This window comes from Phalacrocorax carbo, chromosome 5 (assembly GCF_963921805.1).
Source record: "Phalacrocorax carbo chromosome 5, bPhaCar2.1, whole genome shotgun sequence".
Taxonomy (NCBI): domain Eukaryota; kingdom Metazoa; phylum Chordata; class Aves; order Suliformes; family Phalacrocoracidae; genus Phalacrocorax; species Phalacrocorax carbo.
In genome coordinates, this window is record NC_087517.1 from 36,756,293 (window position 1) to 36,900,471 (window position 144,179).

A 144,179-nucleotide genomic window follows, 5' to 3' on the forward strand; every position below is an offset into this window, starting at 1 on the left:
CCTACCACCTCTCTGGGCAACCCATGCCAGTGTTTCACCACCCTCACAGTAAAAAATTTTTTCCTTATATCCAGTGTAAATCTATCCTCCTTTAGTTTAAAACCATTACCCCTTTTCCTGTCACAACAGGCCTTGCTAAAAATATTGCCCCCATCTTTCCTATAGTCCCCCTTTAAGTACTGGAAAGCTGCAATAAGCTCTCCCTGCAGCTTTCTCTTCTCCAGACTAAACAACCCCAGCTCTCTCAGCCTGTCCTCGTAGGAGAGGTGCTCCGGCACTCCATTTCCACCACTGTTCAGAATCAGAGCTAATCCCCAGCTTGTATCTGTTTACATTGCCTGGAAGTTTAGAGTGCCAGTTCTTAGTTCTTCACTGATTATAAAACTCAGACATTCTCCTGTTGATGTAAGATCATAGAGGCACCAACACTTGCATATGCCAAGTAAGTATTAAAGTCATACGCCTGCTCTTTTAGTGACCATAGAATGCGATTTCACAATTTGTATTATCCAGTGGCCGTATGGATATAAAGCATTCCTGTCCCTCTTTTCTTCCCTCTTCCGATTTTTCCTGACCCTGGCTTGGGGTTTTTTGGCTTGGTTTTTTGTTGGGTTTTTGGGTTTTTTTGTTTGGTTGGTTTTGGTGGTTATATTTGTGGGTTTTTGGTTGGGTTTATTTTTTTTTTTAGTTTTGGGTATCTTGCTGTTTTCATTTCTGAGGAAAAGATTTTCAATGGCCAGATGAATTCCCTCATCCAGTTCACAACATATTCCACAAAAGTTTTTGCTGATAAAAAGAGTGGATGAACAAGAGGTAGTGAGAAGCAAGCAGAATACTTACCATGTTCCATGAGCAAATTAAATGGTTATAATTTGCTGACCACTTATGCAACCACAACCTTTGGGAGGTCCTTATGGCCTTCCATAAGTAGTATTGGTGTTACCGGTGTTAGTAGTATTTGAGCTTAACGCACCATGAACTCCCACTTGTTCAGCACGGTATTGTCTTGTGCATACAGCAATTATCTCTTGATTTGGAGAGCACAGATTCCACCTGTAGCGCAGGTATCAGTTGTACAAAGAACAAGTAATAAATGCTCTCAGAGAAACATTTTTAGGTCCTGATATAAAATTATCTGAAGTTAGTAAAAGGATTGCAGTTAATTTTGTTTTGTCTTTGATTATGGCAGTTTTCAAACCAGGCAGCTCGTATTTGTGCTTTCAAATCGCTGGCATTTAAAAAACCAGAGCCTGGAGTTCTGTACAGCAATCGTCACACTCCTGCTGCCTTTTTTCTACCCTCGGCGTTTCAAAGACTGACTGACTTAAATACAGGGAGTTCTTAGTCGGTCTACCCCAATAAAGTGGCACTTTAAATTATGCACTTGCTTGAATTTGAAAATTTGATTCTGCATTAAAAATCAGTTTTACATTTGAGGAGTAAAAGTATTTCTCTGTGGAGCTTTTCAGCACTTGCAGTGCGGGACGCAATGCAGCCCCTGCGGTGTCTGGCAGAGGTGGGTCGGGTCAGTCGTGTGAAGGAGGAATGCAGCCATGGCGTGCTGGTTGTCTCTGAAAAAAGGGCCAAACTGGTTTCTTTCTCTGGGTCAAGTTCGAGGAGGAGGAACCTCGCTGGCTCGGTGCGTGAAAAGACAGGTCCCGTGGTCCCCTCCTTTCCAGCCGAGCGGGTGGGTACGTCCCGGCTGGCTGCAGAGCGGGGCTCTGCCCCGGGCGGAGGAGCCGCCGCCGGCCCCGGGCAAGGTGCGGGGACAGGCGCGCCGCGGGGCTGGCGGGCGGCCACCGCCGGCGCTCGGGCAGCTCCCCGCTCCCGCCGGCGGACACCGGAGGAGCCCGGCTTCCCTGGGACATGCCATTTGAGAAAGAAAAGTAACTTAACGCTGGCTGCAGGCGGGGTCAGGGTGATGTAACAGGAAGCTCTGATGTTTCGCTGCTGCCGCCGCTCCTCACTTACAATCTGACACGCTCCCGGCGCTGCCCGCAGCAGCGCGTCTCCGCCGAGCCCGGCGCGGCGCGGCGGGGCCACCTCTCCCCGCGGGCTCCTCTCCCGGGGCCACCGCTCCCCGCGGGCTCGGGAACCGGATTACAGCCGGCGGGAGGATCGGGCTCTCGTAGGTCTCTTGGCCGGAGAGCAGGGAACGAAACATCTCCCGTCTCCCTCACTGAACTGATTTACCCGAAACCGTTCTCGTAAAAACTCAGTGCGGTGAGTACTGATCAGAACAGTTGCATCGCTTTACCTAAGAACAGTATTTTTGTGCCATCTGAATGCATTTATATTTACGCGTGTGTGCGTGCTTTTACATTAACCTCGGCGTGTGATACGTAATCTGCAGGGAGAAGGGGGTACGAGGAAAAGCTTCGTTTATTTTTAGGGAGCTGAGCTGATTTTATGACTGGCGGTGTTATAATATCTCCTTGAGGAAGTAATCAACGATAAATAGGTAGAAAGGGAGATAAAAATACCCTGATTAACACTTAAGGGATTCCGTCTAAAACATCTAGTATTAGCTAACCAAATTTCTGTCTTTGCATCTGGAGAGAATTAGAGGCTCATTGGTTTGAAAAGGGTCCTTAGGACTAATTCAATACAACTGGAGTTCTTTCAAGAGAAGCCTGTATTAGGTGATGAAGTGGTGTAGATTTCCTTACTGAATATTCCTTTAATCTTATTGACGTTATTGTACCGGAAAGAGGTCATACTTGAGTTATTTTATAATTAGTTTTTGTGTTGTAATTACAAAACTAAAAAGATAAAGCTTCTGTTTTGTTTGGGCTTTCTGTTCACTTGAGAAAAAGTTAGCTCAAGTTGGAAGCTTGTATGCCTGCCGGGGCATTACTCGTGGAGATTTTTCCTGCAAACACCGAACTGATTTATTGAAAGGTAGTTGTCCACTATTCCCTTTCCTTGAGAAACTATTGAATGGTGGGAAGTGGTGATTCAGTGCCTTCCAGTATCAGCTGAAAGGCAGTTAAGAGCCTTGCCACTTCTTCAGCTTTCCAAAACAGATGCGATGTCCTCTGTTCTTACAAATGTGGTTGCATTACTGAGATTGCTACAACTAGTCAGTTGCTTGTGTGTAAGCAATGGATCTGTAGAATCAGGAAAATAAATCTTGTTTCTGAAGAATAGTTAAGAAATAGTATTGGCTATAAATCACACTTGGATTTGATCTACAATGATTCATTTAGTCATCTATATATTTTATAGGGGCTGAGATTGAAATAATTTTAAAAATAGCTGAGGTTTGTTGCTCTCTACCTTAATAAACTTATGCCAGAAACCTCGGGGCCAGATTTTGCTGCTCTTAAAATTGTGCCAATGCAGAGTCTTTCCAGTCATATTGTGCATATTGGGGATCTTGTCATTCATTTGCGGTAATAATGCATGTAACAGTTTAAACCCATTCGGATCAGTGATGTGCTAAAATCCTGACTGTTGTGCTCTGAATCTGAGGTTCTTTCAGCAGATTGAAAGGAGACACACTAGATCTGGATAAATATGAATAAGACCAGATCCAAATCCACGTGTTTTCCTTGAAAGTACACATGTTGCAATGCTGTCTGAAATTCTCAGTTAAAAATAACAATGTATATTTTCACAGTATTTACTTCTGTAGTCTGCTTAAACTCTCATTGACCTCACTGCTTGTGGAAGCAATCCCAAAGTCTTCATCTGACTTCGAAACCTTTAGCACAAAAGGCACTTGGTGATGCTGAATCAAGCAAGATGACACTTGAGTTGAAAGTGTTCATGTTGCATTAATGGTCAGTGCAGTAGGACCAACTGTCTTCAGAAGCGTTTCAGCTAACTGATTTAGATTCTTATTTTATGCTTTTCTCAAGTAACTGGTTTAGGCTGTGATAGGACTGCCCACGTAGGGAGTGTCAGGTGTATACCTGTTTGCAGGTTTGATGCCACACTCTACGTTATTTGCAGATTAAACAAAGATAGTGTCAGGATAGCGATGTAGAACAATGTGACTATGCTTTTTAGTGGACAAAACTAAGTACCTGAGTATATAACATACATTGCAAGTTCAAGAATTGCATGATGTTTGTCCTGTCAACTTAAAATCTTACCGTACTCTGAATTCCTGATCAGCTAATGCAGAGTCTTGCTCTGCATTAAGAAATGTAGTGTTTGACCCTTCAAATAGGCTTTTCCTGATACAACACAACTGTTGAAATCCTGGCCTACTGAGAGCCAGTGGGAATTTTTCCGCTGACTCTCAAAGGGTGGGATATTCCTAAATGTGTTTCTGTTGAAGGAATTATACGTACATCACCCATCCGGGGGCTTATGTTCTGTAGTCTGTTGGCAGCTGGTTTTTTGGTAACTTCTATAATTTTTGAATGCTCAAGTTGGAAACTACAGATCTGTCTCGTTCTGGGTGACTCATGTCTTACCTTGCTAAATAAAAGGTCCTGCTCTGGGAATGCAGTGTTGTTCTGTGGACTGTCTGGGTATTGCAATCCAGAGTCAGACTAGGATACGCTTCAGAACAAAAGTGAGGGAAGAAAGCACACTAATACATTTCCTCTGCTACCAATAGAATTACTAACTCAGTTCTATATTCTGTGCATTCAAGTTAATCAGCTGCTTCCAACATCATTCCTAGCATGTGCAAGAGCTGGGTAGCATTGGGCCCACAAGAGCCCACGAAATCATGCAGCTAAAAGATTCAAACCAGTCCACAGTCATTTGGAAGACACTATTGCTATCAGTATGTTTTCAATAATAACGTGTACACAGGGATATTTAAAAATCATATATCTAGTCACTTCTATAGTAAATACTGAACATAAGCTGTTTATGAAAGCAGTCAAAGGAATTTCTCCAATGAGAAGTCCAAGTCTACAGTCAGGAAAACAAAACAGAGTTTCTCTTTACGAAGTTGTTCCCATCTGTTCCCAATGTGTTTACAGTGTTCTTGATCTGCTAGCAAAATTCCTTCTGTACTTCTGATTAGCCATCATTCCTACAGAGTGTACACACAGTATTGGCATTACCTCAGTGTTACAGTCACCTCTGTTCTAAAAGCATGTGTAGCTATGTCATTGAGTAGTTTCCTCAGTTAAGCTTTACACTTACTGAAAACAGTCTCTTGGTTGTTCATGTAACTGTTCTGTTACTGGGAAATATTTTAAGTCTTTGGTGTGGCAAATTTGTCAGAGTTCTGGAATTAACTATATCCTTGATACCACTGTGTCAAGGGAGGAATAAATACTTATATTACCAAAACAGATGTGAGCTGACAAGCAACGTTTAAGCATTAAAATAAACCTGGAAGTGTGTTTGTATATGTGTTTATGTGTATTAGACATGCAAGAATATATGTAATATATAATTTCTATGCGCATATCTACAATACATGCGAGTCTATATCATGCTGACTTGTATTATTCCTAATGTATTAACTGAAGAGAGAACAGGTACGTTTATAGACTTGAAAAGTAAATTAGTCCTAAACCTCATCCTGTGTTGAGAAAACTGTGTCACAAGTGTTAATATTTTAAATTGAATACAGTTGAATATTGTTTCCTTGTAATATTTAAAAGAAAAAGGAGAAAGCTTTCCATGGGTGCTCACAACCAATTTTTTTTTCCTTTTTTTGTACTCACATTGGCAATTCCAATGTTTTCAGTGTAACACGCTTGCACAAAGAGCAGCAGAAATTAGCCTATTACTTACCTGTCATTTTAATGGAGAATTCCACAGCCAGTGCAGTACAATGTAAGATCTTCTTATTAAATTTGTTTCCATTAGAGCATTTGTTTTTAGCAATACTTTTTCTTTTTGTCCTATGTTAGAATCTGGGCAAAACTGGAAGGCTAAACTTTCACACTCTCAAAGTCCTGTTTTCACAGTTGTCTCTCCTGCATGTCTGCCTTAGTCTCCCAAGCTTGTTTATACTGTTTGCATTTTCCCAGCAAAGTCATTCTTCTTCTGCCCTAGCTCTGGGCAAACACTTTCACAGAACAGCTCTGTCCAAAAGAAGTGATTTAGAGTTGCTTTTCCTTGAAAAGATGCATTTGAAATGCACTTTACTGAATGTAATGCATTAAAAAAAGACTTTCCATGAGAGAACTGATGTTCTCACTTCCAGAAAAAAAAAAAAAAGAGATTTTCAACTGGTGTGAATTTGCATGTGTCTCTGAAGCTGTTACCTTTCAATATAGCATAGACGTCACCCAAGACTTTTCTCACAGTTTTGGCCACTGTTAAGCTCTAGCTGACCATTAAGACATTGAATATTAGAAATTGAATTTTAGAAAACAAAACAATGTTGTATTTCTGGACTTATGCCTGGATCATGCAGACCTTATTTGAAAAATATCTGAAACTAAATTAGTGACAGAGTTTTGTTTAATGCAGCCCATACCAGCCTGACATCCCACATAAATACAAAGGACAAGGAGCGAAACAGTCATTAGTGATTTATTTTTTTTTTAAATCATTATGTTCAAAGCAGCTACCTCGTATACTGAGGCATCCTGTCAGCTGTGTTTAGGCTGAGTATCTTTTTAGTTCCTAAAACTATCATCATTTCAACATATTCTTCAATAAACCTGAGCTTGTATATTTCAGAACCTTGATGCTCGTATGGGCGTAAAGCGTCACTCTTTGTATTACCCTCTAGATTTTCCCCTCACTGTTTTTTCTCCCCCATTACAATGGTAAAATCTTGGAAATTAATTTTAGTAAATGTTCTATTATTTTAATACTGGCAATGCTTTAGAGTTTCATAAAGTAAAGCAAAAGAGGTACTGAGAATATATTTGTTATACCAAAACTAAACTAATTTGTTTTAGGCTTCAAAATTATTTATAGTATTAATGTTATCAGAAATGAATACAATTTGTCTCCCAATGTTGAGCTCTACAACCCTTCCTAGGTAGAAATTTAAAAATATTTATTTCAGAAATGAGTAAAAGCTTTAAACATCATACTTCTTTCCTCTATGGTTGCACCTATGTATTTATTTACCTCCCTAAATGGAAAAAAAATATGATACTGTACAAACTTTTACTACTAAAAGGACACGTTTTTGCAATGATTATCCTGAAATGTTCTGTATAATGGGGGTATCTTCCCTTTTGTTTCTGTTAGTGAAATCCAGCAGGTGTCACTCTGGGGATTAAATAAGGAATATTTCACAAATAGAGATTAATTTTGGGGGGGAGATGAGAGGTAGAATGTAGAAGTATTTGTTCTGATACGTTTTTTCCAGGATAATTTTTTGACCATGATGCCTTTTTATTTTTCAATTTCTTTTTTTAATTATGTGATTTACAGGTTTATTCATCTTTCTGTGTACCCCCTTGAACAAGAAAAATTACACTAGTTAGCATTGGACTGTAAAATGAGACTTTACTCACAGGTGTCAATTTTGAAACATAAAGAGCTGAGAATCAGTTGAATATTGCCTTTATGATATTAAAAATAGTTTTGTCATCTTCTCTGGGAACCAAAATTATTCTTTCTGTCAATGGAAATTCTAGTTGCACAAGTAATGTGTTTTCAGTCATGGTGAATCCGAGGAGGTGCTCTGCAGTAGGCTGCTGCAAGTGAATTTATCAAAAGAGTCTACATACTGTTTTCTGTTTGAATTAGCTAAAATTGACATGATAGATGGCTAATTATCCAAAGACTGACAGTAAAAATATTTGGAGAAGAGAATTTTTTCATGTTGTACTGAGTTGCTACTACAAGAAAGTCAATGCTGTATTTTTTGGGAAAAGACAACAAAAGCCTTGTTTATTGCACAGTGTGTTGCTTTAGGGAATGGTACAACCATGTGTTTGCTGCATTTGGGTGGATTTTTACGTGAGCGTATAACTTCATATTCTGTGGATCCCATATTGTGTGGAAAAGGAGCATGATTGGTAAAAACTTGTGGGTTTCTAGAGGGGATTCTTGTTTATTTCCCATACTGTGTTAACGCCACCTTGTACTGAAACAAATACCTCAACAGGCAGCTCTGGAAGACAATCCACAAATACAAGTCTCTTTTCAAATAGAAACAAGTTGGTTTTTTGTAAATATGTGCATGCATACATATGTGTTTATATATGCAAAAATGTATATGTATTTTTTTTACATGTGTATATTTTACATATATTTTTTTTAAAAAATAATCTCATTATAGAACTTCTAACCTCAGGCCACTTTAAACAATTCAGTTTCCTTTCTCTCACTTCTTTCTCCTGTTTAAGCCCCCATCCTGTTCCGTTTTTTATTCTATTCAACTTCCTTTCCTGTGATGACTCTGAATGAGTCACTTTGCCAGGCATTAAGAATGTGGCTTGACAATATTTCCAAAAACTTATCCTACACTGTTTCATGCAGATGAAATTAACCTCTGCCTTATCCTTCCTCTCAAAGAGAAATGTCTGTCTTCACACGTCTAGTTTCTTGGAAGGGGGTGGTGGGGATGAGAGCCCTTTCCATAAATGATTAGGTTGAAATTTGTAGTCATCTTCCTTGAAGAGGAACCTAAGACAGAGTATCAAGATCAGTCACCTTTTTAAAAATGATTTAGTATTTAGTCGGGAAAAAGTTAGTTTAAACAAGTTCAGGAAAGCCAAAATTAAGGCTCTTTCCTCAGTGCTATTCAAGTACTCTTTGCATGGCCACCATTCTGCGTTCTTCATTTTTTTATTAAATGTGTTGTTTATTGCATCATAATACATTGAAGGCCACCAGGATTGTGCTTTTTTCCTACGTAGCTAGCAGCAATCGGAAAAAGCACATGCTTAACACTAAGTGGGCTCTTAAACACTGAACTAAATTGTAGCCTTTCTCACAGTTATGTGCCTGGCAGTGTAATGTGGGGGTTTGGGGGTTTTTGGTTTGGTTTGGGGTTTTCTTCCTTTTCTTTTTTTTTCCTTCTTCTGTTTTGGAAGGAGTGGGTAAAGAAGGATTTCTTAAAAAATGTTTCTAATCTGTTAATCGTGTATGTGTGTCAGGAAATAAAACCCTTTCTGCTGAAAACAAACAGGAAAAATTATACTCCTAGAGAAGAATAACTTTGGTAACCAATATGCAAATGAGAGTAAGAACTCCCATCAAGTTAAGCTCTGCTAATGCAGTGTTTTCCTTGCTCTGAGGAATCTCGTACTCCATCAGTTTTCACTAAGGGAGATCTGAAAGGTTATATCCTTTCTACCATTTTCTGTGTGTTATGTCATAAGTGTAGTTGATGTTGACACAAATTACACACCAGTGAGCAAAGCAGAAATAGAAAGTTTGTTCATTTCTATTTGCTGTCACAATGTAGGTTTTCTATAAACCAAGTAACAGTTGTAATTGGAACATCAAACAGTTCTCTCTGGAGTGCTATCATTGGGTATTCATTTATATTGATTTAAATTTATGTTTAGTTTCTCATACTGGAAATGCTTGATTTCTGACTAAAGGAGGAGATTTGAACAGTCTTCAAATCTTGACAATGTAATTCTTAGGTTGATTATGGAGGTCACAGCACGGTCTTAGAAGGGCCTTATGTCCCCCCACCCTGCATGCTGGATGCAGTGTGTCAGCATTTTCAGAGTTCCTAGGAAACTGGATAGAAGAACATCATTCAAATGTTCTTAACATTTTAGCAAGAATGACTGGGGAGGCTGCTGGGCCTAGGGGTTTGTTGGTTTGTTTGTTTTTGTTTTGTTTAGTGTGGTTTTTTTTCCCCTCCCCAATTATTTCAGAAGAGATTGTACAAGTAGAGTTTCTTCTCTAGAGAAGATCTCTTTTCTAAAAACTATGCGTACAATCTAAGGGTAGAATTCAGCCAATGTAGTTTAACTGGACACTTTATTTAGAGCTACAGACATAAAATAGTCTGCTGACATGCTAAGCTTTTCCTAGAGTCACATTACAGCCCAGTGAAGGACATGGCAGTAATTCAGGGTTTGTTGGAAGGATGGCAAAATACTTGCGCTGTCTCTGCGGGGGCACTGGGGCACCAGAGCATGTCAGTGTATACTGCCGTCTGTACAATTAGGTGTATACAGTTAGGGTGAAGTCAGCACCAAAAGAGCCCAGATTTAGGGACTGATTGCAATTAGCTTTCTAAGTCAGATTCGGCAAGGGGGGGAAAGATACTGTAGAGATATATTTTGTCCAATGAAGACAGACTGGCATGATAGGCAGTTATCTGTGATAAGTCAGCTTCCTCAGGGAATGTGCATTTGCCAGACCAAAGTGCTCAAAAATAGCATTATACCATGCAGGAATGTGGGGCTTCTTAAGCCAGAGGTCTGCTTTATTTTATTTTTTTACAGTTTCTGTTTCCTAGATTTCCAAGCTTTTATATTTTTTTATATTTTTAAACATTTACAGCTTTTAAACAAGACACTTGTCCAACTCTTCCTTGCTTGAGCACTAAGTAACGGTAAAATGCTGAAGTCTGGTAGCAAGGAAGCAAGGAAAATAAAACGATGGAAGGAACAACAAATGCGCAAAGCAAAAAATCAGGACCTCAAAATATAGTTCCCATAGGAAAGTAAACTGTGAAAAATCAGTAAACAGAATGATGCTGCCTTTAGCATGACCTTCTAATTGCAGAGGCAAAGCTGAGTCAGGTATCCTGTGGTCAGCCAAAAGCCATTTCTTTACACTTGGATAAACTGAAAGATTCCTTTAGGTGGCAAGTAATCGGTATTTGGAGTTATGTGTATGACATGAATTCACAGTAGGGTTACTAATTAATTCTCTATTCAGTATTTTAATTTGGGAACAAAAGCAGATGCTGGGTTTCAGTCCATGATCTTGTTAAGATGCCAGTTACGGTGGTGATGTTAGCTCATCATTTCTTATACAGAGTGAAGGTGAAACATCCAGTTGTCACACACAGAAGATGCTTATTACCACATCTCTTCTTCGTCTGTGCAAGGGGATGATTCTTCTGATTTCTGCTACTGTGCTAACGTGAATGTACTGACTGTAAGACTCCATGATCTCTCGGAATTTAAACTTAGGAGTTTCCTTTTTCATTCCCATTCTTGTCCTTTGTTGCCCTTCATAGGTAAAATGATTCTCCTATCTTCTCAGTGTTTACAAATCCCTCAGGCACTTACAGGTCGATATTTTTGTCTTATTCAAGATATGCAAAGGTGTGGGGTTGTTTTGTAAGGCTCCACATCCAGTGGCCCACTCAAAATTTGTCTCAGTGTGCCAGGGTCTTTTTCTCACCTCTGCTATGTGCCATGATTTGTGCACGTGCAGTCCCACATTACATTGGTTCCCTTGCTGCCATGCATCCGCTATTAAAAAAAAAAAATGCTGAATGAGAGTAATGGAGAGGAACAATGGGTTATTACAGGATGTTCAAGACAGGGTCATTACAGTATATTTTCTTGTGCAATCTTGTTATGAGCAAGCTTTGTATTTACTAGCTTGTTTCATTTGTCAGCACCCTATTACTGATTTTGTAAGGCTACTAACTGCCCGTTTTCTAATAAAGTTCAATTTGATTAAATACAAATTTTATCTAATAGCTGTGTGGAAAGCTGCTTTTAATATTTAAATTAAATTTATATCTTTTGTGAGTATTCAGTATTTATTTATGATCATTGGTAATGAGAAAAAGAGCCAGAAAATTTTACCCTATCAAACCGCAAATAAGCTCTAGTGTACTTAGCAAAATGAAATCACAGAAGCTTATGACAGGCTGTTGAATTTGAAAGCCTAGATAGATTTAAAAAAAAAAAAAAAGCCTTTGAAGTTTGAGAAGAAAACAGCTTATTTGCAGTGCTGCTTTTTGACATACGGCATATTTTTTTGCCATAATTTCCAACACTTGGAATCCAAAGGGTCATTTTGATGTAAAAGGTGAAGATAAGAAGTAGCACCTGGTGGGCCCGTGAAGCAACTGCGGCTGTTTCTCTGCTGTGTGATTAAATTAACAGTTCTCTAGCTGAAGGACACCCACTAATGGGCATGGTTGCAAACATGTAAGGAGGTCTCTAGCTAATGTGAAATAAGGAGTTCAAGCAAGAGGATTCAGTCAACTTTGGGATGACAAGAATTTGGGATTGGGATCCAGGGATTGGTAGAATAGACTAGAACCCAGTCCACAGGGATTTGGGATGCTGATGAACGCTGCATAAGTTTTCAGCACTGTATGAAAATGTCTCAATCTTTAATCAAGGCACGTCATTTTCCTACATGTGAAAAAGGTCTTGTTTGTGTTGTTGGAATAAACACAGCCTAATTTGGAATACTGGGCTATATTTGTGTAATAGAGTCTAACGGATGGAAAACTAAGGGTACTGTAGGTCAGTATTGAGGTTAGCAGAACTGTGAGGGGGAAGTCTGGCAGCTGAATATCCTAAAGCGTGTCTCAGTGCTGCCTTCTTTAGCGTGCAAGGACAAGGGGGGTGGGGGAATCGGCCACTGCAGGAATATGTGTGTGAGTCTGGTTCTTGCAGAATAAGAAACACATTAACTGACATGAAGTGTCAGTGGATGAGATTTGAATTAATGCTACTCATCAAAAGCTTTTCCAAACTGTACAGTTTTTATCCAGTTTGACAAATGGCTTTTTGGAAGTGTTAGAGACCAACTGTTTTTGTTCATCTCTCTGACTCTGCTTGGCTTTTGAGTCTTCAATCCCGCAAAATCCTTGAAGTCACAAGTAGCATACTTGCACAGTTCCACATACTTAGTGAAACTATATGGATGATATGCAGAGCACAAAACAAAGCCAAGGGTTTGCAAAACCAACAATTTGAAGGGAGTTATAAATGGGGGGGGAAAAAGCTAGTGCCAGCAAGAAAATATTGAAGAGAAGGTATGTGTTGGAGAAAGTGTTTTTTGTCCACTGCGTCCATGCTACTACTGCTTTTGAAAGGTAAGATGTAGAGGGTGCTCAGTAATTATTTACCACGAATAATGTTATTTGTATCCATTTAACAAAGAATATTAATATATTGCTTGGTATAGGTAGGGGAGTGTGCACTGCTTAATGTAAAAATAAAGCAACTACTTAATGCTAATCGACAAATATTTCTGTCACATTAACTACAGCACAGTAGTTAATGTGTCCCTCCTAAAACACCACATGATCTTATTTGTATGGTTATAAGCATTTTTTTTAATGGAAAAAGCTCCAAGAAATACAACTGGATTTCCAGAACCCATTTGTAACTTTTTAAAGCTAACACGTAAATGCTTAGAGCACTGGACATGTCAAAAGGATTACACGTGATGATTTTTTTAAATCACCTGGGTTTTCTTAGAGGGTGACCATTTGAAAGAGCACTGGGTTTCTTGGATGTATGTCATGCCAGGAAAGGCACCACAAGTGTGTGGTTAAAAATTATTTCTGTTGGGTTTCCAATGGGGTAACCTGCAACCGATTGCTGAAAATCTTTCTGTTGACTCTCTCAAGGGAGAGGTTACAAGCATATTCTATTAGAAAATAAATTAGTTCCAGGCCCATAGGGGGGGATGAACTCAGCTTGTCACAGACAGACAGTTGTTTCCTGACATTGGGCACTTGGTTAACAACTTCCAGCATTTGAAGATGTCATGGGTCGTATGGATTCTGTGTGTTTGTGGCCCTTTGGGCTTAACAGGAAGGTCACCAAGTTATTGAGCAACTGCTGTCTGTTTGAAAAGATTCAACTGCTTTTCCTGCCCCGCTGTTGGAGAACCTTAGGTTTCAAAGAGAAAACAGTGCTACTCCTGTGAATTTGTCAGTATCTAGACCTAGTTTTCTAGCTAAAAACAGCAAAAAAAAAAAAAAAAAAAGATGGAAGTGTGATTCTTTTGTCTCATTTCCTTTGTGTTCCATCTGATCCTTTTGACTCTCTTTTCATCTAGCATAATCTCTGTAGAGCAACCGAATATATCTTCGCTCCAGTTCTTTTTCTGTGCTCTGAGAGGAGAAGGATTCTCACTTCTCTGCAACCCTGTGGAAGAACTTACTGTGATTTGCACTTATAACCTGAGAGTATAGGTTGTAATAAAGCAAAGCATAGAATAATCCTTGCTCAACAAACCTATATGGATAACAAAAAGGGTGGTTGAGCCAGAAACCCTCTTCCCCAAGTAGACCTTTGACTTACGTTATCCTGATTGCATGACAGCATGGTTATCAGACCTGTTCCTAAGCTGCAACTTTTGCAAAGAAATGCAGCATATGTATGTGGATATTGTAGTTATGTGATCATTTCCAGAAAAGTAATTACCTCTATTTTTGTAGCCAGCGTTAAGGGGATAACTAAGACAAAATCAGAGCTGTTGCGGGTTTTTTTTTTCTTCCAAAATGTAGAAAGCATGTTATCATTGCTATTGATAGAAGACCCCTTTTCACAGTCTTTCAATGAATTAACTATTTCCCTTGTTTTGTGTAAGGAAGGTAACCTTTGCAACATCCTGTTTTATTTACCAGCCATATCTGTAAGCTGCAGGAATCCTGTGTGTGAAGTCACAACACAGTGCTCAAGAAATACAGAAATCCTTGACCTTTTATTAGAAAACTCTTTGGTAACGAACTGAATAAAGCTGTGACTCCAGTCACGTGTTTGTTTTAAATAGCATCAACTAATACCTTTTTTCAAAACTAAGAAAGGGTGAAGTGATTCAAATAAAATCAGAGCCGTCTTGTGTCTTCCCCAAATTTCAGGCTGTACCATATCGCGCATTGGTGAAGAATGGGGAAAGAGAGTTTTGTTACTGATCAGCCTCTCTCTAACTTTCACACGCCTCTGCAGTTCCTACTCTTTTGCTGGAGTTGGAATCGAAGTACCAAAATCCTATGGAAAAAGGCTGCTCTTGCATTATTTCTGGCAGGCTTATAACCTGGGAGTATCTAAAATATCATCAGAAAGCCTGTTCTCATGCGATTCCTGTCCAAATTTCCAGACCAACAAATGTGGAACATTATCCAAAAAAGTATAGATACTTATATAATAACACAATTATAGACGAGCTTGTGGTTGAGTTTTTTGGTGTGCAATTGGTTTTGGTTTTGTGGTTTGTTTTTTTTGAGGGCTGGGGTTTTTTTTTTGGTTGCAGTTTTTGCCACTTTTTATATGAAGATTTTTGCATAATTTTATCTTTTTTCTATTCTTTCACTCTTGTCTTGTCAGCTGTGTAAGAACTTCCTTTGTCCCCTTCCCTTGTTAACGTTTTTTTATTCAGATTAATCATTCTCCATTCTCTTAGAAAGACGTGTCATTTTTTTGTGAACACTTTGTTAGAGTGGAGGGTGATGAGAATTTTGCAGAATTAATTATAGAACCTGTTCATACTCATTTTCTAATTATGACTGTATCGCTTCTGAAGATTAACCCAACTTAGTGGGTGGATATTATTTAAGAAAACGTTTTTTTCTGTGCTTAGTTTCAGGTAGATGTAATAATGAGTTTGCATGCTATTGCTATTTCAAATTCTCCTTGCTAATAAATCTTTGCTAGATGTGTTTCATAGTTTTATACACAGTCAACTACTTTGTTCAAGTATTACTGTAGAAGTACGATACATGCACAAATTATTCTGGAAAAGCTCTCTGTTAAAGCAGTGGCCACCATGAGCAAACAGCTTGTTTGCTAAACAGTATAGGTGATGCATGTGTCAGTGCTATTGCTGTGTTAGTATTCATCAGTAATTAATTCCACTGCTTGAACAAGAGTGCTCAGAGACCATGTTAACATTCTAGCAGAGTCCTGCCAAGCAGCTGGTGCTGTTTCTTGTTTTTGTTGGTTTTTTTTTTTTTCTCAGGGAAGTAGGATTGAGCTCACTGGAAATGTTTTTCATCTTTGACTGATATAAATCAGTAAACATAATCATTCAAAGACAACCACATTTGACATACATCACCTATATGGACAAATAGATATTATGCAGTGGTGACTCCTGTTTATGGTTCCTTGATTCTATAATAGGTAAACTAGTAAGATATGGGTAGTTTAAGTTTTATTTATCACATAAGCTTAAATTAATTTGCCTTTTGGGGGAAAACCTCTTTATCTATGTGGTGAATGTGAGGAAAAAAGTTGGTTGGCACAACTTGTGACTACAGAACGTATTAGGGTTCTCTTTCAGAATTTATCATTATTTAGTTACATGTATTTTCCTGGGAAAAATGTAATTCTCTAGCACCTATGTACTAACAACTGCTCTGAGGAGTTATTTGCATGTAGGAATAATGTTCATAAGATTCCTCTATTAGGTGAGAGACTTATGAACATATAGTCACTGTGAATAAGGAGGGAAAAGTCTAGCTCTTGGTAGACTGTTAATGGTTTTTACACTGAGTAGACCTGTGCTAGCTTCTTTGTATCGCCCTCAGTTCAGCAAACATTGATGAGTTTTATTGTACTTATTAGATAAATTATTGTGCCTGTCTGCACTCTCTTAATAACATGGAGGAACTTGCTTGTGCTTGGAAGAATATTAAGTGTACAGGAGGCTACATGGCTTATCCAGCTATGCTGCTACTTATTCCATGAACTGTTTTTGTTCATCAGTTCCCAATCCTTGGGCTTCAGCCGCAGCACCCTCCCATCCCAGCTAGTATAAATTTGTACAGAATATTTCTGTCCACTTAATGTACAGATCTGCTGCAGTAAAAACAGCATAATGGAAACAACGTGCCTCCAAAATAAGTTGGGTCAGAGAGGACTTGCTACTAATAGCCTGTTCTCAAGTCTGAGATGGATTCGGTATATGCTTATATTTGCTGATAAACGTGAGTTTGTTTTATTTTGCTCTTATTTTGTCAATTGGCTCCCGGCTCTTGCACGTGAGTAAGTAGCTTAGTTTTTACAAATTTTAAGTGGCTATCAGATAACTTTTATAACACAAGACCAGAATTTTTCTGGCTTAAGCAGTTTCAAGGTGTTGATGATTGATATATAATCATACCATATATTCATGCCATATTCTGTTCATATTTGTACCTTGCAACTGTAGCTGTAGCTTGAGAAATGTAAAACTGACAAACACGCCAAGTCTTCAGTAAACTAAAGAAAACGGGCAAGTTTGTTTACACGTACTGGGTCTGAGCTCTGTTTCCTACCATCACCTTCTCTCCAAGCCTCATGATTTTTTTTCCTTAAGTGTTTAAAAGTTTGGCTCCACAACAAATTGCTCGTAAGACCAATTAATGTTGTGGAAACAGATGTTTTTGATTTGTTAGCAGTGACATGTTGTTTTCAGGGATCGGAATGTCACAGGGATATTATATTTTTGTAATGCAACTCATGCTTGTAATTTATTTTAGAATACTTAATGCTGTTTCACAGGTTAAATTGAACTAGAACCTTTACACTCAAAATGGAGGATTTCCCATCTTGAATCAGATCTAGGCCAGTGAGCTTTAGTATCTTCTTTTGACTCCTGTCTGTACCCTGTGCAGGGTGCTTTCTGAAATGAAAAAAAATCTATGCATCACCTTAAGAAACTATTTTTGCAATGATTTGCATAAAGAAAAAATAATTTCTCCTTGATGCTCTTGGGAACTTACTTCCTACTCTGAAGCTCACATCTTTATCTACCTACAAATTTAGTTAACAAAGATAGTGTCATATTATCCAGACTTTTAAAAAAGCCAGCGACTGAAAGCAGTTGAATGAAAGATCTTCAGTGTTTATGCAAGCTATATAGCTGGGCTATGTAAAGTAACACAGTATTTTTATAATTATCAGTTATTAATTGTGTTGACTTCCTTCTCCTCCTAGAATTAGCACAGAAAGGAAGGCATGCTTGTGATGTGTTTAGAGCCTTGATCAACAACAGCTCCCTAACTTTCTTTTTTACTTTTCTAAAGTTTACTTGCTCATAAATGATGTCTGTCATAGTGACAAAATTCATGTTTGCCAGCTAGGCAGTAGGCTTGTTCAGGCTACAACTTCAGTTCTCCAAGAATGGTAATGAAACCGTTTGAGCATCTAGCATTACTGAGGATAGGATCAGTAGTCACCAGCTACTCTAGTCTTGTTCCTTCGTACATCAACATGATAATTGGATTTATAATGTGAGCATGAAGCATTCTGCCTTTTAGTAATTTCTGACACCCTCAACGTGGTAGTTACATTTCATGTCTGTTTTCTCTCACAATGTCGTGAGGGCCAATGGAGCATGGAGAAGAGTGAAAGAAATGTAATCAAAGTTCCTGTAATGAAGCTTTTCAGGGAAGAGTCATGATCACACCCAGGCTTCTCTTGGGCCAAGAGAGCTGACAAGCCACAGAAGCACTTAAGTGGAGTAACACTGAAGAAATAACACTGAGCGGTTGATTCGCAATGTCTAATCAAGCTGTGAGGCAAGAATTAGCACAGGGAGAAAGATAAATGTGTGAAGGCTCGCATTTGTAGTTGTCTCAACAAGTCTGTCTCTGCAGTTAAATCAGAAGACCCTAATCCACATTAACTGTGGGGTGTACAAAAAAATGACAGGACTTACAAACAGATTTTCACAGTTTCACAGTGTGTTAAGAGTGTTAAGACTTGCATTTGGAAATTGTAGATTTTTATAACTTAAGCAGTTCTGCTTTCTTCCATGGTTTTTACTACAAACAAGAAATAATGTGCAAATAACACTGAAAGTTATTGCATCCCTTGGACATAAATGCAGCTAATGCTGCAAAAGTGTGGCTCTGAAGAACAAAATTCTGAAATCCGTAGCTCAGATAACAGCTTTCTGCAATAATTCCTTAGTTATCCCTGTGGGATGTGGTAGATACAGCTAGGACGAGGAACGCTAACAAACCTTAGGATGTAGCAGCAAGTACGTCATAACAATTTTTTGCCAAGAAACTAATCCAATCCCACAGTGATCAGCTCCACCTATGTCACAGTGCTGTAGGAGGGAAAGGATGCTGCTTAGAGAAATGCTTGATTTTTTTATTTTTTTTTTTTTTTTCCTTGAAGCCTGAAACAGGTTATCATAAAGAAAATTCCATATTATACTGGTCAGACGTGAAATGCAAATAGTATGAAAGTGAAGTATGGAGTAGACTTTTCACAGCCTAATTTTTTGTTCCCAAGAAAAACATTAGAATTACATGGTGTAGCTTTCAAAGGTGACTACCTGAGTATACTGAGAAATAAAAAGTAATTCAACATCATAGCTTGATTTTTATAGAGTAGGAACTTATTACTTGAAGTGTAGCATCTTTCATAAATAAAACACTTTTAATAGTTAAAATACAATTATATGAAGGTTCCATAAGCACACAGTGCAGTAATGAGCGATGCTCGTAACACAATTCACACAGTTCTGGCTGTTGCAAGCTGTATTGTTAGGCTGCTGGCTGGAACTCAGGATATCCCTTACTGCTTTCAGAAAAATCTCTTGGGCCCTTAATTTCCAGCTGAATAGTCACCAAAGGTCCATGGAAGAGACCTTGAGCAAAACTTAGACCTAATAGAGCGATGTGGATGTATTCTTTTTAAATTTTATCCTCCCCCCCGTGCCCTCCAGTGCTTGATCTGTTTGGTCCTTTCAGCTCTTACTTACATGGTGAAAAGACTTTATTTGAGAGTACTTACATATTGTTCAAGGGTCTTATTTCAGCAAAGTACGGCACTTCTCCTTGAATATATATTTATTGGTCAAATATTGTCTCTACGAAGATATAGTTCTTTTGTATTTTGAACTTTTTGGGGAAGTAGAGAAGGGCACTGGTGCACTGCTTTTGTAAGATTATACTTTCAGAGCTGCCTTTTTTAGGACTGTTTGGCAAAGCCCAGCAGTGTCAATTACAATCACAGAAGCAAACGTCTAAGCTCCACAGATAATGATACTTAAGTAAAAATAGTCTTTGTTGTGAAAGGATACCACCCGTATCTGTGTACTTCAAGATCATTTGAATCTTTTGGTCACTTACACCAAACTTCGGAGGAGCTGTTTCCTGTTAAAATGACTTCATCTTTCTGCATTTGTCCATGTTTCTGGTATACATGGTTTTAAAAAAAAGCCTATGTAAACAGGGCAGATTAAACACAGCCTACAGGACTCATCTGCCCTAGTGGCTGTCATAGATTACAGTCTATAGCACAAGCTGCATTTGCAACGTTCCTCCAGCTGTCTTCCGGATTCTGCCAACCCTGCTGCGACAATGTTTCAGCTCTTTGTTGGAATCTCACCCAAAACTGCTCTTCTGGCTCTTGCTGGGGTTTCTCTTAAAATTATCCTTACCAATTTGTCCTTTCTTTGCAGTCCAGTCTTTAAGTGCGACCCCTTTTTCACAAGACCTTTGTTTTTTGAGTTGTTTGATTCTGCTCTGGGCAGGTCATGGCTTAGTGACTTTAGTGAAACTGCTATGAAACACAAAATTATTCTTAATCAAATCTTCATTTTGTTTTTCGGTGTGGTGGGTTTTTTTTTTGTTTGGATTGGGTTGTTTGGTTTTTTTCCCTCCTTTTTTATTCCTCCTTCAGCTAAGCTGTTTATAGGGAAGCTGTTAGTAAGGGAAAGATTTGTAAGGTTACATGTTTGGGGTGGGACGTGATTACCCAGTACTCAGGCATCTGCTACTGCCTGGGAAGCTTACCAGGCCTGACTGCCTCCATACAAGAAGCCCCAGAGATGTTGGGGCCAGGTTCGGCAAATGTCTCTTATACCCTCACGGCATCTCAAAGGGCACTAGGAGCCTATGGGTGAGCAAGTGAGCTTAGCCTTTCATCCTGATCCCTCTCATTCCCTATACATGTGAGGAGTAGCATTGGCAAGATGCAGGATGTATGTTGTTACATCTGTGTGTTTGCAGATTGCAACTGTGATATAAATGGAGTTGATACTAGGGACTGATTATGCTACTAGCAGTTTGCAGAAAAATCAAAATGAGAGACAGTTTATTTCTGATGTTTTTGCACTTTCTGCAATATTCACGTGTTGTTCATCTTTTCCCATTGTAAAAGATCAATTAAAAATGAAACGATGATTGTGATTAGCTAGGCAGGTCCGTTTCCACTGCGCTAGCACGTGTTGTGACTGTCCCCAGGGTGTTTTTTGGACAGTAAAATTGTTAATGATGCTGGTGCTTAAAAAGCTATAATTAGCTTCTGAAGTTAACACCCTTTCAGCCCTATTGTTTTCTGAGTACAGAGATTTGAGAAATCCTTGGTGTATTGCGACCACTATGAATAAGTTTCCCCAACTGAAAGGACTGTAGAGTTCTTCAAAATAATTTTTAGTCTGAGAGTGTGCTTCAAAATCTAAAGAAAGACTTGAGGTTTTTTTCTGCAGCTTTTAAAAATTGATATTCAGTAATGATACTTATCAGATACTAGTTTTTGAATCTCTTGTGGTGTAACATGGATATCTAGCTCTTACATATATTATGCATACTATTTTAATAGTTGTATTCTATTTTACATTGTAGTATTTTTCACATTTTTAATATAGGAATAAGTTATTTTTTCAAGTAATAATAATTTTCTTATAATTCCTGTCCTTTCTTAATATTCTTGTCCTCTGGCACACGTTTAACAGGTCAGACTACTTTTTCACCATAGTTCATTCTGGAACAATAGTTGTGTAATTTGTAATAATAATGAGACAATGAGTTTGGCTGCTATCACCAGGCGATCGCTTTAAAAATCAAGAAGTATTTAAAACTTCATGTATTTCGGGTGCTTTGATTTTGTCCCAGGTGCTATAGAGGTGCACTCAGGATTCTCATCGGTCACAATGGCTTGATTAAAAGCTGTGATTCCTTTGTGATTATGTGTCTAGGAATAGATTTCTAATTCCTCTTAGGGCTTTATGGGAGAAATGAAGGAACTGTGAAAATCAGTGTGACTTGACTGATTGCCAGATTGTTAAAATCAGACATTTAAGTTACCTTTATTAATGCCTGTGTATTGCAGGTGACTTCTTTAGTGGAATGTAGCACTAGTGTTTCATTACCCTTTACTACATAGTAGGTAGTCTTGAGTTATCAGTAGAATGTGAAGGTATATTTGTTTGGTTATTGGGGCATATCGTGTAAGTCATTATTAAGATGGCTGACAAAACTGACAGCCGCAATGCTACTATATGCAATTCACTCTGTGGGGTGAGTGCTTGGAATGGGTAGCAGGAGATTAGAAAAGGATAGAGCTGGGCACAGGAAGTCACTTTAGGTAATGATTACACCTTCGTTTCACTGTACAAGAAGAGCCTACTTTGTGTTTCTTAGGTGCAAAGAGAATATTAAGGTAGATTGTCTCACTCAAGTAATTCTTAACACTGGGAGTTTCTTGTGGGAGATGTTCCTTTAAACCCAGCAGCTGAACTGTCCCTAGCAGTACCACAGATATTAACGTCCAAGCCGTAGCCTGAGAACAGACTTTTGGTCTGAGACTATTGTACATGTAAGTACGGTTACAGATGAAAGACCGGTGTAGAAAATAATGACTGATAATTTATTAGCAGAAATATTGGGTTTTATTTTCCTGACTTGTCATTTGTCAGGGTTTTCTCTTACTTAGTCTGAGGACTTTGACCCTCTTTTTGGAGTCCCTTTGATGGCAATCCCTACAGAAATGGATTGTTAAATCCCTTGCTAATTACTGAGTGGATATTTAAACCACAGATGTGATACAACATGCAATGTGGTGATGGGCAAATCACTTAAATTCTGTCTAATTTTTTTCTTAGACACATCAGGGGTTTTATTCCTTATATCCTTCAAAATTTATCTGCAGGTTTTTGTAGACATCTCAAAAACTGTAAATCAAAGTAGACTGATTCTAAACACTACACTTCTTACTGGTATTCTCTCCTACAGGGAATGAGAATTATATCTGTATTAGCAGCTGAAAGACATTTAGATTCTTGTGACTGTCTGTCGACAGTAAGATAATGGGTATGTCTTTAAGAGCCAGACATTGCTTAAGAATTCTTTCACAAAACCCTTACCGAAGACAGCAACTGACTCTCAACTCTTTGGTTCAGGATCAGTATTTTTAATTATCTTACTCTCATCTTCCCTTTGTGCTCTTTGTGCTTCTCTGTGACCTTAAAGGAAAAATGACATTGAAGGGGTTTTTAGATTTGTTTATTGATTTTAGAACTGAACCCATTTTCTTCATAGTATCATCATTTTACATTTGGTAGTGCTATATATTTTCAGTAGCTGATTTGGCTTCCATATTTGGTTTGGGCCGAATTTCCCATCAGTTTGGTAGTCTGATTTTCAACAGATGTTTTAGGGTCATCCTTCTTGTGATATCTGACCCTCAGCGATGACCAGCCAAGTGGGGTTCAGAGTTCAGATCTCTGGGTGATGGCCACTTCAGATTTATTAAAAACACTCATCAAAGGTTTATTTCTTTTCTCCATAGCCTTGTAAAATGGTGTAATGAGACAGCCTGAGGCTTGATAATGACTTCAAAGAAGTTGTCTGATAGTAATGACATGGGAATGAATTTACTTAGTCTGATGGTTGCGAATGATGTTTACTGATATCTCAACATCTTACTGAGTTTGTATCTGGTAGATGATGTCTTTTAGAATAAGACAAACCAAATAAAGCTAAAGTTGTTGGTGTCCCTCTTGATCAGGGTCTTTATCTAATCCATTTTATGCTTTGCTTAGAAAAAGAAAAAAGTACTTTGCTTCCTAGTCTATAAAATGTTTATATGATATCCAGAATAATTAATGCCATCATTAAAATGCCACTAATTCTGGAGTGATGTTCAACAACTGTTTAGCAGTGCACAGTCAGTAAAGATTTGGGATGTTGCAAAAGAAAGTGAAGAATAAAGATAATTTTGTGAATTTATTTTTTTCTTTTACGCTATCGGCACCATTGAGCAATTATAAAATACGCTAGTCCAGTAGGTTTTTTTTCTAATACTATCCTGAGAAAGGGAAGTGTGGGAGAAAACCAACCAGGTTTTATTCCTGCAAATTTTTATTTATTTTGAGAAACCTGGAGCTGTTAGGGCAATGAGAAGTTAGCTCATGAAATGTCACCTCTTCTTTGTGTGGTGTAGACCTGTAGCAATAGCCAAGCATTTTTATTTCTATAAAATTACTTACAGGGTCAGTAAGACACATACCTGTTGTGGAATTAATTTGCCAGCAAGACTTTCATCCTATTAAGAATTACTACAGAAATTTTGTGTCTACTCTTGGCCTAGTTATGTATCTCACCAATAAAGCACTTCAGTGTTCCTTTGGAATAAAGGATGTCGGCTGTTCTTACAGCTTCAGAAGAGAACAGAGTTCTTCCTCCACCATATATGCTGGTTAATTCAGAATATCACATTCATTACCTGCTGTGTTTCAGCAAATATCCTGCTCTATCAACAGTAGGAGAAATCTGGATTTCACCAAAGGAAGCTTGGCATAAGCTACCTCGATAGAAATGAATGCAGAAGATTTTTTTGTTTGTTTCTGAATGGTTCCCTCACATGGAGTCAGTTGGGTGATGTTGTTTCCGTTGGCTCCAGCAATGTCAAGGCCATTGATGATGAAAGTTTTGTACTGTTTTTCCCCATTGCTTGGAAAATTCTCTCCCCTCCCCCCACAATCAAATCCCTGCCAAGCAGGCAGCTGTGAACGAAATTTCTCAGCAAGATGAATTTGAAGTTTTGCATGCTCTGTGGAACAGGACACACAAATGGAGCTTTGAGAGGGTAACGGTTGAGGGGTGCAAGTCCAGACTCTGAATAAAATGTGGGTGCATGAAATGGATGAGCCTTTTAAGGTGTCCTACAAAGTTGAAAGATGCAAGAAAGAATAAAAAAATGCATGCAAAGGTTATTTTTTCATAGTGACTTTTGATACCTCAGTTTGAGGTAAGTAATGCCTGAAAGTTTGATGTCCAAGCTTTGCTATTAAAGCTAGCTAGCAAAACTTGTGAAAAATAGTGAATTTCACTAGAACTAGTAAAAACTAGTACTACAGTTACATCTGAGACACTAGTAGACCAATAACAGGAACTGGTCTGTAGAATTACAAACTCAATTGAATATGTTTTGACTTGATTTTGGTAGACATTGTCCTTATCAAAGCTTCCCATCAAATTCCATGCATTTTGTTTCTGCCAGGGATTTTTTTTAAGGGGGTGTGAAATCTGTATGACAATTCTGTGCGTTTTTTTTCTCCAGGAAAATAAATGCAGGATGCGAGTGTGCAGAAAATATGGACACCTATATTAAAGCCACCTAATTTTTTCCATACTTGCAGTGGAAATTTTTAGTTGCTTGCAATTTTGACAAGCTTTAACAGAGATTTTTCCATTACATGTTTCTGCCTTTGTATTATTTCTTTTTTTTTAGATTTGGAGGGGGAAATAATGTGCTTATATGTGTAAATTACATATAAATAACATTTATACATAATTTATGACCAGAATAGCTGTGCTAGATTCTCATTCCTCTGCTGTAGCAATAGTGTTTTTAATGTTTTATTGCATTTGGTACGTAATATTTCATCTTCATGAAGTACCTTGTCCAAGCGAGGCTCAAGTTTATCAAGGCTGTGATTTTTATGTCCAACTTATGTAATATTTTTAATGGTCATAGTTAATATTTTATTTTGGTTTGCATTCAGGTAAGTCAGGGTGAAATACTGCAAAAGGATATGGAAAAGTCTGTTTGTAATTAAAGGAACACTAATAGGACTTTAGGGACCGTGTGTAAGATACACTAGTCTTTCCCACGGCCACACCCTGAGCATATGAGCTTTAACTGAATTCATGGAAACATTCGCACTGCTTCCTACAGATTGCAGCTGGCACTGTCTATAAAATCGCTTCTTCACAAAGAGCAGAGGTTTTTATGTGATAATGTGCAATGATACATTTCATTCTGCTGCAGTGTTACTATACAGCTATGTGAAACAGATGGAAAGCATTGAAAAAAGTCTGTAATATGCAATGCCATTATGCAATAATATTGAAATCATAGTAATGGTCATCCTTGCAGCTCTTGTTCAGAGGATGTGGAATACTGCAGTGTTTGACCATCAAATATGTGTGTGGCTGACAGATTGCATGCCAGCTAAATTGTTAGATGATCCACCAACTGCTTTTGCTATTTCAAACTTTTACCATCTTTCCCAGTAGCATAAGCTCTGCAAGTAGAATTTTTCAATGGCACAGAATCACTTTTCTATTAACAATATGAAAATGTAATAGGATGTCAACTGAAATATAAGGCTACTTAGACCTGGGCCCGTCCAGTTTTCAGCAGTTGTTAATCTCTGATATTTCAAAAAAATAATTAAGACTTTGCAAAAGACAATTGGTGGACATATCTGAAATTTAGAAAAGGGTTAGCTTCTTACTTTCAGGTAAGGACAGATCTATAGAATTTTAGGTGGAAGAAATTTTACCTAAGTGGAATTTCAGAAAAGATATACAAACGTATCATTTTGGCTAGCACTAAAGATTTCTACTTAGCTCCTGTCCACATTCACACTAAAAGACTGTCCTCATGCAAAAGAAATTATTCTTTTAAAAGTAAGAGCGCTTTGTCAAAGATAATTGATAAAGATCACCACGTAAATGTGTTATAGTTGATTGGATTTGACTTTAGCTGTCCAAACAGTTATCAGTGCCTTTTGGGGTAGTGTATGTAACACAGAAAAAGTTCAAGACTCTTACATTTATACTGGTGCCAGTTGCTCTGTGTTCCCTATGTACACTTTCAAATCAGAACGAGGAATGCATAGGGCAAATACCATAAGCGAGGTTAGTGTAGTCATTTGGTAGCAGTTTGCTTCCTGTTCGAAGGATCTCACTTCTCATTTTGTTAAACTGGTTAGTTAATTGCTATGATTCTGTAATTAATTTTTAAACTGGCAGCAACTCTAGCAAAACAAGTGTTTCTTCGCTCGTGGATGCTTCAGTCTGTGTCAGACTTGTGTGTATGTCAATATTCCTGTGGGTGTGGTAGGGTGTGGATGAAGCTGAAGGGAATTCCCATTTAGAAGACTTTGAAACATTGATGGATGTTATTTTCCTCAATTTGTCAACAACAATGTTAACTCAGGTTGGCAGAAAATGATGTCAATGTAAAATATAATTGGCTGTAGCAATACCTTGGTATATGTCTTCACTTGAAGGAGATATAGGTAGAGGATAGAAAAACCTTTTATCACTCTGCTTATTTTATGGCTACCTTAAGATGATTTCTGCAGCTAGCTTGTGAGGAGAAGAAGTGTCATGTATAAAAAGAAAAGCTCTGGTTATAAATGTGACGACAAAAGCTCTGACATTGTTGTGCTCTTAATCTGCCTTTTGAGCATGTGCATCCATTCTTTTCCATCACTGGAAGTCAATCACAAGCCTTTGCTCTTCGCTGTACTGAGTATAGGCCCCTGGAAGTCTTGGAAGTCAAGACCTGTGTCCCTGTGGTCTCAAGAAGATGTGCATATACCAGTATGCAGCTATAGACTTGAAAAAAATATATAGAAGGTAAATTCTTTCTGTACTGTTGAGATTAACTACTTCTGGTTTTTAACTTTATTGAGTCTCACAAACTTCTTTATGTCTAAGCATACTCTGTGTGAGCCCAATTTAAAACGTTTGCCACTAAAATGACATTTTAGGAATACAACAGATGAAAAAACATAGGCAAGATGGGAAATATCTGTAGCTAATTAAAAGCAAAAGAGACAAGCTTCAGACCACTAGAATTCAGAAGACTGGTTTTGGCTGCTGCTTGTTCTTGGCTTTTGCTACAGGATGGATTGGATTAGTGGTTTTGATAATTTAACATAGTATAACATGTATTGTATAATATTTAAAGGGTGAAATATTCCAGATCTTGCACTTTTGACCTCTGGCATGTGAAATTTTAAATTTAAGAGGAAATGTTCTGAACTGTGGTGACTTAGGTTGATCTGGTAAAGGCTTTGAAGTAGCTGGTGATTCATTTTGTTTTTAATAAGTATACCAAGCTGTATTTTTTCTAAAGCTGCCTTAAATTTACCTGAACTTTTTGGAATAGTAAATGCATTGGGAATAGTCCATGAGAGAAAATGTTGATATTTGGCATGAACTTTCCATCTGAAATTGCCGGTGAAAAGAGAACTGCTTTGGGGATATTTTACTACTTTGTATTATGTTTAAAAACAAAAAAAAGTAAAGGAAGGAAATCCAACACAAAATCAGTGCATCTGACGTTTCCATGGAGAATTTGTCTATATTTGGTTCGTCAGTTCTGTTCAAGTCATTGACCAATGGTGAACCCAAACTTAGGACACCGATTCTGATGCAGTGGCTGTAGCAGCACTGTGTTTGTGCTGGCATAAGCAGTTCCCTTTCCTGGCCACCTTCTCCCTCCCCATCCTGCTCTGAGTTGCTGGTGTAGCATGGTCCACCTAAAAATTATTAATTTAATAAAAGAAATTAATTATTCGTTTCCTAAAATTGGATTTATAACTGAATGAGAGCACGTTTGTGGGTAAATATTGACATTTCTACATGTGAATCTAGAAGAAACTCATGTAAAACCTGTGAGTTTCATAGAATATGCTTAACTGCCAAACTGGGTTGGGGCCAGTGAGAAAAAGTGTGAGTGGTAAACTCTGAAAAAAACAGAAGTCCTGGTGCATTTTGGTTACCCCATTTTACCATTCCCATTGCTGTATTCTGACCTTGAGAAAAGTCTTTGAACTGTGGAAATACTTTTGTAAAATTAGCATGTGTCAATGAAGAAATAACAAAAAACTTTGAAAACTCAGCCAGCTGAGAAAATTACTTCATGCTGTAAACATTTTCACGAAGAAACCTTTGGATCTCTTTTGTGTCATTACTTGGTAAACAGCATCAGAGTGAAAACACTGACTGAAAGGGATACACAGAGCAGCAGTTCACTCTTTGCAGCCTTTAAGCAGCAGTGTCTGGGAAAGACTTCAGACGTCTGAGCAAGGGTTTTTATACAAGTGTTAAAGTCTATCTGATGAATTAATAAATTCCTGCTGCCATTGTTTTAATTCAGGACTACCTAAAAATAAATCATCTGACTAAGAGCATCATCCATAGATAACTGTATCTAGCTGACTATACTCCTTTTTTTTTTTTTTTTTTTAATGTTTTCAGGTTATGCTTTTGTTGTTACTATCAGCAGGTACATGCTGAGGAAAGCAAGACTGAAAACATTATTTTTTTTTTTCTCAACTGGGGCATACAGTTAGGGTCCTCTGTTCTCTCCCTTAGAGCACAGCAAAGAAAGTCAATCTCTGCTCTCAGTTAAGGGCTGCCCCTACACGCTTCAGTATTTCCTGAAGGCCTCTCGTAAAATCTTTGAGACATTCACTGTTTTTGATATGCATCTGGAACGCAGCAATAGAATTTGGGCTCAGGCAGGAAGATTCAGTAGCTCCAGTGGCATACTTGTGATGCTTTGCTATACTGAGTAACTGGGTTTGAGGTCACATCTCTAACACATCCCTGTGAATTTTGGGGTTTAGCCCCTGAAGTTTTGCTGTGTATGTCTGTGGATATCTTGCTCCAGTTTCAGTTATGGGGATTTTTTTGTTGAACACATGAGGAATACAGATTGGCAAAGGGTAATGAGGCATTAAAATATACCTAGTAAGAATATGGGAGCTCTCCAACTTTTTCATAGCATGAAATAGCATGAAAGAGAGAATGTCATGAGCAATCCCCTTGTATTTAAAATAACATGTTAATTGGAACAGCCTTGCCACAGCATAGCAGTTGCTTTGGAGGAAAAGAAATTTCAGTAAAGTTTACTGAATATGTTTTTAACAACATTATTAAATTACTATAGCAGGTAATCAATATGGTAAAAAAATGATAAGTACTAGCAGTAAATCATTGTAATCAATCGGCTGTTGGAATTTATTCATTCATTATTCTGCTGTCATCTTCATTTCCATTAACAACCTTTCCTAGAGTGTTTGGTCCTGGCCACTCTAGCATTTTTACAGAGAACTTTGTTCAGCAGAGCAGAGCACTCTTCCTTCTAAGTTTCTTTGTACTTGAATGAACGCTACAGAGTTGAAATGCCATGGCTTACAGAACATTGAACTGAACTTGGCGAGTTATGCCTAATAACATGTGTGGCTATGTTGATGGATTTTAGCCCTCAAGGTACAGTTTGGCTTAGGGCTACGAGGTGAAAAGGGTTAAGCTTTAAAGTAAGTGTAAAGGTACTTATAGAATGATATTCGAGTAGCACCCACTGAAGAATCTGGAGGCATTAATAACTACAAACTGTTGGAAATCACAAGAATAAGCTGCCATTCTGTCTGTAAAGATTTGCTTTGCTAGAATCTCAGTTGCCTTCATTTAACAACTAGTTCCTCAAGAGGGAAGTATTTTGGGTGTTAGTATCACTGTATAAGACAGTGTAAAAAATACTATCATTTTCAAAATGTGAGTAATTGAGGAAATATTATCTGGAGGTTTTTTTGTATTTTGATAAAATATGTCAAGACACCTGTTGCTGGGGAACTGGTTTCTGCAGTAAAGGTAGTTTTATGTTAGCTGCCAGCTCTTGCTCTCTCATTTCAGGTTAGAAATAAGTAAGTTATACCATATTGCACTACCAGAGTCTGATAGAGGTTTCTTTTTAGAAGATAAAATAATCCATACTTTAGGCAGAAAATACTATAACCAAGAAAACACTGTGAAATTATTTTGGAAGTGTGGGGTATTTGTCTCTTACTTATACTAAATAATTTTACTTTACTTTGATATTTTTAACATTCATATGATGCATTTGTTTGGCACAGTTAAGCATTCTGCCAAATTGTAACTATAACCCTAATCGAGTGCTTGCCTATCTTCCCCATGCAATTGCAGCGTTTGCTACTGCTGGCTTTATATGTTCTTAAGTCAATACCAAGTTCATCATATTTGAGAATGAGGGGTAGAGACTTCATACTTATAGGAAAAGCATTGAAAGCAGAGGCCAAGAGAAAACCTGTCTATGTAAGAGCAAGGAGGAAATACTCTTACCATTTTTTATCAGTGGAAATCCTGTTTTAAAGAGCCAAAATTGGTATGACAGACAAAGACACAAAAATGTCTTAGCTCTGCAGTCTGCTGAGCAGAGAGGAGTAATGTTGCCCAAGAGCAGAAATTGCAGAATATTCCAGGGGAAGAACCTTGTGGGCATTTCCTCCTCCAAACCCTCATTCGGAGGGCTTTGTTATGGTGGGTTTTCTTCTGGTTTTTGGTTGGTTGGTTGGGTTGGTTTAGTCTTTAACTGGACCTCCATAGCCCATGTTTCTTCTCAGGATTATTTACAATGTCATCCAAACCTGTGAACTGAAGAAGAATAACAAAATAGCGAGGGTTCCCTCCTCCCTGGGAGAAATTAGCACCACCATTGCTCTATGGTAAGTTCTTATAATTTTAGGTATTATTAGAACTGGCCAAGAGTGTTGTCAATTACTGCTAGTAATTTCTGTTGGGTTCAGGAGACAAAACTTAGCTAATGGTAGCCAAAAGCTATTAATGGGAAAAAGTACACAGGAGTAATTTAATCTCTGTAATCTTATCTACAGATGGTTCTGCAATCTCTGCAAGGCCTCTGGCAAGCTGCTAGAGTGATGCAAAAACAAAACCAAAAAAATCTGCATGCTAATAGAATAAACAATGTGAAACATCTTTGTGAACTAGACCTAATTTTCTACTTGCAATAAGCCTGACACCTTGAGACATGCATAGCATGTGGCCGAAGAAACAAAGAGCAAGTACTTTCCCACACTGAGCTGAACTACCCCCTAATGCATGATGAAATTCTTATAGAATCATAGAATTGTTAAGGTTGGAAAAGACCCTTAAGATCATCGAGTCCAACCGCTAACCTATCACTGCCAAGTCTACCACTAAACCATATCCTCAAGCACCACGTCTACCCTTCTTTTAAGTACCCAGGGATGGAGATGCAACTACTTCCCTGGGCAGCCTGTTCCAATGCCTGACAACCCTTTTGGTGAAGACGTTTTTCCTAATATCCAACCTAAACTTCCCCTGGCGCAGCTTGAGGCCATTTCCTCTCGTCCTATCGCTTGTTACTAGGGAGAAGAGACCGAGCACCGCCTCGCTACAACCTCCTTTCAGGTAGCTGTAGAGAGCGATAAGGTCTCCCCCCTCAGCCTCCTCTTCTCCAGGCTAAACAACCCCAGCTCCCTGAGCCGCTCCTCATAAGACAATAATAATACTAATAGAACAGTAAAATAGAGATATGCTGCTCTGCTTCTTCTTCATTTGATTTAATCCTCAAGAAGAGAGTAAATGCCATTGTGCCACAACTCTTCCCCAGGAAGAACTCCTGGGACGAAAGGTGGAAGGAGGAATGTTTCAGAGTGGCATTTTTTTTTATAATGTCTCTATGCATGTGAGCAATGCTGTGGGTTCAGAGAATAAGATGTCTAAAGAAACTCGGCTTGTTTATAAACTTGGGGTTTATTTCCTATAGTACTTTTAGTAGGCATTATATGAATACTGCAAATATTTACCTACTTACTGATTCACTTGTGGAGGTCTTCATGTGCCGTATAAGCCTCTTCGTTCTGCAGTGCAAGATGGGAACTCAGTTTATCCCTTTGTAAGCCACTGTATTTCTCTGATGAGCTCTTTGCAGTGTTCTGTCTTTATGATGCTACTTGGTGGCGGTTGGTTGTACACACAACGATCCGTTGTAGTACTCCTAATGAGTTCAAAATAGTATTAGGAGCATTTTTTAAAATTTTGATCCATTTTTCCTGACACATACTCCATCTGACTTGAAGAGAGGAGGTCACACGGGGGGTTTGAAAGAATAACTGCAGGGAGGATAGGAATGCCTTCTTATAGCAGTTCTGTTAGCATCACAACTGAGTTGTACCAACATTTTAAACCAGTATAGTAAGTTAAACTTTGTTTATTGTAAAATCCAGCAACATACAGATCTGTCATATTTGGGTAATATGCCGGTTCTTCAAGTGAAGAATATATTTGAAAAAAAAATCAAGCTCTGTCACTGACAGAATGAAGAGAATAGTGCAGTGAAATCTGTTGGAAGGTGTGAAGAGCTTATGTTTCTGTACTGTGAAAATTGTCCCAGGGAGGATCAATCTCTCTTGATCTCCTGTCTCACATGTTTTCTGCATCTGTAACTGCTGATGCCTGGGTCTTAATTCAGAGTGGTGGTGAGTAGGGAATGCTAGTGTCATGCAACTGTGCTACCCAGAGTTCATTGGATTTGTTCCATAGCTATTATTTTTGAGCCTTCTTAACTCCGTACTTCTTAGGAGGATGGAGTAATTCCCACACGTACAGCCGTGAGCTGTTATGTGGTACTATCAGAGCACTGTGGTCCAAATCCTGGCAGCAGTGGTTCTCTCAGAAATGAGGGCATTTTACCTGATTAGGAAGATTTCCAAACTGCCCTACATTGATCTCTAAGGTAAGTGTGGAGATTTTGTAGTCTGCTTTCGGGTCTAAATGAATCTGGTGTGTGTTAATGTTTAGCTGGCACAGGCCACTTGAAAGCCCTTTCAGTCAGAAGAGAATCTGCCCCTCTGTGGGCAAAGTATTTCTCAGGAAGTTTATGTGAGCGGAGGTGTAAGTGAAGGCTCTGTCTGTAATGCCATTTGAGACTACTGTTTTTTCTCTAACAGTGTACTACAGCAATTCAAATTAGGGATGCTTGGAAAGGGTTGGGGAGTTGAGGATTTTCCAATTTTGCCTGTATCTTGGGCTGAAACAACCGAGCATTGCCTAGGGTTTTAAATACTTTGAGTTGTATGCCTCCCTCTAAAAGGAACCAGATATAATAAAATAGCATGTGTAGCATGTTCCTGAGAGACGCTGCAACAAACCAAAATCAGGGAGGCAGGCTATCCATCTATATCAGCACACATTCAACTCTAGTGTTGCAAGGTTATAGCACACCACAAGATATGTAATTTATACTGAAAATGTTTTGGGCTTCGGTGCTTTTTTTTTCTTTCCCTCAACACACCAAAGATTACCAATTAGTGAAAAATATTTGTGCATGTGTATGAATGCACATGCAATGACAGAAGTAGGCTCTCCCTCCTATCCCACTCCTTCAGAGTTACATTCTGACTTAATCAGACTTAAGGGCAGCTGCTTAAGGTAGAAGAAGCTGCCTGTTTTTTTTCTTTTGTACTAAATGTGGTCAGGTGATTGAAGTTCAAAAAATGGTTTTTATTGCTGACTGTTTCTTTTTTTTTTTTACCCTTTTTGCTGTATCATTGAAATGGGAAGTGTCTGGAGCTCAGCAAGGATGACATGTATTCTTGGGAGGATGGGAAAAAGTTAAAAGTAGAAACAGCTGATGAGGCAGGATGGCTCTGTAGAGAAAGCAGGAGGAAGAGAAATGTGAACATCTGTTAAAGCCATACCAGTGACTATTTTGGCTAAGTTCAGCTTGCACTTCCTTCTGCAGTAGATGTCACTGGTATCAGCGAGAAACTTGATACAGGCCTTTGGAGTATCATTAATTTGGGTAACAGAGAATGTAATAAAGAGAAAAAACAGGCAGTTCCTTTTTTTTTTTTTTTTTTTTTAAGTTATCGCAGTCTCAGTACCACACACACTAAAAATAAAAATGAGATTTTGAAGATCTGGTTTGCTATTGCAATTCTCCATTCTCTTCGCACTGATGTTCCCTTTTACTGGGAAAACTCTTAAGCCAGAGGACTGCTAGTAGTTGTAGTGTTGTGTCTACTCACTTAGTTTCACTCAGTAACTATCGTGTAAATCACAGTCCTGCTGGCTTTTTCTCAGATCCCCACTGTCACAGAGTGGAGTCGGGATTCTGTCTAAGCTTCCACCATCTTTTCCCTCAAGCTAACATTCAATACACTCAAATTAATCTCAGTCAAATACAGTTGTCCTCTCTCCCCCACAGTAGAACTGTCAAAGATGTTTAATAGCAGAACAACAACTCGGCAAGCATCATTATTGAAAGAAACCTAAGAATGGGTCTCTTTTATTATTTGTTAATTTTCCTTGTGCATCTAATACCTCCCAGCTCTGAGAGAGAGAGAACTTTCTGAGAATTATATTTGTTTTACATCTCTTCAGAACAGATCATTAGTAAAAGTAGCCTGATTTTCTCAGCTGTACTGGCTTGCTGCCTCAATCAAAGGACTACGTTGCTGTCCATACTTAAGAAAGTTTTTAATCTTCCTGTGGAAGTTCTTGTCCAAACTAACTGGAATAAATGTTGAGTGAATTAATTCATGTAGTGATGCAAGAAATGCTCTCCTGAAGTCCAACCAGGCGTCTGAATGTCCTTCATCCTGCCTTTTGTAATTAAGTCCAAGAGTAGTGATGTTTAGAAAAAGGATTTTTTTTCTCTCTATATATAAGTTTTTTGCAGGTAGCAACTGTAAGAAATGAGTGGAAAGCATAGGGTGAATTATAGACTTGACTTAATTTTTATCTCCTGGGAAGAATTAATAATTTAGCGGTGGATACTGGAATAGGTGATAGAAAATGTCTACAAAACCACTAGATATTAAAAGATTTGGACCATTAAAGGAATTGAGCTAAGGGATGACTTCTGGTATTGTGAAACAGAAATAATCAGGGACTGTGAATTAAAGCAGATAAATTCTGGCTTTTTAATATGATATTGTATCTTTTAGATTAAAAAAAATAAGCAAGTCTAAGAGAGGGCAATATTTGAATATGCATTTTAAATTTGCCATCCAACATTTGTTTTAGTAGAAGTATTTTTGGAACTATTACAGAGAAAATTATTTTGAACACTTGTATACATATATAGAAAAACATGCACTACATTATGGTGCGATCTCATATTTTGTAGTCAGTATATCCTACAAAATGCTGTTTGTTGTTGTGTTAAGAGGACCCGGTCTCAGTTTAAAAGCAGGAAAGAAGTAAATACAGAATGCTTGCTTTTTGTGCTGACAGTTATTTTTTTTAAAGGATGGGCTTTTTGTAAAATTGCCTCTGATGGCCAAAGTACTATCAGTTGTTTGTCATCCACCAGTCTCTCGTAGGATGTGACTGCTGGATATGAAAAAGTATGATCCAAGGACGAATGTGGCTTGGGGCAGGAGGCAGGTTTGTGTGTAGGTACTCTGCTCCCAACATCCCTCTTGATTCGGTAACGGTGGGATCTTTGAGATAGGTATATGAGGGACTTTTGGGGTACCTGAGTTTTATATCTTAAGTAGCAGTGTATTATTTGTAGTGAATTAATCTGTACAAGGGAGCTAAACTCACTCAGATGTGGTCTCCTTTATTTTGGCTGATAAGAGCATCATTAATGCTAGTACTACAAGATACTTAGATTTTGAAAGATGGTGTAGTTGTAATAACTTAATCGAAACATGGAGAGTTCTTTTGCTACCATGCAAGCAGGAGAGATGCTCTTATTTCGATTCCAGGCTCAACTTTGTGATCTTCTCAGGATACGTCAGGACACAGTGAAATATTGCATGAGAAATCTCTTACACATTTCTCTTCCTTCTCAGGGGAGTTGTCACAGCAGGGTTATGCTTAATAGATGGTCTAGGTGCTTAATAAAAATTTTTGTGTTTTATGTTTTAGGTGCATTTTACACTTCCAGAATAAATTCCAATAGTAGTCTGCACTGTAAAATGATTATAGCTGGTTGGGGGAGTTGTTTTCTTCAAACTACAGATAAAGAAGCTAGTTTACAGTGACTGCAGATACAGAAACTATTTTACAGCTCACAATTAATTCTTGCATTGCCATTGTCATCCTTGTAAATTTGTAACTTCAAGATAAAGTGGCTACTTAACAGATCAGTTCTTCCAGAAATGGTAAAATCACAAATCAGCTGGTTTGAAGAGAACAGGAAATAATTGTGTGTGTATGTTTGTGAAAGCCTAAGTCTACTTTAGAGGAAACTGAACCATAGTTTGCTATGGTTGCCGAAAGGCACAAATGTCAAGGATTCAACTCATATTTCAGGTCTAATTGCTACATATCTGTTAGAGTTGATACCAGTGACCTGACTGAGGCAAACCCTCTGGAGAACTTGTGTTGGTTGGGGCAATGGAGGCAGCAGTGAAGGAAAAACCCTACTGCTGGAATTCACTGCTAAATGACTGCATTTTTTTTCACATCATATTGTACATCTCCATGTATATCACACGGCATCACAATGCGTGATTACAATTTGAGAGGACCTCCACTGTTTTAACTGAGAAAGAAAATATGAAGTCTTTTATCAGTTTTGGCTTTCAAGAATTACTGAATTTCTTCCTACTTTTTTTCCATTGCAGTTTGAGTTCATTCAACTACAATATAAAATTCACTGTGCCGGATATAAAAATGACAAAAAACCGGATCACACTTTTGCTGTTCTTCTTATCAGCTACTATGGTGAGTCTTAGGAATTTTTTCAAATCACTTCCAGTTTTAACAAGTGTGTACAGAATATAATAGAAATTATTAATATGGAAATGCAGAAGCAACTAATCTTGTGTTCAAATGTAGTTTCTGCACAGCAGGATCTTTCTCTACCTTCTGTTCTTTTAATTCTTGTGGTAAAGGAACAGAAATAGTATTTACCTCTGAACACAGCATATCCTTTGCTAGCAGAGAACTTTGCAGTAAGAGTTGACAAGTGACATATAAGCAGTACTATGCAGACCCCAGGAAGCGTGGAGGAGACGTCTATCGCAATTCAGAGGACATCCTCAGAACTTTTAATTTCATCCCTTGTAAGACAGTGGTGCAGTATTTCAGTCTGCAGCTTTGTTTTCCCATGAAGTTTAGTAGCTTCCCATAAAGTATGCAACTTCGTTTAAAAATGCACTTAAAACGTTCAGGTTTAGATCAAGAACCACTTTCCTGAGGGTTTTTATTATTATTTTTAATAACTATAAAAGTGGTTGTCATGTCTTTTGAATACCTTTTTGTATTCTGAGGATTGGCTTTATGGTTCAGAAGACTATACAGAAACCAGATAGCTCTAAAAAAGCCAAAAGCTTCAGTGCATACAGTATATGGAAAGTCTCTTTCATAAAGGATCATTTTGGGTCTGATTCAAATGCCTTTTAGACTAATATAGACCCCATAGACTAATTTAGGCTTCAGTATATTTTACTAGATTTTGCAAAAGCTGTTTATATGCTTCTGACTGTCTCAGTGCTTTCTATGCATTTTTCCATTATTATTTACAGATCTTGCAGATTGTTACTCCCCCATGCTTATTCAGGAGATATTTGTCAAGATTCAGTAGTAAGAAGAATTGCTAAACTAACCAGAAAAACACAAAATCATATTGTCAGTAATATGATTTGAAGATCATTTTCCTTCAGTAAAATAATATTTAAAATATAGTATTTTAAAATATTAAAGTTTCAGAAGTTTATATTGGAGTTTTATACATGACTTGCTTAAAAAAGTCTTTTTCCTCTTAGTTTTTTGCCACTGCTATACCATCTGAAGGGCATCAGAATATGACGGAGGACTTCACTCAACTGAGTGTTACACGGAATAAAATTATGACAGCACAGTATGAATGCTACCAGAAAATTATGCAAGATCCTATTCATAAGAAAGAAGGTAGAGGTTATTTTCTTATAAGGTTTTACAAAGACAAATGGTCAACAGGTATAATTACAGTAATTCAGGATCCTTCAGTTATATTTGTTTCTTGTCTTGGTAGCAATCATTTTTCAGGCTGTAACTGTATTTGTATAATTTTTTACAAACATCACTTTGGGATTCATGAAGATAAAGTAATACGTTATACTACCTGCCCATAGCACCACTTCTTATTGTAACACAAAGCTCTTACTTCTGGTGGGATAAGAAAATGTTAATTTAAATAGATATCCAGATTTAAAAATGATGACTGATTGATCTTACCACTTTATTTCATTTCATGCTCTTATAATGTCTCTGTCTCCCTGGTCACATCTGCCTTTAAAGATTGAAAGTATCGTGATAAACATAATTTTCCTGCTCTGAGGGTTGTGTTGGTGTCATCAATGCTTTTTTTGATAACTCATTCAGAGCTAACCTCAGTAACTCTACCTGTCCCTGTATTCACTGTTTCTGACTTCTGGAAACACTGAATGGCTTTTGAAGCATACTTTTACAATGAGTTTTTTTTCTCTACTGAAATGATTCTTTGGAGGAGCTGAATGTCTGGAGGTCAGAAATGGTTGGGAGTATGACAGTGTAAGCATATGTCCAGCCTGGGGCATCACAGCTTCAGAAGGATCTAGACAAATTTAGAAATTCTCAGATGAAAAGAGGAGGAATTATATGATGTTTGAAAAATGCAGCCCTTGAGATGGGGGTGCCTTTTTTAAGTCTTAGAAAAAAAAACTTAAGGAAGATACTGAAAACCTCTTCAAATTTGCAGAGTCAGTCAGTCATTCAGCAAGCCTTTTGGGAAAGGATTTGTTTATAAAACCCCAGCTCATTCTCAAGGGGCATTTATTTTAGATGTTAAAATTTGTGTGAGTGCAATGAGGCATTGAAACCAGCTCTTGAGGGATGCTGTCTCTGGAGCAGTTCGAGAAGTGTCTGTCCACAAAGACTGCTCTGCCTGAGACAGAGGTGCTGTGGCTGCTTCCCAGCCAGGCCTTCTGATGGCTTCTAGGACACCACTGTGTTTTCAATGAACTAGTAAACATATGTATAGGCTTGGTATACACCCAAAATGTAAACAAATTCAGTAGAATGGTCTTTGCAAGCTTAAGGCTCTTTGATGTGCATTATTTGGTCAGAACTGATTTAGGATTTTTTGCCTGCCCTACTCTAGATCTGAGGCTTGTAAATTGTAGATGTAGACCATTTCAAGGTGAATGATGATGGATTTTAAAATGTGTTCAAAGAAATGTATATATAGGGAACTGTTTCTATTAAGTGGCGTTTTAATTAACTGCTGCTAACTCTTACATTTCTGTTTTCATTTTTCTCCTTGCTGCAAGTGAGAAACTTACCTTTCGTAGTCTTACATCTTTCTTTTGAAAAGCTATTATGAAAGAAGGGTTGTTATTTTATTATCAGGTTTCTACTTGTTTGCAGGTCCTTACTGTAACAGGACGTGGGATGGCTGGTTGTGCTGGAGTGATGTTGCTGCTGGAACTGTGTCAGTACAGCGTTGTCCTGACTACTTTCAGGATTTCAACCCATCAGGTAAGTGTGCATGGGCTTTTACATCAACATATTTATTAATAAAATGAGGCTTTGCATGCTTGATGCTTCCTGTTTGCCCCACTCAAGTCACTAATGCTCCAGAATTTCAGTACTTCCAAAACCATTATTGCATTTTCCCTTTATCACATAGAAAACTGATAAGTTACTTATTTTCTTTTCTGAAACATGTCCTGGAGGGATTCTGAAGATTAGGAAATAGAAATCGAAGTTAGATCATGGTTTTTTTTCTTCCAAGAGATGAGCGCTTCTCTCTGACAGACAAGAAGAAATATGACTTAGTCTTTTACCTCAGTTCAGAAGCTGAAGTTGACAAGAGTTTCTCCCATGAGTTAATCTTTTCCTGTTTCTGTAGGCTAAACTTTGCATCTGTGAGCATGTGGAAAATGTCATAGAATTCCACTCTTGTCTCTTTCTGCTGCATTTCTCAGGGTCCTTTCATGCCTCTTTCTGTCTGATGATAGAAATCATTATGTGGTCCCAGAAACTTTCCAGTTTGATTTTTGAGCAGTTTCTCTATTGATGTTTTCCTGCCTGTCCAATCCTAATTTACAGCGGTAGGATGTCAGACTTCAGATTAGATCTTGGATGTTAAACATGCCATTTAAATATTCTTGTCACTTCATCTGGTAGTTCTCTAACAATTAGTGTGATATATTCTGATACTTACTGGTTTGGAGGAGGGAAATCTATTTGTTTTCTTAAGGAAAAACACATCATCAGTTGCCTTTGCCAAGCAAAAACAATGGCCTCTAGTTTCTCAGAATTCATAGTAACAAGCAATGTCTCTCTAGTCACATTAATAAAACTGTCATTTGTTTGCCAATCTTTCTTCATTAAATACTAGGCATCAGGAAGTAGAACTTCAGTGCTGACTGTTCTGTTTTTCTTTTTTGTTTTTCTTTCCCTCTACTTTGACTGTAGAAAAAGTTACGAAGATCTGTGATCCAAGTGGGAATTGGTTTAGACACCCAGAAAGCAACAGGACATGGACAAACTATACACAGTGTAATATCTATACGCATGAAAAAGTGAAGGTAGGAAAGGAATGAATCTATGTTACCAGTTTCAAGAAACAGATGTGAAAATTTTCACAAACTCAAAGGGCAGCAGATTTGAAGCATCATCAAAATGCAAAAAGAAGAAAGCATGTTGAATAAGAAGGATGAATTGTGCAAAACCCCCAACCCACCTGTTTGTCTTCTACAGCTGACGTCAACTGCTTGAATAATATGATCATATTTATGAGTATTTTAAACCACAGAATCACAGAATGATAAGGGTTGGAAGGGACCTCTGGAGATCATCTTGTCCAACCCCCCTGCTTGAGCAGGCACACCTAGAGCAGGGGGCACAGGAACGCATCCAGGCAGGTTTTGAATGTCTCCAGGGAAGGAGACTCCACAACCTCCTTGGGCAGCCTGTGCCGCTGCTCTGGCACCCTCACAGGAAAAACGTTTTTTTCTCATGTTTAGGTGGAACTTCCTGTGTTCCAGCTTGTGCCCACTGCCCCTTGTCCTGCTGTTGGGCCCCACTGAAAAGAGCCTAGTCCCATCATCCTGACACCCATCCTTCAGATATTCATAAGCACTGATGAGATCCCCCCTCAGTCTTCTCTTCTCCAGGCTAAACAAACCCAAGTCTTACAGCCTTTTAAGGGAGACGCTACAGCCCCCTGATCATCTTGGTAGCCCTCCGCTGGACTTGCTCAAGCAGTTCCACATCCTTCTTAAACTGGGGGCCCCAAAACTGGACACGGCACTCCAAATGTGGTCTCACCAGGGCAGAGTAGAGGGGGAGGATAACCTCTCTCGATCTGCTGGCCACACTCCTTTTAATGCACCCCAGGATATTGTTGTCCTTCTTGGCCACAAGGGCACACTGCTGGCTTATGATCAGCCTGCTGTCCAGGTGTAGACAGGACAGATAAATGTCTAGGTACTAGACTTCACTGAAAAACTAGGTTATTCAGAGTCATCTGCTGATAAGCAAAGTGTATGCCTTATAAAAGTAGACCTTTATGTTTTGCTCTGTAATTTTGAAGTAGGATCTAATTCAGCAGAACTGAAGGAGGTTGGCACATCTCAGAAGATGTGCTGAGTGCATGGGTTTATCCAATTAACTCATAGTGGCAGATTTTCAGCAGGTGCACAACCAGAGTTTTACTTGGGATAAATACACCTTCAAGGCAGCTTTGAGTTCTGATGGTTTGGTTTAGTTCCCCCACCCACCCAGTGTGAAAAGCAGAGTTAATATTTTCTTTTTTACTAAAGTGTAGGCAAGCAGTAGTTGAGTGGATTCACCACAGGATCTTTGGAGGCCAAAGAGAAGTAAATGGTGAGAAGTGTTAGATAGGGTTTGTTTTTTCTTCATGATTCTTTTCCTGTTTATGTCTTGTGTCCTGGCTCCCAAGTGCCATTTTTTTCAGTTTCTGCGATATTAAGCTGCTCACATGAATGGAAAAACGACAAGTTTATTTAAGTGAAATTTTGCAAGCATCCAAAATTTTCTCATGCCAGGCAGCAAAATGCTTTGAGAGAGTTATTTTCTAGATATCAGAGGTAGACTCTATGCACACACATACCCATGTGAGTATCTGTATGGATGATATTTTTATAGACTTCAGTTTATCTTGAAGATGCCCATCCAGTGACAGATTTAGAAAAACAAAAATAATTTTAAAAGTCTGGTAAACCTCCAAATGCTCTCTTTCTGAGATACTCTGTGATATGTGAGGATATAATGGGCAAAACTGCATATTTTGCTCCTCCCTCTCCCCAACTCTATGACCACTAATATTCTTTATGTTTATTAAACATTCAGTCATGGGAAGAAGCAGTAAACTGAAACTGTAAACGCCCAAGAACTATGAATATAAAATGCAGGTCAGGATAGACTGTAAATTAATTTGGACCTTATGGAAGAGAGCTCAGTAATAAATTGTGTCAAGAATACTGACATCTAGTAGAAATCCTAACTGCCTGCATCATTTTTGTCAAGAGTGCTTTAAGGTATTTACCTTGAAACCATATTGAGAAAAGGTGGTAATAGATGATAATAAGGCACTTTTGTATTGCTTTTTCTTAAATTATGAGGCATTGAATATGCTAATGGTAGTTTAATTCTGCTGGCAGAGATGCTATAATTAATTTATTCTTGCTAATATTTGGCTGGAAACCGAGAGAAGAGTATTCAGGCAGGAGTAGATCCATGCAGGTCTGTCTTTATGAATAATGAGCTAGTTTCCCTGAGGCTGTTTTGCCAGCATATTTCAACGCTGACATGCATCAGAAGCTATTGTTAAAATGGAATAATAGCTCTGAAGAAAGCCTTACTGTTTGCTACAGTTCTATTTGTTGTTATGTTAAACAACATTATCTTTTCACGCTGCTTGGAAGGCGGGTCAGATAACGCACAATAAATGTGACTGTTGTCTTTTGTTCAATTCTTATTGTTATTGCCCTCATCGGCAGTCCCTGCTGTAACACTGTTTCATGCCAGTTCTTAATTGTGCAGAAATCTTCCAAATCTTTAACGTGTACCTTTGCCTAAACTGGATGAAGTGCCATTATGTATACGTAGTCAAGCTTTAGGGCTTCAGGAGTAACCCTTGTTTTTTCTCACTTCCAAATTTTTTTGAAAGTTTCATTTAAACCTAGCACATTACTTTTTTAAAGTAAAGAAGTTATTGCATTTTTTTAAATAATAATTTGAAACATTCTACCCTGTACAAAGAGGTATCCTTGTCTCACCTTACAATGTTCTTAGAGATTTACTTGGAATCTTTTTATATTATTTCAAAATTCAATATAGGCAGCCAGCTGCAATTAGTCTATCTTAAATTGGAGTAAGTTCAGAGGACACATACAGTTTGGAGTGCATGAGCATTTGTATGCATGCTCTAATTCTTCCTGTAGAATCCAGATAGTTCTGCTTTATTGTGATAGTACAAGGTTCAACCTGAAAATCTTCATTTCCTTATGTGCAAAATTATAATCTAAGGATTTAATGAAACTGGAGAAATTTGTGAAGCAGATTCCATGACTGAAAGCAGGCGTTTGTTACTAGTGGACTTTTATATATTTATTAATACAAAGAATTAATGATAACATGTTGTATATATTTCAAATATTAGTTTAGTAGTTCCTCATTTTTACGTTTTGTATCTACCCAGATTTTCATAATTCTATAATTTGGCTGTAGGCTTATTTAACAAGACTGTTTAGCCTTCACTATTTTTGAGTCATTGTTAATTTTTTTCACACCCTTCTTTAAATGCTGAATGAAAGCTAAATTTCCAATACCATAATCATAGCCTGCTTTGAAGGAAGTATCTTTAAATGATGATAAAAAAAAACTTCTATGAGATAAAAATATATAAATTGATATAGTAAGCACATCTTTTACTTAAGAGTTGTGTTAATAGATTATTCAAGTCTCGGGCAGAAATGCACCCAATGTAGTAGCATAAATAGCCAGATTTATGTAAATACTCAGAAAAAACAAAGCAGTATATATTGAAACTTAATGTTTTAACTGATAAGAGGTAAGTTCTAGTGATATTTTCAAAGAATCTGTTGTGCATCTAACAGAAATAGATTCTAGTAAGACGTTGATTTGCAGGACTGTAGACTTGACTCATCATTATCTGTAATGTTTTTATTTTCTTAATCCTATTATAGTCATTTTATGTGCAGAAGAGATGTATAAGTATGTGCTTTATCAACAATAGTTCTGTATGCATCACAAGCGCTTGGTTTTGTTCTTGAATTGCAGACTGCTCTGAATTTGTATTACTTGGCCATCATCGGACATGGTCTTTCAATTGCATCACTTCTGATTTCTCTTGGCATATTCTTTTATTTTAAGTAAGTATATTTAAAAACCTTTACCAAGTATCAGTGGTTGCAACAATCCTAGTTTCAATACTTTGAAACACCAGCTATCCCAATGAAATTAGATGGAGCAAGAAGGTGAAGAAAGTCAGTATATTGGTTTGTTTGTTCTTCTTGAAGAACATTTGAGCAGTGTATCACCACTGTCACAACAACTTGCAATATAATGCACAGGTCTTTTAAAATTACTCTTCTTATTACTTCACATGTTGTGAACTTTTCTTTCCCATGGAAGACAACTGTCTCTCTGGTTTTTTAAGAAGTTGATGAGGCTTAGTATAAAGGTTGAAACCAGGAGTGTTGCCACACGAGCAGAGCTGAGGGAGACTAGTTGTTCTCTGTGCCAAATGCTGCACTGCACAATGTACGCTTTTCTTGTTAACCTGCACTAGTTTAATAATTTCTGCATAATTTTTCATTGGATAATGTAGATCTGCTCTACAAGCTTACCTATTTCTTACTGCTATGCCCTCCACCTTTTATTTTTTCCTAATATTTAAATATGAATAGCAAATACACCAGCAACTGTGGGGCTAGCTCAGATTTTGTTTTTCTCATGCTCTGGACTTTGATTAGGTAGGGGTAGCAGATATCTGATAAAAAATTATCATTTTTTAGTCACATTTGGCTGAATATAGTGTTTCCAATTTAGGTATGCATTATTTCCCCAGGTTCTGGGACATTTCCACAAATCCCAAACAAACCACAGTGTTGCAACTTTGTAGCCTGTATTTATGAAATTCAATATTCAAGATGACTTTTCAGCTTTTTTTCTGGCTTCTTTTCATGAGAAGAAATGGAAATATTTGTTTCTTAATCAATTTATTTGCATATGACCTATAAAAACAATACTTACAATTTCCAAATGCAGTTTTCCTTCACAAAATCAACATGTGAAAAGGCACTGAGTCCTTATAAGAAGCTTGATTTTGCATAAAAAACGGCTATACTGTTGCTGTAAATGTCACAGGAAGTTTAACAGACTACAGTGACAGGAAAAATACTTTCACATAGACTTCTCAGGACAAAACAAAAAGATCTGGAATACGATATGATTTTAAACGTTCAGAGACAGCAAAGCATGATTTGACTGTACTATAATATAAAAACCAAGCCCATTGTATCTTGGCTTCTGGCACTTACTGCAAAAGCAGGTGATCTGTTTGGCTACCGCTATAACTGTCGTGTTTGTCCAACCCTCCAGGGTTTTTTTTTCTCCCTCTGGTAGAAGGATCATCTCTCCTCAGAGAACCACATGGAATTAATCCATACCCACAAACCACATTTTCTAGACTGTGGCTATGTTGGGATATAAAAGGAAATTACAAAATTTAAAGCAAGCTAAAGAAAGTCTTCCAGAAGCTGTTCTCTTGGGATGTACAGTTCCTCCAAAGTATTTTTAGTACCAGAAGGGTATTTAAGGATCTAGATTAATACCAGGATGTATTATGTATCAGCTGAAGCTTGTATAATTATTCATAGATTTAACAGGTGGGCTTTTTTCTTTCCTATTGTGTGTAGGTGCCTTTGAATTTGTCATGTTTCCAAAAAATTTATTCTGTTGGTCGATTGATAGTTTCCAGATGATACTTGCCAAACTGCTGACCATTACAATATCTTTAGGTTTGACTAGAAATGGGTGCTTTTCTCCATAGGAAGAATGGCAGGTTTTTTTCAAATCTTTCCAGCTCTTCAGGTATCGTCTATTCGGGGTCTGAATGTTGGGGGAGGGGGGGGGTTTGAGATAAAAATGTTTTTGTGCATTTTATTTTTTTATTTGAAATTCTGTTTTTCTTCAGAAAATTGTCTCATTGGAAATACGTGTCCATTCTGTGACTTGTGTTCCCCAAGTGGATTGGAGTTCTTGGTTTAATAGCATAAAATGGGCTATAAAGTTGGAACTCTGATCTTCCTCTCTGAAAATTCACCTATGACACATAAAAGTAACTTCTTGCAGTGGCTCTGCTTTCTTGTTCTTTACATACTCAAGATCATACATGGGTTTATTACAAATCTTCTGTTAAAATAGTTGTATGGTTTTCATAATGAAAAACAAGGCAAGAGAAAAGTTAAAAAAACCCAGTGAATGCAGAGAAAGGGGAGCTATAATTTGAAAGATGTCCCCCCAACCCAAACAAAAACCAAATGAACCAAACAAAAAAAGCCCACCTGAAATAGAGCTGTTGTTGATCAAGAATCATGTCAAATTCTATGACAGCACTCAGAGAGAATAGCAACACTGAGCTTAAAGCATGGGCAAACAACTGAATGATAGATTGATAGAGAGCTAGGAGGTTCCTAAGTCACTTCAGGTTAATTTCAGCCAAATGGATAATTCCCCTTAGGTGCATATGTGGATCTCACTGGTTGAATTTTGCAGTATTTAAATACCTTAAAAAATTAGATCTCAAATACATCCCGGACCTTTTGGAAAAAGTTACCTTTTTTTTTCTTTTGGAGAAGTATTGGAGAAATTAATTTTCCCTAATGCCCAAGGCATACAGGAGTCAAAATAGGAAGGAAAGTAGGTAATTTAGCAGGAGGTCTGTTTTTTATTTTACTGCACATGGTAGGTCACTGAAATCTTCTTAGATTATCATTATGATAATTAAGTGATTAAAGGATATTATGTCATTGAGGAAAATAGAAAAAGGAATATAGGAAGGGTAACAGAAGAGGGAGGGTGGGGAGGCTGAGGAAAAAATCCTTTTACTACCAAAAACAGTCTTCGTTTTTAAATGTCATCAGTCTTGCTTTCTTGTTTCTTGTCCGGTGATGCTTTCAGTCCTTTTATGCATGGGTGGAGGTGGGTGTGGATGGGTGTGTCTGAATATTCAACAGGAACAGCTGCTGGATGACCCTGAGAGATGGCCCCATTAGCTGTACGTGCTTTTCCTTGCCTGTGCATTGAATCTTAACAATAAGCAGACAGAATTCCAGAGTTCTTTGGGACTTGTTTACACAAAGCCCTTAGCTGTAACCTAATATTGCCTCTCTTTTCATATATAAACACATAGGGGAAAAAAAAAACAACATATAAAAGTATGTTTTCAAAGAACAGGAAAAACTGCATATTATAGTAATAAAAGTTTTTCCTTTTTTTGGCCATTAAATCAAAAGACAAAAATAAAATTTTAAAAAGCTGAATGGAATAATCTTTACCACTTAATTCATATGCAAATCTGTTCTGTATTTTGGACACTTTCTATTTTCTTCAAGCAAATAACACTTGGCAACCAGAGGTTCATGTAGGGTAGTTCCTTGTGCTGCATGGCAGCGCTGGTTTCTAGAGTGGTTTCCTTCCCCCGCATTTAGTGACATGAGTCTCAGGGCTCCAAGGCTTGACTTGCAGAAACTCTGCCTGATCCATGGTATTGCACTGTGCATATCAGAACCTGTTAACTTATTCCACTTATCTGTGGCATGCTTCGTACGCTCATCTTGTGGTAGCTGCAAAGAATGCAATCAAGAAGTGCAATCTCCTCTATAGCCAGTGTTTTTTGACTGTCTTCTGTTCAGCGGGGGTCATTTTGCTTCTTGTTTCACCTGTCACATTCTCAACAGTTTTCAATATACTCCTCCAGCTTTTGTGACTATTACGTATCTGTATTTCTCTGTTAAAATATAAAGTTCTTCTCCCTCCTGCCATCCCAAGGTAAAAAGGAGTCACCAATGTCCACCCTTTATCTTTTCTTCCAGGCATGCTATTTTAAAAGGCTGGAAAACTTGATTTTTCCACCCACCCCACCCCGTATGACAATTTAGACTTGTCCCCTGGTGACCTTGTCAATATATTTCTGAATTCTCTAACAGTGAAGAGCAGTTGCACGTGCAAGTGATAGATTTTCCTCATCCAGTTAGTAATTTCATTTCGTCAAGCAACTGCACTCTACATTGCTGACTCTAAAAGGGAGGGAGGGAGGTAGGTGCAGTTATAAAGCACAGACTCTCTACAGCACAGGCTTCAGTAGGTGCTTCCTCCAAATTAACCAAAGAGTGTTTCCTGAGAGTGACCACAGTGCCACAGTCTTCATCGCTTCTTTTTGCATGTGGGGTGTGTTTCTCTGAGCGACGCTCGCCCTTCGAAACTGGGCTCTGCTCCTGACTGCCGGAACTGACGGGCTGTATGGCTCTGATCGAGTCGGTTTGCTCAGATGTGCTGCGCGCCCCCTAAATTAAAGCCAAAAGAATAACTTTTACCCAACTTTGTAAAGTGATCATCTGCTTTCATAACAAAATGGATGATACTTGCTCTTTTGGGAATTCTAAGCAGTAAACCTTAATATCACAATGATCTGAATTGTTTATATATCCATATAGGCTTTCTACCTTCTTTTGTGTTTGCCTTTAAAGCTGGATTTCTTTGGAAAAACTTGAATGAGAAGCACTCCTGTCTCTTGGAATGGCACGAAGTTAGACCTGCTTTCTCTAGACAGAAATTTGCTGTGACGATGTTCAACTTCTAGTATTATTTAATATTATTGAACCTCTGTTTAAAAAAAAAAAGAAAGCCCTTGCAAAGATATCTTTTATTTAATTTTATTGCAAGATTAAAATCAAACCTTGAAAATTAACACAGTTAAATGCAGTTATGTATTTCTTTTTGTAATTCTCTTCTATATACTGTTTATAACTTAGTTATATACAAAGTCGAGGTAAGATTTGAGTTATTTTACTTATTTGGGTATTTCTCTAGCCATAGGATTAAGGAAGAAAAATTGCAAGAATACTGGTAAAAGAGAATTATCCTCAAAAAAATCTTAACAGCTTTGGGTAAATGGAAGCATAGGGTAAGACAGCTTCTTCGAGCTCAGTTATGATAGTTAATTGGGAAATTCTTCAAGCACTAACAAAAAAAGAGGTCTAAATCTTCTGAAACATGTTGTATTATTGCTTTTCAGATCTTTTTTAGATAGCCGCTACAAAGCAGGTCCTTCACTGTAAACATATTGGAACTGAATGTACTTGCTTTGCCTCCTGTTGGTCTTTAAGGGAAGGTGTTACCTTTCACATCATTCTATTAAACTTGGACTGGAGCTGAAGAAAGGGTTGATGTAAGACTTCTTAATAAAATAAAGAGCTCTAGTATTTCAAAATTTCACAGTTGTCCCCAAGTACTCACAGTTGTTCCCCTGTGTATTCATTTGTTCTTGTTTCTCTTTTCTAGGAGCTTGAGTTGCCAAAGGATTACCCTGCATAAAAATCTGTTTTTCTCTTTTGTTTGCAACTCTGTTGTAACAATAATTTCCCTGACTGCAGTTGCCAACAATCAGGAGTTAGTTGCAAGTAATCCAGTAAGTGAAAGTATATTTGGCAGCCTTGTTGATTTGTATGTGAAAAACTTCAGCAATGCAGAAGAGAGAATGAGACACGAATACCTGATGAAACGTTGTATGTAGTGAGGTTAAAATGTGCAGTAACGACGTATCCGTGTTATGTATTACAACAGATGTCTAACAATGACTTGGGCATTTCACATTTGAGGTTTCGAAATAGTAAAAACTGCTCTTCTGAATTTGTACAAATCACTTTTGCACTGAAACAACTGCAAGAAAGTAGCCTATTCTTGATGATGTCAGTGAGGTTATGACAGTTGAATTCACCAAGGAAAGGCAGTAAAAAAAAAAAAAAGCTTTGGAGTGTATCTTGGATGTCAGCTACTTTCCTATGGCTTTGACTTTCCCATTTTAAGTTGAAATGAGAAGGATTTATTTTTTTTTTTTGTGAAGGGAGATAAAGCTGATCCTTACATTCCAAAAGTAAAAAGCAAAGTAAGAAAGCCGTCCATTTGGGTCCGGTTTTTCTCTCTCTCATTTCCTGATAATACTGGGGTAAGTGTGAACCAGTAGCCTCTCCCAAAAGGCTAGGAGTTATATCAACAGAAGAGCCTGAAAATGAAATACATAAACAAATCCCTAACAATGGTTTTATTTTTATTTAGACCTGGAAGATAAATTTAAATTCTGTGAAAGTTAGGGCAAAACTCCAGAAGCTGAACCAAGTAAAAAGATAAATTCTCTTTTTCCTGTAAAAGCTCATCAAAGCACTGGAAAATAGGCTTGAGGTAGCTGCTAATGATCGTCATTGAATGAGTTACGTAGCAGAACATGGTAAAACGATATTGATTTTTGGTTTGTTTTAAGCTAAGTGCCAGAAATAGATCAATCAAACACACAGCAACTTCAGAAGAGAGAGAGGAAAAAAAAGAACTACTCTGTCTGAATATGCAAGTTAGCTATTGCTCCTGTTTCACAACCTCGCGTTTTCGTCTGCACAATAAGTTATATTATCACGTTTCAATCAAAAATATCTTTTGAATGAAGCTGAATATAAACATATGCCAACAAGAGAGCTTCCTTTCAGAACCTGCTGTGCAAGTTCTCAGCTGGCCCTAAGTGCAGTTACGACTAGGTTAAAATTGGAAATATTGTAAGCATTTTAAAAACATAAATTGTTCTCCGTAGTAGTTATATGTTGTGTTTGGTAAAACTGAGAGGGAATCACCCACACCAAAGTACATTTCTTCGTGCACTTACCATCAGATAATTTGAGGATTCCCTATTGATTGGAATGGTCAAATGTGGCAATACTTGCAATAAGGGAAAACATCATTACAGCTTTCTGCCATCATGCGTGAGGATCTTTAGGTCCTCATGTTTGCATAATAAAAATGCGGACTCAGTTACCAATTTTTTTGTCACCATAAAGTATGGAATTTTAATACCATGAAAATTCTCTTTTTAAAAAAAAAGTAATTGTAGTGAAAACCACAATAAATACGAACATTTGACTCTAGCAGTATTTTTTTCTGTTTTGCAAATAAAGCTCTGAGATTTTTGCAACTTAAAAATTCATATTATACTCTTCTTTTTTCTACAGGTTAGTTGCAAAGTGTCTCAGTTCATCTACCTGTACCTGATGGGTTGCAACTACTTCTGGATGCTGTGTGAAGGCATTTACCTGCATACCCTCATTGTGGTGGCTGTTTTTGCTGAGAAACAACACTTGATGTGGTATTACCTTCTTGGCTGGGGTATGCGATTTCACCTTCTGTATTTTCAGGGCAATGCAATCTCTTACTCTTTTTCATGAGAATTTGAACATCTGTCGTTTTGCTTCTCCGAGCTGGTAGCTTTGAACAGCGATGACACACTGCTCTTCTTTGTCTGTAGTGTTTTAACAGGCTTACAAATGTTAACGTAGGAAGTTGTATGTACCTCTATCTTTGCTGAAAGAGAGATTATGCTTCTCTGGAGTCAGGAAGCGGACTCCTCCTTTGTACAGAGAAAATAGTCTCCTATTATAAAAAAGACATTAAGAAGTAATTATTCATTGTTCCTCATCTCGGAGATGTTTATTCAGGAATGAATGTTTGTTTTCAGAGGAGTCTCGCCACGTCTAGGGTGGAGGGTCAGAACTGAGTTAGAGGTGTCCAAGGATTTATTTTTCCAGCAGTTCCATTTGACCTGTATTGTTCACTAAGCAAATACAGAATAGCTGTGGCTGAAGATCTCAAGTAATATCAGTATCAAAACTAACAAGCCAAACCTGGTCATTTCAGATAATGCACACAGCATGTTCACAAAGCGCAAGGGAGGACTTTCTCCTCAGCTCCAGTCGATTGGCACATTCAGCTATAACAAGACTTGGTAGATGGGTCGCTAGCTGTCCCACTACAGACACAACTGAGACGTGGTTGAAAAGATCATAGGTGCTCGGCAGTTCCTGAAAATTAGTTACCACCCAGGGCATCAAGGACCCCAGATAACTAATTTGTTTGGGTTTTTTTAGATTTTGAATTCAACTTGATTTCCAGAGTCTGTTTTCAAAAATTTTTTTGCAGGTGACCTTGTTTTCTGAATACCCAGCAAGTATCAGTGAGGACATAATCAACATTGATAACCATAATGCCAAAGCTACGGTCATATATAGAATTACCTTTTTCATATTACTTCCCTATTTAGCTTTATTGCAGACTGCAGTCTGAAAAACATCTGTGTTAATGAAAATTGTTGCATTCTAAAAATTTGTAATTTGATCTGCCTTTTCTTTCTGTGTGTTAGTCTGGATTTCCTGGTAAAACAATGGGAAATAAGGTTTCATACGCTCCTCTGAAAGGTATCTGAGAAAACAGAAACAGAATTGGTCCCTGTTACTTTATTTGCTCTGCAGGTACATGGCTTGAATTAGGTGAAAATAGAGAAGATTCTTGCAAGAGATGCAAGTTTACTTAGTTATTAGCCAGGTTTTTATACATAAGAAAACATTGTTTCTTCTTCACAGGTTTCCCACTGATCCCTGCCTGCATCCATGCCGTTGCTAGAAGTCTGTATTATAATGACAAGTAAGTAGCATCTCAACTTGCTGTGCAAAAGTGTTGTATTTTCTTTAAGAGGAAAAAGAGGAATACAACAGATGGTAAAATGCCAAACTTTTTTACCTTCCCTGTTTGTGTTCTCTAGTTGTTGGATCAGCTCTGATACTCATCTGCTGTACATCATCCATGGCCCTATCTGTGCTGCTCTGCTGGTAGGCATTTTTCAGATAATAATTTGTTTTTCTTATTTTTCTGGCTGTTCTGCGGGGAATTATAATGTTGGTAAGAGCCTAAAGCTAACATTTAGAGGTCACTGTCATTCGCAGGACTCTTACTTAATCCAGTAGGTGCCTTAGACACACCAGATACACAAGTCTTAGCCTTATTAAGGAGCTGTACCCCTGGTCTTTGGACAAACCAAGGACAACAATTAACACATCAGGTTTTGCAATGTTGATTATCATTCCACTTAAACGCTAGTAACAAGGAAGGACTAAATATTACCTGGAGTACTGGAGGGACACATTCAAACCCTTCCTTTAGCTGAGAATGCTTTCTCACTGCCCAGGCTATTTGCTAGGATGACTCTACTACGAGCATCGTAGTGTCACTGTGCTAAAGTGGCCAAACAGGCACCGCACTGGGCCTCACTGAGGTTCAGAAAGACGGCTCTTGAATGTCAGGGCTGGCTGGTGGGAATATGGGATGGAGAGAAACTAGAGCAGGCCCTTGGGAAAGAACCAGTGAAAACAGTTCTGCGAGTATCTGTGACTGCCCCTGTTGTGACACTAATCTAGCAGTGTGTGCTTTGGCCACCAGCATACTGCAACTCCTCTGCTTCATTAGTCCGCATGAACTCTTGGAGTGCAGTGTTGTCTTACCCTCCAAGTTAATATCAGCTCTATTACACTAATGTTTCCTACTGAAGACGTTAAATTCTGGGTAGGTAACTGAAGACTCCACTGTATAAAAATCAATGTTGTACTTCAGTTATTCTAGGACTTAATATAACCTAAGAAAATCAGTCAATAGATTATTGCTAAATAGAAATAGGTGCATAATAAAAAAAAAATACTAGTATGTACCTACTTACACAACTATCTCCATAAGTAATGTCTATGAATGTGTAATGCAGAGAATGCTGCAGAGGCATTCTATATGTGACCAGAATTAGCTGCTGACTATATATTACAGTAATCTCTTTTATTATAACAGAAACTTCAAACTGAGCTGGCAAAGGTATTGTATATATGTCTGCTGACTTTTTTTTATGGCTTTTCGTTCATGCAAGGAAATTCATAATGGATGAAAACATTAAGGAATTTTTTTGAAATCATTTCAGTTCCTGATTGACGTGAACTTCCTCTTCTGTTAAATTGTTAATGAATATTTGCGGAGGGCATTCTGTGCATAGAGGATTCTCTCTGAAGACCACTGTGTAAATCCTATGGTTCTTGGGCCTCCCATTTTCATCCACAGTGAAATTAGGTGGTGAACTTATATTTTTGAAGATTGTGTTGATACCGTGATGCATCAGAGGCAGTCCCCATGAAAGTAGTGAGACTCATGGTCCTTGGGGTGTGAATTATTACTGATAATCTCTTGTCCTGTTCTGCCATATATATTCATGTTAAGACACTTCAACTGGTGCTCTAATCTGTAAAGTTAAAACTAATTCTAAATTCTTTCAATTTTTCTTCTCTCTGATTTACACAGAAGGTTTTCACAGAAAGGGTTAGGAAGTTTTTGCTCACTTCAGTAGCGCTGTATTTCACCCAGAAAATGTATGCTATTCTGCATTGCCTTGTGGGTTGCTACTTCTTTTATCCAGGTGTCTCTTCACAGATATATCACTTAAGTAAAGCTCTTTAAAGCCGAAATACCATTTGTTTTAGTCAGAGCTTGCTTAAATAACTACAGAAGAATTTGTGTAAAAGTTATGAGACTATACCGTCTTCCATGAAGTGACCTCATTTTAGGACGCAAGATCATTTTCTCCTTCCCAGCAGTGGCCTCCACAAAGTCACACTGAAAACAGTGCCAGGACTCATACTGGTTTCAAATGTATTGGATCAGGCCCAAACTGTCAAGTCTTCTTTCCATTCAAGGCAACGCTAAGAATGTCCTTTGATTTTACTGGAGGCATAAAGATCGCCTCTGTGGGATTGGTCTGGGCAGAATCTTTGTCCATTCGGTTTGCATTTTATAAATATGTATACCTTTTGATATTCCTGTATTTTTCATGAACTCACTGAAGGTGTTTCTCTTGCATTTTTCTTGCCTCGGTACAATCAGTAAATTTATTTGAAAACCATGTAGGAAAAACAAAGATTAAACACAACTAGACGTCTTGCCTATGATGTGAAAGTAAATTAAAGGCGTTGCTTTCCTTTCTGCTAACAAAAAAAATGTAATATGTCAATTCAGAAAAGACAAGCCAGGGATAAAGGCATTAGATGAAATGCATGTGTTTAGGCTTTGTGAACAGAGCCCTCATTTGCCTAAGCAGCTTGCTTGCCAGTTACAATTTTCACACTTCACTAAGCATGACCTGCTTTAGTAGACTTTTAAGCAACAATATTAAACTGCAAATTCGGTAACAAGGGAGAAGACACTGTTTCTACTTGGAGGAGCAAGATCTCAAAGAACACGAAGAGGACTGCCAAGTGGGTGCGAGGGAGAATTGGCAGAAGCCAATGGGAATTTAACTCTTGTACATCACTGAAAATCCTACAATTACGTAAAGTTAACAATAATGCTGCTTTTACAGCCCATTTTACATAACTCTGGTTAGATCCCTGCCAAAGAAACTGGAAATGGGAGCAGACATAGGTTGCATTTTGATTGGCGTTGCCTTCAGTTGACCATTTAATTACAACTGTTTGCCTCAGCAACCACAACTAAAGAAATAGTGTGGGAATGAAGCAGTGGAGAGTGATGTTAGTTTTTACACTAAGCAAATGCTGATCAAAATGGAGGGGGTAAGAAAAAGCAATGGGTTTGAACTTTAGTGAAGGCAGTAGTGATTTCAGTGTAGATTTCAGAAGTGCCAGTGCACTGGTGCCTTAGTTTGCATTGGTGCCACTGAAAAAGTAGATTTTGATTTAGGTGTGCCATTATTTATATCAATAATACTACGGGGATGTTTATTTTGCCCTATAATAATGTTACCTATTGCTCTCTTAGACCAACAGCCTGTTATAGATGCAAATTCTTTTAGCAGAAGAAGTAAATGGACTCCGTGAACGTGTACTAGAAGGACGTTCAGGAGCTCCCGGCTTTGTCACTTACCTGTTTAATGACTTTAAGCTGGACTCAGTGCAAGACTTAGGAATTTAGAAGTTGAATGCTCAGCATTCATATTCCCAGCCTTGGAAATGTCCACAGGCCAGGTATAAAACTTGTCTTCATGAGCACATACAGGTGTTCTGCCCAAGCAAGCCAGGCTCAAGCAGGCTATTAAAAGCCAAGCAATGGCTACCAGCTAGTATCTAAGCACATCTGTGTCTCTTGAGGTGAGAATGGTCTGTTTATATCATACTGAGGAGGAGTTTAAACATAATTTAAACCCACATGCTAACAAGGATTACCATACTGCTTAGCACAAACTCAGTTTGGAGACAAGTAGAAATATCAGGGACCTCAGGAGAGTTTAATTCAAGAACTGCAGCACCTATTGACTTATAAGCTCAGATAAGTTCACAGCCCCTCTTAAGGCAGAACCTAAATTCTACTAAGTTCCCAGTATAGGCGGCAACATTTCTTTTTACCTAGGATCGCCTTCTCTGCCTTCGTTTCTATTTTTGTTCATTTGCCTGGTTCAATTTTCAGGTCAATGTGGAGCCAGTATTTTACTCTATGTTCCTGCTGCAGCTAGCACAACAGGACTCCTCTGGGGCTTTCCAAACCATCACAGTCGATTTGATGATAATATATATGCAACTAGTTCCACTGGCCTACTTTTGCTTAAATGTAAAAATCTGCTCAATCCCTTGCTAAAATCAAGACCTGTTTTCATCACTTCGGTTAAGAATTCAGTTCATCCTGACCTCACTGTTATTTTCTGACAGGAGAGATACTCATCAAAAATCGATGCTGTGTACTTTTACTGGCACTCATACTGCTCTCCTCAATTCTGTCCTCTGCTTCGCCTCACTCATCTTTTCTGTATGCCCTAATATCTATGTGTAAACTCCTTGCATGCATATTTTCGTGTGCGTTTTGGTGGGCAAGTGGAACAAATAGAAAAATTTCGTGTGTTTCAGCATGTTGTAAATGAAATAGTTTGCTGGGTGGTATTTTCCTCCTGGCTGCTGCAACTTCCATCTTCAGGTAGCATTCAAGGACAGCATTGTAGGAATTTGGTAGGAATGCTACCAAAACACGAGAGGGCTGAAAACCCTGTGTTTGAGACGTGTTGATAGCATATTTGAGAAGGATTAAATTTAGAAATGGAGGAAGGACTTATTGTCTATGTGTACTATAGGAAGTTGGATGAGGATCGTGGGCTGCATAAAATCTAAATAAATCCCTTCAGAAAGAATCAGAAGACCTTGGCTGCTTAAACAAAGCTTAAAGGTAGCTGGAGACTTCCAGGAGAAATTAATGCAGTAGTTTCCTATGTAAAACAATTTCCTCTTAAAATGATTTAAATAGCATGTAAGTGTAATATAAATAACATCACATATCTGTCAAGGGCCATGTTGCTATAACAATACGCAGCTGTTTATCGCAAAAACTTTAACTGACATGAAAGAATTCTGCCAGGGTTGTGGAGGACATGGTGACACACATGGTCTGAAATGGATTCCCTGTTTGCACTTGTCCTACAGCAAGACAGAGGCCTCCCCCCAGACCAGGAGCTCCTGGTCATTTTAGAAGGGAGTTTGCCGTCCGTCTGCTGGCTTCTTTCCCCACCCCCTGCCTTTCGTTGGCAGCATCAGACAGTTATCTGGAAGAGATAAGCAGGCCAGGCTCTAGGTCTCTCCCTTCCACAGTGGGTCCCCTAAGCAGCAGTGTCTTGCCTCTGTGCCCTTGGGCGAGCGGTGGGACTGGCTGAGCTCTCAAGGTCTCTTCTAGCTGTGCTTTCTCTAAGGGGCTGCCACTATCGCGTGATAGGTGAAAATGTGGCGTAATCAGCCCTGATGTTGCTGTTGCTCTGGTTACTCACATCCTGAGGCTGGTCGGGGGGGGATGTTTATATACATGCACGTGTAGGTACGTGTATGTGTATTAGTTTTGTGGTTGCTTACAAGTGGTCGCATGTTGAAAGACACAGCCTGCCTAGCTGCGATTTCAGTTTGGGATTTTCTTTTTGTTGAACTGAAGGAACGGATATACACCATTGTTGTCAAGGAAAGCCTTAACAGCTATGGAAGTAATCAAGTTCAGTAGTGCATGACAGTGATGTAGAGCATCATCTCAGTGCTTGCCCCATTTGCAGTTCTGCTGAATGATTAAAAAAGCCAACCACTGGCAACTGTGAGAATGTTAAATCTGCTGTTTGTCTACAGGAGTGTACGGTTCCTTGTTAGCAGCATTTTGCCTGCGATTTTTATTTCTTTTTATTTTTTTTTATTTTTTAAAAATCTGGTTTTTTCTTCTCTGTAAAATTGTCAAATTCATATTTGAAAAATAAAAAAAGCAGCTTTTTGAAGAGCCATGTTTAAACACAAAGAATGAAGATTGTCATCCTCTTTCTTGACCAACCTAAAAAGACATAGTCGTTTGTAAACGACCTGTGTGCTGTTATGGTGACGGCAGAGGGAAAGGTGTGTGAAGCGGTAACTCTGGAAGACGGACGGTTATCTGGATGGACACTTGCTTAATAAGTTAGAAGAATGGATGTGGATATGAGATGTCAGAGCCACATCTCAGTTACTTAAAGGTGTTTTCAAAGAGTTTTAACCCCTGTTTATTGTGCAATCACATTGCTATTCCATGGAGTATGATTTTTCTTGAGTTTCTCAGTTTTGGTATCACAAAACAGTGTCTGGGATTACTTTTCAGACTCTCTTCAGTGTCATTTTCTTTTCCGACAGGTGAATCTTTTCTTCCTGCTAAATATCGTTCGTGTTCTCATAACCAAGCTGAAAGACACCCACAAGGCAGAATCCAACCTGTACATGAAAGCAGTGAGAGCTACCCTGATTCTTGTTCCACTGCTTGGCATTGAATTTGTGCTGTTTCCATGGCGACCAGAGGGCCGCATCGCTGAGGAGGTGTATGATTATGTGATGCACATCCTCATGCATTACCAGGTAGGAAGCATTAAACAGTTTTTGCTCACTTGAGCTAGACAGCAGTTGGCATGTGACGCAAATAAAGGAGAAATTGTCGTGTTCTTTTAATTTTTAAAGACCAGTATGCAATGTTCTTATAAATAACTTGAACTTTCTCATGCTGAATTTACATTCTTAAGGGAAAGAACCCTCATGGTAGGTAGCTGGCCCAATACTTTTTAGTAACGTATTTTTAGAAATAAATCACCAAGATTAGATCTGTACTACGTCTGCTTTGCTATCTATGTCTGGATTTTATGAGGAACCTCTAATAATCTCAAACCTAGAAAAAAAGCATACGCATGTGAAATAAAGCAGAATCTTTTTATTTTTATTTTACAGGGTTTACTGGTGGCTACGATTTTCTGCTTCTTTAATGGAGAGGTAGAGTAACAGTTTTTAATATATTTATAATACTTTGCCTATTTTATGTACTTTTGGTTTGTTTCAGCAATTAAAGAAATGGTCATTTTTAAAGAATTGAAAAACATTTTCTGAATCGAGATTTGTCAGGTAAAAAATAATTAAAAAAAAACAACCCTGGCTGCCAAGAGCAGAGCTTGAGAAAGGCTGTGCCATCATTCGCTACATCATTAAATTCTTTAGGACTGATTCTTGTGCTGAGCAATATACATGTCTCTTGATTATAGAAGGAATTGAAGACACTTGTCACTTCGATACAAATTCTCAATAAATATCATTTAAAGTAAAATGTAATTCAACAGCCCGAAGGTATATTTATCTATGTTAGAAGCTGTAGAGTATCTGTTATGCTGGAGAATGATTGTACTGGGCTTTCTGCAGCAGGAATAGAGCATGTTGCACACGTGGTGCTGTGCTGGGTCCTGTTGTGTTATGACAGGCCTTTGGGAAAATTTTAAGCTAAAGTTTGGATTTTTGGAACTGCTGAAATATATCAGAAAATCAGAACTTAATAGCTTATTGGGCTTGGGATAGAAATTTGTGTTGAATATAAGTAGTGCATTTTTAAGAAACCATTGTCAGTCTATTCCAAGAACAAACTACTTTATTCTTAAGTTAGAAGATTTCAGTACTTCAGTAACATAGCCCTGGTTCTGTTGAAGCGAACAAGCTTTGCTGTTATCTTGAGCAGATCAAGGTCCAGTACCTCTGAATGCACACAGTGACTTTCATCTAGAAACTCTGGCCCCTGAGCTGCACCTTGAGAGGACACTTACAGGGCCTTACAGTGCCAGAGGTCAAAGTGGTAGAAAGGCTAAAAAAAATATATGCACAAAATTGTTAATATGGCTCTTGCTTGCACACACCTCGCCCTCCCGCCGCCTCCCCAAAAACCCAACAAATGAACAAATCCACCCCAGCAAAAAACTAACTGGTACTTTTCCAACACTTTTGGCAGAGGAACAATTACAGTCCTACACTTGTTCCTACACATCCGTTTGTTCGGTCGTTGTACGTTCAGTGCAGTTGCAGTATGTGGCTGTTTATGGCTGTGTACGGCTGTGAGCAGCTGTGTGGGAGTAACGAGATGTTTTCATGTGACCGGACCCTTAGTTTCTTTTATCAAATCTTATAAAATTGTATCAGTGGGCTTATATAATGTTATTAGTCAGTAATATTTACTTACAGGTAAATATTTGGCTAATACTAGAATCGATTCAAGCAGGGTGCTCTTCCTCCTCTTCCTAAGCCCGAAGGTGACTGAACTGCAATGAAACTCCCATGGGGCATCCTCCCTCACCCCCCACCCTCCAAAATGTATGAGTCTCAAACGATTATTTTTTTTAATTGCCAAGGAGGCAGAAAAGGTGAAGAAGGGCTTTCTCGCAGTTTAGTGGGCACGGGGCAGTGTTTTTGATCTGATTTTAGCAGAGTAGATCCAGGTTCAAGTCCCTGCTTATATATTTGATTCAAAGCAAAACACATCATTAAGCATTCTGCATCTGATTTGATCACTTGCGTACATTCAGCATTGATGTTTCATGCACTCTTTCCCTTCTAAATTTTATAGTTCAGAATGCCTTCTAAAAACAGATATTTGGAAAAAATCAAACTGAGAATTTTTTCTGCTCCAATTGCAAAATGGGGGGGGGAGGGAACGTCTTGAAATCTCTACAGTTTCTACAAAACAACATTGTCCACTGCTCAGTTCTCTCTTTTAATTCTTGTGGATCTTCTGAGGCTATTTTGATACTTAATCAAGTCAAAACCCTAACTTTAGGATATAATCAGTAAGAATTATATCTGTTAATATTCCATTGTTACAAACTCAAATTTTTTACATTCTCTTCTGCTGTGTAAGAAAAGCAAACCTGAGTCATCCCACTAATTCAGTACCCTACATTCACTATGGGCTGACCAGTGGTAGAAGAAGTGCTCTTCCACAGCTCGTACAAATGGTAACAGATGAATCACTTCTTGAGCATCCGCCAGCAGCATCATGTTAAAAGGAGGATTTAGCCATTTTAACATTTATTAATTTCAGCATTTAATTTTTAGACCCTGTGGCTTGTGTTTGTCAGTTAAATGTACACATCTGTACTTGCTCTCTTCAGAGTGGAAAATTATGCTTTTTAAACTAGTTTTGGATTCAGTGCTTCAATGACCACTGTTCACCTTATGTTTGGGGGTTTTTTATTACACCTTTTTCAAAAAGGGACTTCTTGCTTTATAAACAACTGTATCAGTAGGGAGATCCACAGGGAGAACGGCAGTGTAGTTAGGAAGAAATGTCTGCACAGGAAAAAAAATGTGTTTCCTTTGTCTACTAAAAAATTCTGCTCCTGGCGTGGGAGCCTGCAGGCACACGTGTATTCCGTTGCCGTTGTAGTCTCTTGCTGTCATAACAATGCCTGAACAAAGGCTGCAACTGCAGCTTAGCTGTTGTGCACAAGATGCTGCTTTATCGTCCCATGTCGTAGCAGCACCTTGTTAGAGACTGTACAAAATTAGAGGCATCAAAGCGTGGTGTTACCGCCGGCAAGGCTGTGGTTTAAAGGTGAATACTGACATTGGAACTGACGCTTTGGGTGACAGCGGGCGGGGCAAAGATTTTACAGTGGGGCAGGAGCAATTAGAAATTAGTGTTAAAAGCACTAATTTCTTTCTGTCTAAATCTTAGCATTTCCCAACTGCTAGTGGGAATGTTTTCTATACCAAACATCAGGAGCCAAACCCTGTTCCAAGTGGTGGCTTGCAGGCCACTTCTGGCCAAAAAGTGAATAAAAGTGGTCTGCTAGCAGACAGCTCTAGTGAAAAGAAACTAAGAAACATAAGAAAAAATAGCTGGTATGTCCTGCTGGCTGTAGCCAAGGAACATCTCCAAACTTCTTGAGCAGCGCAGCCAGGGCCGGTCTGTTAAATCCAGCTCCAACATGCACTGCAGCTGTTTGTCACAAACCTCCTACAGACAAGGGCGTAGATGCAAACCCTTCACCTTTATCTTCTGTGGCAGGGCTTCCCGAAGGGCACTCACACTCTGCTGCTGTCCCGGCATCCCACAGAGCAAGATGCTTCTCGACTGCAGTTTGAGTTGGCCTAGAGCGGCCTTTGGGGTGACACAGGCTGCAGTCAGAGGAGAAGCTTCTTCCAGATCTCTGATAAATCAGCAGAAAGATTCCTATTGAGCCCTTAATAACAGGTGATAATGATGACCTACGTGGTCCTTGTGGGGTGTGTTTCTTTTCCTTTCCTTCCACTGGTCTATAGAAATGTTGCATTGAAGATTATAGTCTCATGTCTGCAGGATCACACAATCCCTTTATCAATAGGCGGGGTTGTGTTGTGGTTTTTTTTCTCTCCTTGTTGGCTGCCGAGCTGTTTGATTTGTGCTGTCCTGAACATCAAGCTACTAGTACGTTAAGGGGCTGATTGGAAGGAGGTCTTCATGAAAACTCATCAAGGAGAGCCGTTACTAACTAATACGGTGAGAAAATAAGAATCTTCCAGCTGGAACTAGCATCTCTGTTAATGACTGAGAATTATATTACCTTACATTCTTTCATTAAATGCATTGCTTAATATCCTTTGTTGTAACAAAGTAACACAGTGCTACCCCTCCTGAGCTGAATTTACAGCTCTGTGCAACTGCTCAAAGCTGAGGAAAATGTGATAAATTCTGGTTTTGTTTCACGGGTAGACACGCATATTGTTAAACAGAGACTAATTAGTGGTGAAAATTAGTTGTGTCATTGATTTTTCCCATCTTCTTCTATAAATGATTGATTGGACAGTTTAGAGAAGACTGAAAGACAGTAATATGAAATGGAAGGATGTAACACCCAACAAAATAGCCATGTAGTAGGACAGGCGTGAAATACTGATTCGGCAGCAACAGAGGGGCTTTGGGAAGAATGCCAGAAATACGTGGCTTAGTTAGCAGTGCACTGTGAGAGCATGATGGGCGCAGGGGCGGGCAGAGGGGAAACGGGGTTTGCCCACACAGGAAACACTATTTATAGCAGTCTGTCACTGGCCAGAGAGCAAGCTAAACAGGCTCTTTTCTCCCTAGAAGAAGCCCGAAGGCACTTGACTTGCAGCGATAGCGATGGCTTGCTTAAGCTATAGGGAACGATATCTTTTAGGACCGGTTTACAAATATTATTAACAATTGCAAATATGATGAACAACATAGTGTCACTGAAGCAGACAGGAGGAAGTGTGGGAGAGGACCTGAGCGTAAGGCTTGTCTGCAACTTGGCAGTTCTAGTCTATTTCCCAGCTGTGCCGATAGGCTTCTTTGACCTTGGTTAAGCCGTTTAGTTGCAGGTGCTGATGTTTTCCCATCTGAAGCCCATCTTGTCTAAAGTGAAGATTGCTCAATATGTAAATTTTTGTGTGTGTCTCTACAATAAAACGCTAACATTATTGAGGTAATAGACTCTGGAGAGGAGGACAAATGGAAGATAGCTTGGTGATGTCCACAGGCTGATCGGTATGATTCAAAAGTAAGTTCCAAGCTTCCCCCTTGGAAAGGACGGAATTTTAAATATGCCTCTTCTCTTGGCTTTGTGAGGGATTACTAGAAATGGGTTCAACCCGCGAGAAGATTTAAGGCTATACATTGCTATGCAATGCAAATTAACTAACCAAAAACTTCCTGTGGTGAAACAAGAGCTCTCCATTTAGACTCGGAAGAACTACAGAATTTTGATACGAAGAGCGATAAGATCAGATACTCCGACGTATTAAGACTTCTGAGTATTAAGACTCAGTGTTTGTAGATTTGTTTTTAGATGTTTTGCGTGGGTTGGAAAGGCGTTATGAACAGTAAAAGAGCACCTCCTTTGCCCTAAAATACTAATTTCTTGTGTTACTCAGTTGATACTTCTTCCCTTAGCCTTTTACATTTTCTTTGTAAGGATTTTGAGAAATATGATGTTCTCCTTTAAACAGAGGATTCTGATACCGGCCTGCAGGAAGTCTGAAAATCACATCCCTTTTCTTCCATGTATTTTTATTTTTCATAATTAAAGCCGGAGTAAAATTAGACAAAAGGCAACATTGTTTTTAGGGAAATATAAAGCAAACACAAAAGAAACCCTGAAGACTTATGGAAAATCCTAAAAATATTTACCTACAGTATCAACGTGTAACTGGGGGAATCGCTGTTCACTGTTTAGTTCTTTTGTATGTAACAAAGTGAAATGAAGGTCATGCTTGTGCATGAGGCCTGTGATTTGGGGTGCACTGCTGGAGAAATGTGAGGGTCAGTGTCCCCCCAGCATTTCTTGAAAGCGAGTGCCTTGCCCGTCACTGCAGGAATACTTTGTGTACAGAGTTTGGCTGAAGAGGAAGTTAAATACTCATGACCTGGGGGCAGGTTTTTTTAACATTAAAAAAAAAATAATCTCTTGAAAAAGCACCACCAATAGCTATTACCGTTCTTTGCATTCCTCACTTGGCACCTTCACCAAAAGACTAATTCCATGTGAATTTCATGAATGTGACACTTCATCAATCCGATATGCACAGGTGTTTAACTGTATTGTAGGAGAGGAAGGCTGTGACAAACATAACATCCTTTCAGTGGAGACATGTGAACTAGCTGGGGCCTGCAGCCATTTTCTCAGCTTTATTTTTAACCCTGGCAGAAATACAGAGTTTGGGATATTGTCCTTCTATTCCTTTGATTAAGCTATGGCCAGAAATTAAGACAGGCTTTTCTGTGCCAGAACCATAGCAAACGTAAATTATGGTTTCTTGAGAGTATACGATTTTACAGCTGCTGAGGATGCGGCCTTTGGAATATAAAGGTGAATAGAAATGACCTTTTTCACCTGCAAATCTGATCTGTCCACACTGGACTTTGGTCCACAGGGGAGAAAGCAGAAAATTGTGTTGCTTCTGCTCTTCCTGTATCATGTGCTTCTCCTGAGCAACTAGTACACCACAATTGTAAAATGTAATTATTTCACGCCAAATTGGCCAAAGAATAACGCCTCCTTAAAGTGTAAATCTTTCAGAACATCTCGTGTGGCAGCTCACATAGACATACCCCCATTTTCCAGGGTTACTGAGCCTTGCTACCTAATTTGCCTAGACACATTTATTATGGCACTCATGCATCAAAGAATGAAGTCCAATGACACCTTTCCAAGTGGTTTACGTGCCTTTCTTTTTCTCTTCTGGCATAGGTCCAAGCTGTTTTGAGAAGACACTGGAATCAGTACAAAATCCAATTTGAGCACAGCTTCAGCCACTCGGATGCTATGCGCACCGCTTCCTACACCGTATCGTCAATCAGCGACGTTCAAGGCTACAGCTACAACCACGACTGCACCAGTGAACATTTAAATGGGAAGGGCTACCATGACATGGAGAGCGTGGTTTTAAAAACTGAAAAGCTGTACGGTTGACTGCCAAAGGCTCGGCCTATGGCAGAGCACTTACCCTCCCGAACGCCTGCTTCGTTTAACGACTCCACGGCCAGAAGATTTTACCTAACTTGGGATATGTTATTCTCCTGAATGATGCAAACTAAACCAACACGTTTTTCATATGTATGTATATATATGCATATATACATATGTTTGTGTTTCTGTGTACCTATAGAGTATGGACATCTGTACATATATGTCTATATATGTATGTGCATTTATATAAGGATACAAACTTTGCCTCTTCAGTTTCTACTGTGTAGACAAAGTTGGCAATTTTTTGTACAAAGGGAATCAATGAAGGATTTCTTATTTCCTTGGAAGTTTCTATAAGACTGTGTTGTGTTGGAGCCACTTCATTTGCCTATAGAATCTTAGAGTGTAAATACCATACTGTATTGTCTTAATTCAACCTAAAACTGAACAAAGGAAAATGGTTACAGTAGGTGCAATAATAACAACAGATTGTCCCCGTTAATTTTGTGTCCAGCATTTGACTGTCAAAAAAGCCCATCAGGTGGTCTGAGATAAGACTCAAAGATATCGATGGTTTGGTTTGGTTTTCCCACTATTATTTTAAATCAAACATAGAGACACCAGTGCAAGTCTGAGAGTCTGCTTACTTTTGTACTGCAATGTAATATTTTACAGCAAGCTTTGACCAATTTTATTTAGACTATTTTTGCATATCCAGGAGTGTCTCCTTCTCCTCAAGTTCATGGAAGTTTCTTATTGGCTTTAACACAGACAAGCTGAATGAGGCCTTACTGCCAGAAAGAAAAGTAGTAACCTGAAGAACTGTAAATCCTTCCAGACACTAACTCGTAATTGAAGCGGATGGAACGTCACTGTGTGCTTAAGGAATTCACTCAACTGGGAAAAGATCATGTACAGAATTTGTTGTAGTCATGCTCTTGTTTTATTTTTAAGTATTTCCCTGACCACATGCTTGATAAATTATCTCCTTCATTCTTGGGGCAAAGTGTTGATAATTTTGTGGATTTTATTGCCTGCAAAAAGCAAGCAGGACTGACTGCAGTGCAAATGACACACTGCCTTTAAAGCCAGTGTATGAGATTCAGACTAGTCAAGCAAACTACTGTTACTAATTGTCATGAGCTGGAAAATCCAATCTAAAGTTCATCTTATAAAGGTTAACAACATTATAGATTGAAAATTTCGGTACTGTTTTGGAATGCTTGATTCTGAATCTCAGTTACTTAGCGTAGAACAGTACCTTATAAGTTGTTTCTTTGGTTCTACTGGTGAATAACGTCTCGCTGAAAATGAGGAGGTTGTAAGGAAGGTCTTGAGAAAAATGTGTCTTTATAGTAATCTATGTTTTTTAAAATCTTTATGCTTTACAAAAAGAGTGGTTTTCTTAAGTGAGATGACAAAAAAAGCTCAAGAATGAGGGTATGATACGAGGTAAGTTTAGAAAAGTCTTACTAAAAATCACAAAAGCAGAAAAAGCTTTTATTAGTTTATTATGCAGATAAGTCTACTTCAGGTGGGGAAAAACCAAAACAAAATAGAAGAAAAGTAGATGCTGGAGTTGATAGACTATTACGCTGATTAATGTATAGCTGATGCATGTGAGCCAGTCAAAAAAAAAACCAATGACAGTTCTTTCTAAGACCACTTCCATTTTAAATACTTAATTTTTTATATTAACAACTTGATTTTAACATTTAAACATTTATGTCAGTAGCCTGTCTGTAAGCTTCATTAGCTCTAGTTAATTCGCTGTCACAGTGTTTATTGGTTTGTGACTTCATAAGGCTTTAAATGCTTTGTATTTAGAAGGAAAACATTAGGGGGATGCGGTAAGTTCACGCCACTTGCACCTTTCTGTAGCTTTTTACAGTTCTTATGTCTGGAGTTTGCATTTAGAAAGTGTTTTATTAATGATTTAGTTTCATAATACAGAACCTCAGCTAGGATGCGCAAATCAAGACTTCTGCTCTTCTGCAAGGCTATCTGTTTGATTGGTGGGAATTGGATTCCCTACTTTAGAATAGTGTGAAATCTGGCAATCAGATGTCATAATCTCTTAAATTGCAAGAATACAGTAACGGTATCTGCTACAACATGATTAGAGGTTACCTACAACTCTGCTTGCTTACCTGTGTAGTGTTACTTAAAATCTGTGCAATGTTCAAAAAATATTAGTGGTGCAGAAAATCCCTGCCGTGGTATAGCAGCTTTACACTTGGAGGACCAGATCATCAACAGGTATAAATCTGTCTTGAGTTCCCTTTTCAGAATCAAGGGGTCCCAGCTGAGAACCAAAGCCCAGGCAGATATCTGTCCATTTAAAAGGGCTTTGCAGTCCTTTATGGCATATTATCAGGCAATTATTTCAGTGGTAGCTGGTGGGTGGTTGTAATGTTGTGATGATTTAGAGCGTGATACAATATTAGATTTTGAATTAAGCTTCCTTCTCGGGCCGTTCAAATTTAACACCTTAATAAAAAATTTATCACTTAATGCTAAGTACTAGTTGCTAATTGCTCCCTGTACTCTGCTAGAGAAACTTGTAATGGTAATTTAGGAGGGAAAATCGTTTTTTGCGCAGAAATTGTCCTACTTCCAGGCAGACAATCACAGCATGCTTCTAGGCACACATCCGTCTTTGCTTTGGGAAAGAAACACACATCCAGCTGGGTGTGCAAGAAAGCATTTGTGGCCATAGAGGGTTACATGGCATGGGAGAACTACATTTCCCCCCTCCTCATGAGGTTAACTAACCTATTTCCTATTTTTCATTGGAAAATATAAATCCTTTATGTTGTCTTCCTACCTCACCTTTTTCAGTTCCTACACAACCAAGAGAAGGGTCTGCTTCTTAAAATGTTTTCCTGTCACAACAGATAAAAATCAAATCCTTTTTGCTGGTTGCTTATGGCTCATTTTCTGCTTTACAGAAGGTTGTATTCCTTATCTGCATTCTCTGGGATGGAAGTAAACTCAGTTTTGGTGGGGCTGTGAGATTCCTTTGAACATGCAAACAGTTATCTGTTGTTATTTGCTCTTTATTTTTTTGTTATTTAGTGAGGATTTACTGTATCAATCTACAGGGGCTACAGCAATACTTGTCTTCTGTGTGGTATCTGTAATACCAGCATGTCAGTATTCTATGAGAGGGAATGTCTATTTTTAATGCTACTGTCTTCAGTTAATAAAAAGCTCCATTGCAGGGGCCTCTCAGTTGTTTGTTTGGTTGTTTTGTTTAATGTTAGCATTTATGCTATGTATTTTTTCATTGTGATGATCTACTAGAGTATTTGACTGTAGAAATGCTTGAACACATGCTCCTTTTCATGTCATGAAACATTTGGGCTGGAAACCAGGAAACAGTCAAGTATTGTCCTATGTAAATAAGATTAATAGAAGCTATCAGCATTGTATTTATTGCTTACACTAAGAATGAAATGGAAAAAATGTGAACTTATTTTTTGGTTGTGCTTTGTTTTCACTTTGTTCATATGAATTATCATGTACTTTAATTGCTGAAAGGAAGTGTTATGTTTGTGATCAATAAAATATTACTACATTTATTCAGATCTCTTGTGCTGTAGTATGGAAAAAACAAAGCTGATCTAAACCGGGCTTTCACAGATGTCTTAACTGTGTGTTAATTAAATATTAACCCAGGGAGAAAGTCATTACATAGAGTTACTAACAATTATTCAGTTTTTAAGTATTTGCTTATTTAATACTTACATTTTTAATGCATAGTAGAGTGTTAAATTTCTGGAGGAAGCTTGCATAGGTGACTTATTATAAGATGGCTGCACTTACAATTATTTAATGAAAAGCTTCATATTCCTATTTCTTGTCTCATGAATCTGCCTTCTAATAAAACATTATTAGTACTTGCTTATGTTAGGAAGCCAAATTTTTTGTTCCATCACAAGCTGGCAGCAGAGTGGAGACTAAGGTAAACGTATCTGTTGTCTTCATTCCACCAGTCTAGGTGGAGTTCCTCTCAACACGGTGTTCTGCCAAATCTCCACCGAAGAGATTTATCTGTGCAGAGGCTGGTTTGTTCTGTAACACCTGCAAGAAGCAAAGCAATAGAAAAAAAGAGTGAGATTTCCCCTGCTCCCCTGCCGTTAGACTTGCTGGTGCCTGCACAAAAGCTATGAATAACAGGTATGTTTTAAAATCTGTAGAACCGAGTCTGTTCTTTGAATACTGAAGCCAAGTGGGCTCCAGAGAGATGTCTACAGCATAGAGTTGCTAATTGGTAATTTATTTGCTATTAAAGGCCTTGCCATAGTCAGAGTTGCCGTGGCCCTACACCCTCACCTTATTTACAAATGGGAGGTAATATACCCCAGAACAACAGAAATACAGCTGGAAATCTTACCGTAATTGATAATTAAAGTTCAGTTCCATTGAGCTCTGATACAATGATTGTAATTGGAATAAGCAACGACTGACTAGTTCAATTATTTTTATATACTTCTAAGTTGCATAAATCACTTTGTTATATGTTATATACCAAAACAGCAAATAACGGCCGGTACGTATGCTGCGCTTCTTTTTTTTCTTTTTTTTTTTCTAAGATCTACAGCTTTTCAAATTCTTTACACATAGTAGTAAGCACTCACACCTCATTGTCCATGTGAAAAAGCTGAAAGATGGATTGAATTAACCAGCGGTAATGTTGGGAGGTAGCCTGTGTTGATGGATTAGAGTTGTGCTTAGGACATGGAGTGATGGAGGACATCAGCTGTTTGGCAGCTCGGGGTGGGGGATAAAAAAGCTGCTTTGTCCTTATATTTACTGTTTTGGAAATGTGAAAGTATGAGAGGGAGTAAGTACTCAAACAGAAGAACTAAAAGGGATATTACCTACCCTTTTTTTAAAAACAGTTAAAGATGACTGAGCTTAAGGGATTGATGGGGTGGTGGTTTTAGGAGACAAAATAATAGAAAGGAGAATATATTTTCATTGCACAGAGAGCCGTAACCACCCTAGAAGACAGCACAGCTAGCATCACTTCACAATTTAAAAGGGAAGATATGTACAAACCGGAGAATGGTGACTGACTTTAAAAAAATGCTCAGAATAATGCGGAAACTGAATTAGGGAAGGTTGTATCGGACTCAGTTGTTTAGGCTTCTTGGCAAGGTAAAGAACAGGTCTTGGTTTTAAACCTTTAAAAAAAAAAAAAAAAACGGAATAAAAACTGTGCCTCTGTTTGCTTCAAGTGAGACAGATTCCTCCTAAGGTTGGATGTCAGGAAAGGCTGTGTGGTAGTGGTTGAGGGTGGAGAAGGAAGAGGAAGAAATAATTGTCCTGGGGCTTTAAAACAACTTCACTCTGAAATCTCATTTCAGGTAAAGCATATAAGCAATCCTGAGCTAAAGAAATGTCCTTAAGGAAAAAAAGAAAAGACGACTGCCTAATTAAGCCAAGCAGTACCTGAACACACCGGGATCTTAATAGTGGGCCTTAATGCTGCCGTGTGTATGATACCCATATTCAAAGTGTGCTAATGTCCGATCAGCAAATGCACGATCTCCCAACTCCCACTCCTGACTTTTGAGCAGGGGCCTGTAATTGCAGGCTATTTTGTCAATCTGTAGTGCCTAGGACCAAATGTCACTTAGCAGAAATTGTTACAGACTCTACTAATACTAATTTCTGTCTGTTACTCCAGTTAAGCATAGGGCTTACTAGTTTCTGCCGATACCTACTAATACTACTTACTGCTTCTCAGCGATACAGAGTCTCTGGATCTTCATATACAGAGGTCAAACTGTTACATTTGACAATTATTTTATACTTTTATATAAGTAACTATAGAGAAAAAGAAGTAAAGCCCATCCCCCAAATCCAAACGTTACTGCCTGCAACACGTCCTTATGCCAAGCAGTAGAAAAGTGACACAGATTATATCCACAGTAGCATTTGCAATTGGAGTGTATGTGCCTAAAGCATGTAAATACAGTATTTTGCTCCTGAAAGAAGAATAAGACATAGCCTCCTAACCTCCATAGGTAAGAATGAACAGCAATTCTTACATTTTATACACAATTTTAAAAGGGGAGACGCTCCTACAGCACAAGTAGCCTTGTAATGTTTAGGCATGCCAACAAATACACTAGAAAATAATACAACAGAAAACCCCCAACCAATTTCTTATCACCTATTGCCACAGAATACCATTCCACTCTCTGCAAGAGACAAAGATTACATCATTTGAAAATATTCCAAGCTAGTATATCTTGCAGGGTCTTGTCATGGCAGTCGCCACTGAAGTAAAAGTTCTAATCCAAAGCTCTAGCTCTTTATAGGGATCTGATTCTAAAAAAAATATGTGCAAGGAAATACAAAATTCACTTTGAACTAGTGGACCAAACAGATGCCAAAGTGAATAATTCCCATTGTTAACACTAAGCCTGCAAACTGATCTACTGCACACTGGCAGTAAATTAGCAGACTCAAAACCTAGTGGACAGGGTAAGCTGCTTTGTAGCTGGTGTTGGACCGCAGTGTGGGCTCTCTAGTCATTGAGAGCCATTATTAACCTTTTGAGAAAGGTCAAGCTGAAACAAAATGAAATGCAAAACTCTGCATCATATCATGTTTTGTTTGGGCAACAATTTGTGTTCAAACCCATACTTGAAACTAGAATAGGCGAGTGGAGGACGGGGGCAAGCAGGTGGCTGTGCCGACACACGCATTCCGCAGTCTGCAGGCATGTGGCTGCTGAAGGCTGCTACGAAGATTATGTAGTGCTACAAAGCCAGCTATTATAGCAGGCCAGAGCGGTGAGCCTAGTGTTTAGGAACAACAGGATAATTCTGACTTCTATTGAAAGAGCAGTAACACACAAAATGCATTTAATACAGACGCAAACACAGGCCTGGACACAAAAACCAATTAACCTTTTTCAAACTGCACAGAAAATCCTGAGTAAGGGCTATTTTTACATATGCTACTCCAAATAATAATCACTGACCAAAGCAAAAGGCTTTGTGGTTTTTTGTTTTGTTTTTCTCTCCCATCACCTCATCCTTACACACTGCAAACATTTGGTTTTTCATGAGCCTGCCTCTACGCTGTAACAAGAGCCTGACCGGAAGGTCAGAGCTGCCAGCCCCCTGTTTATAACTAGGCTTATTATCTAACATCCCATAGCGGTATATTTTTAATAAATTTTAAAACATACCTGCCCAAATGAAGAATTTAGATTCATCCACATAGAGGTCATGCTCAGACAAATGATATACAGGATTGCATTTTAAATTAAACGCTGTTTTATCACTACCCAAAATACAAATGTGCACGCTGAATTGTAAAGCCACTTGCAACTACAGTTCCTAGTGACTATTTCAAAGTTTTGTTCACAAAGCTCACCACTTTCTAAATGAAAACAGTTACGAAGGGAAAGTATCTTCTGATTAGTGCTAACTCACATAGAGAGAAGAGCATACTCTTTTACGTAGCTAAATGGTTTGACGTTGCCAGCGAGCCTACGGGCAGAGTTTAGGAATGAACCCTAAGGTTCTACAGCAAATATATACACATAAGGACTGCAGAAATTATGAGAGTAGAAAATAAGGTTGAACACAAGCATATATTTCCTTAGGTCCTTACCTGGATATTTGCAAATAAAACCTGACAAATGTGTGCCTGTAGCAGAGAAAGTGCTTCTGAAGGGCCTCCCTGCACTGGACAGGGATTGCTGTTAAACTGGCAGTGTCTTTGACACCATGCGGTGAAGTCTATCATCAGCAGGTCTATGCCACCTGAAGAAGGGTAGTCACAGACCGTTGCTGCATGTTGTGGCAGTCCGTTGCACACGCAATAGCTTTGCATACAAATATATGAGAAAACTAAATACAACAATCTCTTGAAGTTACTAAAAGTATATTGCACTGAACAGAAATAGCTATCAAAGAGTTCTGTTATTTTAAAAATTATAAACATGATGATAAAAACATTGCTAGGTATACTGGATTTAAAGTAAAAAAAAAAAAGTTGAATGAACTATTTTGTGTCTATTTTTATAAATGTGCTACAGAAAGGTTTAAAATCAGAGTATTTTTACCTTTCACACCACATACTTGTAGACTTAGACAAATGATAATGACTTTGTCCTCTAAGTTCCACTAGATGTAAGACCTTAAACATCAGTGAAGAGCTAGGAACACAAATACTTAATCACATTTTACTTAGCTAACCTTGAACATGAGCCAAATACGTGCATTTAACAGAGAGCTCAAAAGCACATTTGGCTAGGTTTCCCGGAAGGCTCTGTGGCCGTATATTCCCCAGAATAGTGTCCACAGCCCAGTTCGTTTCTGTTACTCACAAGGGAGTCCCACCTTGTGATGCCTAAGGGACCCCCGGAGCTGTCTTCAAGCACTGGCTCCTTCCGTCACATTTCAGGCAGATGATGACAGTAGGAGTTTCCTTGTTGAAGGGTCTGTTTCAAATATTCAGATAGTCACCACGGATACTTCAGAATATGTGACAAGTCGTTGTACTACTATTCTGTGGTTTGTAATGCAGTACGGTGATACCGGCTTGTTTTTCATATTCGTACCTCTCTTACATAATTGTGACACACTTCATCCAGATGATGCAATGGCCTAACTACAAGAATTTAGAAAGTTAGACTATCAATGCCATCAAAATCTTCATAGCAAATACCTGTGGTAAAACTAATTCAATTTCAGATAATTTCAAGGTTTGGACTCTGACCCCCAATGGTCCTTTCCAGTCCAAGTCTATATTTGCTATGAGGTATAGAAAATGTTTCCCTTTCTGTCTGACAATGAAAAATGACAGTAGCTCATCACCTCCTTTTTTTTGTTGTTTTTTTTTTTCCCTGCAGTGAGTTGTTTATAACAGTCAGGAGTGCTGTAAATAGCCTGCTATAGCTGTAATCAGCTGTGAAGCTGATTAGAATGATCTGTAATTGAAATATAAGAAATGCTTAATGAAGAAAGTTAAGTAAGGACGCTTTCACAGAAATAAGAAAAATATTGAGAGCAAAACTGGAAACATGTTAGTGCCAGAATTCTGGAACTGTGTTTTTGTTGCAGACAATAACAGCACTACATACAGTTATGTTATTTCGTTGTATAATGGAAACAATTTCTGTATAGGTCACGTAATGTATTTTTTTAATATAAATAAGACAATGTAAAGTGGTAAAATATACTTTTTATGTAAATGCTTGCAAAATATTTTGAGTTTTACACCTTACTCTCTTTCCCACCACCTCAGATCTGGCACTAGCAAGACTTTTTCTGTTGTTCTTCCAAAGGAAATCGTCCCATCATGTCTTAGTCTTCACTGAAGACCAGCACCCAGCAGGTATCCACACCCCTGCAAGGCACCTTCCCTTCCACCAGCTATCTCCAAAGGTCTTGGGAACTGGAGGTAATACTGCTCCAGCCTAGCATCTTTTTCCCAACCGCACCAGCTGCATTGGGACCACAGGAGGAGCACAGTAGGTCAGTCACTAGCACTCACCGACTTCCCAATTCATTTGAGGTACACCTGGCACAGGAATGAGGGAAGCAAAGCCTCAGAGAGTCTTTAACTCACACCCATTTCCTCAGTAAAGTTGTTCTGGCACTGGGGAGCAACTGGCATTGAGCCTTCCTGCAAGGAAGAATGCACTGAGCTGGTTTTTCTGGCTGCACGCTCCTTGCTGTGCTGTGGAATCGCTGACCTTCGCCTCAGTCACTCCCCATTTATGCCTTTTTAACGCTGTTGAAAGAACTGAAGGGAGAAGGAATCCCCGTCAGTTTCCCACATGCAGAGGCCACTGCAAGCTGAAATCCAGACAGCTCTAAGAATTCATCATACTTCTAATCCAGCAGAAGCATAAAATAAATAAAACATAAAATTACTAAACGTACCTAGATGGTAAGACCACTCTGCAAGCCAGTGGCAATACTGCAAGTACATGAAGATGATACTAGCATGCAAAGCCTGTGGAGTGGTGCTATAAAAAACCCCAAACAAACGGAACCCAAACCAAAAAACTTGTACAGATACGGACTGTCAGTGATTTAAGGACTCTAAATAGAGTCTTTCTCTCGCTCTCCTCTATCATTGCAAAAGAATAGTGTATTAGAATATAGAAAAATTGCCTATGCCTCTATTTGCAGACATTCTCCAACTGCTTTCCAGGCACACACATGCTGGTGAGAGGGAAAGTTAAAAGGGAGCCTGAGGCTTCTGCCATTGGCAGCAGTGGGCACAGCTCCTGTGCTTAAGAGAAAGGCTAGAGTAGCAACTTTACACATTCTTCTCTTTTTCCTTTTCCTGCCTTGAACTCCCCTGGCCCCTTCTTTTATTCACAACAGAATACCATCTGGCTTGAACTACAGGGATTCTACATGATGAACTCCTCAGCCATCCAGCCCAGTTCCCTACAATGGACGCCAAGATAAAGAAATCATTCCTGTTTCTGTTAAAGCAATATTTACTGTTGAAGGTACTTACTGTAGAGTTTAAATACTGTCTTCTATTTCTAGACCAGATAAGAAAGTTCCCATAGACTTAAGTAAAACAGTTTAAATAAGATGTCTAGACCAACCTAGAAAGGAGCACAATCTTTTTGAAGGTTGAAAATACTTTCTTTTTTAATAATGTCTCCCTTGGTTGCAGCTGAAAACAGCGATACATGAATATAATGAGAACAACTAGTCTAGCAATGGTTTACTCCAAACTGTAACTAACTAAATTGTACAGAACTAGCACAGGTTTGGATTAAATATATGTGGATGTGCATCATTAAATAAATAAATTTAAAAAAAAAAAAATTGCCCTGCTTGCTTCCACCTAACCCTCTAATTAGTACTGCCATCACATTCAAAATCAGTGGGCTACCCATGGAACACCTTTTTGGCATGTTCCATTCACCGACTTCTTAACCACTACTATGAGACCAGAGATTTCAACTAATGTGCTCCCTTGCACTTGACCAGCTGACCCCACAGCCTCTGTGTTCGTTGTAACTTTCCTATAGGGTCTGCACTATCTCTGTTTGAAGTCCCATACGTTTTTTTTCAGAGCATTTCTTTGAAGTAGCCTCTGAAAGCTTATTACCACCCACATGCGGGGAAAAAACATCAGATTTTAAAACTGACAATAAGAAGCGTGTCCTCTAATCAAGGGTGTGATAGTTTGTGCATACTGATGGCCAGGCCGTGTGTTTAGCAAGATACACTTAAAGAATCATAGCTTTCTTCAAGTCAGAAAAAATTGACATTTACTTGAGAAGGTGAGTTACCACAAAGGCAGAGAATATGCTCTGAAGTATATTAAAATACACAAGGAAAAACAACTTAACAGTGCTTTCAAAAAACTCTAACACCCAAATTGTTACCTTTTCCAGGACTATTGTATTGTTTCCAGGCCCTCAATGAACCGAAAGATGTGACGTGTTGAAATCACTATATGCACATCTGGCTCCAGGGTGCAACTGGAAAAGACAGAGGCGTACCTGGCAAAAATGTGTCCCACTGCTGCTAAAATTAGAGGGTTTTTATTACTGCTGACTTACTGCAATCATCTTCAGGATACAGTAGTGAATCTCCTTTTCTGGACCCAGTGTGACTTCAAACAGTCCAGATAATGCACTGCTGCTTGATAATTACAGGTCCAAGTTTACACATCACTGTGTTAAGAGTGATGCTTAATTTAAAGGATGACCCTGGCAGCTATTACTGTATCATCATTTTCATACTCTATTTTTCAAACAATGCGCCTCAAGGGATATACTAAAGACACACAAAATACGATCTGGTATGTTCTTCTGAATGCAGAAAAAGGCCAGACTTTTTCTGATGTATAGTATTGCCTTTCAGTATAAATAGCTGTTTAAAAATTGAGAACACGAGATCCCCTCAGTAACAACTAGACGGTGTGAGCAGCATGTTCTCATCTCAGTGATGACAGAAAGCACAATTCAGCAAAAAAGATCTTGCTTCTCTCCAGTTGCTTTGAACTTGTCATTTTATTTTTGCAAGCTGTCTTCATCATCTGTAAATACTTAGCATGGCCATGTGACAGGGAATTACAATATTACATCCCCTCCAACTATATGTCATTAAAATTATTCCGCTTTGCTTTGAGATTCAAAGTCAATTCCTCTGCAGATTAGTTTAACTGCCTCTGAAGTCTGCAATCACAAGAAGATGTGAGTCTCAGACCTACTGAAGCCTGCAATGGGAGTGCTACAGAGGAGCACCTGTCCTGCCAACGCTCCTGAAAGCCATAGGCAGGACCAGAACTCCCAGAGCTCAATACTTATGACAAGATCCATTTTTTACCTTTCAGTTCAGTGAGGGTCTGTGACCACCCAGCCTTCATGACAGTAAACTAGTTCAGGCATCCTTTTTAGTTGACGCTGTCTGATCCGGGATTATTCTCTTATTCTTTCCTGTAAGCCATGTAGGAACATCTGCAGGAGAAAAGCTCCTTGAGACTTCCACCTCTCATGTGAATTTGAACAGGGCCAAACATATTCTTGTCCTCTTTTATTTAAATATTTTGTTTATTTAGTTTTCTTGCCTCCTTTACATCATAGAATGGCCTGAGTTGGAAGGGAACCACAAGGATCATCGAGTCCAACTCCTGTCCATGCACAGAACAACCCCAAAATTCACACCATGTCTCTGAGGGCATTGACCAAGTGCTTCTTGAATATTTTCAGGCTTGGTGCTGTGACTGCCCCCTGGGGAGCCTGTTCCAGTGCTCCACCACCCTCTGGGTGAAGAACCTTTTCCTAATATCCAACCTAAACCTCACCTGGAACATCTTCCTGCCATTCCCTCGGGTCCTGTCATCGGTCACTAGAGAGAAGAGATCAGCGCCTGCCCGTCCTCTTCCCCTTGTGAGGAAGCTGTAGACCGCAGTGAGGTCTCCCCTTAGTCTCCTCCAAGCTGAACAAACCAAGTGACTTTAGCTACTCCTCATATGCTTTCTCCTCTAAACCCTTCCCCAACTTCGTGGCCCTTCCTTGAACGCTCTCCAGTAGCTTTGTATCCTTCATGTACTGTGGCACCCAACACTGCACACAGCACTCAAGGTGAGGCCACACCAGCGCAGAACAGAGCAGGACAATCCCCTCCCTCAATGGGCTGCAATGCAGGGCTTGATGCCCTCCAGGACTCGGTTGGCCCTCTCGGCTGCCAGGGCACACTGCTGGCTCATGTTCAACTTGCTGTCAGCCAGAAACCCCGGGTCCCTCTCTGCAGAGCTGCTCTCCAGCCTCTCGTTCCCCAGTCTGTGTGTACAGCCAGGGTTGCCATGCCCCAGGTGTAAAATCCAGCACTTGTCCTTGTTAAACTTCATAGGGTTAGTGATTGTCCAGCTCTCTAATTTGGCTAGATGTCTCTGCAGGGCCTCTCTGCCCTCGAGAGTGTCAACAGCTCCTCCCAATTTTGTGTCTGTTCTAAGAGCTAAGATGTTCTTTTTAACATCTAATGTCTTTTTTAAAAAAGTGTTTTTTAAAAAGCTGCTACAGTACCCATCAGCAAGTGCCTCATACACTGGCATTTTACCCCAACAGCTATTGCAGAATAGTTATTCCAGAACTTCCCTTGTGGACACTGGTCCTCCAGAATAAGAGAGGGTTGTGTGTCTTTAGTCTCAATTTTCTTTATTCACAGTGGAGCAAAACATTTTAACCATAAATAATTTTTCTGGACTATCTTCTCTGGCAAATTTTCAAGCACAGCCGTCCCTTCAGTAGCTAATGGGGAAGCAAAACAAGGCTTTCCAAGGCTCCAGGGCATATTTTGGATCTGTAAATCAGCACCCCCTATATTAGTCCTTGACAAATCTTTGTTTAATAATTTTGAGCTAAAAGTTATTGTTCTTGTACCTCTGCCACATGATCCCATATCTGGTATGGCCAACCATTCAGCAAATAGTCATGATAGTAAAAATGTCCTGTACTAGCTTATCATTTTCCTAGACAAAAAAAAAAAAAAAAGTGAAGATATCTGCGTTTGCTGGAAGACACAATGAACAAAATGTTGCAGAAAGCTTATGCTTAAGCCTTCAAAAACTGTGTCACTGAAAATCTGTGTGGGGGTGTATGTATATTTCACAAATGCAGAAGAGCACAGCAATTGCAACCAGTGTTTGCAAGAGCATTAAAGGAGGTTATATACTCAAGCCAATTCCCCAGTAACTTTGGCTTTATTCCTGTGTAACTCTTCTGAACTCAACATACTTCAGCACATCGGACATGAGAATCTTCACCCAAGAGGCAGCCTACTTGGAGACAAAGAAACAAACCCATTCTTTTCTCAATTTTGGTCATACTTATTCAACGTGATTTTTTATAACAGCAACTGAATGCGTTAATCAACAAGCTTTCAATCACCAAAAAGCTCCAAGCAATCAAATCTGTTGAAATTTTCAAGACTGCCTTACCTGTGCAAGCTTCTGGTATGTGATGCTTTGTTGCCTGCCAGGCTACATCCAAATGAGTGCAATTTGTCAAATAAGAACTCTGACAGAAACATTCCAGACCTGCACTCTTTGGTGGAAATCAGTGTTCCCATGGAACAGGATGCAGAATTGCTGCTGTTTGTTCATTTTGCTGCTGGGGTCTCCATCAGAGATGGTTTATTAGTACATGAAAGATTAGGTTCTAACTCAAACAGCAATAAAACAAAGGTTACAGATTAAACTCAATTTCCATCGGTCCAGAAAAACCACAGTAACAAAACTCCCCTCTAAGAAATTAATTTTTTAATTTTTTTTAAAGTTATTTACTGCATGACAATTTCCAAATATTGAGAAAATAGTGAAGGAAATAATCATTTACTTTTAGAACAAGTTGAAGTTATTCACTAAAAAATTATTTTGCGTGGAGAGACTGTCATTATTTTGAAGAGGCTGTGATAAAATATGGAACACAAAATCAAAGTACATAACACTTGTCAGAACACGGGGAACACAAAAAGCAAAATTCTGAATTACTAAGATTTCCCTTCCCTTGTCTTTTGCCATTATAGCCAACATACCTTGGGTTTATTTTTCCCTGATATTTTCCTTTTGTCAACGTGTCATATCGTTTCAAACTCAGTAGATTAAAGCTATTCTCATCACAGATGCTTTAATTGCTGGTGCAGATCCCTGGTTTTAAATCCCTGATTTCAGTGTAGGTCTATCTTTTGTATAACACAGTCCTATCGGCCATTCAGATCTGCTCTAAATGCAAACTCCTACTTTCCTACCAGTTGTTTTCTTCAGGTTCTAGAGCCATCTTTCAAAGACTCTAGACAGATTTGTTTTTCTTAACTCCCTTCAAACACACTATTTGAGCTTTATGATGAGTCTTTAACTGCGGCGTTGAATGAACTCTAAAGAATTATGCCTCAGTAGTTTATGTTGCTACCCACAGCTCCAGCCCCAGCTGTCCTCACAAAGTTGACTGGCCTCCCACAATGCCGGCCTCTCAGCAGTGAAACCATACTATCCGTGGTTCTGTACTATTCCATTTACACACCGGATACAACAAGGCAGATCTATGTGTCAGTTAACCCCTTCTAGTGGGTCGCCTGGCCCCTTTCAGCTGAAAAACAGCTAATACCTATTTCATCATTTTTCTCATGTATTTTAGCATTATGCAGTAGACAGACTTGCAATGAAGTAGGTTATTTAAATGTATCTAATTACTGGTATTAAGATAGATACATACCTCCTCAATGGCTTTAAACAAACACCTCCGATTTATATAGTACTCTTAATCCAATAACAGTTAACATATATAATGATACGCACGTAATGCCCTTCAAGAGGTAACAGCAAACTGTCTTAACATCTTTAATAACATTTTGGAGTGTCCAACCATGAGCAAGAGTTTGAGATTTTAATTAAAAAAATCTTGAATATAGCGTTCATATTTTAGGCAAAATAAGACAACTGTGGGTTTGTTTTGTGTTTTCTGATGTCACTGGAAGCAAACAGGTGCTGTGGGCTTTGTCCTTTTAGCCAATGCACTCAAATCCTTTAACCATTTCAGGTTCTTATTCAATTTGCAAATCATTCTTTTGTATCTAAAACACTCATCTGTCTACTCTTGAAAAGGAGAAGAATTTGCCAGGATAATTTTTGCAATAAAAATTTTTTCATTTCAGACTGTTTCAAACACTGTGGCCCCTCCATGACTCCAGACTTTTTTTCCCCAGCCCAACCCAATTAGATTACAAATATTTTTCTTTATCTGATCACAATAGCACAAAGATTTGTTTGTGGCTGTGATGCACAAGCTGCAAAACTCCAGTTTTGATTACAGCAGGACTGTGCCAGTATTATTCTTGGAATGGTCTCCAAACAGCTGAAGTTTAGACTTGTTGTCCCAGTAACATAACTACTCGGACTAGTCACTCAGACCCTGGTCCAGCTCTCATCCCATGGCAAAGCAGCAGTGTCAGATTGCTGATTCATGCAGCTAGGTTAGGCAAAAAGTCTCCATAAAGGCACCCTTCCAAAGGAATTGATACACTCTCTCAGCTGAGGCAGGCAGGACCCTTACTCTGACCTACTTATAAATCCTTGCGCATTCACCTCTTTCCCAAGATTATTATATCCAGTGTCATAAATCACAATATCATTTAGCTGTAGGCTGACATTTCTGTTTCTTTCCAATGTTGTTCTGAGCCTCTGTGATGATCTCCTGTTTCCTCCTTTAGGTTTCTATCTAAATCCCTCTACTATTACATTGACCTCGTGTTCAGCAACATATCTGAAGTGCTGAGAAGTAGAATTGCAGCCTGCTGCAACAGAGTCCAAAAGGCCACGAGTTTGTATTCTGCCTATTTCTTTAAATTAGTACAGAACAGTACCAACTGTTGGAAAAATATCTGACCCAGCTATCTTTCAAATGTTATTTTATTAAAGAAGTGAAAATATTCCCTTATTTATTTATTTATTTTCAGTCTGTTCATACAACACGGCTCTTTGGACGTTTTTGTTCTCCCTATGACAAAGTGCCTATTATTATTTCTCTGTATTTCTCCCCAGAATGATAAATATCCAACTATGGACACAGGCGTGCTAGGCTCTGCTTACAGCTTTCTCCATGTTACCTGCAGAATGGGTACTTAAGAAATCTTGCCAGCACATTGCCTGCCACGCATGGAAAGCATATTGGAGAGGCGATGTACTCTTAGTCACAAAACCTCCAGATGGTCCCTATTCTTTAAATTGATGCTAAAATAAAAATAGGGAGCTCTTTCCAACTTAGTTGATATACGATGAGCTCATCTGTCACACTGTTCATAGAGGTTAGGTAGTTGTATGTTGAAGCCATGCATAATACCAAAAGAGGAGTGAAGAAGACTTGCCTACCAAAAAGAAAATACAAATGAATTTGACACTGGTTCTTTTCAACCCATAGTATGATTAATTATTTTACGTGAAATTATGTGTGTGAAGTAAAGAAAGTAAAAACTGGGAAAAAAAATTGCCAGTGGACAACAGAACCTTTCTCCAGAGCTAGATTTCCTCTTAAGAAAGGTACTTCTGCTGCCTGTCATATATTTTTGTGATTTTTACTTTTATGTTGCTGTTTTCCTTCTCACTGACAGCAAGAGAGTGTGAACTTTGAACAGAGACTGTGAATTCCTCTGAATGTTCTCCAATTCTTATGATTATTTCAGTTTCTTAAAGTGCATTAAGAAGAATCTTTAGAGGACCCATTGCAATTTCAGCAATACAAATTCAGTATTTGACAAAAAGCAACAGCAGCCCTGCGGGGGGCAATATGGTCCCCAAGCTAGAGATCTTCTGATTCCTTGTCTCAAGGCGATCAGGAACGAAAGGTACAAAGCCTGGGGGCTGGAGGAATTTCTTCCAAACAGATGACTGAGCTACTTCACCTGGGAACAGTATCACTGCCTACAATGAAATGATATATTTTAGGCACTCTTAGAATTTTTCATTCTTCCCTCTGCCTCCCCCCCCATGACTGATAAACCTTCTAGGGTGGATCATGCTGCATGTAACATAATGAGTTACTGAAGAGAAGAAGCTGCAAATAAATGTTTTTCTTACATTGAGTTCATATGCATTTTGTTGGAAGAATTAGAAAAAGGAATATTTGCTAATTGAATTACTGTGCTTCCTTACTGAAGTCACTTCCTGATAAGCAGCCAATCTAATTTTCTAAAATAAATAAGTGAGAGAGCTTGAATAACCCAGTCATCCTGGCTGGTCACAACTGGTGCAGTATTATTCTGGCTAAGACATGTTATTACTTTACTCCTAAACAATACATACAAGACAACTAAAGACACTACGAATTTATTCTACATTCTAAGATTTCTACTTTCAAAGAGGTAAAACCATTTACAGCAAACTACTGTCAAAGATATTAATACTACCTTTGACCTTAACCTTTGTTTTTATTTTCCTCCTGAAAGTGAAGTCCTGCTCAGGTTTAGCAGGTAATAAATTGTATTTCCATAAAATATGTTCAAGTCCATTTACATATAAGAAACCCCAAGAAACCTCAACTTCCATCTGAAACTCACAATGAAATAAACATCAGACTATTCCCACAGAATTTAATAAACAGGTTAAATGATGGTATCTATAGAGTATAAGGCTAAGTAGTACTGAGTATGTTTGTACCACTCTTTAATACACCTGAAATGAAAGGGAATGTGCAAATTCCAAACATCTCAAAAAGCTTTTTGGAAGTTCTATTAAAGCCATTCCTGATGTTCTATTGGAAGTAGTTCCCACACTCAGTGAACTTCTTTCATGTTCTGCCATCATGTCAATGAGCCTTTGCAGTCATGCTTTGTTTTCAATAAGAAATGAAGCCAGAGAAAGTAGCTTTCTGGGGTTTTTCACTTTTATAGTAACTACTTTTTCAATGTTATTACCTTAATTCAGAACATTTGGTTGCATTTTTAAAATACTTACTGAATTTAGAGCAATAAGCTTGAAAACCTTCTCAAATGTTCTGCTGACTAGAAAGCACTCTGTTTCTGCATATTAGAGTGCTTAGCTACACAAAGAGGATTGATAATCAATCTGATGCCTAAAAGCTATCAATCCTTTATGGGAACATTCTTAAATTAGTTTAAAAACTTCTGTGTAACTGGAGATGATAGACTTTCAAGTGGAAATAATAAGATTTACAAATGTTCTTTACCAAATCTGCCACCCACTTGGTCCTTTCCTACTGAAGAAAGGCATAATGGCCTTTCTCGGTGTACCTCAGTCACTTTGGCACAAAGTCTGAGCCTGGTTACACAGCTGAAACTACTTTAAACACACCTTTGCTGAGCAAGTGACCCGACTTTGTAATGAAGTGCCTAAAGAGAGCATCCACATGAGCAGAACGCTCCACAGAGGGGCTGCAACAACAGCAAAAGCTTTCAGAGCAAATGTGTGTTTGAGATAGTGCATTATCATATTATTGCTCAGCGTATTTCATTACTGCATTCTAAAATGTTGGAAATCCTCGCTGTGTAAGTGCAGGGCTTTATTAGTGAGAATGGAAACATTACAGGAGCCTGTCCACAGCATCAAGCACAGCGATCAGACTGCAGTGAAGACAACTAGAGGCTGTTGGTCACCAAAGCCCCCAACTGATTTTGACTCAAGCAAATAGTAAAATAACAGGTTTTATAAAATTTATTCCCTAGAAACAAGTGTTTCCCTGAACTAATAAAGTGATACTCCATGAAGGAGCTGGTTCGCTATCATCAAACGTTTTAGGCAGAAAACTTTTTAAACCTAAAATATTCATGCTGTGGACCTGATATCAAACTGTGCACAGACACGCACGTGCAGTTTGGCACTGGAAACTGAACTATGAAAGAGGCAGCATTATTCAGAGTCAAATTTATTAAGCCTATCCTAAAATAGCACTTACTTTTGATGATTACTTTAAACTGGCAAAAGGCTGTGTTTCCAGCTTCATCATGGGCTGTATACTGAACCCAACAGGTTCTGTACTGGAAGCAGGAAGCGTTGGGTATAGAGGCATCCCCACCGTTAGCATTCATTTCAGGTTGTTCCCAGCTGACTTGTACTGGATGTGTCTTGGTCATTATGGTGACAGCCTGTGGACAGTTTGTAATGGTTGGAGGAATACTGTTCAGTGGAGTTTGAGAGAGATATGATGAGCATGCTAGGATGCTGCAAAATAATAAAGCATGTTTCAGAAAGCACAAGGTATTAAACAAAACCACTGATAGATTTCATTTATGAATCTCTGTGGAAAATATTTTCTACCTAACCAGATTCAAAAGTGGTAACGATTTCACTGTGTATGAAAGAGGATGTAAAATACCTAACAGTGAATACCAACGACCTGCATTAATGGTACCCAAGATACATGGGGAATTCTAGAACTTCAAAAAATGAAAATACTCTGCAACTAAGTTCACTCTTTAAAGTAGAAGAGCACTTAACATTACTGCACAGCAAAGTGATCATTCTTAGGTACATTACCTTCTCACCTAAATTTTGGACCACACTAAGACACCTTCATGAACCCTGTGAATTTAATGAATTTAGTCTTCAAAGTAGAAGATTTAAAGAGACAAAAAGTGCAGACTTGTTATTTCAAATTTTAAAATATTTTTCAGTTCAGTTGAAAGTGCAGGGTGTAAATTGCTGTTTATAGATTGTAATCTAATCTATGACATCATTAATAGTCTAGCACACCACTCTGTCACTCTGTTTACTGTGGCTAAGAAAAAGGAAACAACCCAACAACTATACAAACATCCAATGGCAAATTTCAAAATTATACTTACCTGCTGTATCTGAATTACTCTGCCACTATTTCTAGAGATTTATTATACAAGTGCCTGAATGAAACAATAATTACAAAGTAATACTGTGCCATAAGTTGTAACTACTGAGCATTGCTTCTATTTTCTCCTCCCTCCTTTCCTTTACCCTCTTGCTTCCCTAGGGCAAAAGTTCACAAATACAGGCCTGTCCCATCTGTTTGCAAGACGACTGTTACCACTTAGGCTCTCAGCAACTTCACTTTACAAATATTTGGCTGCAGTAAGAGATGATGTGCTTTCTATTGTAAGACTTTTTTTTCACTCAGAATGAACTTTAACCCAAGATTGTTATTAACTCCACCTTAATAGTGATAATCGCTGCTGAAATTAGTAGATTACTATTTATTACTACCCCACACCCCACCCCACCCCCCCAAAAAAAAAAAAACAAAAAACTGGAAAAAAAAAATCAGGAAAACCAGAAAATTCTAGCCAATAATAAGGCAACTAATTTTTGTTACCACATTGAATTCAATAGCAATTAGTTGATAACTTGCCTTAGGGGAAAAGCCTGTAGGTATGTTAGTCAAACATATGGATAAACAGTGTCATTCAAGAGGTTAGAAAGAAAGAAACGAGAAGGAGGATACTGTGTGACTGACAGGCATAGGAAATCATTTTACTGGCAATATTCTGCACAAATGGAACTAAGGTGGCTAGAGTGGCCAGGGTAATCTGTCCATAGGTTTGCGTAGCCAGTGCCTCGCAAAGCCTATGAAACCGACAGAGCAGCACAAAGCAACAGCACTGTATGATGGTGAGTTACTTTAGCTGCAGAGTCATAAAAGGCTGATCTCAGTTAGAATGATAAACACTCAACTATTGAATTTCAAGATGGAACACATTAACATGAGGGTATTTAAGAACATATATTGTTCATTTCTTCCACATTTGATGGAAACATCATTTGGTGCAGAAATTATCACAGCATTTATAAACACCAGAATATGAATCACACTAAAACAGCTTCTTTGGTATACAATGTCAGTGAAAAATTAGAAAAACAGGTTGCTTTGAAATGTTCGGGCAAGTGTCTTGAAAAGCCTTGGATCAAATTTACTGATCAGCTGATCTTACCAACTGACATGTTGTGGAAGGCCAGAGTTTGCACCTTTACATCAGCCCTGTTTATTCATATATTGATTCCAAAAGATTGGATTCTAAATATATGTAGTGCTCAATATGTCATAAAAGATCCAAAATAAGCATGGAATATTTCTGTCAAAGATGACAAAGAACTGTACACACAATTCTGAGCATTGATTTCAAAACTGTGTCCCTTGTTTTGGATAGAACTACTGAACGTGCACAGGCTCTTGGTGACTTTATGGGAAACTCACAAAGTTATCCAATGTAAATATAGAGATTTACATGCCATATTAAAATCTCAGGCCATTTTTTTGACAAAAAGCAGTAGAGTTTGCTAAATGGACTTTTTAGCAACTGAATTCCAGGTTTTTAAGGGACAAGTACTTTAGGTGAATTTTTCCCAAGACATATGTCTAATTGAACAAAAGTCAAAGTGAATTTTCATTTGCTATCCTACTTAAACAGGAAAATATAATTTCATGCAATATTATTTATGTCTTTGAAAATTTAACCTGGAACATTTTGATAGGGTAATGGAATTATGCTCTATCAGCCAATGTCTATGTTTCAGAAAGCATCAAACCCAGGCTTTTTTGCCATTTATTCAGGACATCTGAGACTGATCTTCCATCATCTGACAATTCCCAAGTCATCCCTCAGAATTCATTTAGAAATGCACTTGATGTCAAATACCAAAGCAACTGGAAGCTATCTGCAGAGAAAAAGAGAAGCCTGGATGGCTGTGAAAAAACAGATTTCTAAACTGTCATTTCACTGTTTGCTTTAAAAGCAGAGCTCTTATATTAATAACATGTACTCCTCAAACTTTGCAATTTAACTTTGGGACTAATTTCTCTTTGTCAAAAGCATTTTTATTCTGTTCAAACTTTTCCTGTTTGCTGAAGAAGTTTGCTACGCCTTAAGATTTTTTTCCAGGAACCCAATGATACTTACGTTTTTGAAAATTCATGATTGTTCAACATATCACTCTCGGGGAAAAAAGGATTCTTTACACTGATTCTCCTGAGTAATCTCCTGCTTTTATTAAGCAACAAATTCCCCAGATCAAATAACTTTTTTCTGAAAGCTTTCAAAGAAGAATTTATAATCTTAGTTGATATCCAAAGAATAACAAGAACAACTACAGAGATGCAAAAAAGAATTACAGGACCTCATGCACTGTTACCAAGGCAAGTCGCATATTAATACATGTGTTAATTTACTGTTTAACTAGTTACCATAGATGAAGGGAGAATAGGACTCAGAGGAGTAATCTGACTATCAGGGTAGCTGCTGAAAATGGCTTCAAATGTTGCAAGGAAGAAAAGATTGGGTTTGTTTGGAGCAACACTCAGTGGTAAACAAGAGATTGCAGTTAAAGATGATCTCTTGCCTTGATAGTGGGGACAGGAGTTGTGCTCTGAAACACACCAAAATAAGGTACAATGGGTTATTTCTTTTGTGTTACCCATTGTCAGACAAGTTGATACACCATAATGAGAAAATTGCTAACAAGGTCATCTCCAAAAATCAGAGAATTAATATTTATTATGGTTTTAAATGATAAGCACAACAATTTGAATCATTCATCAAAAAGATTGGGAATTCTATCAGGAAGAAAAATCATACCAGTTTGACTTCTGACGTTTTTCACCTTTTACTAAATAAGTAATTTATATTCCTTTTTACTTTTCCATATTATGAGATAATTTCCAAAGCTTAAAATAACTTGGCAGTTCTACAAACATTTTTCTGTTTTCTTAACATTTCCTTGTTTACTTATTACATTAGGTTTTTGAACAGTGATTTCCCGGCAAATTAATAAAAGCTTGCAATGTTCTTTAAAGGGAAGAAACAGTGCACACAGTGCAAGCCAAAGGTCTCAATTTTGGAAGTCTTTATTGAGCACATCCTTAAAATGATTAATCCTATCGACTCCAGCAACAAAACTATTTGCTAACATGATTGCTCACTACTGTGGAAAAGATTATAAAATTGGGTCCAAAATATTGAAGATCAAAAAATGTGAACTACTACCAGGGTAACAATGAAAGATGAAATTCAGTCAAATTAAGACTTATCCATCCTATTATTTATATAGTTATTGAACATGCATATTTATGAAATATTGCCAATATGCATTAAAAAGTGCCATTGTTTTTTAAAAAAAATACAAATGTACTCGGTTTCTTCAATTATTTTTTCTTACTCATTAATTTACAATTCATTTATGTTTTTAAACATTTTCTTTACAATCCTGATGTTTACAGCAACTCTTACAAAAGATTCATAATAGAACTTTGGTAAACAACTCAGATACATAAATGTTTAATGAAATCTCTGACTATCTCTGATCACAAATGACCCAACTCTTTAACGACAAAACCCTGCTTCTTTTGCTATAGTATATCATACCTTGATTAAATCTCAAGGTATTTTCCACTTGTAAGAAATGCACAGAGCTCTCAAAATATTGTCCCTTGATTAGATGTAAATTTTGCCTCTTGAATGTGTTGCACTTTGTAATAATAACGAAAAGAGTTTCCATAAAGGTATGAATACTTCCATTTCATAATGGAAGAGAGAACAGATCCTAGATCTCCAATAACTGAGTTGTAAGCTGCTCTATGTACTTCAGTCAATATACTTCGCCTCTCTGCTCAGTGCAAGATGTTTTGTGAGTCACAAGAGTTTAGGATGCCACCTCTCAGAACAGCTAAAACTCACTGGTTGGGCTTTGATTTATAAAACTAAAACCAGGAGTGCTTGGAAGCCAGGGAGTAATTTATAGAAATCATCAAAAGCGTTACAGCTGCTGTGGGTCAATGTAGCTCCACTGCAGTTATCTGATTTACATCAAATTAAGAACTTAATCATAAAACTTGTGAATAAAAAACACCAATGTATTGCGATTTGGTCTTCGTCAATATAAGATAGCATTTACCTGGCTGTTTTGATTTCCTCAGTTCTTTAACTTTTACAGCAGCAGCTCAATGTCCCATTGCATAAGTTGTGTATATCCCAGGAGACTTCACATCATCTTTAAGAAAAGTTGAAAGTTTTAAAACTATTGCAAAACTCATAGGAATTCATACACTGCTGCTGAAAACAAGAGAATTGTTTAAAAATAAAAGAAAAAGAAAAAAAAGAGAAGTAAAAACAGTCAAAGGTGACTCCTGCTTGTGTTAGGTACTGATATATACCTAAAAACTGCATTTAACTTGGAACAACAGATATGAACCCTGAAGTTTTGATCACCACTGCCATAAATACAGTACCTGAAGAAACGAATACAGGCTCCATGAATTCTCTTACTACCACTCCAAAAACCTCAAAGAACAACGGGAATAGTTGAATTACTCTGATTTTTCTAATGGCATTGGAAGTAATTTTAAGTATCATAACTTAGAGGATCTCTCTCTGAGGTGCTGTGAAAAGGCCTGGTTTTTTAAGAGGGCTTAGGACATACTTTTGGAATTTCATTATTCTTTGTGGCAGAAACTGATTATTAGTGCGTGTACTAGGCTCAGCACAGCACGATCACAAATTGGCTGAGGATTATGTGTGCAGCCATAACGGAAATGTAAAATAATAATAGGTTTCATGTTGGACACGCTACAAAGAAGGCACGCAGGGTAATTAGTCAATCGTTAAAATACCAACTTCAGCAAAAACACAGCTTTGGCAACTACCGAGTGGACTATGTTTAAAACCTCACTGAATTGTGAAAAGGAAAAAAAAAAAAACCCACCTACCATTTCATCAATATTAGCAATCATCTCTGGAGAGATTTCAAACTCAGTGGGAACCTTTTAAATTCTTCTGGAATTCAGCACATCCTTCCAGCTCCTTAGAAACATCTAAAATATTTTGACTGTATTTTAAAAATGAAATCTCAGACTGAGACAGACATCTAAAAAATAAAATATATCCCCCAAATCAGAGTTTTAAAGAAGTCATAAGCAGCAGAAAATGCAACCATATAAGAATAATTATCAGGAAACTTTAATATGATGAGTGCCTCTACCCTTCCTATGCTGCAAATTTCTCTGTGTTTCTGTCTTTCAGTGACACCACATATGTACTGTTTGTAACAAATTAATTTTTATAAGACCTAACTAGAACAAAAAAAAGCTACAGTAGTGTCCTGGTTTCAGCTGGGATGGGGTTAGTTTTCTTCCTAGTAGCTGGCACAGTGCTGTGGTTTGGCTTTAGTATGAGAACAATGTTGATCACACACTGATCTTTTAGTTGTTGCTAAGTAGTGCTTACACTAGTCACGGACTTTTCAGCTTCTTATGCTCTACCGACTGAGAAGGCTGGAGATGCACAAGAAGCTGGGAGGCAGCACAGCTGGAACAGCTGACCCAAACTGGCCAAAGGCATATTCCATACCATATGCTGTCATGCTCAGTATGTAAACTAGGGGAAAGCTGTCTGGGGGGCCACTGCTCAGGAACTGGCTGGGCATCGGTCAGCGGGTGGTGCGCCATTGCATTGTGCATCACCTATTTTGTATATTCTTTTATCTTATTATTGTTTTCTCTTCCTTTTCTGTCCTATTAAACTGTCTTTATCTCAACCCATGAATCTTACTTTTTGTTTTTCCCACTGATTCTCTCCCCCATCCCATTGAATTAGGGAGTGAGCAAATGGTTGTGTGGTGTTTAGCTGCCTGCCGGCTTAAACCACAGCATGTCAAAAGTCTATTTTTAATAAAGGAAACAAATAAAGCAGCTAGACTAGAGCCATAGGTTGAGTGAAAAAGAAAAAAAAATGCATAGGAGATATAAACATTTTCAGAGTAATCTAGTCTACTCAAAAGAGTAATATTCAATGAATAACTGGGGAAAAAAAGGCGCACCTGCAAAGGTCTTCACTCCTTTTTACCGTTTTCAGGTCATATAAATAAACAAGCTTTTAGCGAATAATCCTAAACAATGAAAATACCTATTATTGAACAATAAAGAAATCCTCCTAAAGGGAGAGGTGGTGGAACAGGGGAGAAAGTAGACTTACACAGCAACTTCATCAAAATTCAACTACTGCAAATAGGTTCCTAATATGGTCTAGTTTCTATATAGGCTGCATGCATGAGGGAGGATTCCCAACTAGTAGCTCTCTGGCTAATGCCATTAAGAAGATCCCAGAGAGTGGTTTGCCAAACCCCCTTTACACCTGTGATTCAAAGAAATATCCCACATCTTCCCTCTCCAGTGCTGGAGGACTAACTAGCCAGCACATCAAGGACTCAGCTTTAACAACCTGATAGTCTTCTCTTTCCTGTTAGCTGTTTGGGAACCTTGTTCCACATCTTACTGGTTTTTGCTGGTTTCACAAGCAAGTATTCAACTAAACACTGAGTGAAACTTCTGCTCTTACGGGATGTCCCCTCCTCCCTCAGGGCCAGCCAACATCACGAGGGATGACCAGAAGCATGCTTTATGTAAGTAGATTGTTTCATTGCAATAACATCAAATAACACACAAAAATATCTCTCCTCTTCATTATCATCATGGTGTAAGTAAAACATTTGCAGTCGTATTTAAAATCCATTTATAATGTTCAAAGCTGTACCCACCTGCATACGCACGTACAATGTTCAGTCAGTGGTGTTTGGCTCAGAACAGTTGATGAACCAGATTCCTAAGAAAAAAACAGAACATTGAAAAATGGTTTTAGGTTTTGATGGCAGTGATAAGAGCTTCGTTACATATCCTCGTATGTTGAAAAATCAGTTTACTACCCATAGTCTTGGTACATTTAGACATTAAGCTAATGCCTGACTTGTTCAGTGTTATTTATTTTAATTTGGGATTTTTTTCTTAAAGATACAAACAGCTATGCAATTAAGAATGCAGTTCCAATACAATATTAAACACTGAGTTATTTGTATTAGACAAATACAATCATACAAAGCCTGGTTAGAAGCCAGGTTTGCTGAAATTAAGTTATTTTACACTCTAAACAGCTCTTTTTTTTTCTGTCTTATTACAAAACCAAACTATAGATGTTTGGTTTTTTTTTTTTTTTGTTTTTAAAGCAAAGAAATTCCAGATTTCTTCCCATTTTAAACATTCTGAAAGAGGTCACTACACTACTGATTTTGACACACAGAGGCAGAAATCCATTATCAGATTTTACCTGTTCACATCACTTATAATAAGGGCTCCTTCAGCTAAAATATTTCAAAATGACAAATTTAATACTTTCTCTACAAGATTGACATAAAATGCCACAAAACCAAAACCAGGTAAATTGGTGTACCATAATGGTAGGAATTCTAATCTTAGATTCATAACACTTCAGAGCAAATCTAGTAAGGGAGAAGACAGGTTTTGTGTTTTCATACTGAAGCCTGAGAACTTCTCTACTTCTAAAAGTTTTTACGCGATAATGTAAACAACAGAAGTTGCATGGCAATGCTGGGCTGTTCAGACATAACATTTAAATGGGAATTAGAGGCAATTGAAAGCAAACTCAGGAATGAACCCAGGGAAAACTGTCCAAACGAATGAGAAGACAGGTAACCCTTTGCCTTTGCACAAAGCTAATTTTTGGATGGCAGGTGTCCTGACAACAAATGTGGCAAGTTCCTGAACTCTGCAGAAGCAGAAAAAGGGATTTTTCTCCTTTGTTATAATGTCCTTGAAAAGATACATTAGGTTCGTACATCTTCTAGCCTGCCCAATGTTCTTCCCAGTGAATTACTATTTTCCCACATTTTTATTGCTACAGGACTGTTGTGCTTTAGCCGGTGACTCAGCCCCACCCAGCTGCTCGCTCACTCCTCCACTGGTGGGATGGGGGAGAGAATCAGAAGGGTAATGCTCATGGATTGAGATAAGAACAGTTTAGCAAGAACACTGTTAGCCTCCACTCTCCATTAGACTTCTGCACTGGCCATATGGGACTGCTAAAGGGTGAGTGGGTCTTACTGATGACTCCTTGGCTCTCCAGTCAAAGAATAAGGTCATGGATGGGGATCAGAGAGTCTCTGTTGGTGCGATATTGCCGCTGGTGCACTGCTGTGGTGGCGATCAGACCTGTTGTTCTTTGACCTTCAGGAACCCCACAACAGAAGGGTCCTTCGAGAGGCCAGGCAAGGTAGACAGCTCCGTCTCCAAGGCAGCTACACCAAAAGCCCACCTGTACCCTTTTGGGTCCTTGAAATACCCTCTCCTGAGATAGTCTATGTCAAGGATGCACGGAGCCTCTGGGCCAGTCACAATGGGGTGCTTTTGCCACTCATTCCCAGTTAGACTCACTTTGGCCTCCAATACAGTTAGCTCTTGGGATCCCCCTGTCACTCCAGCAATACTGATGGGTTCTGCCCCTTTATAGTTTGATGGCATTAGGGTGCACTGCGTGCCGGTGTCCACTAAAGCTTTATACTCCTGTGGGTCGGACGTGCCAGGCCATTGGATCCACACAGTCCAGTAAGCCCAGTTATCCCTTTCCTCCACCCGGCTGGAGGCAGGGCCCCTCTAGTCCCAGTCATGGCATTCACACCTCACTTCCTGTAAATGTAAATCAAGAGTCTCTCTATTAAGCTCAGAAATAAAATCAGCACTTCTACTCCTCTGTCTGGGGAGCTGCTCGCTGGAAACTGGAGCAGCAGCTTTCCTGGAAGGACCTCCCTGAGTGATTGTTCTTCCTTGCAGCTCACGTACCTGTGCCTCTAGGGTCGAGGTAGGCTTGCCATCCAACCTCATCATGTCCTCTCCATGGTCACGCAGGTAGAACCATAGGGTGGCCTGCAGTGTGTATCCTCTCCTTTGAGCCAAAGGATGCTTATTCCTAACAGCTGAGACACCACTCAGTAGAGGTGAGGAGGAGGAGGACATATCTTCTTTGAGCTGCTGGACCTCTCGGGATAGTTTCTCCACAGCAGAGATGAGCAAGGAAGAGATATTTGCTTCATAATCCCAGTGTCTATTAATCACCTCCACCACTGTTGGTGCCTCATCCTGTCTCCAGGACATCACTGCCAATGAGTTTGCATACGAGGATGGAGCGCTCCATACAAACTTCTGTCACATGGGTCATGTACACTCGGCTTCACCTGGATCTTTGGATGACTGTTGATTGTCCAGGTCACCATAAATCACCTCAAGCACAGCTAATTCTCTTAGATAATGGATGTCTTTCTCCATGATTGTCCATTTTACTAGGCGACATGTAACATCTTTGAAGGGGTACCTTTCCCTCACACCTGACAGGAGTTGCCTCCAGAGGCTGAGGGCTTGTGTTATTTTTCCAATTGCTTTGTCAACAACCCCTTCCCCAGGAAAGGAACCAAGTTGTTTGGCTTTTCTCTCTAATTCCAGGACACTGGCCCCATTATCCCAGCATCAGAGCAGCCAGGTGACAATGTGCTCACCTGAACAACGGCTGAAATCTTTTCGCATATCTTGCGACTCACTCAAGGACAGGGATCGGGTGGTCTCTATTTCATTTATGACTTCTTCCTCCTCTCCTCGTGACGGCCCTGGTTGTTCATCATCCCATTCTAAATCAGTTAACGTCCACTTCTAATATTTCTTCTTGTGTATTGGGGCGACTGATACTGGCACGGGTTGATCCTCTGAGTCAGCTCCAGTACTTGTCGTGGGGGTTTGAGTAGCCACAGTGCTTGTCCTGGGGGTTTGAGTGGCCGCAGTGCCTGTCACTTTGCCTTTTAATCCAGAGACCTCTTCCCCTTGGGAGCACTGAATACTGTTGAGCAGGGCTCGGTATGCATGGGCCAGGCCCCAGCACATTGCAGTTATCTGTGTCTCTCTGGAGTTCCCAGCGTAACAACATACCTTCTCCAAATATTCTACTAGTTTTTCAGGATTCTGCACTTGTTCAGGGGTGAAACTCCAAAACGCTGGGGGTGCCCACTGCCCTAGGTATTTGCCCATGCTATCCCACATGCCCTGCCACTCGTAACTGTCAAGCCTTGGGGCAGATTTCTGGGTGATATTCTTAAGTTGCTTAGTCAAAACCAAAACAACATGCCCAAAAACTAACAATAACTGTATCTTATCTACCCAAGGATGTTCAAGATACAAAAAGGTTGTTGTAATAAAGACGGAGACATCATAGAAGAAAGTTGCAATGATACCATTCCATACTTCCTCCATATAAAATCTCTGCGAGGAGGAGGTATAATTGCTAATTGCCTCAACAAGGTGGTATCCGAAGTACAGTAACGGTTTCAGCAAAAACCCCAAATACCAGCTGAAGCTGAAAACCAGTGTTTGCATAACAAATCTCTTAGGTAAAGCATTACTAATCACAGCAGAACACAGAAGGCTAAACAAACCAACACCAATCTTTAACATGAACTGCAAAAGTGAGAACATGGTGCTGTGACCAGCAGCTGTTATTGTCTCCAACCCTTGAGCCCCATGTTGGGCACCAAAAAAGACTGTTGTGGTTTAGCCGGCAGCTCAGTCCCACACAGCCGCTCGCTCACTCCCCCACCGGTGGGACGGGGGAGAGAATCAGAAGGGTAACTCTCATGGATTGAGATAAGAACAGTTTAATAATTAAAATAAAACAACAACAACAAAAATGCAATGGAAAGGAAAACAATGAGAGGTGCAAATCCCGGGGCAGGGAAGGGTGGAAGTGGAATGAACCACCAAAACAAACCACACAAGCACTCACCGCCCGCCGACCCAACACCACCAGCCCCCGAGCCACAACTGCCCCCTCCCCCACATCAGCTGCCCCCATTAATGCACTGGTCATGGTGTCACATGGTATGGGATGAACGTCCCATTTGCCAGTCGGGGTCAGCTGCCCTGGCTGTGGCCCCGCCCCTCCCAGCCCCCTGCCCATGTGGCAGAGCGTGGGAAGCTGGAAAGGTCCCCGACCACCACAGGCACTACAGTGAAAAGAATTAACCCCTTCTCATCCAAAACCAGAACTTTGCTATGCTTAGTGCTGTGCAAGGACAAAGCAAAAGCAGAGCTCCTGCCCGAAAAGCTTTAGTTACCCTGCAGATGGAGTCTCTGCTGGAAGTCACTAGGCCTTAGGAAAATAAATTAATAAGCCCTCTAACCAAGGTCACTTTTCTCCTTTAAAGAACAGTGGGGATTTCTCCTCCCACCCCCACTGATCCTCTCAGTATTAAAACAATGACTCAACACTGGAGGTTAGCAGTTATTGCTGTTAATATCTCTGAAAATTCATATCTCTCCCAATTTTAACAATTCATAGCTCTGCTACTTCATGTGGAATAACCATATAAACTGCTTCTAAATTAAGTACTTCTTCAGTTATCTTATTGTTATCTGCATGTAAGCCACGTTTTAATTAATGAGAATGGCATTCATTAAAGACAGCTTAAGGACATGTCTGGGAATATCTAGTGTGCAAACTTTTATCATAGTTATTGCACTAAGTGAAGAAGGTACCACTTAAATCCCCTTCTCTACATGTCTTACAGCTCACCTTTCTATACACTTTATATGGAATTAGGTAAAAAATCTCTTCTGGGAGTTCCAGTGTGTTCTAAACATTGCTTAGTTTAATTTTTAACTTTAGGTACATTTTTTGTTTCTGCCTTGGACATTCCTTCCTTAAGGTCAGTTGAAAGAGACAGTATACCAGGTAGGTTTTTCAAAGTTTTTTATTTCCCACGCTAAAGTCTACCCAATTCAGCCTCCAGCAGGGCCAGAATTCTAATTCTAACTCTAATTCTTATTCATAATTGGGTAATTTATCTTATAGAGGTAAGTTGTAAGAACATTTCCTTAGGACATATATTGCTTTATCAACATGGCTGGTTTTAAGGGTGAGTTCTCTGCAGTACACACTAGACAATACTAACTCCAAAAATGTGGACTTTTTGCATCTGTTCTAAACCATATTAGAGGTGACAGATTTATTTTCACTCCTTCAGACTCAGACCATGTGTTTCAGGGGTAAATCTTAATAAGGGTTGCATAGGGAAGAACATCCTGTGCAGCGTTTTCTGGTACGTGTTCCCTGAAAAATAAATACCAGTGTCTTCTGACATGACACAGTCACTTTGATTAGGAGCAAGTATCATTCCAGTGGTGACACATTGAGCCCATAATTTATCATTAATGATTTATAATATTCATTCTTTAAAAAAAGACCCTCATTATGGTAAAAACCAATTCATCAAGCAAAATACACATGTGTATTTCATGAAATCCAGGCTGTAAACCAGGTATCCCTTGCTTATTGCTCACAGAGGAGAGAAGGGCAATCTGTTTTAAAGCCCAGTCTGGATTAAATTCCTAGCTTAGACTTAAGCCATTAGGCAAGTCACTCATTGCTCTGTTCTTCATCCCACATTCTTAAATGAGATAATAACATTTCTTTTATTATTTGGCCCCTTCAAAATACAAATTCTTCATGGCAGAAGCACTTTCTTACTATACATGTCTAGCTCCCCTGTAGCTTGGATTTTGTTGGGGTTTTCTAAATGATTGCTTGTTTTATTAATAACAGTGGAAATATTCATCGCAGTACCAATTTTTAAGGCTTTTTTGTAAAGCTCTTAAATCCTTATTGAACTGCCTAAACAAGGAAGAATTCAAGAACCATGTAAGAGGTAAGCAAAGTAAAAGAAGACAATTCAAAATTAGAGGAAAATTACCCTCTCATCATCAAAATGAATCACTGCCAGCTGCAACTTGGCAATTAGAAGCATCAGAGAGGAGGGGAGTAAATCAGTGTCAACTATATCTGGTTCTTCAGAACAATAAGGGAACAGAGATTTACTTCAAATCTCTGTTTTAAGATTTTAAAATGTTTAAATAAACTTCTTTTTTTTTCTTGTTCCAAGTTCTGCACCTGCTTACCCTTTGTTTCTTAGTTTGTTTTAGTTCTTTAGTTGTTTTTTCCTATTCTGCAGTGTTTTGCTTTTACTGACAATAGTTCTCATCCAGGCACTCCCTTTTATCCCTTCATGTTTATACATATTGCAAACATATATACAGTCACATTCACTCAAGAACACATTCTCAGAATTATCTTCAGTATTTGGTCTTCTTCAGAGCATGCCTACTTTTGCTTCATGTGAACCCTAGACAAGACCTTCCTGCCTACCCTGAGAATCTGTAAAGGATTGTGGACCCCTCAGACTTGCTATGGATACATGGGAATCCTACTTGCTGTTAATGTATTTCCATTATGAATCCTGTCAGTAGCCTTAAGGAACATTAGAATGAGAGCATTAAAAATATTAGTGTCTTCTGGGGCTAACACCCCCAATGGGAAATCTCATTAAAGTTAATGGAAGTTCCAATTAACATCTTTCATTACATCCTTGCTAATGAAATTAACAGAGGCATGAACAACACCTTTTCTTACCATTGACATACTATTCAAAACAAAAGCCACAGCAGTGAAGTATTACCTGATATTTTCTCTGGACCAGATATTCCCATTAAGGACTAGCCTTGCAGGGGTTCAGCACAAAGCCACTTCTACCTTGGAAGTGCTGTGGCTTTCAGGCAGGAAACATGGCTCATGTTCGTCCCTCTGTGTTGACAGAATATTCTGTAAGTTTTCTTAGACTGAAGGCGTGTAGGCAAAAGTTTTTCTTATGTGCTGACACAGACCCAAAGAAAATAGGGTCGATCCTCATTCACAACAGGGATTCTCAGGTTGCAGTTTGACCTTTGCCTACATCTTATTGCTTGCTCTGCTCTCCTACTCTCTCCAGCTGCTTTCTTACCCACACCTCCTTGACTGTACAAGGTTCCTGCATCCCAGACCACAAGCTTCCTGTCCTTAGAAACTACAGCTTGAAGTGGGGAGAATTGACTTATGCCCTCCCCTGCAAATTTGAGTACTGCCAAGGCGACTTCATCACCATGCATAAAAAATTGCATAGAAATCGAGGTGAGATCACCATGTATAATGACAAGATACAGCCCAACACAGGAACAAGTGAACTGCTGCTCGCAACCAATGTTAAACATATGCACAACAAATTCTCTTTGTCAAATATTGATCTAGGAGAACTTTTTTTTTTCCTACAAAGCAGTGTTTCCTACCAGGATACGGTGTTTACCCTTTACTACCCCTGCCTTCCCATATAGCTTACTGTATAGTCCCCCCCTTCCACTGTGAAAACTCAATGACAAAGGAAGAAATTACAAAAGCTGAAAACAGCCACATCAACCGAACATGATTGTTGCATAAAGGTTGTTGCAGTTTGTTTTCTGTAGCAATAAAACCATTAGTTCCTCTTCCAAAACTTAGAAAAGAAATATACAACCACAAAAATATAAAGAGAGTAAAATAAACACTGCAGAAGAAAGATATCTCTCTGGAAAAAAAAGGTATTAATTCTACCTAAAGCAATGAAGAAGTTGAAATTAGCACATTTTCTAATGAAAGAATATATCTCAGGGTAGCTTGGGTGAACTCTAGTAAAGATGCCAAATTTAATGTAATTTTTAGTCATGGCTGGTCTGGTCTAGTACACCTTCAGAGTGAGGAAATGGAGGCATAAAAAGGTGGAACTGTTCCCCTAATACATTAAATTCTGTGCCTGCAGTTAGTCCAACTTTTGGACTGCCATTTGACCTGTTCCACAATTAGGTAAAAATAAATACAGAAACAAAATTTGGCATATCTGCAAAAATGCATAATATATTTAAAAAACAAAAGAAATAAAAGTGAAGTTATTCAAGACAACATGGAAAGATTGGTTCAGTGTGCAGCATCGCTCAGACACTTCAGGCAATTAGCATCACTGACATTTCATTGCAATTCCAATTTAAACTGAAAAGCATAAATTCATGGCCATCATAGGAAAGTGCAGGGTTTTTTTCCTTTTTCTTCTTTTTGGCAATATTATTTGAATTTAAACCTAAATTATAAGTTCTAATTAATTTTCACAGCTTTTATATTGAAGAGAAATGTGCTAATTTTCAATATATATGATGTTTTAACAGAAAATTACAGTATCTTAATATGAAACTTTACATTATTTTTAAGGAGGTAGTGCATGTTAAACATTTAATTCACTGACAGTAAAAAATGTAATACAAAATTCTGAATGTAACAGATTTTCCTTTGTTTTAATCATGTTGGTCTAAAACGGCTTCTTCTGAAAGTTGTATTTATTTTGAGTAAGTTCAACAACATCAGGAAATTTCACTCAATTAGTACTATTTTCAAAATAGCAAAAACAAGTGTTAAATACTGATCTAATTTCACATACTTTTGTGCCATAAATATATTTGGTTAGGCATGTTTTTTCATAATCTTTAATATCCACAATGCCTTTAACATTGAAATGACACAAAGAGTCAAATTCTAATAAACCTATAAAAAATCTACATTGCTAGTATGTAACTTATAACAACGGAAAAAAAGATCTCTGAAGATCAATGGAGTTTCATGGGGGAAATATTTCTTCCCTTGTTTTTAGCACAAGCTCTATGCCTACTTTGCGCAATCTCAGAAATGATTCTTTGACAGTAATTTTTGCTGAAAGTAAAGTACTAGTGGTATGGAAAACCATGCTTTTTTTATGCATGAATTAAAAACATTTTATGAATGGACAAGTCATATACAGGAGCGGAGAAAGAGAGAGAGCATGGAGCAGGGTGGAGAAGAACCTTGCTTGAGAAATTAATTGAAAAATAAGTTTTGATTAGAGGACCCCAGTATATTCACATCTCCCGCACATTCCGAATCAAATGCAGTTGAGCTTAAATCCAGATGTAATAACAAATGCTAGAAACATAGGAAAACAAAATCCCAGAAAGTGACTATGAAAAATCCTAATGGTGTGCATTCCAGTAAGTACAGGGAATTGTTAGTACCACTGAAAGAGCACTGTACAGCTGGAATTGCAGGAAAGGAGCTGGCACAAGAGGAAAATAAATCAAAGGCTAAAGAAAACCTTTACATAAAAGAAGCAAAGAAATGAATCTAGAAGCTGTCAAGGAACTTGGAGGGTGTAATGTACTGAATGAGGCAATGTCACAAGGAAACAAATGTGGAAAAAGATAAGAAAAGTGATGAGAACGCAATAGGAAAAGCATCAAAGAATGACATAACTGATGAAGTAAAATATGAAAACATGGGCGATAGGATAAGACATGTCACTTGTGAGATCATAAGTGAATGCTAGAGACACTTTATATATTGATGAGGAGCCTGCCAAATCAAAAGCCCAAAACTTTATAATCAAAAGCAAAGAACATTTCCATTGCTTTGCAACTGAGTATTAGATAGTCACATAGTTTTTTATCTATTTGACAAAATATCTGAAAAGTGCTGTTCCTCAGTTACCTGGTAATTATAACATCTTAATGGAAGTCTCCACATTCTGAATAAATGAATAAGTTAAGTAGAATCAGAAATAACAAGGGGGAGGGAAATTTTAGTATCTGATTTGGGATGAAGAACTGATATGAATGTATTATAAAACCAGGAACTAACCAAATGATGATCAAGAATGTTATAGTTTGTTTGCCATTTAAAAAAACCAAATTTATCAGCATATGAAAGGATTGTAGTGGGAGGAGGTAGAGGAAGCAGAGGAATCTGTTCAAGGCATTATTTAAAAATGAAGTCCTCCATTGTCCTGAATTGTATCTATCCCTGGAATAAAATACCCATCACATGGCATCTTTGCCCCTTTAGGATCGCATGGTTACTTGGAAGGAAAGCTAAACGTAATAAATGTCTAAAATCTTCTAGAGTCATACAAAGGATTATGGCTAAGCCCACAAATGCCTAGTGGACCCTGTGGAAGAACTGCATGAAACAGTGTCATTCAAATTTCCAACTGACATATCAAACACTCACTTTTGCTGCTGAAGCTAGAGTGGTTTGTGCATTGACACAAGTGAGAGATTTCTGTATCTGTTCAGCTCTAGCACATCCACAGTTAGGAGCATCTTCCTGTTCACTTCCAAAGCAGCGCTCACCTAAACCCAATTAGGACTCAGAAATTAAATGTTTGCCCTCTACCTTTTGACAGTCATCAGATTCAGAACCTTGTCAAACGTACACTAAGACCACCTGAGTCCTGCAAAATATTATTACAACTTCAATTTTCAATGAAGGAAATACAGAGGCGATCAAATATAGAATCTGTATAACAATCAACTCTCTTGTCCAATCATGGGAGTTTAAATATGCATCTCTTCCTTTCAGCTTCAGCTTTTACAGCAGCTAGCATGTCTCTACCTCTCTTTTTGAGTAAAAAGAATAAGATGATAGCCGATCGTTTGTTACAGCCCACTTAAATAACCCTTTCATTCTGACCCTTCTTCAAGACGTGTGTATTTTATGGTAAATTATCTTTATGTCTAGTATCCAGTTTGAGGACTTAATTCTTAGCCAAAACTAGCCCCTTCCTCAGTCTAGCCCTTACACATGTAGTTAACATTAAAGGGGGGAAAAATCTAAATAGTTTATACCTTCTCAGAAATATCAATGTAAATTTTTGCTTTGAGCTGTACAGACTGACGTAGAGATGGGAAGACTTGCGTTTGTTGGTTTGGTTTTTTTTTTTATTTCCAGAAGCATTAACTTTGGTGTACATACGCATACACAGAATGCTGCAGGCTATAGCTTCAGATTAAGCCTGAAGCTTTCTTACCACAAACAATAAATATACTGATAATATTTTGGTAGCAGAAAGGCTACCACTTGGCTCTGTTTAAAAGTTAGAATTAATACCAGGTAATTGCCATTGTCTCTAAAGCAAGGAGACTCCCTTCAGGTAAAAAAGAAAGTTATGAATAGTAGATGATAAAGACAGCTGAATCGAAAACCAGTAAAAAAAAGTAGAGTAATGAAAAAAGTACCTAAAATGTGCAAGTCAAGTACAACATCAAATTATTTCATGTCACAGAAAATTTTTTCATAATTATTTTATAGATTAAGCATAAAAATAGTAGCCTGAATTTAATTCAGTAAAATGTTATACTTTTTTTTTTTCTTTAGTGCAGGGAACTGCCTTGAAGGTGTCTTGACAACACGTGCCAGTGATACGTACATTCAAGGTGTCTGGTTTACTGGTGAAAACAACACAACTTTGATCCCTTGACTGCCAACCCTGCAAACACCAAAAGATATGAATTTTGAGCTGTGTGCGCTCTTACTTGTTTTGCCAGTAGTAAAGGTGATGAAGATAAAAGCTTTTCTTCTATAATTACACCCACATATTCCCAGTGTGTTCTGATTATCCTGTGAATTGAAAATACTGTAGATTTCAATAAAACCAGCAAAACCACAAAAGCAACTATCAGCTAAAATTTGGCACTAGAGAAAGACACACTGGATCAAGTATCACATTAACTCCACCTCAGATTACCTTGGATATACATGACATACACTGGTCATCTATGGATGAAAGCAGGGGAAAGCCACAACACAGACAAAGGTTTAATTTCTCATGCCTGTATAACATCATTATTTTGCACAGGTTACAGTGGAGAAGGCATAATGGGTAAATATGAAGGGCTAGGATGTCAAGTTAAGTAAGTCTTTTAAAAGTGTAATTACTCTTATTCTGTGATCTTCAAGTGATGTGGAGGAAGTCCTAGTATTAGATCACCAGAGGATGTCATCTTATATATTTCCACTGATTTACACCAGCAGAGGATTTAGCACATGGACATTAATGAACTGGTCTAAAATTAAGCCTCATAAAAATGTCTTTATTTGAAAGCCATACCCTAAGTATGTGTCTTCTGAGTAGAATATGTCTTTAACAATTATTAAAAAAGTATTTTACTAAATTTATCATAATTTATGCTAGAGAATAAATACTTATACAGCATCTAAGGGAGCATGTGATACTGCTGAAGAGAACAATGAAGTTAAAACTGAAAAATCTTAGTAAAGACTTTTAGTGAAGTAAAGTTTAAAAAAAAAAAAGGCCTGAAAGCTTCACATCCAGGGACTCATTCAAATGCCAGGGTAATTTGCTCCAAGTTAAATGTAAAAACAATACATTTGTTTGTATGTTACTGGATAGCAGTACATATAAAAAATGAAAGTAATATTCTTACATTCAGTCCCACAGACTTCATTACCTTTCTGAACTGAAATAACATAAAAAACATTTTATAGTTGCAAACTGAATCAGATACAGACTTAACTGTATTACAATGGGTATAATAAATAAAATCCATATATTGTCTAATTTTCTAGTAAGGTTCAGTGTGCAATAATGAAATAAAATGCCAAGACGACCAAAGAAATCTGTAAGAAATCCAATTCCAAGGCTCCCATCAGCAATTTTAGAACCTTTTCCTGTTCCTTGTCTCAGCAAGAACTGTTATTCCTATTACAGTAGCTCTAATCATTGTACCCAGTAAGTCACAAAGCATATATTTCTATATGCCATTTCTATCCTCAAACTTTCACAGGGTTCAAAATGGGTTTTATTCAAGTCATAGTCAAGTGCATCATTGTGCAAACTTGCAAGTGTTCCACATTTTGCTGCGTGAAACAGTAGGCTGGCAGAATAGCTGTGTGTCAGAGGCTTGTAAAACGTACATCTTCTTACCTATCTATTTGTAGAAACACTTATTAAAGGTTATACAACTCCTTTTTTTTCTTTTTCAGAAAGAACAAGTACATCTTACTCCCTGAATATATTTAGTCCTTTTTATTGCATTACAATTTGTAAGGAATTTTATTTCCTTATAATCTGCTCAAAGACAATGGAATTGCCTTTAAGGACATCGGCAGAGTATCTGACCACTATGTATTAAGGGCAGTATCCCTTTTTTCCACAGCACAGATACTATAAAACAAAATGAACCAAATAACCAGGGGATAACTATTCTGACTAGATCTAATGCAGCTTTCAATAAGGAAATATTTAAAAAATGTGAGCTACAAGAAGCTTGAAGGACATATTTTTCTATAACACATACCATAATATCAATCATCTGCCTTTATTTCAGATAAACAGTTATTTCTTATCTCCAGGGGTACTTAAATGGACTTTCCTTACATTTTCTAGGAAAGATAACTGTGTTGGTAAAGAAAGACCAAATTTCAAATACTTGGTTAGTTTTCCTCATTAAGAATGTATTCCAATTAGTATCAGACCATTTAAGATTCTTTGTTGTTGATACATCTGAATTTCTAAATGTGGCTGCCATAAATTAACAGGTTACCTAGTAATGGTATTATATTAACCACCTTGGTGAGGTTAAGATTGAGGACAGGGCGAGGGTATCAGTAGCTCTGAGTTTTAGGCCATATAACATCAGCTTTTTCAACAAAAATGTAATTTAGACATCTAGTTAAAAAGCAACATGGTTGGATCTCCAAAAGGGATTGGGTTGCAAACAAAATCTGCAATGTCATCTTCATTAAAAAAATAAGTATACTACAATATCTACTAGGTGTGTCCATGGGGAAAACAGAGCAATACAATACATTCGTTTCTTAGCTTTAAGTTTACATCTGAAAAAATAAATATGTTCTTGTATTCATTGTCCCATTGTATCTCACTAGATCAGATAAAGTGGGTGTGTGCTTGCTCTCTTTGAGGTTGTATCACTCCAGTAATAGTGGGATTTGAGCTACATATTTAAACAGCATCTAAACAAAAAGGCTTGAAAGGCATTGTATGTAGTTTATGTAGTAATATCCACCCTTAATTTAGAAGTACAAGATATCTTGTTCTGTTATGAAAGTACGTGAATTATTAGAATGATCACTGAAAAGCTCACAATCATAAGATCTTTACCATTAGACTACATTGTTTCTTATCGGTAGTTTTTTCCTGTCCCACGGAAACACTGTTTAAATTTAAACAACTAGCTATTGAATAACAGTAGTGTTCTTTATTTTTTTAAGATACGTTAGAATTCATATTCTTCCTAAAAGTGGTAAAATTTTTGCTGGGGCATAGCACTCTGGAAAAACAAGTCTGAAATATTTTTTCGAACAAAAGACAAAGTTCCAGTGGCTCAATGAGTTATCTATCCCTGGTATCAACTGCTTCTCAAGGGTTCTTCAAAAACTGTAACACAATTCTGGTCAAAAATAATGTGTGGGAACTCACTCATCTGACAAATATAAGGAAATGAACAATTTTGCTGTACACTTCCTACAGTTCCCCTTTTCTTTCTCCATCCCATTTGTGTTTCCACCTCCTGTACCACAATCTAAAATAAAACTTTCCTACCTCTCCATATGCATTCTGTTGAAAATACAATGATGGAAAAATTGTAGGGCTCAAACACCAGGTGTTGATGCTGCCAGGACACGGAAAAAAATTTTTGCACATCCAGGTGAAGAACAGCAGGGGAACTGTTCCTTGATTAATGCAAATTTGGATGTTCTGTCAAATCTGCTTCTGAAGAGTACAAAGAGTCTTGGTGTACACAAAGTGGTCTTGCAAAATCCTCACCAAATTCTGATTTTATTTAATAAAAATTTAAATGAAAGTCCTAAGTATTTAAAATGTCCTTGTTGTCTAAATTACACTCCTGGATTTCTTGTATTTAAGACGAGTTCATGCACACTAATGGGAAGTTTAAAAAATGGAAATGATAAAATGATGAGTATAACTGCGTATATACTCTCTCCTGTTATAAAATGTGTCTGGGAGAATTATGTTTCCCCCCCTTTAATAATCTTTATTGTTCTAGCTTGAAATAGGTTTGGGCTCCCAAAGTATTTAAAATGCTGAAATTTGACTGTGTGTCCATAAGTACATCCCAAATATAACTCTATATTGCTGTTGAAGGAGGGAGAAGGGGAGAGGAAAGCTCCTCTGGAAGTTACAACATAAACTGATAAAAATATTTTTTAAAAAATAGTGATTTATAACCTACTTTGAAAACCTAAGCTAGCCAACAAAACCATCTACAAAAACAGAAGAAAAATCTTTATGCAGTCTAGGATAATATGAAATGCAGCTGTAACCATTTTTATTTACCTGTGTGTATTGTCACAAGAAGAATGGCTATGCTCATTATAAGGAAACTAAATCTAGCTCTCTGGGTTTGGTCCTCATCTGACTTGGACTTGTATAAGCAGAAACAACTGCAATACTCTTCTATCTTAGGATCGTAAAGTCTCTAAATCACATCTTCCTTATGCCTTGGACTAGGACTCTAATTAAAAAAAAAAAAAAAAAAGATTTCTTGGTTAATGATTACATGGAGGCCTCAGCAGAGGGAGTGCTGGGGAAAAAAACCCATATTTTTTCCTCCCTTTCCTTTGAAATATTGGGAAATAATGGTATAATTTGTGTTAAAGAGACATGATTTGCTATCAAGGACTACCTATGCTTTCATCTTTATTAGTAAAGCAATTTACAGCAATAAATGAGCCAGTGTAGACTGTAACCTAAAATAATGGAAAAAGAACTCTGAGACACACTTCAGCAATCCTGGTATCTTACAACAGTTTTTGTAACCTAATTTTATCCTGTGTGAATAAGTACCCTTGCTTTGAAGTATTAACAAGTAAACCCATTTTCAAATATGAATATAAAATGTAATCTATAAAGAACAGGGGTTAGAAGGCAGTCTTCAGGAGACATTTTCGTTGTTCAGCTGGGCGTTTTAGAAAATGCTACCCCATTGTAAACATTTGTTCTGGTTACACCCATTGCAGTTGTAAACTTAAAGACACCTTGAAGTTCTGGCTTTATGTCTCTGAGCTGTGCTCGTGAATTGGACATCTGTGACAGCCCATTTGCATCACTGTATAACTACAGTGAATTTACAGAGTTTGGTTTCTGTACTAGCTTTGTACATTAATTTCATTTCTTTCCACCCTTCACAGTTTTACGTGGAATAGAAGCATAATGACCCACTCCACCCGAGCTGGGCATTTCCTGGTAATTAATTAATGGCAGTTAAGGGATTTTAGATTTGCTGTTGGCACTCAGCTCAATGAATTGTCAACCATCAGGAAATACCCTCCCTACTTGTCATATCTGCCAAATTACTAATTAAGCATCTAACACTGAAAAGCAAACAACATTATAATGTTGTTATTAGTTTTATCCATTTCAACAAAATTAATCAATTAAATCTTGTACTGCCTAAAATCTGAACAATAGCCAATTTGCATTGTGTATCAGTGACCATTTTTATTGGCAGAAATAGACTATAAAATAATAAAACAAAATAAAGAAAAAATAGAAGTGAAGTAATAAAAGAGATAGGCAACCCTGCCTGCAAGCTCTGTCCTTTTAAAAACAATATAACTATTGCGTATAGGCATATACAATCTACCTTAAAGGTTGCTTATATTCAGCTTCTCATGATAATTTTATAACTGAGTACAATTGCTGGAAAGCCAAAAATTTACCTGAAAACATGAATGTATTTGATCTGAATTTGCTAAATAGGAAGAAAGGTGCAAAGAAAAGTGGAGAGAAGGAAGAAAGAGGGGAGGACAGGAGAGAAGTAGTGGGGGGAAAGTGTTGAAATGGGTCCCATTTTGAGGGACTAAATTCACAAAATCAGTTAAAATTAATGAAAGCAAAAAGTGTTGCCATTCACCTTCCCCCTTATAATCCAGAGCTCAAATGGCACAGCCAGGATATTTGGGAATTTGGGACAACGCCTCTCTGTGCATGAGGCAGAGCTAGTACTTCAATCAAATGTTCCTCTTGATTCCGTGGCCTCCTACAGGAGATTCTTATACTCTACAAGTACCAATAAAAAGCCACTGCCTTCCACAGAAGTTATTCTATTTTAGACAGAACACAAAAGCATTAATTACACCAAAGAATGAAAGCATGAGTTCTAATGCAGACACTGAATCTCAGCCACCCCAACCATCTCATCAACCACTTATTTACAACATTGAAAAGGCAGAATGAAACACCCCTGCCTGGCTGAAACTTCCATTAAAAAAAAAAACAAACATACAAGTTGAATAAAACATTAAGATTTGACCAGAAATAAACGTGCCTCTTTTGCCGCATATTAAAATAAATTGCTTTCAAATTGACTGTTAAGAAAAGAAGTCAGTCTGTGTATGAACTGAATAAATAAATCATATTCATGCAGCCCACTCACAGAAAGGAAATTACTCTCAGGTCCTGCCGTTGTCAATGTCCAGCCCACTCTTCTTAGGCTGTATATTTATGTCTTCTGCAGAGATCAAATATAGTTTTAATTCTTAAAAGGGACTACACAGGAGATGAGCTCAGCCATGCTCAGGGATTGGGTAAGAAAATACTCTAAACTTCTTTTGACTTTCTTACTATCTTTCAGTCTGTGTAACAAATGTGGGACTCTCAGAAACGTTTAGCATGAAGACCATTACTGCCCGTTATTACCTTACATCATCAGAAGCAGCCAGAACAAGAACAATGGGAGCTGTTTCCAGGAATGATGAGGAGGGCTTTGTTTGGATTATCCCTTGGTACAGTGATTACCATTGGGTAGCATCATAAGCAGTAGGTAATTACTCATTTTTTACCCTCTTCCACAATGCCACTACAAGGAGTAAAGCTTTCATCTCCTTAAAACAGACACTGTCTCTTGCATCATCATAAACTTGACTTACACCAAATTATATGTTTTAAGAGAAGTTAACGAAAGAGGTACATTTTTTACATTTTTGTTCCAAAAATGAAGAATAAGATTTATCAAACATGACTTCCCTAGTTAGCCAGCATTTCCAAAAGCAAGATCTCCTGCTAGAAAAATTACACTTTTTTATTAGATTGCTGTAATTAATTCTTAAAAAATAGTTTCTAAACACAGACGGGGTGTTCTTTGCAAGCTTAATTAAGTAGGAGCTTACATCAGTGCCTAAGGGAGTTAGTGGAAGACCTTGAACTGATGGTGGTTAATGAACCAAATTTTTTGCTGTTGTTAGTCAGGTTTAATAAGTTTTTCAAGTTGCAAAGGAAACAATGAAGGGTTGACAGAACATATGATTCCATTTCTTTTAAATAATTTTCTTTTCATCTTTTTAGAGAGATTATTCAAAAGCTGTTGACAAGGGACTTGCTACATTTCAGCTGAAACAGAAGACAAACTTCCCCTTAACTTTAGAAGCAGCATATTTTTATTATTCTAAGTTCTCTTCAAAATTCTTTGTCTAATTTTATAGTTACACTTTAGCTATAAGACAAAAGTTTGTATTCCATTGCTGTAACAAAACCTCTTGAGTCAGTGGAATTGAATTGTTTAGGGACAGCAGGTACTTAACACATGTACTGTAATAAAAGCCAATATTACTTTAAGAAACAAAGTTGATATATATGATATACTAGAATTTAACAATTTGGCAGCATAAAGGCCGGCAGGCATAAAGGTTAGATCTGACTGCAGTTGTTTTTCCTATTAGAGTGAATCCTCTGAGAAACTTACAAACCATGTTTCATTCCAAGCAATTGACCACAGAAAAATGTTTCTCTCAGCACTAGTTATTACTGTCAAAACCCTGCATTCTTCTGCTTTTTTTTTAAAGAAAAAGAAGAAACATGTTCTTGTAGAAAAGAAGCATTACCTTTACAACAACCACATGAAAGTAAAGCTAGAATTAACAGAAGTAATATTTTAAATTATGCTGGAGCTCCACATGCTTCTAAATGAAAGTTCTGCCTTTCAAATATACTTGGATCTATTTTGGAGGAAAAAAAATCCTAGCTGTTTTATGAACACTGAGCAGCAAGGTTTTATTCAAAGGAATTTTATGATTAAGTATTCTCCTATTCATGTTATTATGATTCCAACTATTGTTGCCTTTAGAAAGTGGAGCCACATAGAATAAAACAAATGTTGTATCCCTGTATTTTGTGCCCCCTGCTTTAGGTGTGCCTGCTCAAGCAGAGGGGTTGGGCAAGATGATCTCCAGAGGTCCCTTCCAACCCCTACCAGTCTGTGATTCTGTGATTTTGTGACCACCGTCCTTCGATTTCAATCCCAAGATGGTTCTGATTTACAGCAGCAGCCAACAGCTCCGAAGAACTGAAATTGCACAAAGAGGTGCTGAAACATCTTGGCCATTTCTCTTCTGCAGATGAGCTAGTCAAGCAGGAGATATGGAAAGAACCATTGGTGAAGTACAAGAAAGTGTAATTTACCTCTAAGGCATAAATACCAGATAAAGAGGACATTTAGCTCCAAGAATCCTCCCATTTACATCAAGTTGCATCTGCCTCTGCATTTAGTACAAGATTTTATTACAAAATACATCAACATCAGAAATCAGAATTGACAGTTTTAAATACCTATGGTAAGGCAACCTTTATCCAAACGTAGGCATCTGGATGAATCCATATTTTCCATCTTCTAATTTTCTTACAGCTCTTCCACCTTTTGGGAGAGCTGTAAGAACCCAATGCATCCAAGCATCAGACCCCTAAAGGTTATAACCACTAGGCCCCAACATTAAACATTGTAGCCTAAAGACAATGCTCTTGTAAGGTTTTTACTGTCTACACACAGAGTGCTCATACCTCAGCTCTCAATCCCTTTCAGGGAGCATTAAGTGCATGTTGACATGACTGCGTACGGACAATCGTGTATCCGCTCCACCCAGCTCACCAGTTCTGAGAAAGCTCCGATCCGGAAGCCACGCAGCAGCATTAACTGGATGCTGAGAGGCAAGGTATGTTAACTCAGGCTCAGTGCCACACAAATTAGGTTACACAACTCCTGGCCAGAAGTGCCTCATATCCGGCCCACTTAGATACAGGGAGAACAGATCTATAACAATATGTTCTTGTACTCTTACACAGGTAGACATACTTAGTATTTTCTCAAAACATAGCATACAATTTCCACATCGTCCTATTTTGGCTCTGAACCTGATAGGAAGATGGGTTTAGATAGAAAGGAAGTAGTTTTAATGAGTAATAATCCATTTTCTTATCAATAAAGGATCACCATACTTTTTAAACTGCTGGAGTATCAATTGAAAGATTGTCTAGGGAACTTGTGAAGAAAACATTAAACAAATCCAACAATCAAAATAAAATATCTATTTGAGGGTATCTAAATGTGGTAAAGCCCAACAAAAGGTATATAGATATATTTTTAATTCAGTTTATTGCCTATAGCATAAGTTCAACACATGACCTAATTCATTTGTGGCTGCAATGAACAGGTGTGAGTTGAAAGCCACTACAGCTGTATAATTTTTAGAGAGGCAGAAACACAAAAAGAAAGCAGCAGCAAAGCAGTGGGACTAAAAACCTGTGAAACAAAGATAGATATTTAAGCAGTATTAGTTGATTATCCTGTTTTCTTATAAAAAAGCCACACGTATACCAAATATAAACCATTTGTAAACAGGAATCATGAAGCTGCTAGCAGGCTGCAGCACTGAGCCAAATATATGATTAAAAAAAAGTAAAAGCTACACATACACACAAACTTCTTAGCTGAAACATGTCCTCATGTTTCCAGCCTTTTCAGAAGGTACCTTAAAAACACAGTGCCTCATCTTCTGGATAGGCCCGTAGGACTCCAAGGTTACAGAAACAAGCTGCAATTAAAAAGGGTGTAATGAGGAAAGGTCATGAAAAATGAATAGGAACATGACCCAGCACTACACAGCAGTGAGGTACAAAAACAAGCGGGATGGGAAGGCGCCAGCCAGCACGCTTTCCTATCTAATCAGCTGCGTCTCTGATAAAGGAGGAAGTAAGTTAAGGGAGGGAGTCTTCAGCACTTAAAACAATCCCCAAGACTCCATTTCTGCACTAGTAATGTATTGTCTTTAGGATTCAGGCCAAGAGAATAACTAACAGAAAGCTTAGCAGTCACTAATTGTCAGCTTCATATTTGTTCATGGATAATAATGACCTGCTTGAACTAGGACAGCAGATACTGCTTTTCACAAGTTACTTAGCACTATCAACACAATGGTACGTATTTCGGTCTATGAAGCCTCACAAAACAAACCCTGATACACATCTCTACCATGGCAAGGCTGTGTGGGTGCACTGTAAGTGCCCAGTCCTGTGCTGACTTTCACACTTCATTTCTCCTTAAACATCTCAATGACATTTCAGGCAGACTGTTCTGATTCCTCACTTTTTGTAACAATAACATGACCACTGCAGATGCTCTCCGGGAGAAATGTGACTAAATCTGAGTTTTGAAGAAGTAAAATTTCTTTAGATGCAACACAGTGTGAAAAGATTTCGGATTTAGTTACTTAAGAGTTCTGATCATGCACAAAGCTTAGAGCAGCTAAGAAGGTTAACCAAGACCTGCCACCCACCCTCCATGACGATGCACAGACAACAGAGATCTACAAGAATCAGCTGTTCATTTACTGCAGTTTATGGACTAGCACTTAAGACAAACTGATAAGTAACATATTTCCATGGTTGACTACCACATAGTTTTATTACTGGAACAAGAATACATGAATTCTGCCAGAAAAAAAAAACCAGGAAGTCTTGAACTGAAGAAACGAGGGGAGAAATCATTACTTGTATCATAAGACATTTCATCACCCATTACCGTTCATAATCTGCATTTAATTTCTCTTTTAATTTTTCCCTTGTCAGGCATCAGATGCTGGGTTTTGCTACACTTTTCTCCATTATTTAAAGAATTTTTACTCTCCTGTGCTCCAGACAATCCATGAAGTTACCTGCATACTGTAACCCAGGATATTTACTTTTGCCTTCATTGGGCTTTCAAAAATAAGCATAAATTATGTTCAAAGGATGGCAAAGGTCTTCAAAACATTTACTGTATTCTATTACCCATACCATTCATATTTTTCTTTATCATGTCTTATTCCAATTATAGTGTCATAAATAGCACAATCTAGGTAAACCTATGTGGTGCTTGTCAAGCACTTTAATTTAAAAAGAAAAGAGCACTGAATGACAGAAAAAGTTTGGGTTTTTCAAACACAATCCTCCTTGCTTGTGAACATCCTTTTTTTTTTCTGCATAAGACTAGTTTTAATATTAATTACCTCTTTGAATATTGCTTAAAATATGAAAAAAAATATTAAATAATTGCATACTTTGTTGTTGTGTGTTAGGTGTTGTACTAGCTGAGTGCCTTGTGAGATGTTGATTCCTGCTGTCAGGGAGTAAGCTGTTTTGTTTCTTATATGGAGAAGCATAGCTGTCTATTGCTATAGGAACAAACAGAGGATTAAATGGCACAGAAACTTGAACTAGAAAACTAAGAGAGAGGGAGAGCAGTCAAAAAGGCTGTTCCATCTGTGTCCTCAACCTTCTCTTCCTGTCATTTTAGAGATATGTATTTGCTAAGGTCCTGTGGAAATCATGTGGCTGGATCTGAAGACCATCAAAATCCATTCCTCACCATGATGTTCTCCTGCCGAAATTGTCTGAATTCAACACCTAAGTTAATTTTACCTGAATTATTGCAGTTTGCTCGGCATCCCATCTGAAGAGGCAGAATCACCAAACAGGGCAGGCAGCAGGAAGCTAGCTGCATGCACCTCTATGGATGTCTGCCTCAAGATTCTAAAGGTGACCACCAAAGGAAGAATAGAGCTCGCAGAGAAATGCACAACTTCTGGCCAAATGGCCCCATTTGGGGAGAATACAAAAGGATTCTCTGGGCAGGCTCCAAAATAATTTTTTTGAGAATTCGTTCATAAATATGTTTCAGTGCTTTGCTGTGTTAATTCTGAACAGCACTCCAGAGCAGAACTGCAACATATTTGAAATGATTGCTTTGGCTTTGATTCAATAATTACTTTAATGAGAAAAGTGAAGTGGGTATATTAAGATATCTTGCTACACAAGACAAGCTGCTTCACCACAGCTATAATTCATTAGTCATTATTAAAGCTGGTACGCAGAAAATTGCAGGCTCCAGCTTCCCAGGATTAGATAGTTTTAAAAAGCTTTAAAGCAAAGTAGTTCATCCATTTGCATTCAGGCCAAACATGTTCATGATCATTGATTTAGAAAAGACTAATTGATTTGTATTTACCTATATGTCATATAAAAGCAAAAGTGACTGAAGGAAGTATTTGAATATTCCAAATTAAATGGGAATGTGGTTCAACTGAATATTCCACTAAATTCCAGATTACGTTCACATCCCAGTAAGTGTCTCCTGTTGTACTCTGGATAAAAACATTCTGAGATGAGTTCTGCAGTTTGCTCTGTTCCATGTGACCAATCATCATCATTTTATAGTCGAGTGAAAAACACCTATTTTGAAAAACAATTGACCTAATAGGCTTCCACACTTCAAAATTACTTCAAAGATGCTGAAACAACAACAAAACCCCCCAAATCCAACCAAAACCCTTCAAAAGTTTATACTATGATAAATAAAAAAGTTGGAAACAGAGCTACATGAATCATTTTATTAACAGATTTCAATACCTTCTCAGGTTTCCAAAGTCTCAGTATGAATTTTGAGAAGACTTGTTTTAAAGGTTGACCCAAAGTAAGTATTAAGGCATTATTCATATATTATTAGGATGCATTTGTGGCTGATTAGGCTAGCATTTCTTTCTCTTTCAGAAAACTAGCCTCTCCTTTTACAGAGAGGATTATGGTCTGGGAATTACCTTGGGAAAGGCTTGCTCATATGCTTCTATTTATTTCTACAGTCACTTTTCTTTCTTTTTCTTCCCTCCTCCCCTGGCCCCAGTCCAGTTCTCTGGACTGTTTCACAACTAGAACACCTCAAAATACTTCAATAGCACCACTTTTCTACCTTCTTCATATTATGGGGAAAGGAGAAGCCTTTATATCCATTAGGAACAAAAGAAAAGTCTCATAAAATTGGAAAAGGAAATTTCAGACGGTAATGACTTGTCTACATACATGAGGTTTTGAACCAGATGTAAAAGCCGTTACTCTTCTTATTCTGATCTCATTATTTAAAACTAAAATGGAAACCTCACAAGAAATAATAGCTTCTATGAAACACGATTCCTGGAAAGTGAAAATCAGGCAGTGAAGAAAGGCAGCTATAATTTCCAAACTTCAAACACATGGCATAAATCAGCCTACATGCTCGAAAGCCAGCCTCTCCACTCTGCCTGGACAAGAAAAGAGACAGACAGCAGAATGAAAACTTGTCATAAACCAGGAAATAAACTTGCTTTCTACCTCTCACTGGATCAGAGAATGGGGTTAACTGTCATCAGAAAGTGTGTGGATCATAAATGAGGCACATCCTCCAGGCCTGAGAAGTTAAGGGAATGACTTGACCAGAAAGGGAAGCAAAACAATTAATTCTGCTTTTATAGCTGCTGGCTTATAGCACATGTGAAAATGAACCCAGATCAAAAGAACAAAGTAGCCTGGATTACTAACCAAATAACTGATGCTGGAGAAGCACTTTTACTCTGTTTCCTATTTACTGGAGTACCATCTCCACCAGTTCCTGCTTTCCCAGAAGCTGCAGGGAGACACTTTATTCCAAGGACGTTTTCACAGTTTCATTTTAACTTTATATTATTTTTAACCAGATTCACTCAGACCTACCAATCAACTATTCCTTAGATTATAGATTGCCCTGAACAAAATACATTTTGTAAAAATGTGAATCAGATTCCTGAGTATTAGGAACTGGTGTGGTGCTACAGACTGCTTCTGAATTCCCTTCCTTGATGAACTTTTCCTAGTTTAAAACTTATTGTCACTGTATATATAGTTGTATTTATTCCAAATGATAGAAAAATGGCAGCTTTGGGGATTATAATCTTCAAAAACTGTGATCATTAATTGGAGTTTTAATGTTTACAATCAATGCATAATTATGCCAGCATTCCCAAGTACATGCAATTATATGCAATTTTTAGAAAAGAAACAACAAAGAAACAAAAACTTGAGTTACTGCTTCCTTTGATAACCCTTCACCTATGCAATTAATCATCAGTCATGAAACATTACCACAAACTCCAAATAATACGATGCATACATGGCTCCAAGCATGTAAATTCTAACAGTAATTTGTTGCTTGATATCATGCTTTTGGGTTTTGCTGAATTAAGGAAATAGGCACTTGACCTGCCAGCCAGGATGCCATGAAATCTTTGATTAAACGAGCAAAGATGCAGCTGGTCAACTTGCAGTTCACCTTTTTAAAACAAACTTAGTAAAAAACTTATTAAACAACAACACTTTTGTGAGACTTTGCTACATCGTTTTTACCACATTTGCCTTATTTATGAATCCACAAGGAAACTTTTTTCTCAGCAAGAGTGCATCTGCTCCAGGGGCTGATTTCTCAATCAAAATAGCAGCCCACTATATGTAATATCACAATGAATTACTATGTAAATTATTTTGTTTTGATAAATATGATGTAATGAGGGGAATAAGTACTTCTCTAGAAGTAATCACTTCTTTATAAACACACAGGACTTGCATTCAACCAAACATAAAAAAAGAGAAGGGTTAAAATAGAATACCTAATTTTGGTTTGACATCTAACAACATACCTGCTTAGTATTAGTTATTCTACATCTGACTTAGATCCTTCAGAGATGACAATTAGCCACAGAGAAGCCATCCCAACTTTAAATGATGTGTAAATGGATTTTCAAAGCTTCTAAAAAGTTGCAACAGCTTTTTACACATTTGGAACACTAAATATTGAAAATGTACATTGGCAATGACTAGCGCACAAAGAATTGGCATATTTCGGAAATGAAGAGGTTTACCTACATATAGCAAATTAAACGGAAAGGTTGCAGGGGTACAGCTTTTAAATCCAACCCCCACACCATCAGATATTTTTAAATTTGGATGATAACAACAGTAGCAATACAGAGGCTTTTACTTTTTTCTCCTTTTTTCATCTTTGTAATTCCCACAAATTAAATCAGAGTTCTGCATAGCAACAGGCAAATTCTGAAAAGACTTGCTCAAAGAAAAATCAAAATACATATCAAAAGCACTCCTAAATATACACAGATACAAGCATGAAGTTTCAGGTTGGCTGAGCAAACTTCTCTTTTCAAATATCCAGGATTTTATGTTATTTATCAAGCTGGAAACAGAGTCTATTGGGACCCTCTTAGGGTATTACACACAGTGTGATGATCTGTGATTACAACAATACAGTGCTAAGGGCCAAATCCTGATAGATGTTCTTGAAGCATCATAACGGAAAGGTCATCCAGGCCTCCCGGTACTGAGGGTTGGCACTGTCCCTTCTTCCTGCCCACTAGTCCTTTAAACACACCCTTTTATGCTTATCATATACAATTATGTATTGCAGATTGGCATTGTACACAACCATGTAATGGACCTTGATGGCTGTTACCATTAAGGGGTTTTCCTCACAGGAAGAGAAGTCCAGATTGCTTATGTATGAGACTTCTGGATTTTTTGCACTGCCAGGATGGCACAAGCAACTGGAAAATCCTAGCTTGGCTTTGCACCCTTATCAACATATCTGTAACCACAAAAAACAACAGGTATTTTTCATTGTATCATAAATCACCCACAAAACCAATAGTCAGCATGCCTACCATCTGCAGCTAGGAGGCACTTGTATTTTATCATCTCCCCTTTCAGAGTGACTGATTTATTTTACAGGTGCCTTTTTGCAATTCACTTACATTCTAAAAAAACCCAAACAACAAACCTTCTCGGTCACGGGCTTGTATATTTGCAAATGTGGGGCTTTGTAAACCTGATCTCATAGCGGCATAATTATTATAATATTGCTTTCATGACTCATTCAGTGATTACATGATAACTAGCCACTCCTTGTCACTCACCATTTGCCAACACAGTGTTTAGATAAACCAGAATGTGCTGACCGAAAAGCACATGCTGTTGAAAATGCACTTAAATTATATCACAAAGTTGCTCTTTTTTTTTTTTTTTTTATGTCCCTGAGTAATTTTAGCATGTGAAACACAAACACTGAAGTGGTGCATCCTTTAAATTGTAAAATCAAAACAGTATTTGGTTTAGCGTCAAGTCTTCTCTGTTGTATTTACAGCCAGGCTTAAGAACAAACCATAAAAAAGACTTTTAGCGCTTTCAGATCTGCACTGACTTTCGAGCAAGAATATGTTCCTAAGTCCATCCCTGAAGTTTGTTACCACAAAACTGACGACAAAGGGTGAGCAGTTCCCTAGAACTGACATAAAATTTCACACTTGCAGTTGTACTACTGAAGGAGAAGGTGGGGTTGAGAAGGGAGAGAGACAGATTGCTGTGGCCTTCATCAAATCACACCACTCTCTCTCTGCCAGATTTCTCTCTACCACATGCCCAGTCCCCACAGGGAGGTGAAGTGGGTGTTCTTCACTGCTACCAATTTTTCCACAATGTTGTACCACGCAAGTCAGAATGCACATTAGCAATTTAGTACTCTGTCCAGCATCTCTCCCTTCAACAACATGGAGATTGCTCAATCTTTTCTTGAAAAACAGAACCACACAAAGAAGTCCCAGGCCAAGTCCCATCCCTGGGGTGTTTCAGAACCTTCCTTCTGTGTGAGGCGACAAAAGTCACCCTCACAGCATTCCTCATTACAGGGATTTTGAAGATTTCCAGAACTGATTCATGGAAAGACCACAGAGCAGACATTTCAGAGGTTTTCTGAAAATGATGATCATCTTTATTTATCTCCTTTTAAGGTATTAATGAATAGGTGCTGCTTTCCCAATTAGAGAAAAGTGGCTTATCCAAAGGCTTTGGAGCTTAGCTAAAAGACTTGCTCTTTCTTTCTGTTTCTGTTTCAGACCCTGAAAACTCTGTTAGCACATGCAGTTTATAACCCTAATCACTGTAACTTCAAATGAATAATACAGTGCTTAAGATCAACACTCTACCAAAAGAAGCCAAAGGTATTAAATCTTAAGAAAGCCAGTATAAGCCTATTTTCATGATGTATACAGTACACAACTATGCAATCTCAAGATACCTGGAGAGTTCACATAATGACATAAAGATCAAATAAACAGCAAATTTGGTGCTTTTGGGGAATTAAATTCAACTTCCTGTAACTAATAAACCAAGGCCAAGTTGGAGAAAGAAGAATAAAAGAAATGCTAGAAATATTGTTCAAACAATACTTAAATACTGAACTTTTTTACCATTGATGCAAATGGGGCAAATGGCTTAAGTTAAATGACCAGCTATATGCAACCAGTAGATTGGCTTAAGTTAAATGATCATTAACTTAAGCCAATCTACTGGTTGCATATAATTACCATACACACAGTTTTATCCACACAATAGTGTACAATTGCAAAACTAACACAAATCTGCTACAAATACTATGCTGACAGGTATAGAACTGACATTCTTTGTCAGAAGATACATAGATGGTAGATTGGCTTCCGATGTTTTATTTAGGTTTAGTTCCTCCGACTCAACCACTGTGAGGGCAGTTGAACACAAGAACAGGTTGCCCAAAGAGGTTGTGGAGTCTCCATCCTTGGCAACAGTCAAAATGGAGATAGCCCCGGACAACCTGGTCTAGTTGATGCTGCTTTGAGTAGAGGCATTTAACTAGACAATCTCCATACGTCCCTTGTAACCTCAACCACTTCGTAATTCTAAAAGAAGACCTCTTTGAAACCCAGTCTGGGGACAATGGAGACTTCTATGTTTTGCTGAGTTCTAAAGCTGATGTCAAAGAAATAATCTTGTTTTTTTATTTCCCTTTGGTTCTTCTAGAACAAGAACTTCTAGAGATGACTGAAACTACCCTAGTGAGACCAACCTTTATATTTGAGATGCATACTATGATGATATTATCTTCACTATGACCTTAAAATGAGCCTGACTTGCATTACAGTATGTTTGAATTAAAAAAAATAATGCTGGATGTTGGGGGGGGTGGGGTGGGGGAACCAAGGGAAATGCTTCCTCTTATATTTCTATTTTTAGCACTAAGCTTGATATGACCTTGAATTTCCCATTACATAACCAGATATAAATATGCATATTTACTGATGAGATTTTACGGATTACTGGGGAAGAGGGATCATGTACCTTTGGACTCTGATTATGCCTTTATAATTTTCAAGAAACATTTTTTTTAAATTCTCAAAATTGATGCATTCCACACTTAAAGATACTCTACACTTAAATGTATTCCTTATTTATATATATTCAACCTGGTTTATATCTAGGATATTAAGGTTTGTTTCTGTAAAAAATGCATAACAAAGGAAGTATTAACCTACAGAAGACACATGACATGACAGTGCACTAAATAGATGGACTGATTGTCACTTTAAAATATTTCAGAGTATATGTAACCTCTGATATTTTTTTTCTTTGGTAGACGACAAGCAGAAAATGAAATCCCCATTATTCTGTATAATCAAGTTCTCCCATGCTGAAGGAGCAAACATATAATTAAGGCTTAAGAGTATTTACTATTAAAGAAAATTAGAACAAAACAAACATTTCCATGTGATACAATATGTAAAGAAAAATGATTGTATGTAGATACTGGCAACATTTTGGTGCTGTTCAAATATTTTTCATTTTACCACTTCAGCCTATAGCTGGGCTGAAGAATAAGATGTAAGTTCCTTATTCCGCAGCCCGGCTATAGGCATTTCTAGCTTTGTATGTTGATAACACATACAAGGACTTAAAGGTTCAAAAATTTTAACAGAATTCTGACTTTTCTCCAATGTAAATATCACCCACATGTGACAGCTTTAAGAGTCACTAACATTTGATCTGATCTAAAAAATTTTTTTTAAAGTCAAAAGACAGATCTATTGCCCAACCCTGTTCACCAATAAGCAGAGGTCATTGTACTAAAGAACAGCCAATCATACAAAAGTCAAAAGCAATTCCGAGTAGTTATAGTTGCAAGAATCATTTCAGGATTCTCTCAAAATATTTTTCAAACTCCAGTGTCTGAACCGCAAGCAGCTCATGGATCATCAATTCAAAACTCAGTTTAGTAGCTGATAGTCTACTTTTCTTAACATGACCCTAACCTTTCTGACATGCTTATAGGAAACACCCTACAGCTTTCTGCCTCTGGTTTTGCATGTTCAGCTTCAAATACCTGTAGGGTTTCAAGTGTGGTTCCTACTAAAAGAGGCCAATTTTCAGAACAGGTACTTGTTTAAGTAACTTAAAATACTCAAAACAAAAAACTAATGCATACAGCTAAGCACAAATTATCACTACTCTATACGACAAAGCACTTTTTGAAGTTACTTCTTCAGACATTCTTATTGTCCAGTAAGCCACTTTGCACTACCAAATGAGCACAACCCAAGGTGCAGGACATACTGGTCTTACGGTCTATTACAAAGGAAATGAGATAGGAAATAAAAATACTCCATTAATGGAGGCTGTCTGTCTGCAGGAAGCTTATTCATGTACATCAAGAACAAAACACTTCTGATACTATCAAAAATAGGATGCTGGGAGAATAGGATGTAATATTTCGGACATTTCTCCAGGGACATTCACTTTCATTTGGACAACTTATATGGAAGTAGAAAGCGGAAAGGTTGAGATTATTTATAAAACTGTCCTGTTTCTGAGACTCAAGTTGGCACATAAGCTGGAAGAATCATGCCACAATTTCAAAAAAATCACACATGCCTCACCTAACTAAGGCTGCCTAAAAAAATCATATATGCTCCCTAACAGGCAACTGAGGGAAAGAGGGTAGTTCATCCTACCATGGTAAATCACCATCATGAATTTCAACATAAATGAGAGAATCCAGCTTCATGAGCCACATAAACGAATACCCAGACCACAGGAGCACCTGCATATGAAGTTTTTACTGTAGTTCAGGATCAGAAGTTATTCAAAGACCAGTTCTGGAAGGAAAGCTGTAAGACTTTAGCACCAGCATAAGTGGCAATGACTTGAGAGGTGACAAATAAAAATAAATAATAAAGCACTATTAACAAAATGTAGAGCTTAGACTTAAACTACTCAATTATTCTTTACAAATATGGTGGTGCTATGTTATATTAGGTCTGCATCATTAAAAGGTGCAGAGAAATCTGACAAAAAATACCCCATGTTTTTTATGCCTCCCCCACTCCATCTTGGTCCAACTGACCATTTTCAACTGATTGTTTCATTTTGAAATGTGTGTATTTTATATTCCTCATGTGTATGTATTTCTACTCTGAATTTATGTTCTATAGACATTGGATACAATGTACAATTGATTCAGGGAACAGTACTGTTTAACATCATCATCAGTGACGCAGACAGTGGGTTCAAGTGCACCCTCAGCAAGTTTGCAGATGACACCGAGCTCAGTGGTGCAGTTGACACGCCTGAGGGACAGGACACCTTCCAGAGGGACCTGGACAAGCTCAAGAAGGGGGCCCACCTGAACCTCATGAGGTTCAACAAAGCCAAGTGCAAGGTCCTGCACCTGAGTTGGGGCAACCCCCAGTATCAATACAGGCTAGGGGTTGAAGGGAGTGACAGAAGCCCTGTGGAGAATAACTTGGATGTGCTGGTGAATGAAAAGCTGGACATGAGATGACAATGTGCGTTTGCAGCCCAGAAAACCAACCGTATCCTGGGCTGTATCAAAAGAAGGGTGGCCAGCAGGTCAAGGGAGGTGATGCTGTTCTGGTGAGACCCCACCTGGACTCCTGCATCCAGCTCTGGAGCCCTCAGTACAAGAAAGACATTGACCTGTTGGAGTGGGTCAACAGGAGGGCCACAAAAATGATCAGAGAGATGGAACACCTCTCCTATGAGGAAAGGGTGAAAGAGTTGGTTTTGGAGAAGAGAAGGCTCCAGGGACACCTTATTGCAGCCTGTCAGTATTTAAAGGGAGCTTATAAAAAAGAGAGGTGGTAGATGCCCCATTGCTCAAAATATTCAAGGTCAGGTTGGATGGGGCTCTGAGCAGCCTGATCTAGTTGGAGATGACCCTGCTTATTGCAAGGGCACTTGGATTAGATGACCTTTAAAGGTCCCTTCCAACCCAAATGATTCTATGATTCCTTCCTTGATTGGTCACTTTCCCTAACACACTAGAAAAAGGGAAAGAGATAGGATAAGTGCATTTGAAAACTAAATTATCTAGAAATCATCAAAATGTGTTGCTCTTTTAAGCAACAGAAGGGTAACAAAGTGAAACCTCAAGCTGTCAGAGTATTCCATTTTCTTTGCAGTTAAGGGACAGAAGGAAACCAACTCTTCATTGATTTCTATTTCACAATTCTTGTCATGTTTCAACAATTGGTACCAACCATAGAGGAATGCACACCATCTGAATATGTATTTCCCTATAGCCTCTCCCTCCAAGTATCCTCATTTGCCTCATTTAACTAATTTTGTATAATAAGGATACCAAGATGAGGTACTCAGAGTTCCAGGCTCCGCTGAGGGAAGCTGATCTGTGAAAAGATGTTATTGTTAGAGGTCTTGCAGGAATGGCTTGCCTTTTCCCCACTGTGTCTAACTTCTGCCTCCTACCACTCTACTGTTGCTGGGAATAGCTAACATTTCCCTGAGCAAAGACGTGGGCACTCCCTGGCAGACCTTCTCGGGGAAAGGTCTGAGCTTAATCTGTTGCAACAGGCTGGAAATTCTGTAGTAACTATTTAAATATATCTCCAGGTTTCACAGTTAATGAGTCATTCTGACAGAAAGATAACAGAAAATCCAGAAATGTTTGAAAGAGAGGAGAAAGAAAGGTACCTCCTCCTAGCTTCCATATTTCAACTCCCTAGGCCTTTCTCATTCTAATTAGAAGAGACATTTCTAATAATTTCTAATCCTGCACTAGCCCTATACCACACCAGCTGGTCTGTGGCTGTAGCAACTTAACTTAGCCCAGAAACATCCTCTTTATCTAAGGATCAGAGCAAATACTCACCCTTTAGTGGTGTAGACCTCTCACACAAAGCCCAGGCTAGAATCCCATGCAGGATCCATAAGCAAGATGGTTACAATAAGCATTAATCCTATAACTCCAGGCATCAAAAATAAAATTCAAAACACATCTGAACAGTATATCTTCCTTTCCTCGTGAGTGTTGTTATTTCAGTGACACCTCTATAAGTGGAATCAGGAACAGTAAGTAAAACATAGTTGAAACTCGAGTCAGGCAAGCATTATTTTTTTAAAAAAATCATAACTATTCCAATTTTTTGAAAGTATAACGTGCTTTAGAATACTCAAACTCAGTATGAGAAACTGTCCTAAATATAACTTTTTCAAATTCTAAAATACTCTGAAACAGCAAAACACTGTCAGAATTATTCTCCTTTTTTGCCTAGATTTACTTGATACAGTGTAAGTCTTCCTTTTAATCCTCACTTAATTGACACACACTGTTAAAGTGAACATTACCTAAAGAGATCATTTCAAATAGCCCTGAGATCCTGGAGGAGAAGAATTGCCTAAGAGTGAAAATTACACCAGTGGCCTGAAAGACCAATTTACACTGTGAAGGAATGTTAAAATGATTGTGATTAGTGACTAGCCAGATCTGTCATTTCCTTCTTTCAATTGTGTTTATACAGGTCATGCAGTTTCCACTGAGACATTTATTCAACTCTCAAGGTAACTGTCAAACTTGTAGTTACAGAACTCCTCTAGAAAAAAATTAATGGACTAACATCAAGACCTCACACTAAAATATTATATTCAGACAATTTAAAATGCTTGGGTGTGTTCCATAAATTACACACATCAACCTTTTTAGTTATATTCCTCCTCTTTTTAGCATTAACTACTGAACAAAATAACACCGATTATGAAAATTAATAACTCCCACTACTAGCACACTTTTGCTTTCTAAAACGTTACTGAAAGACATATCCATTATTGCAGTCCCCAAAGTAATTTCTACAGGCTCTCCTAATAACTGTGCCTTTTCTGTACAATGGTAACTCACCAATTATGCTGTAAGTTTAGGGCAGTATTTTAGATTCAAGGCTGAGTATGTTAAAATAGGCTGTATGTCAAACAGGTGTTGTGGGCTTCGTGCAAATATGACTGTGTTAAACAGCCTATAAGCTTTGTATGCAGAAGGTCACTCTGAGAGGATAACATCGACTTCTTACCTTAGATGTCTTAGAATTTGAAAACCAGCAAAGGTAAAGAAGTTGGACAATAAAATGTAATCATGCTTTATTGATGATCTACATTCTTTTTAATTCTCTATCTTCATCACATTTCCTTTATGTATAACACCGGTCACATAATGTCACATCAACTAGAGTAGGTAGCCCAAGGCCTTGTCCAGTTGGGTTTTGATTGTCTCCAAGGATGCCTACTCTACAGGTTCAAGCTTTTACCTTACTCAGCTAAACTGACCTGCACTTGCCATAAATTTTGATTTAAGCTTCTTATAGTCAGCATTTTGCTCAGAGAGATTCAAAGTTATGACAACGGCACAGCTTCACAACCATGGTTTGAGGAGAAAGTACTGAAGACTAAAAGGAACTTTCTATTACTACGACTACTCAATCCTTCAGTTAAAGCAGGAATTACATGAGTTTTTTGGTCCGGATTTATTTGCTGTGAGGATTCAGTCTGAGAAAAGACCATTTGCACAGGTTATCAAATAATAAGTTAACTTCTTCAAGTTGCTTCAAGATTATCAAGCAATCAAGTACTCTGGACAAACTCAAATGATTTAAGAACGGTCATAAATAATTCTTTGTTATTTGGGTAGTGTGTGGGTAGTTGTTAGGTTTTTTGTTTTCTGCAAATGAACATTACATATGGGATTAGGATCTCCTCATAGCAACAATTCCCACAAATACAGAAAGCAGTTGTGTCATCACAAGTGTTCTGTCCCTACACATTGGGTGGAAAATTTGGAAAAGAAATCTCTTGAACCTGAATAATCAGTGCATTGGGTGGAGCACTCACTTTGCAGCACTGAATATTCACCTCTGGAACTGAGTTCAAACCCAAGCCAAACTGATGTAACAGAAAATTCTCTATACAGAGCATTAATAATGAAATTCCAGTCAGAAAGATAATGCCTAGGGCAATCTTTTTTTTTTTTAATTAGCTATTGAACCCTATGATCAGGCTATTTTAGAGCTGTAGTCTGAAAAAGAAATCTTCAATACTTTGTTTTGCTTTTCAAGACTATAATTTCTAAATAAGATGCTAAATTGGTTGAAACTTTAGGTCTCTGTTTAGATCTCCAAAGGATTTATCGACCACAAGTTCAACTTCACAGAGAAAAGAACGAAGCCAAGAGGACCAAGAATAAATATTCTAGATAAATTCCCATAAGACTAAGTATTGGGGCACAGAATAATATATCTGTATTTCATCCTTTTCTGCTCCTAATAATTTTCTCTATCTATTAGAAACTAGTTTTGTATGAGCGAGACAGAGGACTTTGCAAAAGTCAGAAAGGTGGGGAAATGCTACTGAGTGCTACTTTCCTGTATTTTTTCCACTTGCTGGATCCAAACGGTATCAGCAGTGCAATGTCTTGAGAAAAATGTTCTTCAGTGTATGCTTCATTTTGCCAGAAAAAAATAAATTCTACAAATCCTGCTAAATTCCCAGCCAGATCTACCAAACCACGGGTTCTCAATACATAGATGTACTCTTGGATGTTAACGTGTGATTAAATATGCCTTTGACATTCATTAAACACCTCCACAGTTGTAAAACCTGTTTGTTCGTTTTACTTCTGCTAGTAACAAGAAATCACCAAGATTTCTAGAAGCCTCATCACAGCAAAAACATACATGAAGACAAATCACAGACAAATATGCAACATTTTGTCTCAGGCAATACAAAATGTCCCAGTGACTTCAGTGTAACTAGTAACAGAAATATGTATTTCCGAACCTACAGTGAGAATGGGTAAAAAACAAGATGTCTTAACAGCCACAGATGTCATACGGCAGTTTCACCAAACCTACAGTGTGCTCTCGGTGAAATTTGGTGTTCCTCTTCTCGAATTTAGAGCAAAAAAGCTCTGCTGAAAAACAGTAGTACTACCAAGAAGAGTCTTAGCATCAGTGTTCATGTTCAGCCTATAGGATGGAGAAATGAAACACTTCAGTATTAACAACTTGCACGTATATAGGGGAATGCTCTAGGAAAAAGTCAAACAAAAGAATCAAGCTTCCCCCTACTGTTTGTTGTAAATATTCCCATTAAAATAATTAATCAGAAGCACTTTAAGAATCATTGCCTCTTTCATGCACCCCATGAAGGCTCCTGTTTTCATTTGATGCAGAAAACAGAGACTGTAAGTGAATATTTTTTCACAGACCCCTCTGATAAAATGAAGCATAAGGCAAAGTGGCGCTGCAGGTCTGGTGTGAAATGAACAAATGTGACTCAGCTGAGTTTACGGAAGCATGTTTTCCTTTGATTAATCTTTAGGTTGGCTGTAAGAAAAAGCACTTACCTTACTGATGGATTTTGTATGAGAGGGAACAATGCAGACTTGGGAAGAAAATACTTCCAATTTCAGAATAAATATTTCAGAAGTATTTTAGAAGTTCTGAGGAACAGAAAATGTCTGCCCTTTCTTATTCTGTAATCAGCCTCACAATGCCTGAAAAGGCAGAGATTTCACCAATAAACCTCAGGCTTATTCTGCCAGCAAAGCTCTACATTTGACATCCAATATTCTGACATTTTATTATTAGCTGCGCTCTGACACAATAAAATGACATGGTACAATCGGATGATTTCAGTTCAGTGGAGGATTTGGATAGGATGCTTTTCCCAAGATGCACCATTTCATATATATATTAGTGTAAGACGCATTAAAGTTCACAGTAGTGACATGAAAAATGTTTTGAAGCTACCAATTTTCCAAGTAACATGAAGTAGTGGTAATGAAGAAAATAATGAATTTCAAGGCTGATCTCAATTACCTCTCTCTGGAAAAATCTTCTATATTCTTTCACTATAGATTCCATTTCTGCCTAGGAGGACAATAAGGAATTAAAGAGAATTCTCAGAAGCTGCAGACACAGGTAGGGTGTGTGGTTTTACTATCCACACTTGTTTTCCAAAATTGTTACTGATAAAATAAGTTATCTTGGCAGTGGAGTTATGCTGTTAATGTCAAAGCTTTCATGCTTAAGAAAAGGGGAAAGGGGAGCAAAGTTTTCTTGTTATGTGCTGGTACAGTGGCTGCCAACCCATTTCCTGAGGCTTGGGGGGATTGGCAGGTTTTGGGTTATGGCAGTGGACTTATTTTGGTGGTTGTAGTTGGGGCTGTTGGTGGTTTTGTTGAGGGTTGGAAGTCGGGGATGGCCACTGTTGATAGTGGGGGGATGTTTTTAGTTCGGTTAGATTTTGGTGGAATAGCGATGTTTTATTCTTATGGGGCGGGTTTGGGCCCATCATAACAGACCTCTATCTTCTATGTTCTGATTGTAAAAATATTGTACATATACCAAGATAGTATATTCTTGAACTGTTATTACAGTTTTATGGGTAATCTTTGAAAAGGATTACAAATACTCGAGTCCACTGGATAGAATCACTCCACTCACTGTTGTGCTTTTCCGCTACCCTCCCAAGCATCTGATTTTAACTATCTTCACAGAAAGGTACTGCATTAGACAGACCTTTGGTCTGACAATTATAGCACTTTGTATATTTATACCGAGGATATCTTAAGATCTGTATTAATTTGGAGTAAATGTTAGCACGTACAACATGTAAAACTTACACCCTACATATTCAGGTTATGGAGTGTCCATGGGTTACCATTTTCTTTTTTTTAGTTTTATTTTAAGTATGCGTTTTGAAAATAGTGCCTGTCAGAACACTCTAAGATTGACAGTGTTTTCAGAAAGTGTTATTTTCCCTTTTGAAGAGGGCCTTCTTAAGAAACACTATGTAATTATTTAAACTGCTTAGTACACGTAACCACAGAGAACGGTCAGTTTGACAGCTCCTGAAGTTACCATCAGGAACAGAGTTCAACTATTTGAAGGTCGGCAAATTATATTCTAATGACCTGAAACTATTTGCCTCTTTTTGGTCAATTCTCACTCTCAATGAATCTACAAATACATCATGAAAATGCTTCAATTTATAAAGTCTCAGGTTAAAACACATTCCTTTTTATGGAAACAATTGGTCTTATTATGCTACAATAATGTCCCTGAAAGCACTGTGGAAACAGACAAGGAAAAGCTGCAGATCAATGGGAATTGCTGTTATCTCAACAAAAACAGGATAAAGCCCTAAGCAAAATTTGCTTGTACGGATCAGATAAATCCGAAGAGTAATTACAATGAACTGAGTTGTTATAAAGGGCCTTTTTAATGACCATAAAACTTTATTCCGAACTAAGCATGTTCCAAGACCTTCCGTTTTCCAGATGTTCCTGCCTCCTCAGCTGTATTGATTGAACAGTTTGGGCAGCTGCACCCTAAACTGAACAGGCAAATGCTCTGGTTTAAAACCAAATAAAACACCCAAGCAAATGGTTTTTTAGAAAGATTTTGGAAAGAGGGGGTTTTTAAAGCTCATTTAGGGCTCACCTCGCTGTTTAGTTTCACAGCATTTTCATACTAACACTCAAGTTCTCAGAACTAAGGGGCCTATAACCTCCATCTCAGAAGGGGGGAATAAAATGATCAGGAACAAGTTCCAAGAATGTTATGAGATTATCTTTTAAATTGAGTTTGCCTGAAAAAAAAAGCAATGTGTACTGTGGCTAAACTCTGTAATGCCACATTTTTTATATTTGTTAAATATGTTCTCGAAATGCAAACATGCAACCGAAAACAGAATTTGACACATTTAAAAATGTACCAGTGAAGATTTCCAATGTTGATTACATCTGCTAATAACTGACAAACCTTACTTTAAAAATAATAATTTTCATTTAAATAATTTCAAAAATACTGTTACTATTCATACTTCACTAAAATATCCATGAACTCTCCATATCACTGAGGATTATTTCAAAAGAGGTACATCAAGACAATAGCTGGACTTACAGGAACTTTTGTACAGAAAATATGATCAGCTGTAATTGTTTCTAATGAATGTAATTTCTACAACCCCCTCCCATCAAAGCTAAATATTATATGAACAAATAACAAATTTCATTTGTACAATGATCATCCTTGCCAAGAATGCTTACCACCCAGATTTTAGACACAGTGGGTGAAGAATATGACATCTGTATAACTTTGTAATTGGGAGCTATTTCGCAGCAGAACAGTCTGCATTTCAAAATAGCACCAGTGGTAAGAGTTAATAAAAAATTAAATTAGAGTCTTTTATCATGAAATGAACACAACATTAAGCTGCTCCAAAGCTCATTACTGAAACACCAAAAATTATGCTGTTTAGAGTATTTAAGATTTCCTTTGAAATCCAAATATCACACAAACTGGGTGGAGAAGAAAAAAAAAATGTTGTTTGACTCCCCAAAAAACTAAAAACCTCAGAGCATAGCTCTCACCATACTTCCATAAACAACAGATTTTAGTGCAGCCATTGATTTACAAAAGAATTTCCCATGTAAGGCAAAACATCTAGCTAGTGATTTATGACAATGGTAGGAAGTGCACTCAGAGCTGGGGCTGCTCCCAGAATTTTTGCAAGTATAGCACAAAAAAGTCTCTTTGATACAATTTGCTTATATGGGTGAGTGTATGATAATCATAGCATGCTCTGGCTCGGTGAAAAGAGAACAGAGAGTTCGTTTAATCAAATAAAGTTATTTTAAAACTTCTATACAGCTTCATTAAATACTGAAAATATGCAAAATTACTTACAAAAGTAGCTAACATTTCTATAAGAAATTAAATGATTCTTAAATGCCATCAGTTTCTGCCAAGGATTCATCTCATACATTACCATTTTCTTTCCGATTTTAATTTTTGACACTTTCCATGGTAAATTTAATTAGCTTAGCTCATCTGTGACTAAAAACTCCATATAATCACATCTAGCTTCTCTCTTTGTTTTTGCAAATCATGAAGGAAACCAATCCTGTGGATAAAGTTGGAAGCTTTGAAAGACAACCGTTCAACTTATATGTGAATCTTGCTAATTTCTATTACTGTTGATTGTGAAATCACTACATCTAACATTTTTCAGGAGCAGAGCCTGCCTGCACGGGGACTGAAAGGTATTTTTTATCACTAAAATCAAACATTCAAGTATGAAACAGAAATTAAATAGAAAGGCTACTATAAATAATGTCTATTCATTTTCCCAATAGGTTGAAGACCGTACTAGAAGAGAGGCAGTTTTGGCACATACTGCACATCCAGCACTACAGATAAGGTCTAGGAAGAATTCTCTGGGGGTAGAAGCTGTCCTTTTATTACGCGATTACACTGACTTCCAAAGTGAATACGCAGTATCCGTTCAAATATAGATGTTATTGCAATAAAGCAAACGAGAAGTAATGGCAATAAAAGTTTAAACAGATCATTTTTGAAAGATTCTTTAGGAAAACAAATTGCAAAGGACCCTGCAGCAAATGCATAGAATTTGTAAGACACTTAGAAATGTCCCTCATAAATCTGGTATTAAACAGAACACTTGTTCAGTTTTTCATTGATATTAAGGATCTCTCCCCTGAGATTCAAAGTGATATCGTCACTTATCAGCCAAAAGATGCATCAGAACTGTTCTAATGAAATTAACTTTCTCCAAGACAGAAGGTTGCAACTGAAAGATCCAGTCCACAATTCTCTTTCAGGAAAGAATAAACAGTAATAATATTTAACTAATTTCATTTTGATATCAAGTTTTGTAAGAGTTTTATAATGAATAATACAGAAGAAATCTAATGTTGGAAGTAAGATAAGATCTATTACTTGACAGGTTATCCAGGATTTTAAAATAGCATCACAGAAATATGAGATTATGCTTTCTAATGAATGGCCCCAGCATGAATTAAGTAATTAAGTGCAGATTGCACAGCCAACAAAAAACCCAATAAATCCTGTTAATGAAATTGTTGTATTGAAGAAAACCTCACACACATTGATTGTTCTAAATTCAAAGGGATGCTTCAAAAGCAATTACAGTAGTCAGTTCTTTATTTTCCTGTCTCACATTAATTCAAAGCAATGTGCTGAAAGTAGATCAGTTGCATTGTAATTTCTTAATGCTATTGTCAGTGGCTAAAGGCAACATATGCTTCCCATCATAAATAGTTAAATCACTAACTCTTTAGCAGCAGTGAAGAGCAAAACTTTGAAGGCTTTTATCTCACAGAAGATATTTTTAACAAAACACAGATTTACGAATGGGAGCTGGATGCACAGATACCAGAAGTTACACAGAAATATTGTTACCAGCAAGCTGCTATTTGATTTATCAAGCATTGTTCAGTGGGTACTGTATAAAAGTACATCTAGAAGCTGACTTAGCACAGGGGGCACAGGAGACTGCAGTTCTCCTCCACAAGCACTGTACAGTGCCATGCACTCCTGCCTGGCCAGAAGACTAGAGTGCAGTAACAGAATTGTACAACCCCATGCCCGTTCCTACATCAAAAATTCAGAACAAGCTATTAGGCAATGAACTACAGCAGAATTCATGGCCCTGTGAAACACTGAATGCAAGAGATATTCAAACTCTCTACTTACCTATCTAACTGTACAGAGTCTTGGTCTTGGAATGCTACCATGTGAGGTAAAGTAAAACCAGCACTTGGTTTCTGTGACCTATTATTTGCCAACTGAGTCAAAAAGATGCCATATGGTTTCAAAACTGCTGCTTTGGCAGACAGGAATAAAAACGAAAAGGGGAAAGGCAAATGACCAGTCAGATCTTTTCCACTTCTTTTTAAATAATTATTCCTCTCTTTCTGAGCCAAATGATTTGGTTCTGATTTTAATTAAGAGTTTCTTTTTCCTTTCAGCTGAGCACTTAGGCCAGGAAAGGATTGTCTGGAGGTGCTAGAGTCAGAGGCTAACAGGACCTCTAGTACAAAATACCCTCAACAAGGAGCTGGTCCCGCAATATGTATGTGAATGTACAGAGAGAAGCAATTCAGACTGGGGCCACATATACTTCTTTGACCCATGTTCATAGTTCTGCAGGCAGAGGAGATATAGCACTGCTACTAGGAGGAGAAACTGCTGAGTTTCATACTTCCTTAATAAAATCCTATTTACAAAGATTGTTTCTCTGAAAATAAACAGAAGACAGGATTTATTACTCAATGTTCACACCATCATTTTAGCCTACGAATTACCTGAAAAGCTGCCAGCTTTTCCACAAAATCAGAGCATACTGTCTCTGTGCTATTTTCTTTGAATATGTTGTTGGTTTTTCCAGTAACAAACATGTATCTCTCCAGCAAAATATTCTGAGCCATTTGCTGCAACTTTGGCTGTAACTTTGGCAGACTTCCAGGGATATCTATTCAGCAAGTTTCAAAGCAACCCAGAATCAGCAGGAAACTTGAAAAGTTCTCAGCCCCTCCTTGGGCTCACACATTGCCCTCAAATGGTTAAAAAAATGTAAACACGATCACAATTTTTTCCAATGTGCTTCTGGAACACACTTTCCATTTTCATTTTTTTTGTTAGGCATCGGCTGCCCTGCAATGTGAGCCATTGCACAGTAAGGGTGAGCAAGAGGGAGATTCACTTCAAAACTGCACTCCTGATCTAAAGCAAAGACCTAGTGAAGATGCACTGTCTTTGTATCTTATTACAGGCATTTAAATACTGTTACCAAGTTTTGCTGTTAGACTTGAGACTATATCTGGATTTTCACTTGAATACTCAGCAAAAGTGAAAATCATAAAAGATATGTGCTGCCACTCAGTCCACAGACCGGCCAGCCAGCCAGTTTAAACTCTCTTCTGGAGATAGCCCTTCAGAGAAATCTCCAGGACAGCCACATGCCTAAGACAGGGACATCCTCACCGCAGGCAGGGAGCAGAGCGTGGCAGCAACTAGTGGAAGAAAGATCTGATTTAAAGATAGGGATATAGGCAGAGATAGGTAAAATCCCACCTTTCTACAATAAACTTTTGCCTTACTTTATTTGAAGTAAAACATTTTCTCCTCTTTCCTGAGCACAGTTTTATATTTCTAGGCACTTATGAAACTTCTGTCAACTGATCAAAACACTGAGATTCTATTTTTACAATATAGAACAGCTGAAATAATGTTCTATTTTTATGACATGGACCAAAACAAGAAGCTGAATAGCAGCAAAGTACACATCTTCTGATATTTCAAAGGCCTGGTGGTATTTACGGTAAGTTCTGGGGGTATTTTGTCTGACTAATGGTTAGCAATGAAGCTGCAAATACACACTTTACATTAAATCAGAGATTCCATAGTTCATTCGCTAGTCTTAGTCTTCAAGTGGGATAAATTGGTAACAAACCTTATTCCTTAAAAAACACAACTTAAACAGACCTTTAAACCATTGACAACACTTAACTATATCAAGATTTCACACTTAAAATTCTTGTTAATTCTACTGAATTTCTGAATTATTGGCATTATATTTACTTGGGCAGGATAAAAATCCTTTTTCGGTGGGGAGTAAAACAATCTGCCACCTAAAGTAATTTGCATTAATTTTAAAGTTAAGGTCTCCCAAACACAAACAAACACCCAGATCCTATCATCACCTCCAACTGTACCGTGTTTTCATGTCCTGGGAAAGCTTCCTCTACTTCTGTCAGCATGTAGCAGGATTTTTTTTTCTGCAGTGCAGTCTCTTTGTATTGTTTCTCTTCTGCACGATGAGGAGAAATTATTATTCTGTTTCCTGGATATTTAAAGACAGGAGTTTCTATGTAATCTCAAGAAATAGATTGACCAATCTATTTTAAAATTAAGCATATTCATCTCTGTTTCTAGCAATCATCTGAGTTTTAGCTAATTTCATAGCTAACATAATAAATTAAAACTTGGTAAGTGAAAGGTTGTGTCCTGTCTGAAAAGACCTCTTGGATTACTTTGACTGTGTTCACAGTTTTCTCAGAGGCTTTGCATCATGCATCTCACATGCTGAGACTGGGGTTTTTTTCTTACTAGTTAAATTTGATCCAAAAAACTCAATTCACAAAAGGCTGTGGCCAGCGTTGCAAAACTGAGCAATACAGACAAGGTTTCTTGAATCGAGTACGTCATATTAAGCAGGACTTCTGATTTTGTACTTGCCTCCATGCACAAGTACACACTTTTAACTAGCAGATGCTGGATTGCCCAGCCACCCTTTCTTCAAGAACAAACACATATTAATATTCATTTTTGCAGGTGCAGTACTATAAGTTTCAGCCAAACAAAAGTTCAGCTTTCATTATCTTCAACACAAAACAAAGTTCTTCTAATATTGTTATGCTTATCATAAAATTAAAAATCAAAATAACTGACTATCATCAAAAAAGCTAATTTTTCTTCAAGCTCTTTGTAAAAACAAATGTTATGTCACCAGTGTGTATTTTTAAGTACTTTACAGTGGAAATTTCTAGTGCCTTGGAAAACTCCTCTCATCAAAACTTCAGTTTCTGTTCTAAAAAGTAACCCAACCACCTTTCAGTTGTTTGGTTTTCTGTTCTAAATATATTGATTTTCGATTAAGAAAAAAAGTCTAATTGTAGTGCATTTTTAATCTCTGAACAAAAGATCCATACTGTAATGCAAATATTTTAGATGTAAACACTAACCAGAATAATCCCACCCATTTAAAAAAAAATTTTTATGCTTTTAAGGACGTCATACTTTGTGTAGAAATTGCCTTTTCTTTTTAAATGACAGAAACTCATTTTTTCAGAATAATAATTCACAATAGCTGAGTTCCTAGAACTCCAGAGACACTTTTAAAACTGCTGTCCAAGCTTTCACCACTTTACTCCAAGCTTTATTTTACTACAAACCACAGCAAACGAAAAAGAAATACTTGGAGAACACATGCACAGGGACACACACATGTGCAGCGACCTTCATCTGAACTCACTGAGGAAGCTTCTAATGAAACAGTTAAAAACAACAACGAAGATGATAATGACAATATATATTTTCACTCTTTTTTTTTATTTTATTTTTGATGAAAACTGAGATAGGGTCTTGATTCTTTGGCCCTGCTACAAGTGACACTCCCCTTCTCAGTTTATGCAATAAGTGAGTGAACGTTATGAAAGCTGCGCCCATCTTAGGCTGTGAGACTGAGGTCATACCATTATACTGAATCCATAGATTTCCCTTTATAACGTGTTGCAAACAATGAGAACATGCTGATCATTACCAAGTTACTCCCTTCACACAGCAGAGCTAATTCATGAAGGTGAGTAGTTTGTGACCTTCAACAGTTTTTATTTTTTTAAAAAACACAAGAAGTTTCTGTGAATCACAGTCACATGAAGATTGTTTTAAGAAAAGTACCATTTCTGGCACACACAGCCTCCCAGCAAACAATAGTTCTAGTTTTGGCTTTTCTTGCTCATGAGTGTCTCAGAGCAATGCTATATTCAGTAGGCCGACCAAAAGAGTGACACTAAACTGTAAAAGAAGTGTTTCATGTCTGTTTGTGTCTTGAAAACAAGACTTGTCTGGACTCCGTGGCCAATAGAAATATTGGCAAAATAGCTTGAAGTTTTTCTAGCTGTAAGGCAGCCTAACAGCTAAACAAAGAAGCACTGCATCTTCTCACAAAATTTCACTTTTTCTAGTATCGCAATTTGCTTTCTCTGACTGGGAGGGGGAAGTTTTTTTCTCTTTTCTGTTTGCCCCAAACGAATTCAATGAAGTGACTAAATAAAACTGGCCATTTTAAACCAACTTGGTCACCACATGCACCCAACTAAAGCAAGATCTGAATGTGAATTTATCCCATGCTGGATTAGCAGACAGACAACTACAGATGTTCTTAGGACACACGATACAATAAACAATATGTCTGGATACCTGTCTAGTATCAGAGATATTTGGAAGCATTCTGGGAAAGAAGTGAACGTAGTACTGAGACAGCTCACGAGGCTTCACCAAGGAAGCTAAATTCATTCACAGCAATTCTAGATTTGTTCTCTTAAAGAATCCACAGTGCCTCCATGGAGTATTTCTCAAACCATGCAACGTTTCCTAGCCTTTCTTATCCTTTCACAGCAATTTTTCAGGGAATTGCCTGAGCTGCTGCCGCTATAGATTTGAACCAAGTAAAGACAAAACAACCACAAAAAACTAAACTCACTAATAAACAATTTAATCTTAATATTTTTTTCTACCTTGTGTCTCTAAAGCCATACCCTCTGATTAGTGTTTTTTTTTAAACTTCAGCTTTCCTAGATAATTAATTGCATGGGGGAAATTATCCTGTTGATATACTACAATGCAAGTATAATTGGAAAGCTAACTCTGTAAACACATTCATCATGGTTAAGAGGGGGGAAAAGTTCTGCAGAAGTAGGAAATACTTGAATATAGAGTAGAAGTGGCAATTTGTGAAACACGATCAATTTTAAAAATAATTTTGTCCTTTCCATACATCGTGCAGTTACCAGTGGAAAATCCCTACTATTTGTGAGGTTATAAGGCTATAAATCAAACAAAATAGGAAACATCTCCTCAAGCCCTCAACAAATAGGGTACAGCTACAATAATAGTATTGTAGAATTAAAGGCTTTGTATACATTTTACAAACATCTTAAAACATTAAGAGTCATCATCCTAATTGCGTTTTATTGTGCAATAATAAAGTACACTTCTAGTTGGCAGCTCCCAAATTTAAGTTGAGAATTCTTCAGTATATGTTAGCATTGTTTACATTTAATTTTAGACTAGCTAAGATTGGTCGTGTGACCCTAGTCCCAGGTCAAATAACAGACCTTTTACCATATTATGTGATTTAAAATAAAATACCATCTGAGCTAAAATAAGGAAGCTGAATAGGAAAGAGGAAGCAAGTTCAGGCACTCTCCAACACGACTGATTGTAATAAATCAGCTGAACAGAAAAGTGAAAAAAATTCTTCATAAGATACAGGCAGGATGTTTGTCCAATTTTACAAACTGATGCTAGGTTACTGCATTAGCAGTTTTACCCTTGTGCAACTTAATTCTTACTTTTAATGGGTTTATACTTAGCAGAAACAGTGGATGATTACATCTTCACCACCAGTGCCTGAAACTAAAGATCAAAGACCAAGTGACATGCTTTTGTCATTTGAAACTTATCCCAGGAACCGTCAGCGCTCAGCTGCCACACAAGGAGAACAAAGTCCCATCCCAAAGCCAAGCTAAGATTTCCTGCTGACTTAACTGGGCAAAGAATAAATGTTTGATTCCACAGAGACTTCACCTGGAATGGGGAATAAAGAAATGAGAAACACTTAAAAAAAGAAGAGAGAGGAGAGGGAGAAGAGAGCAAAAAGAGATGCCAGCTACAGTATAACTCTCATAGCCAAGACTAATGATCTTCTTGTATCCTTTATCTCAAAAAAGAAGAGTGCTGTGGGTATGCTACTTGGGAGGCATTTTCCTTTTTCTTTTTTTTTTTTTTAACTTTAAAGTTTATTTGTAATTGAAACCTTCTCTATGCCAGGGAAGCTTCTTTCCACTTATGATGACCAAAGCCATAAACCCGAAATTTAGACTTAGATTTCAAGCCCTCTAATCCCACTTTTTTTTCCTCAAAAACAGGTAAAGAACTTGGATAAACAGGCCCATCTTGAACATCAGGCCATTACAATATTCTTCTGTTTTCATTAGATTCCTGAAATATACTATAGTAGTATTAAAGAACAATGCAATTTTCAACATGACATAAAATTCAAGACTGAAACGACCTAATAAGAACCAAGCTATCAAGCACATTGTGCCATGAAGGATGTAAATTAATTAGCATCTTCTTTTTTTTGACGCTGTAATGACCATTCGCCTCTACATCTAGACTCTAGCAATATGATTTGTGTTCATTTTATTAATAATGACACATCTCATATAAGACAATATGGACAAAAGAATAGCAAAAGATACTTCAGAAATTATTGAATCAAAAAAATAAGTGTGTGAATAAAATATACCGACAGACACACATTGCTTCAAAGCACAATTTACATTTTTACTACAGGTCTCTAGAGTATTCAAAATGTTCTGAAACACATTAATCTTATGTAAGGTACTATCTACAAAATAGTTGCTAGATGGGTGGTATATATACACCTATGTGCATTAATCTTTCACATGTCACAGCCATCTATGATTTTATAAATGCTGGAAATCTCTACAAAGTAGGTACATTTTTTTTATGCTCAGAAGATTGCCACCTCCAGGCTAGATGTCCAAAGGAAATGCCTGTGGAAAACTGTTGGAGATGTCAGACAAGGAAGGTTAATGCTTATGGGTGGTGCTTAATGGCTCAAAGTCTAAGTGGCAGGTGGTCACAAGTGGGGTTCCTCAAGGGTCATTATTGGGGTCCAGTAGTATTCAATATCTTTATAAAGGATTGGGATGATGGAATTGAATGCACACTCACCAAGTTTGGGGATGACACCAAGCTAGAAGGAGAGGTAGATACAGCAGACACAAGAGCCACCTTAGGAAGGGAGAGCTTAGCAGGCTAGAAGGTTGGACTAACAAGAAATGCATGAAGTTTAACAAAGATAAATGTAAAGCCTTTCATGTAGGATGGAAAAACCCAAGCAGCAACACAGGTTGTGATCTCACTAGCTAGAGCGTGGCTTTGGAAGTACTGGTGGATAGTAAGCTGAACACGAGTCAGCAGCTGTCCCGTTGCAACAATGAAGGCAAACCACGTCCTGAGCTATGTCAGTAGAAGTAGAGTCGGCAGATCAAGTGTTGTCATGATTTCACTCTGCCACACCTGGAACACTGCATCCATTTTGAGTTCCCCCATTTCAAGAGAGACATTGATAAACTGAAGAGGCCCACAGAGGGCCACCAAGATGGTAAAAGGGAACCTGAGGCATGAAGAAAGGCTAAAGCAACTGGGTTTGCTCAGCCAGAAGAACAGAAGGTTTGAGGGATCTAATCAGCCTTGCAATATTTAATAGGTAGTTATGGGGAAGATAGAGATACTCTCTTCACAAGGATAAGTGGTGACAGAACAAGAGGAAATGGGCACAAGTAACTTCAGGAGGAAATCCATGCAGGTATAAGAAAAAATTTCCTCATCATGAGAAGAATTCAACATTGCAATAGATTGCACAGAAAAGTGGGGAAATCAATTCAAGCTGCACCCTATAGAAAGCCTTTATCTTGTTCCAATTCTGGCTAACAAAATCTAAATGGTTTTAGAAAAAAAACCTCAAACTTTGAATAGGTAATTTCTAAATATTATTTTACAATTGACTGTGGCTACTTAAACTTTTCTTTAGAATGGCCTGTTGCTAACTGAACAAGAATGAAAAAAATTGAACAACAATGAAGTTGGACTGTTAGTTAATTCTGTATTTATGTGTTTAAAATGTAACCTTCTTCTTCATGTGAACAACTACTATACAGTTCGATTCCATTAATTCCATGGAGATCAAAATTGCAATTGAAACACAACATTCAAGAGTTTCACTGATAAACTTTCCCAAATGGTTTCTATAAGAAACTGTCACGTGAAATTCACTCAACAAAAAGTTCAAACTCTAAACTGAACAGTTTTTTTCCTCCAACATACACTCCTAGGTTTTTTAGATGTTTACAAGCTATCTGTGTGTTTTTGTTAATGAAAAGTTATTTATGTGGTGGCAAAACTGAGCTTTTTAAGCAGTCAGGCTCACAAATTGAACTACATGTCATAAAGCCCATCTCTTTTTATCAGCATCCATTAAAATAACATTTATTTAAATCATATAGTAGTGGCTCAACAAGCTGAAATAAATTAATGTCAAATCAGAGCCAAACTCTGCTGGAAGCATTCCAAACACACTGTTTGGACATACATATAAAGAATCCCCTTTGTACTGTGTGCTGGGGGAGTCCATTACTCACATGACTTCTGTAACACTGGCCTGACCTACAGCTTATTTAAATCAGTAGAGATCTTTTTATTGACATCTTGGGCTTTGGATTAGTCCTGTGTG

At 37.9% G+C, this 144,179-nt stretch overlaps 1 protein-coding gene and 1 long non-coding RNA gene across 2 annotated transcripts; one reads left to right on the forward strand and one right to left on the reverse strand.

Annotated features, from left to right (window-relative positions):
- Window positions 1-1,675: 1,675 nt before the first annotated feature.
- On the forward strand, window positions 1,676-69,997 carry CALCRL (calcitonin receptor like receptor). The gene is made up of 13 exons (XM_064452039.1): window positions 1,676-2,223; window positions 37,186-37,285; window positions 38,329-38,473; window positions 39,950-40,060; window positions 41,003-41,115; window positions 44,855-44,946; window positions 50,141-50,267; window positions 51,853-52,006; window positions 53,257-53,317; window positions 53,436-53,502; window positions 59,332-59,550; window positions 59,914-59,955; window positions 66,189-69,997. The coding sequence occupies exons 2-13, from the start codon at window positions 37,235-37,237 to the stop codon at window positions 66,408-66,410; spliced, it is 1,404 nt and encodes a 467-aa protein (XP_064308109.1). The 5' UTR covers window positions 1,676-2,223; window positions 37,186-37,234; the 3' UTR covers window positions 66,411-69,997.
- Window positions 67,994-89,651, reverse strand: LOC135313411 (uncharacterized). The gene is made up of 3 exons (XR_010373057.1): window positions 89,581-89,651; window positions 86,326-86,515; window positions 67,994-70,493 (listed from the first exon to the last, which is right to left on the reverse strand). It is a non-coding gene; the product is annotated as an uncharacterized LOC135313411 (long non-coding RNA).
- Window positions 89,652-144,179: the final 54,528 nt, after the last annotated feature.

Bases quoted from the DNA above. Each gene is read 5' to 3' on its own strand.
- CALCRL (XM_064452039.1), top strand. From the start codon at position 37,235: ATGACAAAAAACCGGATCACACTTTTGCTGTTCTTCTTATCAGCTACT. The intron at 37,286-38,328 runs GTGAGTCTTAGG...TTTTCCTCTTAG, and splicing joins TCTTCTTATCAGCTACTATG to TTTTTTGCCACTGCTATACC. The intron at 41,116-44,854 runs GTAGGAAAGGAA...CTTGAATTGCAG, and splicing joins ATACGCATGAAAAAGTGAAG to ACTGCTCTGAATTTGTATTA.